The sequence below is a fragment of the Lotus japonicus genome, chromosome 1 (assembly GCF_012489685.1).
Source record: "Lotus japonicus ecotype B-129 chromosome 1, LjGifu_v1.2".
NCBI lineage: Eukaryota > Viridiplantae > Streptophyta > Magnoliopsida > Fabales > Fabaceae > Lotus > Lotus japonicus.
In genome coordinates, this window is record NC_080041.1 from 106877146 (window position 1) to 107020871 (window position 143726).

The following is a 143726-nucleotide window of genomic DNA, read 5'->3' on the forward strand; positions in this document are numbered from 1 at the left end:
GTGTAATTTAATCAACAATTTTTTTCCCAATGAGCCTAAGGGTCATGTTTCTCCACCTTGTGATTGTGTTCAAACTTCAAACTATAGCAGGATACTGAGAAGTCACAATAAACAGTGAATAACAAGTCCGCGTACATATGAAAAGCTTACCTTGTGACCTTGAAGAACCAAAAGTAATTAATGTATTTAACATTAAAACTTAAAGGCGTTCAATACTTTTTGCACAGACCACGAAGGGTCTCTGTTAAATGTTAATGGTGAGTGGAAGATATAATTTCAATTGATGAAATCAAGGTACTTGCGTGTATTCATAATACTAATAAAAACCAACCCCTACATATTGACCAATATGCTTCATTTCTTCAAAACTCTGAATTCAACAGTCTTCAGTCACTTGAGAGAAAATGGCAAAAAAATATGAGGGTCCTGCAATAGGAATTGATTTAGGCACTACCTATTCATGTGTTGCTATATGGCAAGGACAGAACAATCGAGCTGAGATCATTCATAATGAACAAGGAAATAGGACTACCCCTTCTTTTGTTGCTTTCACTGATACACAAAGATTGATTGGTGATGCTGCCAAAAATCAAGCTGCATCAAATCCTTCAAACACTGTCTTTGGTAACTGATGTTCGTTTGTTTTTCTGTCTTCAATTCCTTTCTCTGCTATGTTTTTAGTTTTGCATCAACATAGTTTTTATTTTTGCAGATGCAAAGAGATTGATTGGAAGGAAATATAGCGATTCAGTTATTCAAGATGATGTTAAGCTGTGGCCCTTTGAGGTTATTGCTGGAACTGATGACAAACCCACCATTGTCGTTAACTACAAGGGTGAGGAAAAACACCTTGCTCCTGAGGAAATCTCATCCATGGTTCTTACAAAGATGAAGGAGATTGCTGAGGCATTCTTGGGGTCTACAGTGAAGAATGCAGTTATCACTGTGCCAGCTTACTTCAATGATTCTCAGCGAAAAGCCACTAAAGACGCAGGTGTCATTGCTGGCCTCAATGTCATGCGGATAATCAATGAACCGACGGCTGCAGGTCTCGCATATGGCCTTCAGAAGAAATCTAGTTTTGATGGTAAGTGCAATGTGTTCATCTTTGATCTTGGTGGCGGCACTTTCGATGTGTCTCTGCTCACAATTGAGGATGATAACTTTGAAGTAAAGGCCACTGCTGGTGATACACACCTCGGAGGAGAGGACTTTGATAACAGAATGGTTAACCATTTTGTTAATGAGTTTAAGAGGAAGCACAAGAAGGACATTAGTGGGAACCCCAGAGCCTTAAGAAGATTGAGAAGTGCTTGTGAGAGGGCGAAAAGGACACTCTCATTTGCGGTTGACACAAATATTGAAGTTGATGCTTTATATGAGAGCACTGACTTCTGTTCGACAATTACACGTGCCAGATTTGACGAGCTCAACGCGGATCTATTTACAAAGTGTATGGTGACAGTTGAGAGGTGTCTTAATGATTCTAAGATGGACAAGAGTGACATAGATGATGTTGTTCTTGTCGGTGGCTCTTCTAGGATTCCCAAAGTTCAGGAACTATTGCAGGATTTTTTTGAAGGTAAGGAACTGTGCAAGGGGATCAATCCTGATGAAGCTGTTGCTTATGGTGCAGCTGTGCAAGCTGCATTGTTGACCGAAGGAACTAACAATGTTCCAAACTTGGTGTTGATGGATGTTACTCCTTTGTCTCTTGGTATATCAATAAAAGGAGATCTCATGAGTGTAATGATCCCTAGAAACTCTACCATTCCAACAAAGAAGGAACATGTATACTTCACAGGTTATGATAACCAACTATCTGCTGCAATCAATGTTTATGAGGGTGAGAGAACAAGAGCCAGTGAAAACAACTTGCTGGGTTTGTTTAGTCTTGCAGTTCCCCCGGCTCCTCGACTACTTCCGATCAAAGTATGCTTTTCTACAGATGAAGATGGTATTTTAAATGTGTCTGCGGAGGAAGAAACAACTGGGAATAAGAGAGATATTACAATTACAAATGAAGATGGAAGACTTTCAAGTGAAGAAATTCAGAGAATGATTCTGGAAGCTGAGAATTTCAAGGTTGAGGATATGGAGTTCCAGAAGAAGGCGAAAGCAATGAATACTCTGGATGATTACCTTTTCAATATGATCAAACTTATGCAGGATAAGAGTGTCAGTTCTAAGCTTCCCCCAATGGAGCAAGTTAAGATCAATTCAGCTATTGTGAAGGGCCAAAATTTGCTTGATGATGCCCAGCTTGAGGAGACAATTGTATTTGTTGAGTTTTTAAGGGAGCTTAAGAGCATTTTTGAACCTGCTATGGATAGGATTGGAAGAAAATTGGGTTGACTGGATGAGGATTATTAACGATTAAATTTAGTAAATTGCTTGGTGATAATGATCAGCAGGTTGAATTTGATGCTCTTGAGGATGATGTGCCTGAGAGCACCTTTGAAGACTTTTTTTGCTAGATTGGCTAGTTCCTTTTTCAATTAAGTTTCTTGGACTCTGCTGAATGCTCCCTTTTTTGCATATGATAAATGCAAACTTTTATGATCCATATTATCTAAATTTTGTACTGCTTATGTTTAAATAGCTAATGTGGTTTACCTGGCACTAAACATCCTGAAATGATGAGCTTTTTGATAGTATTATGTATGTTGTGTGCGCTTAATTATCTGTTTTGACATAGAAAGTTATTAGCTTACCAAAAAATAAGAGAAATAGAAAAGATGTTACTCTGGTTCATAGTAACCATCATTTGCATTGTGCAAAATGGCTGTAAAGTGGGACTTAAAACCAACTTATAGACTTGTAGCCTGTGTTGTTAATAAATCTTCAACATCCGTAGAAGATTGATAATTGGACTTCTTGGTTATCACATTTCTTCGATTCACCTACAATTTGTTATCTCGTGGTAGATTTTACTTCTCAGATGCCTAATAAAATCTAAAACTCCAAATTCTCTCTCTTTTCTTTTCAACATATAAATTGATTAAGCTAACATACTTTTAACTTATATATATAATGGCCTACTTGCAGGGTTATAAAATGCAGCATGCAACTCCAACTTCAAGAGTTTTTGAGTCTTGCAACAACATGTAATCACTATTACGGCTGCATCCACCCATATTTGTTTCTTGGTAGGAATGTGAGTCCGGAAGCGTATTGTAAAAAGTAAGACAATTTTAGGTGCTAACTTAACACTTGAATGGTTGAATCCATTTATTTATTGCACGATTCATCTAACATGAATTCCCAGCCCAAACCTTCAACAACTCATTCAGAAATGGTTATGCAGACTTAACAGAGAAGGAAGACAAAAGCTACAATGTACAAACTAAAAACTTAACCCAGACAGCAAGCATCCTGCAGTATAAGTCTAATAATTCTATGAACAATTAGGCATAAATTACACATCACAGAAGTATATCAATTTTGAACGGTCAATCACAGAATACAGATTTCTAAAATTGAAATATTCATGATAATAGCTGTCACAAAGATTTCCTTTTACTTCATGGTTCATGTTTTATCTGATTGAAGCAGAAAATGCTAACAAAAATAAGAAGAAACATGCTCCCATTATAGCATATGTTATACCAATAGCAAATCAAGCAACTCCAACATTAAACATGAGTAAGCTAAAATTGATGAATGCAAAGCTAATTACTTAAATTTTATTAATAATCATCATCATCACTTTCCTGATCAGTCCAAGGATTATTAATCTTGGCCATTGCTGTTTCAAAATATACTCTTAAGCTCTCTTAACAAATCTTGGGCCCTTGACCTGCACTCTACTTCACTGCTTCTAGCAACCACACTTAGCTTTTTGCTTTGCCCAGTAAAAAGATTACCCCACACAAAGGAGTTTTTCCTTGATATTGATCTCCTATCCGTGATTGAGCCAACCCAATCAACATTAGTATATGGTTCAATACATTGCTAAGTATTTTTATTGCATAACAACCCTTTCCCTTTAGTACTCTTCAAGTACCTTTAGGTGTCTACAAACAACATTAAGATATTCTTCATAGGGAGAGTGCATAAATTAACTTACAAGACTCACTGAGAAGACCATGTTGTTATAAGGTGATGAAATGCTTGAGTTATAAACAAAGCCAATGGGAACATACTTTATTCATTTAACACTTAAAGTCATTTGGAGCAACAATGTTGTTATACTAAAATTTGAAGGTTTACAGGTAGTTGATTAGTTTTTTTTTTTTTTATAGGCAATAAGAATTATATTGAATAGAAGTACAAGGGTACTTCAACCCAATACAAAAAGAAAGAAAAAGATAAAAGATACTACCAATTAGAAAAAAACAAAGACCTTAAAGATGACGAAACTACCCCACCTAATACTCCTTGAAAATAGACTTAACAAAACAAGCCTCATTAAAACCTTACTAGGGTAAAACCCCCTTGGGAAAACCTAGCAAGGAAAAAGAGTACCAATTTTGAAAAGTCAAGATGATATTTCAAGGAAGTTTACAAAGAATTCTAATAACCCTCCCCGACCCAGCGGCCAAGCCTTGCATCCAATTCAGATCCCACTGCAAATCCCACTGCAAAATTCGATGGATCACCATGCTGTAACCTCAAAGAACCCTTCAATATATACTATAGCATATGAGTATAACTCCTGAAAGCCTTCATCTTGTAATCACCAATGCCATAATGAAAAAAATAGTGTAAGCACTCCCAACATAAGTTCACGGCCATACACAAGACAAGATGATAATCACCCCAGCTAGAAGAAAGGAGGATCATCTCACAAGACAGCTTTCCTGACATCATAGCAACAGGTCCCAAATTCCATGAAGCCACAAAAATTCAAGTGATATGTCCCCAATTCCAATTATCTCACATCCATCTCAAAAAAATCAGCAACACCATAACTTAAAATTACACTCATCAATGTGATACCACATAGCAATCTAAATAAAAGAAACAGCAGCACCTTGACTTGAGTTACGTAATTCACATCAGAGCCTTGATTCATTAATGCAACTTCTGAATACTTACCCCCTAACCAAACCTTGTGCTGAACCAGCTCACAATTTATTCTACTTCCACTATTTCCTTGTAAATAAAGTTGTTCCATCAAACCTGTTGCAGACATTCTCCTGGGTTGGAAATCCATTCGAATAATGAGCTTCGGAACTCCTTCCATTTTGCAGACAACCAGCACCAAGAACGACGCTGAATCAAATCATAGACTACATCTCTGTCAACTGACTCACCCCAAAAAATAACATTATTTCGATGACACCACAAACACCACACAACTACGCACCACACAGCAACAAAACCTGCCCTCTGTTTCAGATTACAGAAACCTCTAACATGCTGATTTAAATGCGATCTCCAATCCTCAGGAAAAACAGATTCAAATCCAAACCAGCTATAACAAGAACACCAAACAGAATATGAAAAACGGCAAGTAAAGAATAAATGATTCGAACCTTCCTCTTCCTCTTCACAAAAGGGACACTGCGACGTTGCACCACCAGGCAAGATACCCCTTTTCCTTAGATTGTCCTTAGTCTGTACCCTGTTCCAGAACACCCTCCAAATAAAAGCTTTAGCATTAGAAGGGATAGGAAGGCGCCAAAGCAAGCTGAAAGCTGGATCTGACTCAGAATACTCCCATCTTCTCTGCCAATCATAAGCAGATTTCACAGAGTAATTATCCTCCCCATTTACAGACCACACCAATTTATCCGGACTATTCTTTCTGAGTGAAAATTGGTTCAGTTCTACAAAAAGATTATGAAACAGCATTTCGTCATCATGTTGCAATTCGCGAGACCAAATGAGAGACCAAGTCCAACTATCTTCCTCCCATCTTCCCATATCGGCAACAAGGTGTTGAGGTTGAAGAGATAAGCTAAACAAACTTCCATACTTAGCTACCAGAGGGGTGTCACCAAGCCAAGCATCATGCCAGAACCGAACTGAATTTCCTTCTCCAATGTTCTTCTTTAAGGCCTCGTCGAACCAGCAGTCATTCAAGGGCCGGCAGCAAGAGGAAATGATGTCCTTCCACCATGCTGAAGCTTTCCTTGGAATAGAGACAAATTCCCTCCCTTGTTGGAGATTATATTTTGAAAATAGCACTTTGCACCAGAGGCTTGTCCCTTCCGTCAACAGTCTCCATCTCCACTTCCCTAATAAAGCCTTATTGAAATGACCCCATTGTCTAATACCCAAGCCACCTTGATCCTTTGGTTTACAAACCGTTTCCCATTTTACCCAGGCCAGTTTCTTTTGCTCATCACAACCTCCCCAAAGGAAAGTTCGCATCACCTTATTACAAGCTTTGACCACCCCTTGAGGCATTTTGAAGAATGAAAGAAAATACAAAGGAATGGAGGATAGAGTACTATTAATCAAGCAAATCCTACCACCAAAGGATAGATTCTTACTTCTCCATCGAGACAATCTGCACTTCAATTTAGCAACAACGGGCTCCCAGAAATCTATACGACGAGGATTCCCCCCTATAGGGAGGCCTAAATAGCGGAAAGGGAAATCCATCAATTTACAATTCAGTATGTTCGCCAATACCTGTAAATCTCTGCCTTCAAACGCAACACCAGCCAACTTACTTTTATTATAATTCACCTTTAAACCGGAAACCAACTCAAAACATCTCAGAATAGATTTCACTGTAAAAACATTCTTTCGAGATGCTTCCCCAATAAACAAAGTATCGTCTGCAAATTGGAGAATTGAGATTTCTGTTCCAGCACCTTTACCAAATTTGTATCCAGTGAACAGTTGTTGGGATACCGCTTGTCTGAGAAGGCCATTCAGTCCCTCGGCAACAATTAGAAATAAAAAAGGTGCCACCGGGTCGCCTTGGCGTAAACCTTTCTCCATATTAAACTCTTCAGTAGGGCTTCCATTCACAATAACGGAAACCCTTGCAGATTCTAAACAACCTTGGATCCAAGAAATCCACTTCCCACAAAAATTCATTCTCATCATCATATAATAAAGAAAATCCCACCTTACTGAATCGTAGGCCTTTTCAAAATCTACCTTGAAAGCCATAGATTTAACCTTCCTACTACGAGCGTCATGAGCCCACTCATTTGATTAGTGAGAGTAAGAGTGAACCACCACTATCTGCATGGACTCGCGTCGGTTGAAACGGTGATGCTAGGCAAGAAAACATAGTGGCTGGTCTTTTTCTCTTGTGGGCATGATAACCGCCAGTCGTGAATGAGCTGTCACCAGTAGTTTGTGGCAAATATTGTGATGTCACTTTGTGGCGGTTGCACCCGCCAATAAGATTTTGTTAAAGAAATGGCATCCTGTATAGCTGCCACAACTGCGTGAAGAGTAAATTAAGATTTAAGAGTTTAAAAAAATTATTTTCCCCCAATTTGAATTTGTCAAAAAGATGGCGTCATGTCTGTACCTTATTATTTTCAAACTATAGCAGGACACTGAGAAGTCACAATGATAAGTTTGCGAACATATGAAAAGGTTACCTTGTGAGTTGTGACCTTGAATAAGGAAAAGTAGTTAATGTACATCACAGTAAAAACTTAAAGGCTTTCAGTTTTTCCATAGAAAGAGCACGAAGGGGCACAGTTAATTACAATAGTGAGTGGAAGATATAAATTCAATTGATGGAATCAAGATACATGATGCAGCTTTAAGTATTAACCTGAACACATTCACTTCATTTCACATCACATTCACAATTATAAAAACCAACGCAACATGTCTTTTGCAATCTGAATTCATCATTTTATCTATAGAAACAGTCTTCAATCACTTGAGAGAGAATGGCCAAAAAATATGAGGGACCTGCAATAGGAATTGATTTAGGCACCACCTATTCATGTGTTGCTGTTTGGCAGGAACAGAACAATAGAGCTGAGATCATTTTCAACGAACAAGGAAATAAAACTACTCCTTCCTTTGTTGCTTTCACTGATACTCAAAGATTGATTGGTGATGCTGCCAAAAATCAAGCTGCAGCAAACCCATCAAATACTATCTTTGGTAAAAAAAACTTTTTTTTGGCCTTTCTGTCTTAATTTCCTTCATGGCTATTATTATTTCTCTGCTATGTTTTTATCAGAAAAAACTAGTTATACATCAACACTGTTTTTACTTTCGCAGATGCAAAGAGGTTAATTGGTAGGAAATACAACGATCCCATTATTCAGGATGATATTAAGCTGTGGCCCTTTAAGGTCATTGCTGGAACTGATGAAAAACCCTCTATTGTTGTTAACTACAAGGGTGAGGAGAAGCGCCTTGTCCCTGAGGAAGTCTCATCCATGGTTCTGTCAAAGATGAAGGAGATTGCTGAGGCCTTTTTGGGGTCACCAGTGAAAAATGCAGTTATCACTGTGCCGGCTTATTTCAATGATTCTCAGCGAAAAGCCACCAAAGATGCTGGTGCTATTGCTGGCCTCAATGTTATGCGGATAATCAATGAACCAACTGCTGCAGGTCTTGCTTATGGCCTTCAGAAGAAATCTAGTTTTAATGAAAAGCGAAATGTGTTCATCTTTGATCTCGGTGGCGGCACATTTGATGTGTCTCTTCTCACAATAAAAGATGATAATTTTGAAGTGAAGGCCACTGCTGGTGATACTCACCTTGGAGGAGAGGACTTTGACAACAGAATGGTGGATCATTTTGTTAAGGAGTTTAAGAGAAAGTACAAGAAGGATATTAGTGAGGACCCAAGAGCCCTGAGGAGGTTGAGAACTGCCTGTGAGAGGGCAAAAAGGACACTCTCATTTTCTGTAGATACCACAATTGAGGTTGATGCTTTATTTGTGAATACTGACTTCTCTTCAACAATTACTCGCGCCAGGTTTGAGGAACTCAACATGGATCTATTTATAAAGTGTATGGAGACAGTTGAGAGGTGTCTTAATGATTCTAAGATAGACAAGAGTGATATTGATGATGTTGTCCTTGTTGGTGGTTCTTCTAGGATTCCCAAAGTTATGGAGTTATTGGAGGAATTTTTCAAGGGTAAGGATCTGTGCAAGAGCATCAACCCCGATGAGGCTGTAGCTTATGGTGCAGCTGTCCAAGCTGCTTTGTTGACTGAAGGTGTTAATAATGTTCCAAACTTGGTGTTGATGGATGTGACACCACTGTCTCTTGGTATAAACACAAAAGGAGATCTCATGAGTGTAGTGATTCCTAAGAATTCTACAATTCCTGTTAAGAACACACAAGTATACTCTACAATTGAGGATAACCAATTATCAGCCTTGATTGAGGTTTATGAGGGCGAGAGGACTATAGCAACTGAAAACAACTTGCTGGGTTTGTTTAATCTTTCAGTTCCTCCTGCTCTGCGAGGCCTTCCTATCAAAGTAAGCTTTGCTATAGATTTTGATGGTATATTAAATGTCTCTGCAGAGGAAGAAACCACTGGTAATAAAAAAGAGATTAGTATAACAAATGAAGATGGAAGGCTTTCAACTGAAGAAATTGAGAGAATGATTCAAGAAGCTGAGAGTTTCAAGGCTGAAGATATGAAGTTCCAGAAGAAGGTGAAAGCAGTGAATGCTGTTGATGATTATGTTTACAATATGAAAAGAGTAATGAAGGATAAGTCTGTTAGTTCTAAGCTTTCCCCGATGGACCAAGTCAAGATCAATTCAGCAATTTTAAAGGGGGAAAATTTGCTTGATGGTGAACAGCAGCAAGATGCGTTTGTGTTTGTGGACTTGTTAAGGGAGCTTAAGAACATGTTTCAACCTGCTATGGCCAAGATCAACAAGGGTCTGACTGATGAGGATAGTGATGAGGATTATTATTAAAAAATTGTTATAATTTTTTTGGCATGTTCTAATTTCTGTCTTTCATATTTCTAATGTTACATTGCTTGTTTTGCTTCTTTGATTACATATGCTATTATTGGATCATGTTTCTTTTTATCATTTTTAGTTTTTTATCCCAGATTCAATGATATTAGGCATGACGTAAACAGAAATTTCTGTCAGCTCTTATCATAAGTAAGTGATAGTTGGACTTGGATATGAATTTAAACTTATGGACTAGCAAAGGCGATTGAATTAAAATTTTGAGTTTTACTGGAGCAATTGCTCCTCCTCTAGATAATAATATGGCTGGTACCAATTGTATATGACTTTCCAGCCCAGATGCTCCATAAAAATTTGTGAAGGTGACAGGCAAAGGAGTAATCTAGTGTACTCAGTTAGGTGTGTGAATATCTTTTGGTTCTAATGGCCTTGTAATTTACTACTCCTATGGAATGTTAGTCATTGTTGGCTGTAAACATGAAAAACATAAAAGTCATGTGTCTATATTCTGATTTGGGTGCAAAGAGAAAAGAAATCCAATTGCAGCAAAGGATTCCATTCATTTGCAATCTGTTACATTTATAACGCAAAAGCAAAACAAGAAAAACAGGTGTGTTTCTCCTTGCGTTAGGCCACTAAACCTTTATCTGCATGATTAAGCAACCACCCCTTATTTCTATTATCAATTAAGCCTCCAACCAATTATTTCCATGATTTAAGACACTGATAACAACAAACTTATTTATTTGAAACACTACATCAGGAAAAGTAATTTTAAAACTCAGATAACTCTACTTAGTTGCAGCCTTGAAGCATATAATTAACACTAAATTGCAGAGTATGAGCAAGAAGCTTCAAGTCCAATTATCAGTCTTCTACGGATCATCATTTCAGGATGTTTATTCCCAATTAAACCACAGTAGTGATTTAAACAATATAACCAGAACAAAATTTAAACTTCAATAACTAGTTTTAGATAATATGGATCATAAAAGTTTGCATTTATCATATACAAAGGGGCATTCAGCACAGTACAAAAATCTTAAACTGAAAAGGAACTAGCCAATCTTGCCCATAATGTCTTCAAAGATGCTCTCAAGCTCCTTCACATAATCCTCAATCACATCTAGTTCACCCTGTTGGTTACTATCACCAAGCAAATTCGTGGCCTTGGTAATAGCAGAATTGATCTTCTCATTTTCTTGTAAGCAAAGCTTTGGATTGATACCTTCCTTTTGTAATGCATTCCTAATCTTGTAAACGTAATCATCCAAAGCATTCATTGCATTGGCCTTCCTGAGGAACTTCTTATCATCATCATTGTATATTGCAGCCTCTTCAATCATTCTCTGAATTGCTTTGGATGACAGTCTTCCTTTGTCATTAGTTATGGTAATCTTGCTCTTATTTCCAGTGGTTTTTTCCTCCGCAGAAACAGTTAGGATGCCATTTTCATCGATAGCAAAGCATACATTGTAAGGATGGCCGCGAGGAACAGAAGGCAGGCCAGAAAGAGTAAAACAACCCAGACAATGGTTATCACTGGCTCTTGTTCTCTCACCCTCATAAACCTTAATCAAGAGACCGGGTTGGTTATCTTTAACTGTAACGTATTCTTTTGTCTCCTTCACCGGAATAGCAGTATTCTTAGGAATCACTACACTCATGCGATCTCTTATTAGCCCCCAACCTAAGGACAGCGGGGTAACGTCTAATAGGACCAAGTTTGGAACATTCTTAATGCCCTCGCTCAACAATGCAGCCTGGACCGCTGCACCATAAGCAACAGCCTCATCAGGGTTAATGCTCTTGCACAGTTCCTTTCCTTTGAAGAAGTCCTGCAATAACTGCTGCACTTTGGGAATCCTAGAAGAACCACCAACAAGGACAGCATCATCCACACTACTCTTGTCCATCTTAGCATCATTAAGACACCTGTCAACAGTCTTTATACACTCTTCAAAAAGATTCATATTGATCTCCTCAAACTTGGCACGAGTAATCGACGAATGGAAGTCAATGCCCTGAAACAAGCCATCTATCTCCATTGTTGTGACAACAGCATAAGAGAGTGTCCTTTTCGCCTTCTCACACGCATTTCTCAACCTCCTTAGTGCTCTTGAGTTCCCTCTAATGTCAACTTTGTTCTTTCTTTTAAACTCTTCTACAAAGTAGTCCACCATTCTGTTGTCAAAGTCCGCTCCCCCAAGGTGAGTGTTTCCAGCCGTGGCCCTAACTCTGAAGACCTTATCCTTAATTGTAAGGAGAGACACATCAAAAGTACCTCCACCAAGATCAAATACAAAAATATTCCGTTCTCCAACACAGTCGATTCTCTTGTCAAGGCCATATGCAAGAGCTGCAGCAGTGGGTTCATTGATTATCCGCATAACATTGAGGCCAGCAATGGTACCGGCATCTATGGTGGCTTTTCTCTGGGCATCATTGAAGTAAGCAGGCACAGTAATAACAGCATTCTTCACAGGGGCTTCCAAATATGCCTCTGCACTCTCCCGCATCTTTGTGAGGACCATAGATGAGATTTCCTCAGCTGAAAGCTTCTTCTCCTGACCTTTGTACTTAACAACAATCATAGGGTTGTCGTTAACACCAGCAATGACCTTGAATGGCCACAACATCACATCATTTTGAACCACAGGATCACTGAATTTCCTACCAATTAATCTCTTTGCATCTGAAGAAATATATAATAATGTATCATCGTTCATTAGTCCAACAAAAAGAAATAAAGGCTTAAATATGTATTTACATGTTCCACGAATAGAAAAAATTTCATTAGTAAACATTTCCTAACTTTTCCAAACTTCAAATTAAAACAGTACCGACACCCCAGACACTACAATTTTACTTTTTATCACATCAGATAATATATTACACCTATCATTTCTTTTGTTCTCTTCCTTATTCACTCTCGATGTTTACACCCACTATGTGTTCACCAAACATTTTCCACATGCACTTAAATACAACTTTGATATAGCCAAACCAATTTTTTCTTTCATCCTGATTCCATGTTTGTTTCTTCCTATTTCTCTGTTTTTATCTCATCACATTACTAATCATATCTCCTACTTCTCTCTAGATGGAGGCGAAAATAGGTGGGTAATGAAACGTTAGTGTTAAGAATATCAGCAATGTTGTATATTATGGAGAAAAAAAGGACAAACACTGTTGTTTAAAAATATATTCATCTGTATACAATAACAAAAATACCCGATGAGTGCCGTGTCGCAGTGGTTGAAAGTAACTTATTGAACCTAAGGTCACCTTTACCTCGCCTCGGCCGAATATGATTGTCTCAATAGAGGATGGTTAAACAAAAAAAACAATAACAAAAGTAGAAACTTTACCAAAAACAGTGTTGTCTGGGTTAGCAGAAGCCTGATTTAGAGCAGTATCACCAATCAACCTTTGATTTTCAGTGAAAGCAACAAAAGAAGGTGTTGTCTTGTTGCCTTGATCGTTGTGGATAATCTCCACTCTCCTGTGTTGATCCTGCCACACTCCGACGCATGAATACGTCGTGCCCAGATCGATTCCCACGGCGAATCCTTCATATCTTCTCTTCATGATGATCTATACACTGAATTAAAAACAAATAGATTTGAAGAAAAAAATCACAAGTCAGGATTGGGAAGAAGGAACCCTAGCATAGTGATGAACATCAAAACCTTATTTTACCTCCTTTGTTGTACCTAATGAAAACTGCAACAGCAGTTTCACGGAAGAAAGAAGAAACTGCGCGCGCAATATTTGATTTGATTTGATAGAAAAATATATAGTCCCTATTTGTAGGGCAAAGAAACTATCCTTAATATTAGGAAATAAAATTTGATATTTAATTTGATTGGATTTGATAGAAAATTTTGGTACAAAGAAACTCTACTTAAGCATAAGGTGTGGTAGAGTCGTAGTCCTTAACTTACATTATCCTTTAACCATGAGGTCATGAATTTTTTTTTGAACTCAACAAAAACCTTATATAAAATATTAAAATCAAAGCGAATCCGGCATATAAGCCAATACATCAGCACGCAAAAAACTAGAAAGCTCCGGCGGACCCTCCTCTATCCAGACAACATCAGGAAAGGTAGAGGCGTTCCGGGCAAGGTAATCAGCACAAGAGTTCCCTTGACGACGAACAAAAGAAAAATCAACAAAATCAAAAGCTGAAATTAAACTACGACAATCATAAATAATAAAAAATAGATAAGTGGTTCCAATCGCCTTCTTCCAAGCCTGAAAGAGAGGTAAGCAATCTGTCTCAAACTGAACCCGCATGAAGCCAAGATACAGAGACAACTCCATAGCCCATGAATTTGATTATTGTCAATTGAATTATAGCGCATTTTGTGGCCATTGCTTAATGAGAGTACCAAAGATTATAAAATTAATCAGTATTGTTAATGATGGATAGTCTGAGAAAAAAAAACTCTATATTAACCTAGATTACGAAATACATTTCATATTGATATGTAATTAGGGTATTAATTTTTTTTAAACAACATGGTATTAATTGTAATTATCTATCAAATTAGGAAATATTATTGATGTGTTTCCTTATTATAGCTTATTAGTATAAAAGTTATTAATGTTATTTTTTTTTAATTATTCACACAATTCATCAATATTATTTTATTAGTTTTTCGATGAATAAAAAAAATCAATATTATTCTATTATTCCCATCATTCTATTTTTATTTAATATTTTAGCTACTAAACTTTATATCTTCTTCATTTTATTTGGTTAAATTGGTTAAGACAAATCATTTTCGCTCAAAATATTGTGTGTTCGACTTCTGTTACTGATGTGAGTGATGTGCTGTCGATGGATAATATGCAAGTATCTTCATAAGTTATCTATGGCCTTGATTTCCGCTACCGATGCCAGTGATGTGTTGTTGCTAGATGGTATCTCAACAAGTGATCTGTGGTTTTTGAGGTATGGAGGCCCGGATCTATGGTGGTGACAGGAATTCAATTCACTCAAACATTTTCTTATTAAAAATAAAATAAAATAAATATTAATTATTCAATTAACTTATTTAAAAATTTAATTAAAAATGTTAAAGAATTAATGACGTAAAATAGTAAATCCAATAAGAGATATATGATATGACGTAAAATTCTGGTAGAGTATACTAGGAAGATGAGTTACATGATAAAAAAAAACTCAATAATTTTAAGATTTAAATACCTTTTTGTGAATAAAAATTTAGGCGGATTCAGCTCCAGTAGAATTGAACACATAATTTTTTGAGGGGTAGTGACTCGTCCTTGCCAACTAAACAACATCTGAATTGAAAAATTAAGTAAAATTATAATAAGAATTTAAAATTAAAATTATGTGATATGTTCAACAATTTTATAATAATTATATATAAGTTAGGAGAATAAACAAAAGTTTAAAAAACTAAGCTATTGAAAGGTTTGTTTATTTAATTTCAAATAAAAATTTGTTTATTATAAACTTGAGCAAAATTTATATCTGATATAATTAATTTTTTTTGGTTACGTATATCTAATATAATTAATTTTAAAAGAATGAATTTGAGTTAAATGATAAAACATAATTATTTGAAAATATGATAACTCTTTTAAATTTCCAAAAATAAAAAATAACGCTTTTAATAATTATTATAAAAATATATTGTCCTTGGATAATGTTCTGCTCCCTTTACTTGTCCAAGAGAGTCATCAATTGCGACTTCTACAGGAGCAGTTCCCTGACTCTCAATTTCAGCAATCTTCTCCTACACAATGTATTAGCAAAAACATCCATTATTATTTATCATGACATGAACCAGTTAAAGACTCATAAACTCAGACGCTACTTCTAAGACAAATCCTAATAACATGTTCAAATCAGTTTCTCTTTTCTCATAATCAAATCAGAAATTCAGATGTCAAGTAAACAAGTGCAGATGTTTCAACATAATCACTTACATTTGAAGCTAAACTTCAACATAAACATAAGGAGAGAGATAAATACTTACACAAACTTGTCGAGCCTCTTCATTAATGTAACTCCCATCCCTTCTCTTATGAGTTTCTATATATAAGGTGCCCCTACTCACTGGTTTCCCAGTTTGACTCATCTATTGGAGAGAATCACAATTTTAAATGTTAATTGTTAAGTACACAAAATAGGGATAAAATGTCTAACTACATTTAACATATAATTTCAAAATACTTACAATCTCTTCACTTCTTCTCTTTAGTTTCTTAGAGCCACCGGTATGGTAATCGTAAGCTTTGCTCTATTTGCTGCATTTTGTTTGCTTTTTTTCTACACACAAGCACCAAATAAAGTAAGTTTCATTGTGATTGTCAAACCATTTAAAATTTAAATAAAATAATACCATAGTGTCCTCTTCCAATCGATAATCTATAAAGGCAGCCCACTCTGTTGGTGGAATTGACAATGGAGGATTTCTGATATTTTCTTCACGACTTAATGTCTTGTCAAACTTGGTGTGGAACAACCGTATCCTATTCTCCCTCCATTTTTTCCCCATATCCATCATAAAGCTTGTTCTTGCTGCTGCTTCATGGATTGGCTCCCACCAAAACTTGACCTTTAATCACATAGTGGTGTTATTTATGACATTATAATTTAAATAAAAAATAATCTATTATATGAAACTAGAGAAAAAACTTTATTTTATACCTTAATGTGTTTTTCCCAAACCCAATCTTTGTATGTCTTAACCACCTCAGGCCACTTCTTGAAACTAATAGGAAGTAATTTGTGGTTAGAAGCTAATCGACCCAGATATTGTCCTAAGAGCCCATCAATATCAGTTCCAACAGGCTGATTTCCTTTAAAAGGAACTATAATTTGCTCCGTAACAGGAAGTTTAGGAACTTGTTTAGCCCACATACGACGTTCTGTCACTTCTCCATTCAAATCTGTAAAAATGAAAGTGTTAACTGTTTAATATAAAATGAATCAATTAATACATGAACTGTTCTGATTTGGACCAACCAGCCTTGTCGTTTTGGATCATCAGTTGCATCTGATGTCTCATTCTCAGTATCCTCAAAATTCTCACCATCCTCAAACTCATCGTGTAGAAAAGAACCATCATTTTGAAACTCATCCTCAAACATGCCAGACTCCATAGTATAAGGACCTTCTAATCATCCTCAAAATGTCATTTATAGATTCAAAACATAAAGAAACAGCAGCATATTGACTTAAAAAAAACCAGTAGCATATTGACTTAAAAAACAGTAACATATTGACTTAAAAAAACAGTAACATATTGACTTAAAAAAACAGTAACATATTGTAAGCATGAAGTTGGAACTTTGTTGATTACAAAAACCTAAACACAAAAAGCAAATGTCAAAGCTAACCAGCAACACAATAATGAAAAAGAAGTTAATTACTAACAAACAACATGGAGAAACAAGAACAATTTCTAAGCTCAATCAAATTCCACAAGTACTCCATGCCTGAATAATTGATCTTCGATGTTATCATCTGACCAATGCATGTCACTTTGTTGATGATATGGCTCACTCTCATAAGTTAATTACTCTTATGTGTGTCAAAACTAATCCAGATTCCACTAACAACACTAAAGCATTCACTAATCCTCATTAGCTTCCTATGTAATTGATAATATAATACTTAATTTACAATCATATTGTATGATTATTAGAAAAATCTGTATAGTCATTGTGTTGACTGGAGAAAAATACAGTCAACACTGATTCAACAATTATAATGCAATTAACATGTGGCTTTGAACTACAACATTTCAGTATTAGCATGTATAGACTCAACCCTATATATTACCTTTATTCATCCTACAAAAACCATAAACACTACAACTATCAACCTATAAAACTATAGACCATGCATCTCAGCATAGCTAAGAGTCGTTAAAACCATTCAAACTACAAGAACCAACTTGAAAATCTAATGATACTATATTAATCATCTCGGTAAATATAAACTTAACATAATGAAAACATAAAAGAAAGCTAAACACCCATTTGGAACAGAGCAGGAGCTTTGATGGCTCTCCCCAAGACACCCAATACAATTTATTTATTATTTTGAAATTTAAGAAACATGAGCAGTAAACTATTAATAAACTAAGAGCAGTCCCAAAGAGTTAATATGGCTGTCATGAACAAGACAACAATCCCACAAGCTAATATCAAGCTTTTAACGTTGATCTTCGGTACCAAATCAAGACACTAATATCAAACCAATTATTAACCTCATAATTATACTTAAATCACTTTCTACAGCCTCTAATATGTTTCACTTGGTTACATGAAAACAGCAATACCAAATCTCATGTTCTCTACACAGTTAAAATTCATATCCCTTGCTGGTATGTATTTTTCTTGTTGCAGCCATCCAGCATTCATATTTCCCCAAAATTGAACATTTTCTTCAAAGGGAAAAGATTTAAGAATATGATACAATTGCCAAAGATCAGAACCATCTAACAGAATAACAGAAATGAAACCTGATGACACTTCACCCGCGAGAAGATCACTAGGACTTTAAATAGAACACAATGTGCAATGAGGAATTCAAATCCAAAACGGATTCTATATGAATTCAGAGGGCGAATTGGAATCAAAGTTTCACTAAAATTCATATCCCTTGTGACTTTAAAGATCAAGAGAAACATGCACAACAATACATTAGACAAGCAACAGTCACAAACAGTATCAATCAACAAATAGGAAGAAAGAGAGATGGTAATACCGATTGCAGAGGAACTTTAGATTGAATCAACTTCAGATTCCATCACTTCTTCAGATTCTACAAAAATTAACAAAAATCAGACTACACACAACCCTAGATTTTCAGATTTGAAATCAAAGTGAAGAGATCAATGATTTTCAGATTTGAAATCAAAGTAAAGAGTTATCTCAGATTTGCAATCGAAGAAAACAAAGATGATTGAATAAAACTCGCCTTGCCAAAGAGCGGAGAACAGCGACAGTGGGGAACGATGGCGGAGATCGAATAGATCGGAGGTGGCGGAGAACAATGGTGCCGAGGGAGAGGGACGATTGCCAAAGAGCGGAGAACGGCGACGGCGGAGAACGGTGGCGAAGAACGGTGTCGGAGCACGGTGGTGGAGAACGGTGGTGGAGGACAGTGAGAGAGAATGAACAGAGAGAGAATGAATGAGTGAAGAGTGAGGTTGAGGAGTGAGGTGCGATTTGGATCTGAAATAATAGGTTTAGTTTTTTTAGTTTTTTTTTTAACTATAAATAATTTTCTGGCGGTTTCAACCGCCAGTAAGTTAAAACAACCGACTCCATTTCCCATCGGTTGCCCAACCGCCTCAAAGTAAAACATTTAGCGGCGGTTTCAATAAACCGCCGCTATTCAACCGCCGCTAAATCCCGTGTTTTCTAGTAGTGTGTATCTTAAGCCGTCTACAAAAATATTAAAAAGTATAAAAGGAACAAAATTACTACAATTTTACTACCAACAAAAAGATACTTATATATCAATAATAATCTAGCAGCAAATAATTCCCAATCAAGCTAATTAATCTACTAAGAACAATCCAGAAGAACTAAGAAAATAAAGAACAAGGAAAAAATGCTAGTAGTACTAAAAACATTAAAAACAATTCAAACTCAATTATTAAACGAACTATATAAGCTTCTTCAACTTGCCCCAGGTCCTAGTAGCATTTGATTTCTTGGCCATAGCAGGTTCAAAAATGCTCTTGAGCTCCATTAGAAACTCAACAAATACAGATGTCTCTAGCTGCTGGCCATCATCAAGCAAACTTTTGCCCTTTACAATAGCTGAATTGATCTTATCTTGGACCATTGAGGGAAGCTTAGAACTCACACACTTATCTTTCATACTTTTGTTCATATTGTAAAGGTAAAGATCAAGATCATTCATTGCTGTCACCTTGTTCTTGAACTTCATATCATCAACCTCATGATCCTCAGCTTCTTGAATCATTCTTCTGAATTCTTTAGCTGACAGCCTGTTGGTTTCATTGGTTATAGTTGTCTCATTCTTATTCCCTGTGGTTTTTTCCTCAGCAGAAACAGTTAGGATGCCATTTTCATCTATAGCAAAGCATACATAAATAGGATGGCCACGAGGAGCAGGAGGGAGGCCAGAAAGATGAAAAGAGCCTAACAAATTGTTATCACTTGCTCTAGTTCTCTCACCCTCATAAACCTCAATCAAGACAATAGATTGGTTATCTTCAACTGTAACATAATCCTTTGTCATCTTTATAGGAATGGTAGTATTCCTAGGAATCACTACACTCATGTGATCTCTTTTTAGCCTCCAACCTAAAGACAACGGGGTAATATCCAATAGCACTAAGTTCGGAAAATTCTTAATGGCACATTCACTCAACAAAGCAGCTTGCACAGCTGCACCATAAGCAACAGCCTCATCAGGATTGATCCCCTTGCATAGTTCCTTACCTTTGAAAAAATCCTTCAATAGTTCCTGAACTTTGGGAATCCTAGAAGATCCACCAACAAGTACAACATCATCTATGTCACTCTTGTCCATCTTAGAGTCTTCAAGACACCTCTCAACTATCTCCATACACTTCTTAAAGAGATCAATGTTCAGCTCCTCAAATTTGGCACGAGTAATTGTTGAAAACAAGTCAGTGCTCTCAAACAAAGCATCTACCTCAATTATGGTATCACTGGCAAATGAGAGTGTCCTCTTTGCTTTCTCACACACACTTCTCAACCTCCTTAAGGCTCTTGGGTTCCCACTAATGTCCTTCTTGTGCTTCCTCTTAAACTCCTTAACAAAATGGTCCACCAGTATGTTATCAAAGTCCTCTCCTCCAAGGTGAGTATCACCAGCAGTGGCTTTCACTTCGAAGCTATCATCCTCAATTATGAGAATAGACACATCGAATGTGCCCCCACCGAGATCAAAGATGAATACATTTCGCTTTCCAACAAAAGTAGATTTCTTCTGAAGACCATATGCAAGACCTGCAGCGGTCGGTTCATTGATTATCCTCATCACGTTGAGACCAGCAATGGCACCCGCATCTTTGGTGGCTTTTCGCTGAGAGTCATTGAAATAAGCAGGCACAGTGATAACTGCATTCTTCACAGGTGATCCCAAAAAGGCCTCAACAATCTCCTTCATATTTGTGAGAACCATGGATGAGGTATCCTCAGGAACAAGGTATTTTTCCTCACCTTTGTACTTAACAACAATAGTGGGTTTGTCATCAGTTCCAGCAATGACCTGAAAAGGCCAGAGCTTAACATCATCCTGAACAACTGAATCACTGTATTTCCTACCAATCAACCTCTTTGCATCTGCAAAAGTAAGAACAATATTGATGTATAATTTGTTTTGTTATATGATAAAAGCTTAGAAGTTAGAAGCATGAATGAAGAAAGACACAAAAACAGAAGAAAATCAATTACCAAAGACAGTGTTTGATGGGTTTGTTGCAGCCTGATTTTTAGCAGCATCACCAATCAATCTTTGGGTATCAGTGAAAGCAACCAAGGAAGGCGTGGTTCTATTTCCTTGTTCATTGTGAATGATTTCTGCTCGATTGTTCTGTTCTTCCCATATAGCAACACATGAGTACGTGGTCCCTAAATCAATTCCTATAGCAGGTCCCTCATATGTTTTGGCCATTATTAGATCTATTAACTGAATGACAGAAAAAAGATTGAAGAAAAAATTCCCAAGTCAGGATTGGAAGAAGGAAACATAGCAATATACATAGTGATAAATATCGAACCCCTTTTACCTGCTTGTGTTGTGCCTAATGAGAACTGCAGTACTAGTCACAGCTGCACAAAAGACACTTTATAATGTGCTTATAATAGCTGTAATCAAGATCAGATGTTTCGCTTTTAAGTTTTAGTTTATCTTTTAAGATATATATTTCAAAAAACAAGTTTGTCTTTTAAGATATTGTTGTGATTTAATTTTAGATCAAGATAATATTAGTTATTTCTAAAATCAAAATCACATTTTCATTTAAATTTAAATTTAAATTTATTTGGGATACTATTTATTACTTGATTTTAGAAATAAAATTTTATCATATCAATATCAATCAATATCAATATCAATATCAATATCAATATCAATATCAACCAATCATCAATATCAATCAATATCAATATCAATCAATATCAATATCAATCATCAATATCAATATCATCAATATCAATATATATTAGAAAAGAAGAACTCTCATCAGGCTGATTTAGTGACGTGTCATTCTCACGTTAATTCTTAGTGACGTGTCATTCTTACGTTAATTCTCATAAAAAAAAATCCACGTGTCATTCTCACATTAATTCTCATAAAAAAATACATTTTTAAATTTTAGATTTGATTAGGATTTAGGTTGTTTATTTCTTGATTTTATCTTAATTTATTTTTGATTTATTTTTAGAGTATTAATTAATTTTATCTTAATTTTATTCAGGCTTAGAAGAGAAGTTTTTTTGTCCACTTTGCTTAGCATTTCAGACTCTTATATTTCATATGTTGTTTAAAAAAAATCAAAAAATTGATTAATGTATCAAATACAACAGACATATTCCCCGTGCAACGCACGGGTAAAAAAACACTAGTGTTACTTTATTATTAGACTTATTATTTTTCAGCTATGTATTTGCTCTATAAAGATAGAACATACAATGATCGAAAAAATTATCTCTTTCAAATAATAAACCTTCCGTCTACATTCATATCCAAAAATCCAACAAAGACGTTCCGAGTGATAGTTCAAGTGATCATAAGAGTTAAGGAACATATGAGTTGAGTTGGGAAAGGTCCAGGGATTTGATCCCTGGAGAGTATATTTTATCTTTACAATGTAAAAATAAGAAAATCCAACAAAGACAAACAACTAGAAACTGCGCGTTGTTAACCTGATATTTAATTTGATACAGCAGTATAATCTAGCATAAAAAAGTAGTTAACCTGATATTTAATTTGATGCAGCAGTATAATCTAGCATAAAAAAGTAGTGTCTTTGCTGATATTAGGAATATATCATATATTAACCACATTGCATGAGGAGTTTACCATATTAGTAGAGAACACCACATCTTTCACATTAGACCATGAGACGTGTATGGGTCATTTCACTTATAAGCTATTGAAGCTCTTCTTTTTACACTTATTTATTTTACTTCTTATTCAAGAATCCCAATAAGAATATAACTAATTCTGTTTCCTTCTCATGCAACTGTTGAATGCCTGATGAATTCTACAACTCGGACATCGAATGAGTATTAGTGACGATTAATTGGTCACTATTAGTACGTGCATTTGTGACAACTTTTTAATTTGTCAATATTGCATATAAATATTAGTGACAATATTATCGTCACAATAAAATTCAACATAAGTGACATTTAAAAATATCGTCACTAATGTATTAGTGACTCTAGTATTAGTGACGACTAGTGACGATTAAAATTTTTGTCATAAAATACTCATAGTGACGATTTTTAAGCTTTTAGTGACGAAAATGATTGTCAGTAAAAGCTTTAATTCTTGTAGTGAATTTTCATGCTGCAGAAGCTTTAAAAAACTAAAATGATTCCTCTTAGACTAGTTGGAGACACAACAATGATCGAATAGTTTTGAAATTGGTCAAAGGGTGGAAAATTTTCTGTTAAATCTGCTTACTTAGCTTTAATCTTCACATTCAAAAACAAAAACTAGAAATTGAACTTACCGGCTAAGGTGAAGAAACATTTCTTATATGGTACTGCTTGCTTGGAATGTGGTTCTGGTTAGACAAAATCTGCAAAAGAGAGGTGTGATTAGTCAATTAGTAACAGAGAATGTGGGTTGAATAGAGCAATTGAGTTTGTAGATTTATGGAATTCAATTCAAGTAACCCTAAATCTGTTAACCTTAAAACTCATCAGAAATGGAAGGCTCCATGCCCAGGTGTTGTTATCCACGTTGAGGTTGATGCAAGCCATTTTGATGCAAGCTTGGGCGAAACTCTTGATTTTCGCTGGGCTCTGAATCTGGCGCATCAATGGGAGATTGAGGACATTGAAGTGGAAAGGGGTGAAGATGAAGATAATTCTGGTTATTTTTATTTTATTTTGAAGAATATGAAGGGAAATGGTGGTTAGGAATGATGTTTTTGGTACGGTAGAAGATGTCAGCGGAAAAATTTAATGAACTGATGAGATGAAGAGCTTCGAAATATATGTTGATCACTCTACTCTATAAACCACTCATGACTCATGAGTCATGACACTTACGTTTTAAACCATTTGAAACCGCTAAAAAATATGTTTAATCACACTTCTCATTTTGTTCCGGTTCATAAAAAGTGAGGTGCCTTACAATGGTAGATACGGTAACATGGTTCGTGCATCATTATTGGAAGCTTGGATGCCAATTAGAGAGACGTGATGACCCTTTGCCAAGTCACATTTTTTGAAACAGAGCATCTTAGAGCAACTCCAACGCTGGGCTCTTAGGCCTGCTGGAGTTGCTAAGAGCCGGCTCTTATTTTTTCCCTGCATTGGAGAGAGCCTTAAAGCTCTTAGCTACAGTCCAGAGGCTCTTCTGCAAGAGCTCCTGCTTAATGAGCTCTTATATTAAAAAACGATTATTTTCTCTCACATGCTCCTCATCAACTACTTTCAGAGGGAAGAAACGGTAGAAGGGAAGAAGAAGAAGAACAGATTTGAAATAAACTAACACAAGAACAAAACCAAAATCAATTTTTTTAAAAAAAAATCCAAACTTTACAACCAAAATCAAACTTTTACACTGCAACTGATATTTACATAGGAAAAAAAAAAATTCTGAGCCTTGCATGTCCGATCTTGTTGAAAGGGAGACTTGAATGTGCGAAAAGGGGCTTCCTTTCCCCTGATATGATCTGGTGGCTCCGATTTGGGTGGTGGTAAGTCGATTTGGGGGCGGTGAGGTGGATTTTGGCTGTGGTGGTGGGTGTTTGAGGCGGTGATGTGGGTTGGGTTTCGGTGGGGGTGAGGTGGGTTTTGGGTTTCAGTGGTGGTGAGGTGGGTTTTGGGTTTCAGTGGTGAGGTTGGGTTTCGGTGGGTTGGGTTTCAGTGGTGGTGGTGGGGTTGCAGAGGTGGGTTGGGTTTCAGAGGGGAGAAGAAGAAGAGAAGAGGGGAGAAGAAGGGAAGGGGGTTTCGAGGAGGCAGGGGAGAAGAAGAGAAGAGGGGAGGAGAAGAAGAAGAAGAGGCTTTCGGTGGGTTGGGTTTCAGTGGTGGTGGTGGGGTTGCAGAGGTGGGTTGGGTTTCAGAGGGGAGAAGAAGAAGAAGAGAAGAGAAGAGGGGAGGAGAAGAAGAAGAGAAGAGGGGAGGAGAAGAGGGTTTCGAGGGGGGGGGGGAGGGGGAGAGGCGGCTAGGGTTCACAAATGGGGCTCTTGATGGGTTTATATATAGGGTGACCTGCCCAGCAGGTCACCCTCCCGTTGTGGACCGGTTTCAGACCGGTTTTGACCGGCTGGAGCCGGTTTTTTAACCGTTTTAGGTTGTCTGACTGGTTTGGCCGGTTATCAGACCGTTTCTCTCCCATTTTCAGCTTTTATACATTATATATAGTGTGCACTTCATCATTTTACACATCAATTCAAAATGGATCACCAACATTATCAACAATACTATGATTTGTTGGATGATCAAACACTTCCCACCAATGAAAGTTCTCAACCTCCGCCGGTGTTACAACAAGGAAACCAACCTTCACAGGTGTTTCGACCTACGCCGTCATTTCCTCCTCACAACCAAGCGCGTCACACCCGAGGCAATTTTCAAATTTCTCAACACCAAATGTCTCCATATCCACCTCAAAACCAATCGCATCACCCCGGTGGCAATTTTCAAAATTATCAACACCAAATGTCTCCATATCCACCTCAAAACCAACCGCATCACCCCGGTGACAATTTTCAAAATTCTCAATACCAAATGTCTTCATATCCACCTCAAAACCAATCGCCTCACACCGGTGGCAATGTTCATAATTCTCAGTACCAAATGTTTCCATATACATCTCAAAACCAACCACTTCACCCTGATGAAAATTTCACAAATCCACAATACCCCATGTATCCACCACAATACCAATTTCAAAGCCAAGCCCCTCCTACTGGTAGCACTGGTTCAAAAGTCTCTGATACACAATGTGAGGCTACGCCTGATGATACACAACACGAGGGTCTAGATGATATTGATCTTGAAGATGAGGATCAATCTTCTGGAAAGAAACGCACCAGATGGAGGGTTAAAGACGATTTACTTCTTGTTCAATCATGGCTCAACATTTCTAAGGATCCGACGGTGGGAACTGATCAAACGGCAGCAAAGTTTTGGGATAGGATCCGCGACCAATTTGATGAGTACCGTGACTTTGACACTCCTCCGAGGACAGGGAAGATGCTGAAATGTCGTTTTGGAAAATTGAGTAAAGATATTCAATTCTTTACCGGTTGCTACAACAAAGTTACCACTCCTTGGAAAAGTGGACACTCAGAGAAGGATATCATGGCTGAGGCGCATGCCCTATTTCAGGTAGACCATAAAAAAGATTTCACACATGAGAATGTATGGCGGATGGTGAAAGATGAACCAAAGTGGAAGGGACAATCAATGAAAACCAATTCAAGGGGACAAAAGAAGTCAGGAGCTGGCGCCGACGGAACATCGACTGACCCAAGTGCATCAATTGATTGCGACGAATATGAGGCAACACCACCAACAACTCGCCCGAAGGGCAAGAAGGCAGAGAAGAGAAAGGCCAAAACAACAGATACTGCGTCAAGTACTCTATCTTTTGCTCCTCACCCTGATGTGTTAGCCATGGGGAAGGCTAAAATGGAAATGATGGCAAATTTTAGGGAGATAAGGAACAGAGAACTAGATTTGCAACAAGCTGACCAACAACTGAAACAAAGTGAACTGCAATTGAGACAGGAAGAACTCAAATTTAAGAAGGCGGAGAACTTTCGGGCATATATGGATATCCTTAACAAGAACACATCTGGAATGAACGATGAGGAGTTGCGTACGCATAACGCACTACGTGCTTTCGCCTTAAGTGAACTAGGAATGTCTTAAATCTTCTTGTGTTTCTTAATGTGTATTAGTGATGTAATTTTATTCTTCCAATTTCTTAATGTGTATTGCATCAATGTTGTAACTTTATTATTCTAGCTTCTTCATGTGTACTGAATCAATGTTGTAATTTCGTTATTCTAATTTCTTAATTAGTATATTGTCAATGTCGTAATTTTATCATTCAAATTTCGTAATAAGTACTATGTCAATGTTGGGGAATATAGCCGTTGGGGAATATAGCGGTTGGGGAATATAGCCGTTGGGGATATAGCCGTTGGGAAATATAGCCGTTGGGAATATAGCGGTTGGGTAATATAGCCGTTGGGAATATAGCCGTTGGGAATATAGTCGTTGGGGAATATAGCCGTTGGGAATATAACCGTTGTTTCTCTTATTTATTCATGCCATATTTCATTCATTTCAACATTCAACAGTTCTTTCGTTCTCTCATCTTGTATTCCTCCTATCAAATTACACCAATATTTTGTCATTTGTGCCATATAATGGATCCAAACAATTTACCCGACTGGAACACATTTTACAACGAATGTGTGGAGGATTTTATGAATGACACGTTCGTTGAAGATATGATGCAGCAGGAGATGGAGTTCTATCAACAACAACAACAACATGCCAACACCGTTAGGCCCAAGAAAACAAGAAGAGTAATAAAGAGAGATCGTGAAGCTGGGAACGAGCGGTTGATGAAGGACTACTTCTCTGAAAATCCTGTATACACGGAAGAGCTTTTCCGACGAAGGTTTCGAATGCGAAAGCATGTGTTCCTCAGAATTGTAGAGGCCCTTGGGTCTTATAACCCGTACTTTTTAATGTCCGTTGATGCAGTTGGAAGACAAGGTCTATCACCATTACAAAAGTGCACCGCCGCTATTCGTATGTTAGCGTATGGATCACCTGCTGACAGTGTTGATGAATACGTTAGAATTGGTGAAAGTACTGCAATTGAGTGCTTAAAGAATTTTGTAGAAGGTGTGTGAAGTATTTGGTGGGCAATACTTGAGGCGTCCAAACGAGGAAGACATGACACGCCTACTTCAATGGGGGGAGTCTCGTGGATTTCCAGGTATGTTAGGTTCCATTGATTGTATGCATTGGGAATGGAAGAATTGTCCAGTTGCGTGGAAAGGTCAATACACCCGAGGTGATCATGGAAGACCCACAATCATGCTTGAAGCAGTGGCATCACAAGACTTGTGGATTTGGCATGCATTTTTTGGCATTGCATGCTCAAATAATGACATTACTGTGCTAAACCAATCTCCGGTGTTTAATGAGGTTTTGCGTGGAGCTGCTCCCATGGTGAAATTTAGAGTGAATGAAACAATGTATCACATGGGATACTATCTAGCAGACGGTATCTATCCCGAGTGGGGTACATTTGTGAAGACCATCCCAATGCCACAAGGAGAAAAAAAGCAAAAGTTTGCCAAAAGACAAGAAGCAGCAAGAAAGGACGTGGAACGTGCATTCGGAGTGCTCCAATCTCGGTTTGCGATTGTCCGTGGTCCATCACGCTGGTGGCATCCGAATGACATGAAGTCAATCATCTATGCTTGCATCATATTGCATAACATGATTGTTGAAGATGAGCGCAACACGTACAAAGGTAATTTTGTTTATGAGCAGGTCAATAATGACATATCGGATGCTGAAGTATTAAGCGGTCCTATTCCCGCTTTTAGAAATATGTTGGAAAGGAGAGCACATCAAATTGAAAAGTCAATCCATCGCCAACTTCAAGCAGACTTGGTGGAGCATATCTGGGACCTTCCTGAAATCGATAATAATGAAACTTAATCTTCACGCCTTGATGTGTATTTCGTTTCAAATGTATTGTTGTTTATTTTTCATTCTCATGTATTTCCTTTCGTATTTATTTTGTTAATGTAATGTATTAAGGTCTCTCTTAGGGATTGTTGTACTCTTTTTCCTTCACTAGGCTTGTATCCCAATTGGGCTTTTCCTAGTAAGGTTTTAATGAGGCTCTCTCTCTCAAGTTTGGCTCTCTTTTATTTCTATAATTCAATACAATGTACTTTTTTTAAAATTTTAGGAAAATTAATTTTAAATTAAATTAGTATAAGTAATAATTAAATTAATTTCTAGTTGAAGTATTGATATACTATTAAATTTTAAATCTAAATTAGGTGAAAATAAATATCATTATTTAATGTTGTATGGTGGGACACAGTGGGACCCTTGTAATAGTAATTTAAGAGCCCATGCATTGGAGCAAAATCTGCTTCAGGCTCTTAGCAGGCTCTTAAGTCTGACGTGGCACATGAATAGTGTAGAATAGTGCTGAATAGTGTATAAAAGCCCAAATAAGAGCCTAAGCATTGGAGTTGCTCTTAGGAACTTATTTTGAGACTTAACTTAATTTTTGTGGGCCCAAATTGCCACATAGGATTTAAGACACTCATAAGGTTTTCATGCACATTTCACTCTAGTGGTTGAGATCTTATTTTACTTTTGACTTAACCCACGGTACTCAATATATTTATATTATTTATTTCTCTCCCTAATTTTTACTTTGGCTATGGTATTAAAGGAAAGAGAAAAAAATATTATTTTATTTAAGATCCCACATTTGAGAGTACCTGAGCTACCTTATTTTGGGACCTTAAAATAAGATCCGGATCTTATTAGATCCCACAATTGGAGCTATCCTACATGGCATGAGATCTTAGCAAAAGCTAAAATCCGTGCCTTACTCAGGTACTCTCAAATGTGGGATCTTAAATAATATAATATTTTTTTTTTCTCTCCTTCAATACCATAATCAAAGTGAAAATTAGGGAGGGAAATAAATAATATAAATATATTGGGTATTGTGGGTCCAGACAAAAGTAAAATAAGATCTCAACCACTAGAGTGAAATGTGCATGAAGACCTTATGAGTGTCTTAAATCCTATGTGGCAATTTGGGCCCACAAGAATTGAGTTAAGTCCCAAAATAAGTTTCTACCATTGGAGATGCTCTAAGGCACGGATCTTAGCTTTTGCTAAGATCTCATGCCATGTAGGATAGCTCCAATGGTGGGATCTAATAAGATCCGGATCTTATTTTAAGGCCCCAAAATAAGGACTTCATTGGAGAAGCTCTAAGGAGTATAAGGACCTTATTTTAAAAAGTTTTGCCAAGTTTTAAAATGCAGGAAGTAAAATCAAATTACATGTATATTGTTGGACTTAAAACATATTTAAGCCATTTAAGGTTCCTTGCCAGAAAAAAGAGTTTCCTAGCTCAATTCTTGATTCAAGTAGGTTGTCTTGCCTACTTCTTTCCATAAGGTTACAAAGACACCAAAAGATTACAAAGACACCAAAAGATAAGTTTGATGTAAACCTTTCACATTAATTACATCCAAATCATTCATCACCACCACCCTTCACTCCCCTCCCACACTCACTTTCCCCCACCTCATTGCTTCTATCTCTCTCTCCCTCAAATTCAAATAGATAAATCTTAGAAATTACCTAACTATATTACAATTACCTCATTATGCTTTTCTTTTCAACCTAGAAACTTGTTATTGAAAAGTTTAGAAAATTTCTAACTTCCAGGGATAATGAAATCTTTTCTGGTCAAACAGTGAGTAGGGGAGCAGGCATGCTTAAAACTGCAATTTTAAGTGCTAACTTGTATCCTCCATTTACTTGGGGAATGGTTTATAAAGCTCAAATTCACAGCCCAAATCTTCACCCACTCATACCATATTTGATTCTGTTGTGAGAAGAAGCCAAATAATCGCTTTCGCGTAGGAGCTGCACTCTGTAGCTTCTTGAGTTAGTGTACTTTGAATTGTGTGATATCACCAATCCAAACATGCTATCAATTACCTACGCTAAGAAGAAACAAAAGAGTAAGAGCAGAGCTAAAAGGTAAGAACTATAGTAAAAGTCACAATCAAATCTATGATCAATTTTAGCTGTTTAGCAGGGGCATATCTAGGTGGGGGCAGGCAGGGGTCATCGCCCCCCCAAGAATTTTGAAATGTTCAACGACTATAGGTATTTTTATATAGATGTTATAACATTTTGTGATACTCATCAAGTTGAAGTTCCTGACATGAAACCCCTTAATTTATGGGTAATGATTTTCATAGGAAACAAGATGGAGATATATGAAATATCATTATATGATATATGTATTTTATTCTGCAATTGATTTGCAACTATATGAATTAAATAGAAGATTTAATGTAGAGGTTGTGGAACTTCTCATACTTAGTTCAGTTTTAGATTCTAAGGAAAATTTTAAATCATTTGACAATGAGAAAATTTGTAAGCTTGTTGAGAAGTTTTATGCAGATGATTTTTCCGAACTAGAAAAGAGAAATTTGTCGTTCCAACAAAACATTATCATTCAGATGTTTACCAAGATCATAATTTAGGAAATATTTCCAGTTTATCCAAGTTTTACCAGAAGTTAGTTGAAACTGGAAAAACAATAATATTTCCACTTGTTGTTAGATTGTTACGTTTTGTTTTGACATTCTATCTTTCAACTGCATCTACGGAGCAATCTTTTAATGCAAAGAATGTTGATAAGACTTCGGCTTTGCAACAAAATTGAAGATGATCTTCTCTGAAATTTATTAGTTGTATATCGAGAGAGAAATTGCTGAAAAAATTTATGTTGATACAATAATAGGTAAATTTAGTACTATAAGAGAATGGAGATTTGTATTTAAATAATTTTTTATAATTTAAAGTTTATATAATATTCAATGAAGATTTTTTTAGTCTTATATTTCGCCCTCCAACAAGAAAATTCTGGATACGTCCATGATTGTTAGCATAAATTTTGCATCACATGTGATGTGTATATCAATTTTGAATGGCCAACCACGTAATGGAGATTATTACTAAACTGAAATTTTATGATAAAAAATAACAAAAATAAAAAGGAAAATACTCCAATTAATCAAGAAGAAAAATAAGCAACTTCTAAACATGAGAGAGCTGAAATTGATGCATGCAAAGCAAATAACTGCAATTTTATTAATAACAATTAATCCTCATCACTATCCTCATCAGTCAAACCATTGTTGATCCTAGCCATACAAGACTCGAAGTTGCTCTTAAGCTCCCTTAAAAACTCCACAAATACAAATTCCTCCTCTTGCTGGCCATTTTGAAGCAATTTTTTTCCCTTTAAAATTGCTGAGTTGATCTTAAACTGGTCCATTGAGAGAAGCTTAGATGTGAGGCACTTATTCTTCATAAGTTTTCTCACATCGTAAATGTAATCATCTAGAGCATTCATTGCTCTAGCCTTCTTCTTAAACTTCACATCTTCAGCCTTGTAATTCTCAGCTTCTAGAATCAATCTTCTGATTTCTATGGCTGACAGCCTCTCTTTATCATTGGTTATGGTAATCTCGTTCTTATTACCAGTAGTTCTTTCCTCAGCCGAAACAGTGAGGATACCATTTTCATCAATAGTAAAGCACACATAATGAGGATGACCGCGTGGAGCAGGAGGAATGCCAGTAAGATTAAAAAGCCCCAACAAATTGTTATCACTGGCTCTTGTTCTCTCACCTTCATAAACCTGAATCAAAACTCTGGATTGGTTATCATAACATGTAACATATCTATGTGTCATCTTGACAGGAATTGTACTGTTCCTAGGAATCATCACACTCATGATATCTCCTGTGTTATGTATACCAAGAGATAAAGGTGTAACATCCAACAATCCCAAGTTTGGAACATTTTTAATGCCTTCACTCAACAAAGCAACCTGGACAGCTGCACCATACGCAACAGCCTCATCAGGGTTAATGCCCTTGCACAGTTCCTTTCCATTGAAGAAGTCCTGCAATAGTTGCAGCACTTTAGGGATCCTTGAAGACCCACCAACAAGAACAACATCATGTATACTACACTTATCCATCTTAGAATCATTAAGACATCTCTCAACTGTTTTCATACACTTGGTAAAAAGATCCATGTTGAGTTCCTCAAATCTTGCACGAGTAATTGATGAACACAAGTCAATGCTCTCATATAAAGCATCCACCTCAATGGTGGTGTCAACAGAAAAAGAGAGTGTCCTTTTTGCCCTCTCACAAGCACTTCTCAATCTCCTTAATGCTCTTGGGTTACCACTTATGTCCTTCTTGTGCTTCTTCTTGAGCTCCTTGACAAAATGGTCCACCATTCTGTTATCAAAGTCCTCCCCACCAAGGTGAGTATCACCAGCAGTGGCCTTCACTTCAAAGTTGTCATCTTTTATTGTAAGAAGAGACACATCAAAAGTGCCACCCCCGAGATCAAAGATGAAAACATTTCGCTTTCCAATAAAACTAGATTTCTTCTGAAGGCCATATGCGAGACCTGCATTCTTCACTGTAGACCCCAAGAATGCCTCAGCAATCTCCTTCATCTTTGTGAGAACCATGGATGAGATTTCCTCAGGAATTAGGTGTTTTTCCTCACCCTTGTAGTTAACAACAATGGTGGGTTTGTCATCCATACCAGCAATGGCCTTAAAGGGCCACAGCTTAGCATCATCCTGAATAACAGAATCGTTGTATTTCCTACCAATCAACCTTTTTGTATCTGCAAAAGTAAAAACAGTGTTGATGTATAATTTGTTTTGTTCTGATAAATAAATAGCAGAGAAAAAATAATAAGTGCTGAATGAAATTTAGACACAAACAAAAGAAACCCAATTACCAAAGATAGTATTTGATGGGTTTGTTGCAGCCTGATTTTTGGCAGCATCACCAATCAATCTTTGGGTATCAGTGAAAGCAACAAAGGAAGGAGTGGTTTTATTTCCTTGTTCATTGTGAATGATTTCAGCTCGATTGTTCTTTTCCTGCCAAACAGCAACACATGAGTATGTGGTGCCTAAATCAATTCCTATTGCAGGCCCCTCATATTTTTTGGCCATTCTCACTCAAGTGACCGAATACTGTTTCTATAGATGAAATGATGAATTCAGAGTGTCAAATTCTGTGGTGCCTCTCAGTTTTTAAGGGTGTGGTGCCTCCAAGGTCATTAGCGAATAAGAAATTGCCATGTGTATTATTTTTTTCAGATTTTCCTTTTTCCTTCAAATTTCATATGTTTTTTGAAAATAAAAAATTAATTATTACTTTAAATTGAGAGGGGTCTTTTAGCAATTGTTTGAAAGTTACATCTGATCTTTAACCATGAGTGAGAATTTTTACCATCAAAGTGCTTATTCATATTCTGATTTCATCTTGTTGCTTGCTCTTCATCTTCATCCTGAACCCTAGCTTCTTCAACTTCCACACTCCATATTCAATTCTTCATCTGATCTGATTCTGTGTTACCGATCAAAGAGGAAGCTTGAAATACACAGTTCGTCATCTTCCAATCTTCGTATTTCGTAAGGGAGAGACCATTTTCGTTCAATCTTTTCCGTCTTCCATTTTGGTTCTCACTCACCGACCAAGGAACAAGGTGCTTTTGCTCTGTATATGTTGTATTATTAGGTTTGGGTTTAGGGTTTTTTAGTGTATTCAAATTGATGTTTGGCTGCTGTCGTTCGTTTTCAAATTTGGGTCTATATATCGCATGTTTCTGAATCTGGGTAAGGGTCTGAATCAATTTTTGTTCGTTTGTGTTTTTTTTTCAAATCTGAATATGGTTCACGGTGGTTGGATGGAGGATGCGGCGACCGTTGGCCACCCCGCCGTCACCCGAACATTACTCTTCGAGGCTCTTCTCATATGGTTGAAAATTCCTTTTTTTGTTTTTGGTTTGGATTCCAATTAGCTTCCAATTTTGAAGAAACCTTGCTCAGGTAAAGTTTGCAGCTTTGGCTTTTTCTATACACATATTGAAGTAGGTAGGAAAGAGAACATGAAGGTTGTGTTACAGAGGCATTTTGCTTTGACAGGTTTAGCAGTCTCAAAACTCAGTATTTTTCCTTTTTTCTGGTTAGTGGGTTTCAGCTAAATTATTGTTTTGCTGCTTGTGTTAAATTGTGTTTGGTTTATGCTGTCTTTGTTAATTAAGCTCCATTTAGCTAAAGCTTATACCTTTTTGTTCAAATCTCGTTCCTTTGGAAATATATGTTGGTACAAAGATCATAGTTGATAATTTAGTTCCATTTTTATGAAAGTAGCCTATATGTAAAAGTAACTCATCACTGGGGGGTCTCCTCGCGACGTCTAGTTGATGCAGAACATGGCAAGGCCAAATAGATTTTCTCCTTCCTCTATGTCATCACTCCATGTCAAGTAATGTTAGTTGTATTTTTACAAGATTCTGCAAATAATGCATGTATTTGTTGGATTATCTTTATTTTTGAAGGTTGGAATATTTATTGACTTATTGTTACTTGAAGTAATAGAAGATTAGCACTGAGCAGAGCCTGTAATGAAATTCAAAGTTTAAAAAATTAGATGGCAAGATATTAGTTTTCACACCCTACTACATCATGCTATAAGTGGTTGTGCTTTTTCTTGATGTGCTAGACTTGTATGTTTGAAAACCGCTTCTGTGAGTTCCCACAAGTTTGTGTTTTTTCACGGTTTTCCCTGTATGCTTCAATCCAATCACCAACACAACTCAAATGCTTCTGTGAATATGTTGCAGATCCATTTGCATGCTTCTCTGACCTAAGGAACATATGAATGAATAATTTTTACTATTTTAAAATTATTTATAGTGTCATTATTTTTCGATAATAATAGTAAATAATTATTTTTTGTCATTCACAGGTTAAGGGATACAATGACAGTCTCTCTCGACAAATAATTTTCATAGCGTTCGATATTATGATCTTGGCTTTTGTGGGATATATTGGCTGTTGATTGCATTTTGGTGGGCTTTAGCTTCTGCTGCATAAGCATACCTCCTGTTGTTTTCTGTTCTTCGAGTGTGGCAATTAGTCAGATGCATTGTTCCTGCCTTTCTGCACAATCTGGAAGGTGATTTAATAGTAGATGGGTAAGGCCTCATAATCTTAGTTTGGAGGGGGTGTGCCTCATATTGGTACTTTTGTATTATCTTGCTTTTCAGTTTTGTACCCTTATTTATCTCTTTTACTATGTATTATGGGTTGGAGTACCCCTTGTACTCCCTTTATATATTCTTTGCCTATCAATTTTTTTGTTTTTTATTGTAACCTTATGTTTTTACTTATATGTTTATGTATAAGAAAGCTTAATAGTGATGCAAGTTACATTAGAAAAAGCAGAGGTTGGATGAGGGTTTGACTTATGGTTTGCAGAATGCATACTTATGGAAATCATTTCAATTGATTATAGTGCATCTGTGAAAATCATTTTGTGCATTAGTGGCGGTTTTAAGCCCCCACTGGCATGCGTTACAACCCCCAGAATTGCAAATATGATTTAAATTTAAACTTGTGGAGTTTCGTGATAGGGAAGTCCCGGTGAGAAACGATAGTGCAAGATGGTTAAAAATTAAAGAGTAACTCTTAACATTAAAAAAGTTAGCCAAGAAAAATCGAACCAGTGACCCCCAAACAAACATACATTTATAACAACCACTAAGCTAGCAACAATTTTTCTAATTAATTGTCAAAACTTGAATTTATTGTGTTCATGACTAACTACGACTTGGGTGGGGATCCTCTCATGTTTATTTTCTGTCAATTTTCTGCAGTGGACATTTGTGGCGGTTTCTAGCCGCCATAAAATGTTATCAGACCGCCACAAATGCTGTTGAAAAATATTGGCAACACTTGTGGCGGTGTTTTAATACTTGTGGCGGCTATAAACCGCCACAAATGTCCACTGCAGAAAATTGAGAGAAAATAAACATGAGAGGATCCGTTCCCCTATGACTTACGTTGGGCCACCACCTTTCCTTATGATGCCCAATAAGGTCCAATAAGGTATTCTTCGAATTTCTCATCATCAGGACTCATGTTGGGCCACCACTCTTCCTTATGAGGCCCAATAAGGTCTTTTTTCGACTTTCCAATCACCGGGACTCATGTTGGGCATCACTCTTCCTGATGAGGCCAAATAAGGTCTTTCTTCGCCTTTCCCTTCACCGGGACTCATGTTGGGCCACTCTTCCTTATGACGCACAATATGGTCTTCCTTCGACTTCCCCATTACGGAACTCATGTTGGGCCACCACTCTTCCCTTCACTGGGACTCATGTTGGGCCACTAGTCCTTGTGAGGCCCAATATGGTCTTCCTTTGACTTCCCCATATCAGGACTCATGTTGGGCCACCACTCTTCCTGATGAGGCCCAATAAGGTCTTTCTTCGCCTTTTCCTTCACCGGGACTCATGTTGGGCCACTCTTCCTTATGACGCACAATATGGTCTTCCTTCGACTTCCCCATTACGGAACTCATGTTGGGCCACCACTCTTCCCTTCACTGGGACTCATGTTGGGCCACTAGTCCTTGTGAGGCCCAATATGGTCTTCCTTTGACTTCCCCATATCAGGACTCATGTTGGGCCACCACTCTCCCTTATGAGGCCCAATAAGATCCAGTAAGGTCTTTCTTCGACTTTTCCTTCACTGGGACAAATGTTGGGCTACTCTTCCTTATGAGGCCCAATATGGTATTCCTTCGACTTCCCCATCACGAGACTCTTGTTGGTCCACCACTCTTTCTTATGAGGCTCAATAAGGTCTTTTCTCGACATTCCCTTCATTGGGACTCATGTTGGACCACTCTTCCTTATGAGGCCCAATCTGGTCTTCCTTTGACTTCCCCATCACCGGGACTCATGTTGGGCCACTCTTCCTTATGAGCCCAATCTGGTCTTCCTTTGACGTTTCCATCACCGGGACTCATGTTGGGCCACGACTCTTCCTTATGAGGCCCAATAAGATCCAATAAGGTAATTCTTCGACTTTCCCATCACTGAGACTTATGTTGGGCCTATCTTCCTTATGAGGCCCAATATGGTCTTTCTTCGACTTCCTCATCACCGGGAGTCATGTTGGGACACCACTCTTCCTTATGAGGCCCAACAAGGTATTTCTTCGACTTCCCCATCATCGGGACTCATGTTGGGCCCACTCTTTCTTATGAGGCCCAATATGGTCTTTCTTAAACTTTCCCATCACTGGTACCCATAAGCATACCCCCGGATAATATGATTTAAATAAAAATTATTTCATCTTAAAATGTAAATAAAAATAAAACATGATCGTTTTTAATTCACAAATGTATAAGTATTATATATATATACACACACGTCCAAAACAAGTATTATATATATATATATATATATATATATACATATATATATATATATGTGCCTTGTATCTCCGTCCTTATCAACACTCCTGGTTCATTTGGTTCCAAAAGGGAATCTCTTTAAAGTTTCCTCAATGGTTTAAAGTTTGGTTTTGCAAGGTAGGACTTGATGAGTCTATCTTTCCCGAAGAAGTAAAACCATTATTCAAGTACTTTGCTCAAAAGTCAAATTTCATTATGGAAGACAAACTCCTCATGTTCACAGCTTCGCAAGCCATATCTTGGATTTTAACCTGGGATTGGAGAACTGTAGAAATTTATGAGGATACAGAACTCTATCAGCTCTATCGCATTTTTAAAATAAAATGGTGGGCAAAATTCAATATCTCTCTAATTCAACAGACAAAACTTGAAGCTTGGATAAAGACTTATCAGCTTACTCAACAAAGCAAGAAACAGCTGTCAACTACCCCTGTTTCTCGTCTCAATCAAGAAAGTTCATTTCTCCAAGAAAGATCAAGGCTCATAGCCGAATTAGCCGCAGCAAGCTCTCCCCAAGAATTTCAAAAGAAGATAGATATGATGAGTCAGAAGTCTGGCTCAGATACTTCATCAGTCAACAGCCAGAACTACCTTCAAGAAAATGAAGATGACTGTTTAGGCATCAACTATCATCCATACACTTAAGGACAAAAGGTCATTATCAGCCCTTCTCATCATGATCAAGAAAGAATCTGCTTTCCAATATTGGCCGACAAGGAATCCACTTTCATTATTAAAGTTACTATCCACTTTCATTATTAAAGTTACTTTTCATTAACTGTAGTTACTTTTATGTAAACCAGAGTTACTTTCGAAAGTAACCATGGTCAAAACTTGTATAAATAGGTAGCTTAGTAAGAGTAGGAGGCATCGGGTTTTTACCTACCTCTCTCTCTCTTACCTACCTCTCTCTCTCTCTCTCTATGTGTGTAATCCCTGCAGTTCTTTGAATAAAAGCTTTCTTCTGTAAGTACTTTTCCATCATGTTTTTTAGCTTCCGTAACACCTGGTATCAGAGCCTATTCCCGTGAGGGAAGGGTTCTGGAATCAGTAGTTAGTTTTTGTTGGATCTAATCTTTTGTTTTTCTGCAACTGTATTTCTTCTTACTGTTTTTATTAATCACCTTGTTCATATCACTTAGAGTTCTTAAGAATCTAGTGTGAGGTATCCCTGGAGTCTAGTGGTCCCGGCCGTAAAACCTGAGAGGTAGTGAGTCCGTTGGTCAGCCAGATTGGGAAGAAACATTACCATTCTTAAGTCCCTTTAAGAGATAACATGGCCAGATTAATCAAAACCCTAAGTGAAATAAGTTTAGGAAAGAACAAACAGATCATGATTCCATCAACATCCAACTCTGGTTCTAGTAACCAAGATCAAGAACTCTCTAGGGTAGCCCAACAAGAGTTAGAAATAGCTTCAATAGAAAGAGCACTTCAAAATTGGTCAATTCCTATAGTTAAAAAGAAAGAAATATATAAACAACACACTTTATTCAATAGAGCAGATGATTCTATTTTTACCATAGAATGTTGTCAACATAGTTCTGATCACACAAGTACTATAAAATTATTAAATGAAGATGTTCTAGATCAACACATTAAAAATGGTTTTAACTTCATTCATGTAGGCTTAATACAAGTAGCTGCAAAACCTAACTTTCGTTTAGGAATCAATTCTCCTATAATAGTAATGTTAAGAGATATGAGGCTATTAAAGCCACAGGATTCGTTAATTGCAGTCCTAGAATCAAACCTTCATGATGGTCCTGTTTTCTTTAACTGCTATCCAAACTATGCTATGAATCTTCAGAATAGTTGGACCAAAAATGCCATACAATTAGATCTATTAGCAAACAAGGATATTTTTGAAGAAGAAAGTGATCCTTTCTCAATAATATATAGAGTATATTATAAAGTTTCAAAAATTAATTATAATTTTAAAGCTTTAAGATCTTCACCCAAACAAGAAACCATTATGCTAGAAGCAAACCTTAAAAGATCTTCAGTACAAGTTCCAAAGAAACTTACTCATGAAGAAATTATGAGTAAAGTTCCTGAGGAATGGGTATTCAAGAATTCCCTGCCTCAACCAAAAGTTCATAATACTCAAGTAAGAGAATTGTTTCAAGAAGGAGCAAATCTCACTTTAAGAATGAATAGATCAAACTCATTTAGTATTAGATCTCCTCAACAGTTATACAGAGTAGATCTTCCAAGATCTTCTGTATCATCAAAGCTTAAAGGATTAGATACAGCGTCTAGTCCTAGTATAGCAACACCCATATATCAAGATGAAGAATCTAGTAATTATTCTCCAACCCCTTCGCAAACCAACATGCTAAGTAGGGTAAAACCTAGTTTTGAAATAGACAAAGATTTCATTAGAAAAGATTTTATGGCTGAAAACAATAAAGATAAAAGATTATGGTACTTCAAGAATTACAGTAAACAAGAAACTGAAACTCTTAGGGCCTTATATTATGAGGAAATGGAAGTTTCTGAAACAAACATCTATTTTTTTGATTGGTTCAAAACCCATTGTATTAAAAATAATCTTAATTATCCTTTTTTGAAAAATGTCAATCCAATCACAAAAATAAATACCACTTGGAAAACTCCTGATAATAACACTATTACTTCAGAATACCCTCCACAAACTGGAGTGAAAATAGTTATAAAAGATGGTCATGAGATCGAAGCATCTCCTTATAAGGCAGAAGCTAACAAAGTTCATCAACAATTAAACTTTGCAAATACTATGTTAGCAGTCATGTCAAAGCAGCTAGAAAGAATAGAGGTTCAAAAACCCTCTATTACAACCAAAGAAGCTTCTTCATCATTTACCTTAGGAAACCCTTTGCAAACTCCTATTTTCAAAATTCCTCAATACACTAAAGAAGAATTTAATTCCTTTAATCTCTCGGGAAGTGTAGAAAGATTAAAAGAAAAATTAAACAAGCTTTCAATAAATCATTTGGATAAAGATTTAAATATCAATAAAATTAGAAAGTTTGGGCCAGATAACAACACAAGAGCCTACTATCCAAGACCTTCCTATTCTGATATGAGGTTTGAAGAAAGAAAAGAATTTATTCAAAATACCTTTAGTGGAACTAGCCTTGATGAATGGAATATCGATGGCTTTAGTGAACAAAATATATTAGATATTACGCATCAAATGATTATGGCTGCCACAGCCTATAAAGTCCATAATAACACCGATAGAAATGCAGCATTAATGATTACTCATGGCTTCACTGGTCAATTACGAGGCTGGTGGGACAACATCATGACCCCTGAAGATAAATCAACTATATTAGAAAAGAAAAAAGAAAATGGAGAAGAAGATGCTGTAGCAACATTAATATATACTATTATACTTCATTTCATAGGAGATCCTAGCATATTTAGAGAGAGAGCTTCAAGCCTGCTCGCTAATCTCTATTGTCCTACCATGTCCGATTACAGATGGTATAAGGACACCTTCTTCTCAAAGGTAACCTTAAGAGAAGATGGCAACAGCGCCTTCTGGAAGGAGCGCTTTATTGCAGGATTACCTAGATTAATGCAATCAAAGGTATTAGATAATTTATCACTTTTTAATCAAGGAAATCCAGTAAATTTTGGTTCGCTATCATTTGGACAATTGCATAACACTATAGTACACACAGGAATACAAGTTTGTACTGACTTCAAACTTCAAAACAAAATGCAAAGAGATATGCAAATCTCAAGAAAAGAAGTAGGTAGCTTTTGTGAACAATATGGAGTAGAACCTTTACAAGCTCCTAGTTCAAAAGCTAGAAGGATTAATAGAGCCAAAACAAAGCCTTCTCAGGGCTATAAAAAGAGAAAACCATTTCAAAAGAAACCTTATGAACAAAGTCCTACTACTCAAAAACCTACAAACAAAAAAGCTGTAAATCCTAATAAAAAGAAAAATGTCTGCTGGAAATGTGGAAAGCCAGGACATTATGCAAACAAATGCAAAACCCAACAAAAAATTAATGAATTAGATTTAGACCAAAAACTCAAAGATAGTCTAATCAGTGTTCTCATTAATAGTGAAGATCCTCACTACTCTTCAGAATATGAATATGAAGGAGATGAAGACCAGGATGTAAATCTGGTCGAATACTCATCTGATTCTCATTCCTCTTCAGAAGAAGGAAGAGAATGTGTCAAAGATAGTTCAGGATTCTGTGATTGTGCAGGATGCTTAGGACAAAATGTCAATATGCTAACCCAAGATCAAACTATGAGTTTAATCTCTATAATAGACAAAATGGAGGATTCTCCCTTAAGGGACGAGTTTCTACAACAACTAAATCTTTTGGTCAAAAAGGAAGAAACCTTAAAAAAGGAAATTAGTCCTCCAATAAATAGCATGAAGGAAATCTTTAATAGATTTCGTCCTAGACCAACCATAACCTTATCAGATCTTCAAGAAGAAGTGAAAATATTAAAAGAAGAAGTTAACCAATTAAAGCAAAATGATCTTAGCTTAGAGTTCAGATTAATGGAAATAGCTGGGATAAAAATTATAGAATCTCAAGAAACCTTAGCCAGTACCTCAGGATTAAAGCAAATACATAATGAAGAAGAAGAAGAAGAACCCAGTGAAAGATATCTTAATCTCCTCAACTTAGTTATAACCCATAAATGGCACTCTGAAATAACTTTAGTCATTGATAATGATTTTCGAATCAATATAGTAGCCCTTATTGATAGTGGCGCAGATATCAATTGTATTCAGAAAGGCTTAGTCCCCACTCAATTTTATGAGAAAACCAAAGAAGGAGTCAATAGTGCAAATGGATCCAAAATGAATATTCAATACAAACTATCAAATGCCAAGATTTGCAAAAGCCAAGTTTGTTTTAGATCTTCATTTGTCCTAGTCAAAAACATGACGGAAAAAATCATTTTAGGAACTCCATTCATTTGTCTTCTATACCCTATTGATAAAATAGATGAAAAGGGAATAGTCACAACAGTCTTAGGAAAGACTATTACTTTTCCATTTATAAAACCTCCTCAAGTAAAAGAATTAAATTTATTAAAGGAAATCTCCACCTCCAAAATAAATATGATCTCTAGAAAAAAGAACCATATCAATTCTTTACAAAAAGAAATGAAATATTATAAAATAGAGGAACAGCTCAAGAGATCTAATATTCAAAAGATTATTAAGGATTTTCAAGATCGGATAGAAAAAGATCTATGTGATTTAAATCCCATGGCCTTTCATCACAGAAAAATACATACCATAACATTATCATACATAGACGGGTTTAATGAAAAAGATATCCCTACCAAAGCCCGGCCCATTCAAATGAATGAACAATATTTAAAATATTGTAGAGAAGAGATAGGAGAATATCTCAAAAAGGGCCTGATTCGCCACTCCAAATCTCCTTGGAGTTGCACAGGGTTTTATGTCATGAATGCTTCTGAGTTAGAAAGAGGAGCCCCCAGATTAGTCATTAATTACAAACCCTTAAACAAAGTATTAAAATGGATAACATATCCATTGCCTAATAAAACAGATCTCATTAAAAGATTACATAAAGCAACAATATTCTCAAAATTTGATATGAAGTCAGGATATTATCAAATTTCGGTCAAGGAAGAGGATCGATATAAAACCGCCTTCGTTGTCCCTTTTGGTCATTATGAATGGAATGTAATGCCACAAGGTCTGAAAAATGCACCTAGTGAATATCAAAACATCATGAATGATATATTCTATCCATACATGGACTTTACCATTGTATATCTAGATGATGTCTTAGTATTTTCAAAAGGCATAGATCAGCATGTTCAACATTTAGAAAAATTTATAGAAATCATTAAGAAGAATGGATTAGTAGTTTCAGCAAAAAAGATGAAAATCTTTGAAACAAAAACCAGATTTTTAGGATATGAAATTCATCAGGGACAAATTACCCCAATACAAAGATCATTAGAATTCGCCAAAAATTTTCCAAATGAATTAAAGGAGAAAACTCAATTACAAAGATTTTTAGGTTGTGTTAATTATGTAGCAGATTTTATCCCCAACATAAGGATAATTTGTGCCCCTTTGTTCAAAAGACTTAGGAAAAACTCTCCGCCATGGTCTGAAGAAATGAGCCATAGTGTTAGAGAAGTCAAAAGATTAGTCCAAAGTCTACCTTGTTTAGGAATACCAGATCCAGATGCTTCATTAATTATAGAAACCGATGCATCAGAATTAGGATATGGTGGGATACTTAAGCAGTTAAAACCTCAGTCTTCAACAGAACAAATAGTTAGGTACCATTCAGGTATTTGGCACCCAGCTCAACAGAAGTATTCCACAGTCAAAAAAGAAATTCTTTCAATAGTCCTATGTGTTCAAAAATTTCAAGATGATGTTTTTAATAAAAGATTTTTGATAAAAACTGATTGCAAAGCAGCTCCTTCAGTTTTACAAAAGGATGTTCAAAACCTAGTTTCAAAACACATTTTTGCCAGATGGCAATCTTTACTTTCTTGCTTTGATTTTGAAATAACTCATATTAAAGGAGATAGTAACTCCCTTCCAGATTTTCTAACAAGAGAATTTTTACAGGGAAAACATGAGTGATACAAAACCCAAATCAAAGGATCAATATGGACCCCACTGGGTTCATCAGCATCATCATCTCCATCAGGATCAAAAGCAATAGTAGTAACCCCTATCAAGGTTGCTGGATCTTCAATACCAGCCACCCCTTCAAAAACTTCTCAAAAACTCACCACAGCTCAAATTGTCAAGACACCTCCCCAAAAAACCTCATTAGTTCCATTAACCAATAAATATACAGTATTAGCACAAACCCTTCAAAGTCCTCTGTCAAAACCGAGCCAACCGAATATCTGGAAAAACCAGAAGGTGAGCCATCTCTCATTATAGAAAGAGAACATTTCTCTTTAAGTCCTAAATAAATAGCCACTCAATTGTTTCCTACCAACTTTCATTATGTCCCTGGACATCCCAAAAAGACCAGATTATTTTATGAGTTCATTCTAGTAGACTCTGACTCCATAGAAGTCACACATAATCAAGATAAACAAGGAGCAATAGCTTTCTCCAAGATCAAAATCCTTAAAGTCCTTACACCCCAGGACTGGAATGCTCCTCTTCATTATTTTAAACATTTTTCCAGACAGTTCGACCCGCCTAGTTATAACTACTTTGATTATACCGATGCCTGGTACTATGCCTTGTATCTCCGTCCTTATCAACACTCCTGGTTCATTTGGTTCCAAAAGGGAATCTCTTTAAAGTTTCCTCAATGGTTTAAAGTTTGGTTTTGCAAGGTAGGACTCGATGAGTCTATCTTTCCCGAAAAAGTAAAACCATTATTCAAGTACTTTGCTCAAAAGTCAAATTTCATTATATATATGGGGAATGCTAACTTACTCCCACTTGATTTTGTGAATGAGTAAATTAGCAACCAACACCTTTTTCCTTTGGACAAAAAAGTCAACTCTTTTTCTTTCGAGCTAATTTTAATTTTGGGGTAATTGTGTAATTTTTGTTTCTAATTTTTTTAATTCAAACAAAACCGTTTTCTCTCTCCTCCCACTTCCCACCTTTCTCGCTGCCTCCTCTCGTTGTTCAGTTGCTTTGCCACTCTTTTTCTCTTTTTCTCTTCTTTTCTGAATTTTTTTTATTTGTGTCGTGTGCTAGTTTTGGACTCTCTCTAGAAATCACAGTGTTTTATCATTTGGGAGTATTTTAGGACGCGCAATGACCAGTGAAGCCAAGAGGTGTTCTTAATTTGTATTGTGAATTGATTGGTTTTTTTTTGTAAGCATGTCAATTGTTTGGTGTTGTTTTGTTTGGGAACAAAAAGGAACACAGTTGAAAAGGAACTTAAGGTATATGATTCCATTGTTTTTTCTTACAAATTTTTTTTGTCATATGATATTATGATAATGGTGGGAAATGAAAAAATGAGTGATAATGGAGGAAGTGAGAAAGAGTGAAATCGTTTCACTCTGTTGAAAAGAGAGAAGCAGAAGGGTTAGGGAAGTGGGAAGTGGGAGGAGAGAGAAATTTGATTTTTGAGAATTAAAAACGAAAATTACACAAATACCCTCAAATTAAAACTGGCTTGAAAGGAAAAGGGTTGGGTTTTTTGTCCAAAAGAAAAGGTGTTGGTTGCTAACTTACTCCTTCACAAAATCAAGTGGGAGTAAGTTAGCATTCCCCTATATATATATATATATATATATATATATATTATATATCTATAATATTAATATGAGAATAATGCTATAATATATGTACACTAATGCGTATAATATGTTTCTGATAGTCGAGTTATTAATTACCCAGCGGCCTCTAACCGCCCCCAAATGCCAAAGACAAATTTATAATTTTGAGTTATTATTACTGGCAGCCTCTAACCGCCACTAAATGCTAAAGGCAGATTTACAAGTTTGAGGCTACTGCTGGCTACAAACCCCCCAATATGTGAACCACATAATTTACTATTTTATGCATTATTTGACCTTAATCAAGATAATAAATCTAAAGGAAAACATTGATATACATGAATAGAACATAATAAATCCACAAAATCCCCCATACTTATAACTTTAGCAATTGAAGAAGGATTTTTAAATATTTATCAAAGCATGTTTGAATAAGCTTATTTCTTTTTGGATTCAATTCTGGCATTCAGAAGCTTTTTCTCATAATATATTTTGATTTTAGAATCAATTGTAGAAAGATTTTCAAATATGGAATGACAATGCACTTCTTCCATTTAGTTAATCCATTACAACAAATGCATTCCTTAATCCATTTACTCAACACAGAAAGGCAGGATGCCAAGACAGTACTCCAAATATGGGTGCATCAAAATGAAACTAGAAGAGCATGATCCCTTTGCCATGATGTTTCTCAAACATTCCACAACCTTTTTAGGATCAGAGACAGCCTCCTTGAAATCCCACTGGTAGTCGTATCCAACAATCAAAGGAGAATTATTAATGTTATAAAATATAATAGCCTTCAAGCAACATGAATCTTCAATGATTCTGATATCATTATGCTCGCCATATCTAATGGACCTGTAATTTTTCCAACATCACATAATCATCATAATCAAAAATAAAACTGGATCAAACGCCTCATGTTCCTTAACATACCAAACACCAATTTGAAAACTGGTCTTATAGCATGTTTCAATGAGCTTATTTTTGCTAGCTATGAATAAATTCTGGCAGGAAAAAATTGTTCACAAAACTTCTTCACAATCTGTCTCATGGTGAAAGTTATGAATCTCAACAAGTTCAAATCATTCTCAATTATTTGAACTGGAATTTGTGTGACTGCACTCTACCTGGTATACTCTTCTTATTAGGACTTAAAATCCCAATTCTATCATGAGACTCATAATAGGAGACACAGAAGTAAGGCTAATTGGAATATGTATACAAAATAAGTAAAAACACAATTCAAGAACTGAACATGTAAAGGTTAAGAGAGCAAACCTGTAGGAATCCAATTGCATCTGCGAAATCCATTTCCACATAGCCCCTTCAAGATTTGCTCCTTTCTCAGGAATATCATCAAACAACTTGCGTGCATCAAGCATGAGACCACATCTCACATGTATAAGCAAAATCTTGTTCTTCATATCAAAATCTGTTTCAATAGTTGTTATTAAACAAGGCAATTTTATTTGAAACTAAACATCTGTATCAAGGAAAATCGAAATTGCATACCATGGGTTAACTGGCAATCACCTCATCTCCGTCCAAAACGAGGTCTTACTCGACCCAAACCTAATGCAGCGAACAACAGAGGCCAACAACCACTTTATCTTTCCACCTCCGCGAGCTCGATCTCGTCACCGTCGTCCAAACCACCACCATCGACCACTTCGTCGTCGAGACCTTCTCTTACAACCTTCAATAAGCCTCGCCAATCTCTCTCTATTTTGCCAACTCCACCACTACCGTAACTCTGCCGTCATCGGAATCTGACGGCAGAACAGAGAAGAGAGTATATGCGAGAGCAAGATGGTTATATCTAGAGACTGTGTAGTCGGCAAACAACGAATCTCGTTCTTCACGACGCAGCAAACGACAACGATATTCGCTATCAATGGACTGGTGATGGCAGACCTCTCCATAGGTCTCTCTCCAGAAGAAGAAGAACTCAGGAATCCTTTGAAAGAGGAGAGTGTGGAGAAAAGATAAATGTTGTTTCAGTTTTCAAAGGAGGGGAACATGAATAGTCATGTCAATTCAATTGACAAAATTACTTTTACTGTGGTAATTAATTAAATGAGGGACCTGACAGCAAATTAATAAACATTTTATTTTTATAAAACCATATTTTCTGAAAATCATTTCCTATTATTTTAAATCATTTCAGAATAATTGAAAAGTCAACCTCATTTAATACATGTCACATTCTTACTGGTCCAAATAGGCAGAGGCACCATACCTGCGCCTGGGAGGAGGCACCACAGAAGGGACCATTCAGAGTTTGGAAGACATGGTTAGTTTTTATACACGCATGTATCTTGATTCCATCAATTGAATTTATATCTTCCACTCACCATTATTAAAGAGAGTCCCTTGGTGCTCTCATTCTATGGAAAAACTGAAAGCTTTCAATTTATAGTGTGATATACATTAATTACTTTTGCTTCTTCAAGACCACAATGTAGCTTTTCACATGTACGGAAACTTGTTATCACCTGTTCAATTTCCTTATGTTTATGAGTTTATCTAGATGTTAGTAATTTAGTAGTAGTAGTTCTATGACTTCTCAGTCTCTATTATCCTGCTATAAAAAAAATTTCACAGACATGTCTATTGGGCTCATTGGAAGAAAAATTCTATCTTCAATTCTACTTGAATAGTTCATGAGGAAAGATATATAATTTATTTAACATTCATGTACGTCTTAGTTGTTGAAAAGTTATTCTCTGAACCAGGACATTCATCAGAGTTTGATTATAAAAATTTAAGATTAGTGAAGATTGCTTTGGCATCTTTTTCTCTAAATTGGATCATTATTATTTGTACAAAATTTCACAGATTATTTTGACTCATTTTTACTGTAAAAAATTATAAAGAGAGTGGTCAGTTAGCTTATTATGGATGACAAAAAAAATTAAGGACTACAGAACTAAGAACCTTGCATTGGAGATGCTCTAATGCCTTCTTCACATGCGTGATACCTTGCCAATGTTTTCTACAACCAACTATGAAATTCAGCAACTTGAGCGCATAGAACGAAGGGTGAATCCCAAAAATAGAACTCTCAATGAAAATATTTATTATAAAATGGCTATAACAACTCAAATGATTTGAAATGGTAACTTCCAAAATCATATTAAACATTTTTATCAAGATCCTTATATGGTATTCTTTAAATTAAGAAATCAGTAGGAAGTAAACTCTAGTACCTTAGCTTTTCCCTTGTGCAAGTTCTCCCATGCCATTTTGGTTTCCTCACTTTTTTCACTTGATAGATAAAAAGAGGAGACATTTTAGAAACAATTTAGTTCATGCAAAGATTTCTTTGCAGCAAAATATGAGGTGCCTACTTCAATTCTAATCAACATGAAATGATTCAAGTAGGTTGCCTTGTCTACCTCTTCCCATTCTAGTTTCCAGCTTGCTGCAAATAAAGAAACACTGAGCTTGGACCATGTCATTAAGACATTAATTAATAAATTAAAAAGCAAAGCTTCTTGAACTAGTAATAAAGACACCAAAGTATAATCCGTGAAGAAAATTTGAGTTTGATCCCTAAGTAAATCTTTCACATCACATCAAATACATCCAAAATGTCTCCTGACCACCCCATCACCCCCCCTCCCAACTTTAGCCACTTTACAAACCAACTTTAATGGCTTTGCAACTCACTCAACCGAGAAGGGAACTTGAGACTGGATTAAGTTGAAAGTGTTTTCACATTGCACTCAACATTTTTTCAAACACATCCAAAGTTCGCACATTAAATTGTGCTATTTTCAGCATTTCTTCTCGCTGTCTTACATTTTGACTTGGAAATACTTCCAATGATGCTCCAAATAAATTTGTGAAGGTGACAGGCAAAGGAGTAATATAGTGGACTCAGTTAGGTGTGTGAACATTTTTTGGTTCTAAAGACCATGTAATGTATTTCACCTATTGAATGTTAGTTATTGTTGGTTGTGAAAATGAAAAACAAGGAATTAAAGAGTCTATGGCCTGAATGGAGAGAAAAGAGAAGTAAAATACAGTTGCAGCAAAGGAATTCTACATTCCATTCATTTGCCATCTGTTGCATTTATAATGTAAAAGCAAAACTAGAAAAACAAAAGAGTTTTTGTCCTTGAATTGGGCCACTAAACCATTGTCTCCAAGATTAAGCAACCAATACCACTATTTTCATGATTAAAGCCATAAACAGTAACAAACTTATTTAACTGTACTTAGTTGCAGCCCTGAAGCATACAATTAACACTCCTCTTGCTTTAGGCGCAGTAAATATCATTCATTTGTCTTGGTGGCTCTAACTTACTACTGGTAGTTTTTTTGTTAAAAAATCTAACATATACTACAACTTTATTCTACCAGAACTATTCCTTCAAGTAAGGATAGCCCTAGAGGTAACTTAATCCTATTAAGTGGAATATTCTGGAATGTCAACTAAAAACATAAAAAACAACTCAAGCAAAATTATTAAACCAACTCAGCTTGTTCTTCAACTTGCGCCTGGTCGAAGTAGCAATCGATTCGGCTGGCCCAGTAGTGCTTCCATAATCCTCATCACTCTCCTCACGAGTGCAACCGTTGTTGATCTTGGCCATTGCAGGTTCAAATATGCTCTTAAGCTCCCTTAATAAGTCAACAAACACAAACGCCTCTTGCTTCTGGCCACCATCAAGCAAATTTTCACCCTTTACGATAGCTGAACTGATCTTAACTTGGACCACTGGGGGAAGCTTAGAACTGACACTCTCATCCCTCATAAGCTTTTTCATGTTGTAAAGGTAATAATCTACAGCATTTACCGCTTCGACTTTCTTCTTGAACTTCAAATCTTCAGTCTTATAATTATCAGCTTCTTTAATCATTCTCTTAATTTGTTGAGAAGATAGTCTTCCTTTGCCATTGGTAATGGTAATCTCATTCCTACTACCAGTGGTTTTTTCCTCAGCAGAAACAGTTAGAATGCCATTTTCGTCTATAGAAAAGCACACATCTAAGGGTAGGCCACGAGGAGCACGAGGTAGGCCAGAAAGAATAAAAGAGCCTAACAAATTGTTATTAGTGGCTCTTGTCCTCTCACCCTCATAAACCTCAAACAAGACACGGGATTGGTTATCTTCAGTTGTGATGTATCTTTGTTTCTTCTTTGTAGGAATAGTGGTATTCCTTGGAACCACTATACTCATGAGATTTCCTTTTGTAAATATACCAAGAGACAGTGGTGAAACATCCATCAATACCAAGTTTGGAACATTCGTAACACCATCAGTCAACAAAGCAGCTTGCACAGCTGCACCATAAGCAACAGCTTCATCAGGACAGATGCCCTTGCATAGTTCCTTCCCATTGAAAAAATCCTGCAATAGCTGCTGCACTTTGGGAATCCTAGAAGAACCACCAACAAGAACAACATCATCTATGTCACTCTTGTCCATCTTAGAGTCTTCAAGACACCTCTCAACTATCTCCATACACTTCTTAAAGAGATCAATGTTCAGTTCCTCAAATCTGATGCGAGTAATTGTTGAACACAAGTCAGTGTTCTCAAATAAAGCATCTACCTCAATGGTGGTATCTACAGCGAATGAGAGTGTCCTTTTTGCTTTCTCACACGCATTTCTCAACCTCCTTAAGGCTCTTGGGCTCCCACTAATGTCCTTCTTGTGCTTCCTCTTAAACTCCTTAACAAAATGGTCCACCATTCTGTTATCGAAGTCCTCTCCTCCAAGGTGAGTGTCACCAGCAATGGCCTTCACCTCGAAGTTATCATCTTTTATAGTGAGAATAGACACATCAAAAGTGCCTCCACCGAGATCAAAGATGAACACATTTCGATTTCCAGCAAAACTGGATTTCTTCTGAAGGCCATATGCGAGACCTGCAGCGGTTGGTTCATTGATTATCCGCATAACATTGAGGCCAGCAATGGCACCAGCATCCTTGGTGGCTTTTCTCTGAGAGTCATTGAAATAAGCAGGCACAGTGATGACTGCATTCTTCACAGGTGACACCAAAAATGCCTCAGCAGTCTCCTTCATCTTTGAGAGAACCATGGATGAGATCTCCTCAGGAACAAGGCGTTTTTCCTTACCCTTATACTTAACAACAATGGTGGGTTTGCCATCAGTTCCAGCAATGACCTTGAAGGGCCAGAGTTTGACATCAACCTGAACAACTGAGTCACGATATTTCCTTCCAATCAACCTCTTAGCATCTGCAAAAGTGAAAGCAACTTTGATGTATAATTCATTTTTTTCTGATCAAAACATAACAGCCATAAATGAAATCAAGACACAAAAACTACAGAAAATTAATTACCAAAGACAGTGTTTGATGGATTCATTGCAGCCTGATTTTTTGCACCATCACCAATCAATCTTTGGGTATCAGTGAAAGCAACACAGGAAGGTGTGGTTCTGTTTCCTTGTTCATTGGGAATGATCTCAGCTCGATTGTTCTGTCCTTGCCATATAGCAACACATGAGTAGGTGGTGCCTAAATCAATTCCTATTGCAGGTCCCTCATATTTGTTGGCCATTAATCCCTTCATAAAATATAAACAGAATGTCATAAAAAAATTGAAGAAAAAAAATCCAAATTATATGACATCAAATTACAATATACAGATACTAATAATAATCATGTTTGTGTCGCAGCCGTTAGTGAGATGGATCCCTGTGGCATCCATTCTTTTGAAGAGTTGCACAAAAGTGTTGAAAAGAGAGGTGTTGAGGTAGTCATAACCAAATTATATGTCTTCTAGCAAGGATTTGAAATTATGAATATGCATGTGAATGTTTGAAAACAATTCAAAATATAATTTTATGATAAAAATGAAGAATTTCTCACCAAAGGGTCCTGATGAACATAGTGATAAACCTCAAAACCCTTACCTCCATTGCATTGCCTAATTTTATTGCTCATTTTAGCTGTCAAAGGCAATAAAATTGCAAGATCAACTTAGATTAGATGCTACTTCTTACTATAGTTTCTGTTTAGTGCTTTCTGTTCTGTTCTTAATTTATTTATTCTGTTTTCTATTGTAGAAAAAAAAAACTTTATTTTCATATCAGGAAGCGAATTGGGGAAGACGAAAGTAAACCATAGAAATGAAAATTGCAAGTATTTTCATTGAGTATGAAATCACTAACTGCTACTTAAGTGAGAGTAAAAGCTTATTATCAGACTAATTAAAAGTAACTGAACTCTAAGTAACAACTATTATGACTATTAGCTACTGTTATATTGTTAGTATTTTTTCAGTTCCCCTGTTCAACCAAAAGTTTATCTAAAAAATGTTTAGTTTCCTTTCCTCTACTCTCTCCAGACCTAAAAAATTCTAAAATCCCCCAGAGTTTCTTATTATCTCTTACAAATTTCTCATTCTTACACATAGACATCAACAAAGAAAGAGGAAGATTAAAAAAACTTACTTGAGAACTGAGTGATCTGGAGAGGCTGAGGGAGAGTGAAATCAAGAGAGTGAGTGGCTTTTTATTTCGATGTTTGATTTGTTTCCATTCCTCTGTTGTGTGCTGCATTTGCTATCTATCTTCAATGTAGTGAGTGAGTGTGAGCTGGTAGTTCCATTTTTAGTAATAGGAAAATCATATGCATCTTCTCATTTTTGATTTGTTTTCTACTTTGTGAAAGTTGATTGTGATGAGCTTACCTAACCTACCAGTGTGAGTGAGTTCAAAAGCTTTAATTAATTTTTAGAATTATTAGCTTACAGAGTAGTATTCTATTTCTAGCATTTATTCTTTTTTCCTGGAATATGAGACTGTGATGTTTTTCATTTCCTGATTCTGGAAATGAGTATTGCGTGATCAACAATCCATCTATCCTGAAACAAGGAACCATAGCATAGTATAGCATAGCATGATAAACACCAAAACCTCTTTACTTGCTTGCTTGAGTTGTACGTAATGAAAACTGCACTACAAGTCACAGAGCAGCAGAATAGACGCACAAGTTATTTGTATGAGTTTAATTAATTGTGATCCACTCTTTTAAATTGATATCCAATCATACTAATCATACTATGTCAGATCCCCTTCTTAATTTTAACTACAATAATAAAAATAAATGTTTTCTGATTAAACGGAAATCAAGTTGATATTTGTATTCAACTATTCATAAAACTTACACTGATGGGTGCACATTGTAGAGTTTAATTGTGACGCACCGTGTAAAATAATATTACAGTGTCATTCAATTATACTATGTCATGTAGGAGAAACAATTGCATTCATTTTTCCCATAGTTTCAAACTTTTAATAGCTAAAAACTAAGCCTATGAACTAATATTTAATTTGGGGTTCATTATCAATTTTAATCCATGTATCTATAAGATAGTTCAAATTCGTCAATAGCCGGAATCATTTTTTTTTTTTTACTTTTATCCCTGCGTTTGGAGGATTTGTCGTTTAGTCTTTGCAGGAGGGCTTGCCTCCGATGACGGTGTCTAGTGGCAGATCAAAACTGATATAACATTCTCACGTGTATAAGTGATGTTGATGTGACATGTTTACATAATGTTTAATAAAAAATAAAAATAATAATTAAAATCATGCGTTTTTTTGTAAAAATCAAAATCACAAAAAAAAAAAAAACTTTCCAGTACACTTAAAAACAAATTATCCTAAAAAAACAAATTATCATTATTAATCTCCAAAATTTGATTTCAATAGCAAAAATATATGGAATACGTGTTTCTATTACTATCCCTATAACTAACAAGCTTTTATTAGATAGGAAACTTCGGATGTCCTTCACACATACTAAATAATCAACATTTTTTTTTGAAAAGACTAAATAATTAACCTTATTGTAACTACAATTCTCAATATCCAGAATTTCATCTTCTCTCCACCATTTCTTCCTCAAATATGTCAAAAATCTAGAAACTCAATTTTCACCCAAAATCTTCACTAACCTCATCACCACATACTTCACCCAACAGCAAGATAGACTGTTCTTTGTCCTCTCATTGATAAATTTATTAAGTAAATGAATGCAGAATCATAATAGGGAAAACATAACAAAATTATGAAAAAATAAGATGGTTAAAAGTGTTCACTACACAAAGCGTGTTTATATATAAATATAAAAAAAAAGCCTGTGATAACTACCATTAGTGAAAGAACAAATAGCACAGAACAAGTGGTTAAAAAAGCTCTTGAGCAAACAGAATTAAACAAGCTTATATTGGGGGAGCAATTTCAGAAAGTAATTGGGGGCACAAGCTTCAGTTCATTTAAATCACCACATAAACAGGCTTATTAATTTAGTTTGTATTTCCTTATTCAAACTTCTTCACAGGGTAAAACTAATGCTTATAAATCAAACTAAATTAGAAAAGCTAATATAAATTTGGGGGAGGTAGTCCAACAAGTGGTAGGAGCTGGGTGGACATATGGGTTGGGTAGGGGAAGGTCCAGGGATCGATCCCTAGCAGGTGCAATTTATCTTCCGATGTACAAAAAAAAAAAATTGGGGGAAGCATATCAGAAATACCATAGCTCATCACTCACTAATTACGTAAAATCAATTGCACAGAGAAATCCAAATTATATTCATTGCTCCAAAATTCAGTACCACTTTTCACCAGAAGGCTAATTGTGTTCATTCCCCAACAATCCCCTCCCACACTAACTACCCCCACCTCATGGCTTCTCTCCTCGCTCAAAACTTCAAATAAATCAATATTAGAAGTTACCTAATTCTTATCTTCTCAACCTAAGATACTGGTTTAGGAAAAGTTTACAAAGTTTATAACTTCCAATTCAATTCCTACAATGACAGTAGCTTCTACTTGCACGTATAAAAGAAATCTTTGCTGGTCAAACAATGAGTAAAGGAGCAGGCATGCTTAAAAGTTAAAACTACAATTTTAAGTGATGACTTGTATTTATGAATTTGGCAAATGGTTTATCATAACGTATTTGATTCTGCTGTGAGAAGCAGAAGCCTCATAATCTATTCTGGAAAGAAGTTACAAAGTATAGCTTCTTTGTTAACATGTTTTAATTTTACCTTGTGTCACCACCAATCCAAACATGCTCTCAATTAGTTAAGCTGTTAAGCAAATAAGGAAGAGCAAAGCTACAAGGTAAAACTGCCGTAAACACTGCTGTTAAACATGAGAAAGCTGAAATTAATGCATTCAAAGAAAATGACTACAATTCTATTATTAATAACCCTCATCACTACCCTCATCAGTCAAACCATTGCTGATCCTAGCCATAGGAGATTCAGAAATTCTCTTAAGCTCCCTTAAAAACTCCACAAATGCTAATGCCTCTTCCTGCTGGGCATCTTCAAGCAAGTTTTTACCCATTAAAATTGCTGAGTTGATCTTAATTTGGTCCATTGGGGCAAGCTTAGATGTGAGACACTTGTTCTTCATAAGTTTTTTCACATCGTAAATGTAATCATCTAGAGCATTCATTGCTCTCACTTTCTTCTTAAACTTCATATCTTCAGCCCTGTAGTTCTCAGCTTCTTCAATCAATCTTCTGATTTCTATGGCTGATAGCCTCTCACTGTCATTGGTTATGGTAATCTCATTCTTACTACCGGTGATTTTTTCCTCAGCAGAAACAGTTAGAATACCATTCTCGTCAATAGCAAAGCATACATAAAGAGGATGACCACGAGGAGCAAGAGGAATGCCAGTAAGATTAAAAAAGCCCAACATATTGTTATCACTAGCTCTTGTTCTCTCACCCTCATATACGTCAATGAAGACACTGGATTGGTTATCTTCAACTGTAATGTATGTATTCGTCTTCTTGACAGGAATGGTAGTGTTCCTAGGAATCACCACACTCATGATATCTCCTTCTAACGATGTTCCAAGTGAAAGAGGTGTAACATCCAAAAGCATCAAGTTTGGAACTTTCTTAACACCTTTACTCAACAAAGCAGCCTGAACAGCTGCACCATAAGCAACAGCCTCATCAGGATTAATGCTCTTGCAAAGATCCTTCCCATTGAAAGAATCCTTCAATAGTTGCTTCACTTTGGGAATCCTAGAAGAACCTCCAACAAGAACAACATCCTGCACACTACTCTTCTCCATCTTAGCATCATTAAGACACCTCTCAACGATCTCCGTACATTTAGAAAAAAGGTCAATGATGAGTTGCTCAAACCTGGCACGAGTGATTGATGAACAGAAGTCAATCCCTTGATATATAGCTTCTAGTTCAATTGAGGTCTCAGTCTCAAATGAAAGTGTCCTTTTAGCTCTCTCACAGGCACTTCTTAACCTCCTCAGGGCTCTTGGGTTACCATTAAGATCTGTTGTGTGGGTCACCAATAAGTGAGCCCACTTGGATATATTAAAAAGGAAAAAAAAAGGAATTGAAGAATTTGGACAGTGCTTATGTGGTGTGAAGGAAAAATTCTCTAGATTGAGAATTGAATTGCTAACGTTCATGTGGGAAGAAAAGAATCCTTGGAAAAGCAAGGAATTGATTACCCTCTGAATGTACCGTTAGAATGGTACCGTTAGAGAAGACTAGAATTCTCTATAAATAGAGAATTGGTGAAGCACATCATACACAAGAGATAGAGACACAGGAAGCGAGAGAGAGAAAAGAAGCCTCGCAAGAAAAACAAAAAAGGAACGAAACAGTGAGTGACAGAGAGAAGAAGACTGGTCCATTCGCAGAGGAGTGATACAGCAAAGGTGCTCTGATTTGAGTGAGATTACAGTGTGTGAATCCTGTCAATGTGCTGCTAATATTAGTATTTTTTTTTTTTGGTGTTTTGTCTTCTCTTTGTACTGTTTCAGTGTATCATTGGGGTAAGATTTACTCTGTTGTTATCCACCTTATTGGTGAAGATTGTAATTGTTTTGTTGATCCCTGGTGGCTCCAGGAAGACCTGTGGTGTATCCCATTAATTTATTAGTGGACAATTTTACTGGCTTGGTCCCGTGGGGTTTTTACCTCTTTGAGGGTTTTCCCCACGTTAAAATAATTCTAGTGTCTCTTGCATTTTATTTGTTCTGTTCTGTGCTTACTAATTGTTGCCTGAGTTGTTTGTTTGTAGCCTATTTTAATTGCACGCAGGGGAAAAGTCGATCTAGGAGCTTCCGCTAATTGTTGTCAGATTCTATTATTTGCCATCTTTCCCCAACAACTGGTATCAGAGCTCCGGTTGGAGTTCTGTTTGGTGCTCTTAAAATGGGTGAAGGTGATGTTGCTGGTACTATGCTGAAATTGGATTCTTCCAATTATTCCATGTGGAAATCCCGAATGGAAGACTTGCTGTTCTGTAAAGACTTGTATGATCCCATTGACGGAAATGGCACTAAACCAGCAGATAAATCTGATGCAGATTGGACAAAGGCAAACAGGAAAACTATTGGTATGATCAGGCAGTGGATAGATCAAAGTATCTATCATCATGTGGCTAGTGAGACTAATGCTCACAGTTTATGGAAGAAATTGAAGGACATGTTTGAGTCCAAAAATGCACAGAACAAGGTATTTCTATTCCGAAGATTGGTGAATCTGAAGTACAAGGATGGTTCTTCAGTTGCTGAGCATATGAGCAGTTTCCAGAATATTGTGAATCAGTTGACCACAATAGAGATTGACTTATCTGATGAGCTACTTGCACTGTTGTTGCTTAGTTCATTACCAGACGGTTGGGAGACATTGGTGGTATCTCTGAGTAACTCCACCAATGGAAAGATGAGTCTTAGCACTGTTAAAGAAGCTCTTCTGAATGAAGAAATCAGGAGAAAGGGACACGAGATGTCTAGTTCATCGGCTCATACAGAAGCTTTATTTGTTGAGTCACGGGGGAGAAGCCAACATAGAAATTTTCATAAATCATATGACCGGAGCAAGTCAAGAGGAAGTTCAAGGACCAGAAAAGACATCAAGTGCTTCAATTGTAATAGAATGGGACACATGCAAAGAGAATGCAGATTTCAGAAAAGAGGTAAATCATGGGAAAGAGGCGATGATAAGAAAGAAGATAAAGAGACTGTTGCAGTTGTATCTGATGGTGAAGTTGTTGCTGTTTTTCAAGATGATTATGTTAATCTCACATGCCAAGATAATGAATGGGTTGTTGATTCTGCTGCCTCATTTCATGTTACTCCTCATCGTGAGTATTTTACATCATACACTGCTGGAGACTTTGGGCAGGTGAAGATGGGTAATCAAGGGGTGAGCAAGATTGCTGGCATTGGAGATATATGGGTAGAAACTAATATTGGATGCAAGCTGCACTTGAAGAACGTCAGACACATTCCTGACATACGCCTCAACTTGATTTCTGTACAAGTACTTGATGAAGAAGGTTACCATAATTTCTTTGGTGATGGCAAATGGAAGTGCACCAAGGGGACTTTGGTGGTAGCAAAAGGAGTGAAGAAAAACACTCTTTATTGGACTTCCACAAAAATGGCAGCACCTCAAGTGAATGCAATTGAGGGTGTTCTACGGAGCTATGGCATAAGCGGCTCGGTCACTTGAGTGAGAAGGGACTTGCTACTCTTGCAAGGAAAAATCTGCTTCCGGTGAAAGGTACATCTCTTAAAACTTGCTCTGATTGTATTGTTGGTAAACAACATAGAGTTTCTTTCCATACTCACCCTCCTCATAGGAGGTCACATATCTTGGATTTAGTTCACACTGATGTTTGCTCTATGGGTGCTGAATCCCTTAGTGGTTATTCATATTATGTTACATTTATTGATGATCACTCTAGAAAAGTGTGGGCTTTTGTTTTGAAATCCAAAGACCAGGTACTTGATGTGTTCAAACACTTCCATGCAAGTGTGGAAAGAGAAACAGGTAAACTGCTTAAATGTGTCAGAGCAGATAATGGTGGTGAGTACAGGGGGCCATTTGAGAATTATTGCAGGGAACATGGAATCAAGCTTGAGAAGACAGTTCCGAAGATTCCACAGCATAATGGAATTGCAGAGAGAATGAATCGCACAATTAATGACAGAATCAGGTGCATGCTCTCTCATGCAAAGTTGTCTAAATCCTTCTGGGGTGAAGCATTGAGAACTGCAGTAGATTTGATCAACCTTTCTCCTTCAATTCCTCTTGATGGCAATGTTCCTGAGAGGGTATGGCGAGGGAAAGATGTCTCATACAAACATTTGAGAGTATTTGGCTGCAAGACATTTGTTCATACTCCCAGAGATGAGAGATCCAAGCTTGATGGTAAGTCTAAACAATGTATCTTCTTAGGTTATGGTCGTGATGATTTTGGTTACAGGTTTTGGGATCCAGTTGACAAGAAAGTTATTAGAAGCAGAGATGCTGTTTTTCTTGAAGACCAGACCATTGAAGATATTGACAAGAATGAGAAGCAGAAACAAGTTGTTCACAGGTACATTGATGTTGAGTCAGAGCCTCCTGCCAGAGTCACTAGTGACGGGGGAGATGTGAATGCAGATGTGAACAATGCAGTTGATGTTCCTGAGCCCCAGGTTGATGAACCAGTTGAGCAAAATCCACCACAACAATCTCCAGAGCCTCTCGTGAGAAGATCGACTAGAGATCGTCATCCTTCACAAAGATATTCTCCTCATGAGTATGTGATGCTAACTGACGGGGGAGAACCAGAATGCTACGAAGAAGCTATGTCACATGAAGAGAAAGAGAAGTGGACCAAAGCCATGCAAGAAGAGATGAAATCCTTGCATGAGAACCACACTTTTGAGTTAGTGAAGCTGCCGCATGGTAAGAAAGCACTCAAGAACAAGTGGGTGTTTAAGTTGAAATCAGAAGAAAATAGCTCACAGCCAAGATACAAGGCAAGGTTAGTTGTGAAAGGCTTCAGTCAGAAGAAAGGTGTTGATTTTGAAGAAATATTCTCGCCTGTGGTCAAGATGTCTTCAATCAGAGTTGTACTTGGTTTGGCAGCCAGTTTGAATTTAGAGGTTGAGCAACTTGATGTGAAGACCGCTTTTCTCCATGGTGATTTGGAGGAAGAAATATATATGGAGCAGCCTGAAGGTTTCACAGTCAAAGGAAAAGAGAAGTTTGTCTGCAGACTGAAAAAGAGCTTGTATGGTCTTAAACAAGCTCCGAGGCAATGGTATAAGAAATTTGATTCCTTCATGGTGGATCACGGGTATGTTAAAACCTCTTCTGATCATTGTGTATTTGTGAAGAAATTTTCTGATGATAAATTTATTATTCTCTTGCTTTATGTCGATGACATGTTGATTGTTGGTCATGACATGAGAGAGATTGAAAATCTTAAAAGAGAGTTGAGTAAATCCTTTGCAATGAAGGATTTGGGTCCTGCAAAGCAAATCCTTGGCATGAGAATTATCCGTGACAGGAAGAATGGCAAATTATGGTTATCACAGCAAAAGTACATAGAGAAGGTATTGGAGAGGTTTAATATGGGGACTTCCAAATCAGTTGGAACACCACTTGCAGGTCACTTCAAGTTAAGCTCTCTACAGTGTCCTACAAGTGAGGAAGATAAAGAAGAAATGCAGAAAATTCCGTATGCATCTGCGGTTGGCAGTTTAATGTATGCGATGGTGTGCACACGACCAGATATTGCTCATGCAGTTGGAGTGGTCAGTCGTTTCCTCTCTAATCCTGGTAAAGAGCATTGGCAAGCTGTAAAGTGGATACTCAGGTATCTCAAAGGTACTTCTAAAGTCTGTTTGTGCTTTGGAAGTGGTAAGCCTGTGTTAGATGGTTTCACAGATGCAGATATGGCTGGTGATGTTGATTCCAGGAAGTCTACTTCTGGATATATGATGACTTTTGCAGGAGGTGCAGTTTCATGGCAATCCAGATTGCAAAAATGTGTTGCTTTGTCTACTACAGAAGCAGAGTATATTGCTACAACAGAAGCTGCAAAGGAACTCTTGTGGATGTAGAAATTCCTACAAGAGTTGGGTCTCTCTCAGGAGAAATTTGTCTTATACTGTGACAGTCAGAGTGCAATCCATCTCAGCAAGAACTCGACTTTTCATTCAAGGTCGAAGCATATTGAAGTTCGGTATCATTAGATACGTGATGCGCTGGAGATGAAGCAATTTTCATTAGAGAAAATTCATACTGATGAGAATGGTTCAGATATGATGACAAAGGCCTTACCTATGGAGAAGTTTTCTACTTGTAGAAAGAAAGCAGGTTTGGTTGCCTATGGCCTCACTTGATTGGTGAGGGGGAGAATTGTTGTGTGGGTCACCAATAAGTGAGCCCACTTGGATATATTAAAAAGGAAAAAAAATGGAATTGAAGAATTTGGACGGTGCTTATGTGGTGTGAAGGAAAAATTCTCTAGATTGAGAATTGAATTGCTAACGTTCATGTGGGAAGAAAAGAATCCTTGGAAAAGCAAGGAATTGATTACCCTCTGAATGTACCGTTAGAATGGTACCGTTAGAGAAGACTAGAATTCTCTATAAATAGAGAATTGGTGAAGCACATCATACACAAGAGATAGAGACACAGGAAGCGAGAGAGAGAAAAGAAGCCTCGCAAGAAAAACAAAAAAGGAACGAAACAGTGAGTGACAGAGAGGAGAAGACTGGTCCATTCGCAGAGGAGTGATACATACAGCAAAGGTGCTCTGATTTGAGTGAGATTACAGTATGTGAATCCTGTCAATGTGCTGGTAATATTAGTATTTTTTTTTTTGGTGTTTTGTCTTCTCTTTGTACTGTTTCAGTGTATCATTGGGGTAAAATTTACTCTGTTGTTATCCACCTTATTGGTGAAGATTGTAATTGTTTTGTTGATCCCTGGTGGCTCCCGGAAGACCTGTGGTGTATCCCATTAATTTATTAGTGGAGAATTTTACTAGCTTGGTCCCGTGGGGTTTTTACCTCTTTGAGGGTTTTCCCCACGTTAAAATAATTCTAGTGTCTCTTGCATTTTATTTGTTCTGTTCTGTGCTTACTAATTGTTGTCTGAGTTGTTTGTTTGTAGCCTATTTTAATTGCACGCAGGGGAAAAATCGATCCAGGAGCTTCCGCTAATTGTTGTCAGATTCTATTATTTGCCATCTTTCCCCAACAAGATCCACTTTGTTCTTCCTCTTGAACTCCTTCACAAAATGGTCAACCATTCTGTTATCGAAGTCCTCTCCTCCGAGGTGAGTATCCCCAGAAGTGGCCTTCACTTCAAAGTTATCATCTTTTATTGTCAAAAGAGAAACATCAAAAGTGCCGCCACCAAGATCAAAGATGAAAACATTCCGCTCACCAACAAGATTGGCTCTCTTTTGAAGGCCATATGCAAGAGCTGCAGCAGTTGGCTCATTGATTATCCGCATAACATTCAGGCCAGCAATGGTGCCAGCATCTTTGGTGGCTTTTCGTTGAGCATCATTGAAATAAGCAGGCACAGTAACCACTGCATTCTTCACAGATGACTCTAAAAAGGCCTCAGCAATCTCCTTCATTTTTGAGAGTACCATGGATGAGATTTCCTCAGGAACAAGCTTCTTCTCCTCACCCTTGTGCTTAACAACAATCATGGGTTTGTCATCAGTACCAGCAATAACCTTAAAGGGCCACAGCTTAACATCTTCTTGAATAACTGAATCGCTGTATTTCCTACCAATTAACCTCTTAGCATCTGCAAAAGTCAAAAAAAAAAATCGTGTATAATTTTTTTATCATAAATAAAGAGCAGTGATAAAAACTGAAAATGGAGAGACTCGATCAAAAGAAAACAAAATGCCAAAGACAGTGTTGGTTGGGTTTGTGGCAGCCTGATTTTTTGCAGCATCTCCAATCAGCCTTTGGGTATCAGTGAAAGCAACAAAAGAGGGAGTGGTTCTATTTCCTTGCTCATTGTGGATGATCTCAGCTCTATCATTCTGCTCCTGCCATACAGCAACACATGAATATGTGGTGCCTAAATCAATTCCTATTGCAGGTCCCTCATATTTTGTGGCCATTCTCTCTCAAGTGACTGAAGACTGTTCTATAGAAGAAACGAATTCAGGGTGTGTTAGACAAATAGCATATTGCTGAATATTAACAGGTTGGTTTTTATAATTGAATATGAAAATGAGATGAATGTGAAAAGTTAAAGCTGCATACACGCATGTATCTTGATTCCATAAATTGAATTTGTATCTTCCAATCAGAAGTCGGAATTTATTATCACCAGTAACTAACAGAGTCCCTTCGTGTACAGTCTATGGAAAAACCGAAAGCCTTCAAGTTATAGTGTTAAGAGCCTCTTTAATGGTAGTATCTAATGTTAAATACATACTCATATGAGTATCTATTACCATTGGAGTACATATTCAATTCCAACATGGCAAAGATGAGTATGTGGGAATAGATACTCTACACTAGACTTAAAAGGTGAGCTTGTATTTATTACAAGCACTTACAATTAATTAAAATGTAGATAAATTATAAAATATACAAATGTGATGTTGATGGTGGGATCCACTATATAAACTTTTAAAAGTTGTTGGGTTGGAGTAAAAAGTTAATAAAATGGGGTAGATGATGTGACATTATGGGAAATTAATAAAATGATGTGTAAATATTTTAGTGAGTATGGTGGATGTAGATGCTCTAAATACATTAATTATACTTTTCCTCCTTCAAGGTCGCATGGTAAGATTTTCAATTTCTTATGTAAGCAAATCTGTTATCCACTGTTCATTGTCATTATATTAATAGTTGTGACTTCTCGGTTTCTTCTCATTCTGCTATAATGTCCACACATAAAAGAAAAACACGTTCATACATGGCATGGCGGTTGGATTCTACATGAGTCACTCTAGGGGAGAGAATTTATTTAACCAACATGCCTTTCATGTTACAAACTAGTACTACCTCCGGTCCTTTTTATAAGAAACACTTTGGCAATTTTTTTTTTGTCCTTTTTATAAGAAACACTCTCATTAAATTAAGTCAAATAATTCATTCCAATGCAAAGAGACCTATTCCCCGTGCAAAAATTTGGATGGAAAGTGCAAGCACCCAATAGCTATTGTCAACATTTATGGTAATTAGCATTGTTCCGGTATGGAACCGCAGACTAAGGCTAACCAATATCGAGAGCAAGCGAGAGTAAACAAAGCGAGTAAAAATGCGTGAAATGATAGGATCCTCGCCGCTTGGGCGGTCCTTCTTTATTTATAGTTGGGTTTTGATCCGGTTGGATCATGGGTTACCCGGCCCATTTAATACATGATTCGGTCAGCCTAAGTAATATACATATTGATCAGCCCATACCAGACCACAAGCCCTCAAGACACTAAGGCTTAGTATAAGGCGAAAGTGTCTTTGATAAGCCCTCAGCAATTTACATCACATAAAATGTCAATAAAGGCGTGTAAATTCAAATATTTATAAATCTTAACTAACACATAATGAATATCATCTTTGCACGCTGAACCAATCTTGTCACATCCACTCAGCTGTCACTTCACATGCCCTTACCGTGGCAGATTTCGAAATCATTATTGCTTTACCTGCTTTAAGTTCATCAAGTAGATCTTCTGCATATTTTTGGGAACTTGATACTACAATACTATCATATATATTGAAATTCCACTAACACAATCATCAAAGCTGCAATAAATGTAATAAAGTGTTATAAATTTAAACGAAAAATCATACCTCCTTAAACGAAAAATCATACCTCCTCCTGAAACGCACCTAGTCTCGAAACGTCACGTCCTTAGACTATAATACCCTCACCACTTCTCCCTTAACAAATCACATCCCTTCAAATTCAAAAAATTTCAAGCCAACGTATCCCTTTGATCCAAACGTCAGAACTTTTGCCTCGAACACAGCCCACACGCGAGGACACACGTCCCTTTACTCACCATTTAATTCACCTTTTCATCTCCCCTCCCCCTTTCTATATAAGATCCGAAATTCTTACCCTTCTCTCACACTCTCATTTTCACTTTTCTTACCCTTATCATCCTCTCCGATCATCCAAAACGGTAAGAATTTTTCTATTTTCTCCACCAAGTTTGCTTAACGTTCGACGACCCCACTGCATTCATCACCAAAATCCCAGAAATCGCTCAAACTTCCCTCCTTCGCAGGTAAACCTCATCCTCTTCTCCTTTCTAATTTCTACATTTCTTTTTTGTTTTTAAAACTTTAGCCTCACATGAACAACTTACTCTACTAAACCCAGAAACTCAACACAATGTTCTACCTTTCTACCCAGAAAATCAAAGTTTGGCATTTCCACCCAGAAATTCAAACTATTTTTTCTCTTCTTCTCACACTTTGAAACTCTTCCTTTCAGGAATCCTTTGAAAATGACTACCAAACGTACTCGTAAGGAAGCTTCTGCCTCCACCATTCCATCTCCTGCTGATTCTCTATGGGTTTCTAGTAAAATTAAAAAACAATTTTCTAAGATTTGCACCCCAAAAGCTGTCATCGACTTAGTCACTAAATATAATTTTAGGAAAGACGGCCTAGATGCCCACCTAGACATAATTCCCTGCGCCCCTGATGAACCATGTTGTTTCGGGAAAACAGATGGTCAAGGGCGAAACTTTACTTACTTATTCGAAAGCCTGTTCTCCGATCGAAAGTATGATTTGCCATTCTCTGACTTTACCTGCTCGGTTCTAACCCTTTTGAACGTTGCCCCCACTCAACTCCATGGTAATGCCTGGGCTTACTTAAAAGCTTTTGAAGTCCTGTGTCAAACCTTACACATCATACCTACCAGCAACAAATTTTTTTACTTCTTTGAAACATGTGGACGAAATGTGAAGGGCGAATATGTCTCACTCGCCACCGCTAGGGGTCTAGGATTGTTCACCCTGTATAAAAGCCATTACAAACACTTCAAAGGTAAATTTTTCAAACTTCGCGAATCTGATGCTTGCAAAGACATATTTTACTTTGCCGATGGAAGCCCAAAATTTCCTTTCTATTGGACGAACCAATACGAGAGCATCATCAAAATTCCCGATGATGCTCTTACCCCCGAGGAATTAGTAGATTGCAAATTTCTATCTGGCCTAGGCTTAAACCTTACAGATTTTATGGTTGCTCTCTCTAAAAATGCAGTTGAAAAATACGTTGGTAAGGCATTCTAACATGTTTCGCCCCTTCCTTAAATTACATAAGAAAACTTTACCAAGTTCTAACTCTTGTTCACTCTTTTGCAGGAACAATGGCTCGCCTAACTGAAGAAGACATCCTTCGATTTCGCCGCAAACAACAGGCTGCTCGCGAAAAAAGGAACCCCGCGAAGTCGGTGGACGAACATGGCACCAGCCACTCTGGTACTGAATCAGGCCGCCCCGCAAAAAAGAAAAAGAAGAATGAAGATCCTACTTCTATCAAAAGCAAAGCCTCGAACCAAACCTCACTGGAGAAGTTCATGGGCAAAGGCGAATCTGCATTGGCGAACAAAGGCTGTTCATCAAGCACCCCACCCGTTTGCTGGAAAAACTTGCTGAAAGAGTTTGAGGAATTATCCTCGGATGATGTAACTTCAATTTGGGACTCCAAAATTGATTTCAACTCCCTGGTGGAAACAAATCTGGTGTTCGAGGCGGACCGTGATAAGATGAGGAAACTAGGTTTGAAGGAAGCTTGTCAAGCCATGATGACAAAGGGCTTGGAGATTGCTGCTATCTCCAAGATGATCGACCTTGAATCAGCCGGATTCGATGGTCTTGCTTCAGCCAAACTTGTTGAAGAGAAGGAAAAAGAAATTGGAAAAATGAAAGCTACACTCAAGTTGCTGGACAAGTCGAACAAGGCGAATGAAAAGAAAGCCGCGGATTTGGCTTTAGAGTTGGAAAAAATGAAGAAAACCTCTGATGAAAACAATGCTACCCTCCAAACCTTGAATGAGGAAAATGAAAAAATCAAGGCTGACTGCGCTCAATTGACTACTGTGCATAATCAAATGCTTGAAGAAAATTCCCAGATGAAAACCGAAATCGCTGACTTGAAAATTTCCGTTCTGGATCAGTTTGAAGCTGGATTTTCTAAAGCACTTACTCAAGTCACTTTCCTTAATCCTGACCTGGCGATCAACTTGACGGGAACAGACCCTTACGCCCGCATTGTTAATGGCAAATTGATCGGCCCGGATAACGCGGATGAGGAAAGAGTTGATGAAGAAGAAGAAAAAGAGGAAGAAGAAAACCAAGAAGATGATGAAGGAAATGTCAACAACAAAGAAGGAGGTGGCGAAACTATCTGAATGATCTAGGCTCTGAGTTTGTTAGCCCCTTCTCTTTCAACCGACAATGTAAAAGGCTACAGGCCTCTTTTGCTTTAAATTACTCAACGTTCCTTACCTTATGTAACAATTTCCTTTATCATAATGAAATTTTCTTCAGTATTCACATGAGTGCCCTCTATCTAATTGTTTCGCCCAATCAACTATAATAACTTCTGAAATTGTCATAACTTCTATAATAACACTATCCCTTACTCACCCAAACAACTATCACAATAACTAATTCTATAACTAAGCATATCCTTACTTAGTCACCTGGATTATCATATGACTCAAAAAATATAAGCATAACTTTACCTAGTTATTCAAGTTATCATATAACTTCCAAATATAACTTAACATAAATAACGTTTACTAACCTTTCACCCGAATCGGTCCGCCTTCGTCATTTAGTTGAACTCGTTACTCTCACATTTTACTGTACATAGTAAAATACTCTTGAATAGATCTCTTTAAATGTTATAAAATTTAAACTTAATCAACTACTTTGGAATCATAAGGCCTTTGTGTACATAACTTAGTCAAATTTTCATTTTTGACATAGTTATTATTCATAGAAATCAAAGTCAACATATTTGATTTCATTAATATGCTCGCGTGGAGACTTGTGCTTAGTTTGGACAAGCTTAAATCCAATTTAAGACTGTGCTTATGAATTCGTGGCCGAATGCTCTTGTTTTAAGAGACTTACTTTTTTCTCAATTGTCTGACGTCGCCCAATTGATAGACCTTAGTTGATAAGTTTCCGCTATGGGTAAAAGAAATAAGTAAAATGATAAGCCCTTGATCATTTTAAAAAAGGTTATGCCTCGTTAAAAACTCTCCCGCCTGGGGTAGAGAAAAGAGTGCACACATGTTATTCATTAATAATTGATGCCTCGTTAAAAACTCCCGCCTGGGGTAGAGAAAAGAGTGCATCAAATTTAGTCTTACACAACAAACATAGTCTTAAACGATACAACCAACAAACGTAGACTTCAACACACACAAAACTGAAACAACGAAACATAGTCTTGGACAAACATACACTGAAACAAACTGTACAACACAAAACAAACCGAACGAACCACCCTGCACTTCAACTGTAATAATAACGGAGATGCTGTGCATTCCAAGCCCTTGGGACCCTGCGCCCCGATAACTCCTCCAAATGATACGCCCCTTGACCAAGCTCTCGCAGAATCCTGTAAGGTCCTTCCCAATTAGGTGATAACTTCGAATCATCAGGCCCCTTTGCCTTCCTACGCAGAACCAAATCACCAACTTTCATTTGCCTCGGAACCACTCTAGAATTGTATCGCCTTTCCGACCTCTGTTTTACCATTGCCTGCCTCAAACGAACCTCTGCTTGCGTTTCCTCTGCTAAATTGAGATCAACCACTCTATTCATGTCGTTCTGCTCTTCATTATAAGTTGCCACCCTGAAAGTTACATCCTGCAATTCTGCTGGTATCATTGCATCTACCCCGTAAGTCAACTTAAAAGGTGATTCGCCAGTAGTTGATTGAGGAGTAGTATTGTACGCCCAAATGACCGTGATCAACTCTTCAGCCCATAATCCCTTAGCTTCGCCTAGACGCTTGAGAATGACTTTATTCGCTGACTCCACTTGTCCATTTGTCTGAGGGTGCTCAACTGAGGCGAAACGCATCTCAATTCCCATTCCTGCACAAAAATCCTTTACACTCCTGCTTGTAAACTGTGTTCCATTGTCTGAGACGATAGTTGCTGGAACGCCAAATCTGCAAACCAATTTTCTCCAATAAAACTTTTTGACTTTTTCTGCTGTTATTTTCGCCATTGATTCCGCCTCAATCCACTTAGTAAAATAGTCCACCGCCACCAAAATAAATCTGATTTGAGAACCAGCTGGAGTGAACGGTCCCAGAATATCTACTCCCCACATTGCAAATGGCCACGATGAACTCATTGAGCTAAGAGTCTCAGGCGGCGCCTTATGTAAATCTGCATAAATTTGACATTTACCACACTTCTTCACATATTCCATACAATCCCCTCGTAAAGTTGGCCAATAGAACCCTGCTCTGAGCACTTTCGCCGCCAAAGATCTTCCCCCTACATGACTTGCACACACACCTTCGTGAACCTCAAACATGATTCTTTCCGCCTCATCCTTAGAGACACATCTCAATAAAGGAACTCCAATCCCTCTTCTGTACAATTGATCGCCCAACAATGTGTAACGACTTGCCTCGCGAATTTGATCCTTAGAGAATGTCAACACATCAGAGCCTTCTGCCTCCAAACACTGTTTGATACGCCCCATCCAATCTGAATTCGCTAAAGTTAACACCATCATTGTCTCATCTTCTTCGATACTTGGGCTGCTCAAAACTTCCTGGATGACTGACTTATTGTTTCCCGGCTTCTTGGTGCTTGCCAACTTTGATAGAATATCCGCCCTTGTATTCTCCTCCCGCGGAACATAATTGACCTGCACTGTGCCTATCTACTTTATCAATCCCTGAGCTTTCAATAAATACTTAGCCAGCTGTGCGTCCCTCGCCTGATATTCACCCTGAATTTGCCTGGAAACTATCTGAGAATCTGTTTTAATCATTATGCTCTTGACCCCCATCTCAATCGCCAACTTCAAACCTGCAATTATAGCTTCATACTCTGCCTGATTATTGCTTGCTTTAAAGTCAAACTTGAGTGACTGCTCAACTGTCACGCCACCTGGTCCTTCTAAGATTATTCCAGCTCCACTTCCCTTGACATTAGACGAACCATCTACAGACAAACTCCATTCGCCAACTTCCAAATTTTTCTCACTGGAAGACATTTCATTAACAAAATCCACCAAAACCTGTGCTTTAACCATACCTTTCCTGTCAAAAGTGATTTCAAATTCTGACAATTCAACAGCCCAGGAAACCATTCTTCCAGCCAGATCAGGCTTTTGCAAAACTTGGCGAAGTGGCAAATCTGTTTTTACCACAATTGGAAAGCCTTGAAAATAAGGTCTTAATTTTCTGGCGGATATGATTAGAGCTAATGCAGCCTTTTCAATTTTTTGGTATCTAACTTCAGCTCCTTGAAGAGCATGACTCACAAAATATATGATCCTCATATCATCCTTATTTTCTTGCAACAAAACTGAACTAACTGCATTATCAGAGATGGAAATAAACATTGATAATGAAATACCTGGAACTGGTTTGGCTAAAATTGGTGGCTTGGATAAATGATCCTTCAAACTTTGGAACGCCGTCTCACATTCTTCAGTCCACTGAAAAATTTTGTTTTTCCTTAAGCATTGAAAAAATGGTGCTGATTTTTCCCCAGAACACGGAAGAAACCTGGACAAAGCTGTTATTCTTCCTGTTAACTTCTGCACATCTTTAACTGAGGTTGGACTCTGCATATCGAGTATCGCCTTACACTTATCAGGGTTCGCCTCAATTCCTCTCCTTGTGATCATGAAACCCAAAAACTTTCCGCTTTGAATTCCAAACGAACACTTTTCCGGATTAAGTCTCATGTTATGCTTTCTTAGTTCGCCAAAAGCTTCTTCAAGATCAGAACAATGCGCCACCATTTCCTCTGACTTGACTACCATGTCGTTTACATAAATCTCCATGTTCCGCCCCACCTGCTTGTCAAACACCTTATCCATCAACCTTTGGTATGTTGCTCCCGCATTCTTCAGCCCAAACGGCATAGTCTGATAGCAATAGTTCGCCTGATTTGTCATGAAAGCTGTTTTCTCCTCGTCAGGCTGATACATTCTTATTTGATGATACCCTGAGTATGCATCCATGAGGCTAAGCATTCCGAATCCAGATGCCCTATCCACAAGCTTATCAATATTCGGTAAAGGATAAGAATCCTTAGGACAGTGCTTGTTCAAATCTGTTTAATCTGTGCACATTCGCCACTTGCCATTAGCCTTCTTCACCATAACAACATTCGTCAACCAAGTTGGATACTTTACTTCCCTAATGAATCCAGCTTCCAGTAACTTATTTGTTTCCACCTTTACAGCCTCTGCCTTTTCTTCGCCCATCTTTCTTTTAAACTGAACAATTTGTACGGTGAAGTACACTTTACTACCAAAAACTTAATAGCAAATGCCTCCGCATTCTTCCCTTCTCCAAAGACAGTCATAAGGCAACAAATCAGATTCATTTAGCCCCAATTTTTCAAAAGCGTCACCATAAATCAAATCCGCCGAGCTTCCTTGATCCAGAAGTACCCTCTCAATTTCATAATCAGCAATCCTCAGCATTACAACAATTGGATCGTCTTCGTGAGGCTGTACTCCCTCAAAATCTCGCACAGTAAACGTTATATCGGGTTGATTGGTTGCCCAACTTCCCCAATCGTTAGAGTAAACAACATTAATGGAGTGAACGTACCTCTTACGAGCTGAATTAGTCATTCCTCCGCCACGAAATCCACCAAAAATAGAATGAATTCGCCCCTTTGTTTTTCCATCCGATTGCCTATCTTGACCATCACCCTCAATCTCTTTTCCATCTTCAGTTCGTCTTGTTGAAGTTCCTGCTTCATCTGAATTGCTTCACCCCTCAAGCTGCTTCATATACCCAGCCTTTATCTGTAACACCCCGATTTCGGTGGCGTCACTTTAGTAACCAAAAGTAAACTTAATGCGGAAAAACGTGAAATATTTTTTTTTTCGATAATAACTAAGACAAGACTGAATTAAATAAAACCCAAAAGCGAAAAGCAATAGAACTAATATACAATATATAAACAGCCCCCGCTGTAAGTAACAACCTCGTCACGAGTAACCTCCAGTGACGGAAAGAAAAGTGCAACGCCCGTAGGCAATATATACAAACCAAATGAAAAGGGTGAAGTGCCCGCAACACCATCCCTCAAAACTGAGAATCAGCTGACCCAATGGCCTGAAAATAAGACCTCCTAAGTCCAACCAACTCTCTGTGATTCCCGTAAGGAAACCACACAAAAAGCTATAGGCGGATCTACCCTGTCCCCTAAGTAACAAATGAAGCAAGACTGTCAGAGCTAAAACTCTACTCCTACACTAATCCTAACTTGAGGAGCTCATACCAACACTCAAAACTATGTGCTAGCATGATCGTCGTCTGAATCAGAATCCAGAACGACCAAGTCTACCAGCCCTATCCGTCCTCCCCTCGCAACCGCAGTGCGCTCCGATGCTGGACTCACGGGCTTAGGGCCCGAACCCTGATCATCAATGATCGCAACAGAGGGTGCACTAGACCCTGCCGAAGGCACTCCCACTGGAAACTCCTCTGAGGGATCCTCCTCCTCTGAAGATGACGGTGGCGGCGGTGCTCCTCCGAATCCTGGTCCGCAGTGAACGCCCGGTGGCAAGTTGAAGCTGATAGAGCATCGCCTCAACACTCCTGACCTCAAGAGTCCTCCACTGTCCACGTGGTCCTCCATGATGCGCCCCGAATACGTCGCTCGGTGGCTCGCCGGGTCAACCACCCACGACCCGGGGTCGTCCTGATCTATCATCTCGTACCTAATCCCCCCCGAAGGGTGGACCATGGTGAACCAGTCCGCAATATTCATCTGACAAAAGGCGTTGTCCGCCAAAGCACACACAGAAGACGCGAGGGTCAACTCTAAAGAACTATGTAGATAATAAACCCAATAGGTACAAATAATAGATAGCCACTTAGGCTTATAGCTAAAGATGTCATTCCTAGGGTTGCATGTTCCACAATAACATAAACACAATAATAGCAGATAGCATGTTCCAAATAGGTTTAACAATTACCAATCACACTCAACAACTAAATTAGTATGCATGTTGCATGATATGTATGCAGGTTAACCCAGTCAACCACATGCATTCCGGAAAGGGATGGACATCAAACGGATCAGCCCTAACACCAGCCACGGTGGAGCCATTTCGGCCCGCGTGCCTCTTACTCCAACAGGGGTAGTCAGATCAGCAGTAAACCCGTAGGTCTGCCATTTCGGTCTGCTACAAGAGACGTCTACAAACGCTCTTTCACGGCATTCCGGGTCTTATGACCATTTTGGAAACCGACGAGGTCCAGAGTACGTCCTGTGTTAATACCTCATTAATGTTGCATGTATGCAAAATGATTAGTCAAACAACGTCTCCGTCCTCACTCGACACGTCGCCACGTGTTCTAGGGAAGTTAAAGTCTCTAAAAGCTTACCCTAAGGTAAAGTCGATTCTGCGACCAAAAGACACACTTCATAACGACACATAGCTGCTCCAACAGCACCACAACAAACGCTGCTCCAACAGCACAATAACAAACGCTGCTCCAACAGCACAACAATAAACGCTGCTCCAACAGCACAACAACAAACGCTGCTCCAACAGCACAACAACAAACTCAACACTTGGATCCGACGACACTCCTCGTTTTTCCAAAACTATGATTTGACTTCCAATGCCTTCCTTCGAGGCTGTTATCATTACTTAAAGATTTTGAGGTTATTTAAGGTCTTATGAATTTTCTTTATAAAATAGATTCCATTTTGTCTTATCGCAAGTCTTATACATTTTCAGGATCTCCCAATCCCAAGTCGCTTCCAGAGGATGTCTCGATCCACTAAACAAAATTAAGGCCCGAACCTCGTTCGTCCTATCAAACTTTTTCAAAACTCTCAAAATAAAATCGGCATGACCTGCCCGCTATTCTCACCATTCAGAATCTTAGATTCCAGTACAGAGCATATTTAAATCATCACAATCAACAACATGTCATATATCAATAAATCGCATCATAAACACTTAGCACTTAGCATATAAAGCATGCACCACACATCCTAGATTACCCACATAGCACATAGCATGTAAGACAATCTCAAAAACATTCAGTAGATGAATCATCTACATTGTCAGCCGAAGCCTCAGAAAACATTTTCCAATCACACACAATTCCAGTGCATAAACAGTAAACAATGTCGAAACATCGACCCTAAGCATTAACTAGAGATTCAGTGAGAAGCCCTCACCTGAAAGTTCTCCAGAATGATCAACTAGTGCTTCCTCGCTCTCAAAGTGTTGGTCCTCGGGGAAATCCTCAAAAGCACCTTTACAATAAAATCACAGAATACTATCAGAATCTATCGGAAACTAAGCTATCGATACTTACTAAGGTTACTCGAAGTAATCTATACCCTAAGGTACGATAAACTAGCGCGAAAGACAAGTTTTCGGAAAAGGAAATTTTCCTCCTCCCCCCTAATAGGGCTCGGCCACTTTGTGCAATTATGGGGCTCGATTTTTCTTCGATCAAACTTGGTTCCTATGCTTTCATAAGCCGTAACTAAGGGTATTCTGAACTCGGAAAAATTATCGGATCAAAAACTGTCGCAGGGGTATTTTGGTCATGATTTTTAACTTAGGATTTTTCAAAACTGAAATCCCAAAAATAAAATTTTGCAGGGACGTCACCAACGACGTTTATGACAACTAATCCTACTAGCACTAAGCTAAGGCGATAGTTTTCAGCCTAAAGGTTGAAGCTTTACACCAAAAACTCCAAAAATGGGTATTTTAGGCTCAAATTGATTCCGGCGGAATTCCGGCGACATAACGGAAAATCTAACCCGGCAGAAGTGATCTTGGGCGCATAAGGAAGAGGTTTAGAATCAGAAATGAAAGATTCAGGATAGTTTTGCAAAAACCCATAAACTATCCGCTCAGAAAACTCTACAGAAAAGCTATGGAAAAAGCGATCAGAGGTAAGGATTAGCGACTATACCTCGAAGCCTTGAAGTAGCAACTGATTGATCGACGATCAAGCAAACGATGAAGAAAAATTCTTCTTCCTTCTTCCTTGTTCTTGGCCGCGGTTTTGGGAGAGAAAATGGAGGAGAATTTGTGTTTTTCTTCCTTTCTTTGCTATATATAAAGGTTGGAAATTCGCGGGAAAAAGAAAGTTTCGCGAATCTGATTTTTCCGACTTCATTCTCCATGAATTAATAGATATGTTTTGGCAAAAGATTTCCAAAACTATAAAGAGGTCTCCTTGTATTTTTGGCAACTAAAGCATAGTCGGTATAAAACTATTTTACCCGATAAGTTGCTTTTTGCATCGAATGTCGGAATGGAAAACTTCCTTCGGAAGAAAGATTGAAATCATCAAGAGAAATGGGTGTACGCGTGTGGAATATTCATTTGAAGCTCTGAATAGAAAAAGTCTTCATTGTCGAGAAATTCTAGGGTTTTGAAATACCAGGGATTCGGTTTCGGCAAACTTCCGATGATTGGAATCGGACGTTCGTAGATCCTAGAGTTTCGCCTCGAAACGATTGTGATATATGGAAAAAGAGAAGTTCTAACATTTCTCTGAAGATTTTTGGAATTAACTGCCATCGTGCCTAAAAGTGAAAATTAGCTATATACTAGGGTTTCTGACCTAGGTTTAAGCGTAAAACGTTCGTGCTATAACTTTTATCGATCATAATGCAATCCTTGAACTTTTCCTGAACTTTCTCCTTCATAAATATATTTCATTTAATAAACTTTCGTTTAGGTTTCCCTTCACATTACATCAACCCTAATCGTGAATAAGAAGTTTATTCACTTAGCATAAACTTAAAAACTCGGGCCTTACATTATCAATTTATCAATCTCCTTCTTCAAAGTAAAACAGTCATCAGTATTATGCCCTGAAATCCTATGATACTCGCACCACTTCTTCTTATCCACGTAACCCGTTGACGGCTTTGGCTGCCGTGGAAAACGAATAACATTCGCCTCCAAACACGTGTGCAAAGCTTCAGTCAAATTAACCACCAAAGGTACTGCACGGTCATTTTGGTTCCGAGTCCACGTCATCGAATGTCCTGGCCCACGCACTCCATACGGTTGAGCACGATTTTTGAAATTAGAACGGTTATCAAATCGGCCGTCATAATGGTTACGATTATTATACCCTACGTTGCCACGTTCAGTCCATCCCTTCGAATATTGATCTGTAACCGCTCCTTTTCTCGCCTCGAACTGCTGTTTCTGCCCAGTTACCACCGCATTTGGGCGGTTATTCTTGATCTGATCACTTTGCTCCTCCCTAATGTATCCTTGAACCCTTTCGCGTAGGTGCACCATTGTTTCCACCGGTTTCCTGCTTAAATTACTGTTTAGACCGCCCGGCCTCAAACCCAATTCAAAAGCTGCAATGCAAATTTCTGGCATCTTATCCTCCAAATGAACAGATAGTTGATTGAAACGCCCCATATAAGATTGCAAAGTCTCATTTACTCCCTGCCGAATGTTGAATAATGTCGCCGGAGTCACTTTTTGTGCACGACTGGTAGAAAACTGAGACAAGAATTTTGTAGATAATTCTGTGAAATTGACGATTGACCTTGACGGTAGAGTTGTAAACCAAATCATCGCCGATTTCTTAAAAGTTGACGGTAACATTTTGCACTTCAACGCGTCTGATGCGCCTACAATGACCATTTTCGTGTTGAAATACACTAAATGGTCCTTTGGATCTGAATCGCCATAGTAAGAATCAAGTTTCAACGTCTTCAAATTGTCTGGGACGGCAGTGTTCGCTATTTCCTCTGTGAAAGGTTGAAAGTCCACCACCGTCTCAGCCATTCGTCGATCGCCCTCTCGTAAACCCTGAGTCTGATTAAGATCAGTAAGTTGATTTTGCAACTGCTGATTATGTTGACGAAGTTCATTGAGATCGTCCATGATCCGCTGAAGAACATCGGGAGGAACATCATTTTGTTGAACATGATTCCTCTCTCCGTTCGCCCCGGATCGAGTCACCATCGCGATGAAAAACGAAGCCTAGGAAAGTATCCTTCGGCCCCACGGTGGGCGCCAATGTTCCGGTATGGAACCGCAGACTAAGGCTAACCAATATCGAGAGCAAGCGAGAGTAAACAAAGCGAGTAAAAATGCGTGAAATGATAGGATCCTCGCCGCTTGGGCGGTCCTTCTTTATTTATAGTTGGGTTTTGATCCGGTTGGATCATGGGTTACCCGGCCCATTTAATACATGATTCGGTCAGCCTAAGTAATATACATATTGATCAGCCCATACCAGACCAAGCATGATTGTTCTTGTGAAAAGGAAAAGACATCATTGGAATTAAGCATAATAGTTTATTTTATAAAAAATATTAGTTTCCTTGGTTTGTGTGATTTTGTCAAAATTTTCTTATAAAAATGACCGGAGGGAGTATTTTTTACCCGTGCCATGCACGGGGGCTTTTCACTTTTATTTATTTTGCGTGTTTTTATTATTTTTACGTTATTTTCTAAAAGATATTTTTATATTAATATATTATTTTGTATAAGAATTTTTTAAGGTTTTTTTTATAAATGTGTTTTATTGTTTGGTCGTGGCGTTGTGATGGATTTAGTGTGTCTGCGGTATCTTGTCTCCCCTGAGACGACACACCACATTCTTTTAACTTGTCTTGTTTTACAACTCTTGTTGTTTGTGTGTTACCTTGGCAATATATAGTGGGTTGTATTATCTATATGCAGGATTTTATCTGTGATTTATTTTTACCTTGGCTGATGTTACTCCATTCAAGGGGATTGAAATACATGTTACGTCACGAGCCTCTGGCTTCGTTGGGTTTTTCATTGTGATGTGGTGCTACATCGTGTCCATCTTTGGTGACAACAAATATCTCATATGCGCCCAACCTCTAAGGAGCTTCCTCCGGCTTGGGATCGACCTCTTCCAGATGTGATGAATGTCAATTTTGACGCATTTGTTTCATCATTTATTTCAGCTAGTTTTGACTTTTTGTTTTGAATTAATTTTTTATTTTTTGAAAATTGTGATACAATATTTTCATGAAGTTGAAACTTGTTGTTGTTATTGTCATTCCACAACAATAACTTCTCTTCCAAAAAGTTGGTTGAAAGTGAAACTGAGCTTATTAGTAAATATTATAATATCTTTGAGTGTTCAGTCTATAACTTCAAAATAATGCTTGCGAATATTGAGTTCTTCGTCCTTTCATCTTATAGTTGTAGTTTATGCTCTTCAAATGAAAGTTTTCTCTGTTCCTCCATAACCATAGAAAAAAAACAACACTCATTTATCTTAATTAATTGTTGACATGATCGTCTCATAAACACTTTTTTATTCCGGTGTCGTGTTAGATAGAAGATATACATACTATGTTGTTAGATCTTGTCCATCATAATATAATTCATCTATAATAAGCTTATTTTTGAGAAGTTGGTATTGAGGACCTATCAATTTGAGTCATTTGGGGGAAGCCGACTAATGACTTGTTGCTGCTTTGCAATAAAGTGATTATTTTTGCAAATGCAAAAATTTTTATTTACTCCTTAGAAAGTTTTAAATCTACAACAATATAAGTAGTAGTGTAAGAAAACTATGAAGGTGTGAAAAACGACTAGAAGGGGGGGGGGAATAGAGTTTTGAATATAAAACTTTCCCCTTAAGATTTAAAGTAAATCTTTTCGGTTTCTCTGAGATAGAAGGTGCAGCGGATAAAGATAGAGAGAAGAGAGAAGCACACAAGTATTTTATCCTGGTTCACTTGATAAATCCCTCAAGCTAATCCAGTCCACCCGTTAAGGTGATTTCTTCCTTCTTAGAATGAAGGCAATCCACTAATCAGATAATTGTTACAACTGCACTTGAAACCTACAAGTGACTAACAATACACTGACTTAGCTCACACCAAGATTCACTCTCTTAGTCTTCTCTAGGATCCGATCAACCTTGATCTCCTAAAGGAATCACCACTAAGATTCACTCTCTTAGTCTTCTTAAGGATACTGACCTACCCGGTCCCTTAAGGAAAATCAAACAACTGTTTGAGGTTGGTGTTTACAAAGGTTTGCTTCTAAATAAGCTGAGTGTAAACTAAATAAGAACAGATGAAGAAAGTAGAAGCTTGAATCTTTTCTTGTATTGCAGCTCTTGGTTTCTCTCTACTTGCTTTCTTCTTTTCTTCAGCCTTTTATAGTCCAAGGTGCAAAGGATATTTCTGTTGAGAGAATATGACCGTTGGAGGGCATTTCTGGAACTTCCAGAACCTGCTGTGGCTGAACCTTGGTAGGTAGGCTTTTCAGAATAGTACACTGCTCTTGTACTTCTTGATAGAGACATTTGCCTTTAACCAATGACTTCTGATCAGAGGAATGCTTCGTGTTGGAACTTGTGAGGCTTGGTGATCAGAGTCAGAGGGAAGCTTGGATCCTCTGACCTTCGTAACTTCAGATCTTCTGGACCTTCAGAGCCTCTGGACCTTCAGAGCCTCTGATCCTTCAGGTCTTCTGATCCTTCATATCTTTTGATCCTTCAGAGCTTCTGTTCCTTCAGATCTTCTGATCTTCTGATTTTCAGATCCTCTGATCTTCAGATCCTCTGATCCTGAGATCCTCTGATCCTCAGATCCTCTGATCCTGAGATCCTCTGATCCTCAGATCCTCTGATGAATATATCTTCTGGTGTCAGAATCAGAACCTGTTTGTCAAAACACTCAAGACAAACATTAGAGTATCATAGTTGTTCATCCACAAATAAATACTTGTTATCATCAAAACATAGAGTTGTACCACATGACCAAATCTTGATCTTACAAACTATTGCATTATAATTTTTATTTTGAATAGTGGTGTTTTTATTTTTTGATATACAAATGCTAATTGTTAGTAATGTTAGTAAATTAGTCTCTCATCAGGATTCGAACCCTGAAAACTTCACCCTTCATCTTACCCAACCCTTATGTCCCCTAGCTCTTACCACTTGAGTTAACCCTCGGGAACAATGGTGTTTTATATAATCTTTGTTTTAAATGCACTCACCTCTACGTTACTTAAGAAGTATTTGTCTTACAAAATAAAGCATCATTCTAAGAACCTTTTTTTAAAAATGACATTGTTTATTTTTTATGAGATCATTTTTATTTTTTTTCAGTTTACACTCATAAAATTATTATTGTTTTTATTTGTTCTATGATTACTAAATGTTATGAATGCATAATATGAAACCCCTGTTTTAGATATTAAATATATGTAAATATTACACATGTTATATGGAGTTATGAATGTGAAAAGTTTTTTGCCTCATGAATTTAATTCTTTGTTTTTTGTGATGATTAGACATTTTAAAGGGATAGTTTTTTCTGGTAAACGAAAGAGATATTTAAACTCAAGTATTGTTATATCAACCTTAAATATTCATTCAATTACACAATCAAAATATAAATAGATTAAATGTTATTTAAATTAATTCTTTTAGTTTCAAATTATTTAAATTTTTAATTGTTAATGACAATAAGTTACATTAGCTTTATGAGTAAACTAGTGCTTTTACCCTTGCGATGCACGAAGGATATTCATTTTAATTTATTTTGTGGGTTTTTATGATTTTTACGTTATTTTCTAAAATATATTTTCGTATTAATATATTATTTTTATATTAAGTTTTTTTGATAGATGTGTTTTTTTTGGTTGGTTGTAGCATGATAATAGATTTAATGTGTCTGTGGTGTCTTGTCTCCCCTAAGCCGACATAACACATACTTTTAACTTGTCTTGTTTTACAACCCTTGTCATGTATTGGGTTGAAGTACCCCTTGTACTTCTTTACAATACAAATTTGGCTTATCAAAAAAAAAAAACCTTATTAAGGATTTGATTTCAATAGGAAGATAAACAAAAATTAAGTACACTCATTAAATAGTGTTGATAGATAAAAGGAATAAGAAGGCATAACAAAATCAAAATTGAAAAAATAATGTAAAATTAGTGACCACATTCATAGTGTAAGTGGCACCTAAAAATGCCATAAGTGGAATTAAACTTAATGTATTAGAAGAGAAGAACCTCGGTGAAGGTGACAACACCACATAAAATTGTTAAATAAAATAAAGATGTCTCTCATTGGTCGACCAATTCGACAATGAAACAATAAAAAGTTCAAAAAATGCAAGAGACTTACATGTTTTCAAGATAGTATATACATTGGAAGAACGGAAACATTAGCTGCAAAACCTGCAAGACGAAAGATTAATGGAAAAAAAGCAAGAAACTTACATTAACTAAAGATTAAATTATCAAAACATGCATCAATGACGAAAGTGACATAAAATGGGTAACTTTCACCGATTGAATTAGCGATAACAACATACATATTACGAATAAACACTGAATCTCTTACCGTAGTGAAAAATGAGGAATGAGAAGAATGAATGGAAAAAAAGACATGTTGAGACAGAACAAATGTGAAGAAGAAATGATGTTGAAATCATAATAAATAATTCAAAAGAGAAGAGAGAAAAGGAAAAGAAAAATGGGGATCTTACCGGATGGACGATGATGTTGAAGAACATCAACCCCTATAATATATAGTTATAGATATTGATAGATAGATGCATAGGGGAAAAATGAAAGACTAACAAAGATTTTTTTTATTTCTTCTTCTGTTCAAGAGGAGCCTGTACAAAGGATTACCGACTTCGCGAGGCCTTTTCGATCTACTCATGGTCTTTCTCTATATGAGTCCTTGCTTTCTCGATCAACTAACTTCGTGCTGAAGAAAGACGGGTCCTTGAGATTCTTGTTCATGAAAAAGTGGGATGAAATCAAAGAAAAAAATTATGAGAAAATCAAGATGGAAAATCAATATCAAACTGGTAAACTAAACTAATCATTTAAAAATACATTATAAGTACTTGCAAAATGACTCAAACTTTGAGCATTAGAAAAAATCAAAGCAAATACCTCAACACACACTATGTGAAGCACACATTCTAAAAGAGCTTTATGACTAATTTATATAGTTATATAGGAAAAGGTTAGTGGTGTGTTTTTCTTTTGTTTGAGTGAAATAATATTTAATGTGCCCTATGGGATTCCATAACATATAATATTTAAGTAATTATAAATCCATTTAAATTAGTTGCAAGGTGAATAGTAAATAGATATAAGATGATATTGATGGAAGAGGAAAAGGTTAGTGGTTTTTTAGTGAAATCATAATATTTAATCCATTCAATAAATCAAAACTAATTATGTTTTCCCTATGAAATTAGTTTTCTTTTTCCTCTTGTAACAAAAAAATCCTTCAACTTCCCTTGAAAATAATTATTAATATTAATATTAATATTAATATTAATTTAGATTGAATTAATAATTTAATAAATGAAAACTAAGTATGTTTGTCCTATGGAATTCCATAACTAATAACATCCCATAATAATAAGTTCATTTAAAATTGTAAGGACGGTCAAGATCAAAACTAATCAACGGTCATGATTGATTTCCTAGAAATATTCTACAAAATTACATAAAGACCCATGATAAAATATTCATCCATGAGTCATATTCTATTGCATGACTATTTTACCCTCCTTGTTGCCAAACTTTGCTTTTATATAATATATATAGATAGATATAGATAGATAGATAGATAGATAGATAGATAGATAGATAGATAGATATAGATATAGATAGATAGATAGATATAGATATAGATAGATAGATAGATAGATAGATAGATATAGATATAGATGATATTTAAATCATTTATTTCAATGTAATTGAATTTTAAATCAATAAAATATGAATTAAAATTAAATTAAATTTTTTATTGGTTTTAATTTAAAAATGTAATATTGGATACTTAAATTAAAATTAAAGGTAATTTTTCTTTTAAAAATATAACGTTTGTATTTATTTCAATTTAAACATATACATTGGTTTGGTACATATCTCATATCTATATCTTTGTCATTTCTTCCTTAAATATTTTTAAATTATTTTTAATCAAGTTTCATATATTATTCTTACAATTTAAAAAAAAATCAACATTTTCGCATATCTCATTTATATTATTTATTCCATCCTACCACTACAATAAAAAAAGTAAGTGTCATATATTAAGATTTAACTATGACATCAATTATTATAATTATTAATATAGAATGGAACTTGAAAAGTTTGCATTCCACTTGCAAGCTTCACTATAAATTTATTGACTGCACTTCAATTTTATAACTTATGCCCCTTTACAATCCTCTTGCAAGCTTCACCCAAATTCCATGTAAATGACATTGTTTTAAGTTCTATGACTCATATAAATTTATCAATTTATGATTATATTTAAAAATATTATTTATATTTATATGTCTTGGTCTGTTATTATTTTTTGCAATAGTAACATAGAACAATTTATTTATTTTATCTATTTGAAACAAAATATGTGTTTTAATATATTTTCCCTAAAATTGGAACGACATAGAGTTCACTCTATTTAGCCCATGAGCAGTTAATCTGTAACGCCCCGAATTTCGGGGGTCACGATAGTAACCTGATAAAATAAATATGCAATGTTTTCCAAAAGGATATATAAACACAAGTATATTTTTTCTTTTCAAATGTATTTCCAAAACATGTCATGCATACTCCCAACTACAAAACCTAACCAATAGAAACAACTCAACAAAAACTATTATGCAATGACACCATGAATCCGACACACTCCCTACGATCTCCACATCGGGGAACCGCAGGAAAGCAATGCATCGGAACCTACCCGAAACCTCAAATATAAATTCCTAAAATCTTTATGCAAGCTTAAACCAATAACGGTAAGCTCTCTAACCCAAGGCTTTAGCCTTAAACCCGACTCTACTTGAAATGATCCGCTTTATTTAAAAAAAAAAAAGGTTCATCAACGAAAGAATAAAAAAAAAGGGAAAAGGAAAAAAAAAATTAATTAACAAACTTAAAAAAAAAAAAGAGACCACGTAAAACCCCACTACCCAATTCCTATTTCAAATAAAACCCACCATCCACCCATTATATTTTTATCCAATTCAGAACTGTATACCCTTCTCTCTCTCTCTCGTTCTAATTCTTCCCTGTGCAAAAAGAACCAACGCCGCAGTTCCTCACTTATCTCCCTCCGTCTTCTTTTCTTCTTCACAAAACAGAATTTGCACAAAAATCCAACAATAAAAAATACACACTCATAAGGAGAATTTCAGTATTCAAGTAGAAGGGATTTGAAGATAACATTTTGAGAGTTAGGGTTTGTGCTCTGAAAGAGGAAAAGAGTACCCACCCTTTTAGGATTGCTTATTTTGGCTTCTTTGAGGTATACCTACAACTTACAATTTAAATAGTAGTATTATAGCATGTTAGAATTAAGGAGAATTATAAACCTCTAGCATGCTAAAGGTTTGAAGTTAATTTTTGTGTTCAGATTCAACGGCGAGTAGGTCGTTCGGTGGTCGTGGGATTGTTGAAATCAATTGCGTTGATTCGTCGTAGTTGTGAGTGGTTTTCAACTGCTATGACATATTTTTAACAGTCTTATAACTGATTTAACTACTTTATCATATTGCTTATTTATCTAAATTGGGGAAACATGTTTTTTATATGTTTGACTCTCATTCTTGAACTCTAAAAGCTGATTTTATGAAGCTGATTTTGAGTATGTTTTATGAGTTGATATGAGAAGAGAATGACATTGGTTTAATTTTGAAAGTATGTGAAATTGAGATTGTGAACTTGAAAAGCTTTTATGAGCATTGAAAGGTTGATGTTGAGAATGTTATTTTGAAAAACTTTGATGAGTATTGGAAAGCTGATTTTGAGACTGTTGATGAGACTTGATATGATTTGAGAAAATGGTTTTGGGGATCCTTGATAGAACCCCGTAGCCGTTAGCGGAGGTAACGGCCTAGGTGCACCTAGCTAGTTTGATTCCGCGAGGAGAGGGCTATCCTTAGATGGAGCCACCAGTGCACGGAAAGGGCTATCAACGAGATGTAGCTTCCCCCGATGAGATTTATGAGATATGACATGATTCCGGGTGGAGAGGGCTATCCGTTAGATGGAGCCGCCCCTTGGGTAAGATAATCCTTAAGGGGAAAGGGCTATCAACGAGATATAGCTTCCCCCGATGATACAATGTGACTTGAGAAAGGAAAGAGTAATCCGCTAGATGAAGCCGCCCCTATCGGAGAGGCCATCCCTTAGGAGGAGAGGGCTATCAGCGAGATGGAGCCGCCTCACGGTTCTACATGTGTGATCCCATTTCATTAAGTTTCAGATTTTAAATGTCTTCATTTATTGACATGATTTTAACTTATTTATTTGAGATGATTATTTATGATCTTTATGAGTTTCAGTACTTTTAGCATGGAAATGGTTTGAACTGATATTGGTGGTAGAGATTATCTAAACTGAGTTGAGAGCGAAAAACTCGTGCCTCTAATGTTTCATCTTCCTGTTCATGGTGGTTGTTGACTGCTCACTAAGTCTTTGTGACTTACTCCATTCCTTATTTCCCTCCACAGATTTTCAGGCAACTGAGTAGCAGACTGTTGTCAGATTCAGATCATTCGACTTAATTCCTTTGGCAGGTTGTCATGTTGGTGTCTCTTATTTAATCCTAGTTATCTGCAGCTATAGGGAGTCATAGGTGGATTTAGATTTGGGATTGCGATTTATTGTTAGATTTTAAGAGTTGACACTTGAGTGCTTAAGTTGATTTTATATTTCACTTAAAATACTGGTTATGAAAGAACTTATTGGCAGATGTTGTTAATTTGTAACTATTGGAATTACAAAATAGATTCTAGTGTTTTTATATATGTGTACAAAGATATTTTGAATAAATTGTTTGGAAAATGATTCTTTGAGGAAGAGGCTTGCCAGACTAGGGTGGTAGTCTGTGCGCCGATCACGGCTTAGGATTTTGGGTCGTGACACTACTCGTCGAGTACTCCACTATCCTTCAAGTCCTCATCTCTACTTGCACAAAGGTTAAGCTCCTTCGAAGATTCTCCATCGCCTAATAGCGTTAAGCGCTCAAACAACAAGTAGCAAATAGAAAGGGTTAACTTCATGCCATTACCACATATGACAGGAGAAAATCATGCTATTCAAATTTAATTACCTAGCATGGTAAATAAACTAGCAACTTAAGTTAATCCAAATATCAACAAAACCAGCAATATAGCTAAACTCATATATCAACAACTTAACATAGATTAGTCCAGATAATAATAACCTCAACAATATAACGTCAAATCAAATATCAATAAACTAATAACTAAAATCCCACAACATAGGGTCAGATGTTAGTTCCCTATAATGCAACTATATCCTGCTACCAAAATGGATCGATCAATAACGTCTCGCAAGATGGGACAATCACGCGGGACCACACCCCACCTCATCGCCACTTTAGAACATCTCGCAAGATGGGACAATCACGCGGGACCACACCCCACCTCATCGCCACTGTATAACGTCTCGAAGGACGGGACAATCACGCGGGACCACACCCCACCTCATCGCCACTGTATAAAGTCTCGAAGGATGGGACAATCACGTTGGACCACGCCCCACCTCATTGCCACTTAATGCAAATCAAAACATCTCATCCAACTCAGTAGTCACTCAAACAACAATCCCAAATTCCATAATCAAATCAAGATAATCACATGTTATTCATATTATCGACAAACATAAATCAATTCAATACATACCAGCTCTGTTCAATGACAGAAACCAGTAAACGGCCAAAGCCTCTCAGAAAACGGAGACACACGTCTCAATAAGTTCACTCGGCCGAAGCCTTCAGAAAATATTTGGCACAAGCCTCAGAAACAGTCAACATAAGCAAGCATACAACATTGCAAGCATAATAATCATAATCCAATGCCAATCAATATAAACATCTTCATCTCAAACGCAGGCAGTGCGATAAAAGCAGGCAAGACTCAAAGACACGCTAAAATTGAGTTACCCTTACCTTAGCCAATTTCTCCATCCAAGCTCAACATCCCAGTCCAATCCAAAATAAAGCTCCCGAACTCAGCAAGTTCCCCGGGCGTCCTCCTCAGTTGTGAAACCTCACTAATTGCTCCAAAATCTCTTTCCTCAGCTCAACTCGTTCCAAACCTTAAGCAAAGTATCATTGCTTAGTCGCTAAGAAACAATACAACTAATAACACTATCAAAACCCGAAAAGAAGCTTTCGAAGCTCTAGAGTTTGACACTTAGGCACGAACGGACAACGGAGACTTCGTTCGCTAAAACGCGCATAACTCGAGCTACAGAACTCGGAATGACACGAAACCACAGCCAAAATTTCGACAACGGAAAGGGCTACGCTATGGCTCAGGCCATACTAACCTAAAAATTATTTTTGGACACGGTACAGCTCCAAAAAGTTTTGGCCACTTTAGAAAATAGGGTTTCCGAACTTTTTCTTCGATCTAATATAATTCCTAGGTATTCGTAGGTGATATCTAGGCCAGGGAAACTCTCAGAAATATTTAACGACTGAAAATACGACTTAGGGGTATTTTGGTCCTGAATTAATGACCAAAAACTCAAATTTGAAATTCTGAAAAACAAAATTGATGGGGTCGTTCACAACGACGTTTATAGCACTTAATCTCAAAGGTACTAAGCTTGGTTGCGACTTTTTGATAATAAAGTAAGCACATGTGAAGAAAATGGGTTTTTAGTCAGTTTTTCAGATCTACGGCGACTCGGTGAAATTCCGAACGATCCGACAGTGATTATAGCATGTTAGGTTGCAGTAGAAGATAGTTGGAAAGAAAAATCGAGGTAATCAGACATTTTTACAAAAAGCTCAAAACTTTGAGCACATAAATAGATAGAATAAGCCGACAGAAAACAGAAATAGAAGTAAGATTAAACATCCTTACCTCTGTGCCTACGCGTAGCTTCTGAAATCAGGACGATCGAACAAGAACTCGCAAAGAAATCCTCTCCCTCTCTCTACAAACCCGCGGCCTCTCTCTCTAGTTGGTGGGAAATGAGATATTTTCTCATTTCCCACCTTTTATAGCGGACGTCAAAAAATAAACTTCGAGGTTTTCCGAAACCGGTCGTTCTAGTACTTCCGTCTAACAATAAGAAGTGAATATCTGGCGACAGAATGCCAGAACTCAAAATGAAGTTCTCAAAATTGAAGAAAACGATATAAACGCAGTATTGGCCAAAATACGCCGGAAAACTACTTTTTGCAGTTGACGTCGGATGAAGAAACTTCCTTCTGAAGAAATGTCGCAATTGCTGAAAGAATTGTGACATCGCGGATGGAAACTTTGTTAGAAGCTCCAAATAGAAAAACTCTTCATTCAGGGTCTTAATTAAAGTCTCCGAGAAGTTAAAGTCTAGCTTCGACGAACTTCTGGGAAGCAAAACCTAACAAGCGTACAGTCCAGGGTTTCATATCGAAACACTGGTCATGGGAAAAATACCTAGAGGTTCTTATTCTCCCTTCAATTCTAAAATTCTCTTAAACAGTGCTCTAGGAGCGGATATAGCCTTTTTCGGACACTCTCGACCGTAGTCGGGTGCGAATATGGCTCGTGCTATTACTTAAGCTGACTACAGTGTCAACTTTAAACATAATTTGAACTTAATTATTATATAAATAGTTTTCGTGACTCGTAATAGGATTCGAGTCGTGAAAATAACATAAAATAATAAAATATAATTACTTAATAAATCAACACGACGAAAGTAAATAAATAATCTAATTATTTAATTCGGGGTCTTACATAATCAATCTAATGTAGTGGTGCAATGCACATGGTCGTTGGACTCTCGACAAAATAGATCGGGAAAAAAAAATAAACATTGTCCACTAACAATCACCAAATGTAGAAAAAAAAGCATTAACCGCTAAATTATTGCCTTAAATCAAATAAAAATATTAAACAATTTAAGTTTCTTGGTTCGAAGAGAAAAATGTATAGCAACAGATAGCAGCCCCCAAAACATATATAATCTAGTCCCTTAATGTATCAACCTCATATCATAATAAATTTTAAACTTCTTTAAGACAAAATATCCAATTCTTTTATGCAAAGTGGTTTAAAGATAAAACTAAACTTCAATTTACAAAGAACACCGTAAATAAATTCACATATGCTTCATTACTTAAGGACATTGATAAACCATTAGTTTCAATCAACTTCTCTATAATATTCTTCAATGTGTTTAAATTTTAGAGTTAAATTTCTATCATGTTAATAAATACATATTAATATGTACAACATATAAATAAAAAGAAACAATATACCAATGAACTTGAACATTCTTCTATCCGATTTAAGCAAAATTTCTAGATTTAACATTTGTTTGGAGCAATTCAAATCGATGCACTTGTTGCTTTAACACTTCCCTGCATTATTACACCTCCAATTTTGTTTCATTGTCTACCATACTTTTATAGTTTTCATAACAGGCTTTGCACTATGGAGACTTTATGAGCCACCAGAGTTTTCAATCTTCTTCCACAAACTTCTAAAACTTTTATGAACAATGTTGGGGTCTTCAGCCGCCGTCTATTTCATTCTTCTTTAATCCACACTTCTAAAGATGTATGTGTCTCTGTTGCAGTTGGATATCTCTCATTCTTTTTCGCTACCAATAGAACAAATCACTTGAAATACTTAACACAAAGTCTTGCCCATATTAGAACGATATATGGATGAGAGGTAATGATATTAATTTTTTAAGGATAAAAAGAGTATAAGAAGAGTAAAGGAATAGATACCACATCATGTAAAGATAAAAATCTTGAATTAGAAGCTTGGTCATCCTCATCACTCGTATCGTAAATATTGCAGCAACTACCTTCATAGCGTGCATTTTTCTAGGCAGTTCAATTTATCTTGTTGTTCAACTATGGAAGCAAGAGTTCCTTCATCTTGATTATTTAAACCAAATTCCAAACACAAATTCTTATTTTTGTGTTTCAAAGCCACGTTAAAAAATGATGCAAGTTGAGTCTTCACCCAATAAAATAACAATTTATAAATTCAAGCATGAAAATTTAAAGGAAAGAAATACAAATTTATTAGATAACTTTAAAATCATGATTTATTTACACATGTGTCTTACTGTACTTGTTCCCCTCATAACAGTCTAATCTATCATCTTCTCCACTCGCACAGTTTGAACCTGAAATGAACAAAAACCAAATTATGATATTCTAAAGGCTTAATTACAACTTTGGTCCCCGACGTTTACCAATGCCACAATTTTGGTCCCCGGCCTAATTTAATTACATGGATGGTCCCCGACGTTGTAGGTCGTGTGCAACGTTAGTCCTACCGTTTATTTCTTAATGGAGGAGGCTTACGTGGACGTCTAGTTGGAGAGAAAAAGGAGATCTGAGGAGAGAGGGAAGTACGTGAGTATCACGTGAACTCACGTAAACCTTATATGAACTCATTATACCCAAATCTGAAACCCTAGGGATCTATATCGCGTTACCTTCTTCGTTCCAGGGAGGTCAGGGGTTTGGGTATAATGGGTTCAGATAAGGGTCACGTGATACTCACGTGCTTCCCTCTCTCCTCATACCTCCTTTCTCTCTCCAACTGGACGTCCACGTAAACCTCCTCCATTAAGAAATAAACGGTAGGACTAACGTTGCACACGACCTACAACGTCGGGGACCATCCATGTAATTAAATTAGGTGGGGGACCAAAATCGTGGCATTGGTAAACGTCGGGGACCAAAGTTGCAATTAAGCCTATTCTAAATTAGAAGCTCAAATGTTGATAAACACACTCACTTTTTAAAATTGGCAATAGACAAAGAAATGATATAATAGAAGGAAAAAGAAAAAAAAGTACAATGAAAAGTCATTCACCTGGGAGTTTGATCAAGCTTGAAGTGCGTATGACCGAATCTACTAAAAACCAAATAAAAAGAAAAGATAAAGGTAAGAAAACTGGCAAAAAAAAGTATGGAGCAAAGGGCTATTTATACATGTAGTTTAAGCTTTGAAGAAGATGAAAGGTGTAATAAAACTGAAGAATATTGAAGGTTTCTTCAAATGTTTTTAGGACCCCATATGAATGAATGCATTGATTTTTACAATTAAGTTTAGTGAATACATTTGGGAATGCAGAAAGACAATGAGATTGCTATGAAATAGACGGCTGAGATTCAATCCAAGTGAAATAAAAGACATCTTTACCAAAATATCCATAGTCAAGCTTCATAGTCTTTGAAATTATTTGTTGATTGACAGATTTATCCCAAGGTTGCAAAAACTCTCTCTTTATATAGTTTATAGATAGATAGATAGATAGATAGATTGATAGATAATACTTATTCAATTTGACTTTTCCAAATGTAACAAAAAACATACTAATTCAATTGGAATATTGTCTAGGTTACTGTATATAAATTCACTTAACAAATGGGTGAACCACAATTGATGGCTAAATTAGTTTCTGGACCTTTCGCTTGATACTTGCACAAGCACTAATAACAGTAGTGGGGCTAACATTCGTTATCCTTTATGATGCTTATTGTGTTGCTTTTCCAATCTTCATAAAGATTAAAGAGAACTGATGTGGGATAAGTTCAGGAAGTATTAGCAAGTGTCTAAGTCAAGCACAGTAACAATTCAAACATGTCCAACACAAAATAATTGAACTAAAACTATTTCTAGATATTATGATCACAAAGGTTTTCATTTATCACAAACAAAATGACAAGTCAAAAGACAAAAAACTTTGAGCTGATAAAAACTAGCCACTCTTTGCTATAATGGGTTCAAAGATGCTCTTAAGATCCTCCAGACAATCCACAAACACATCTTCCTCCTGCTGATAATCATCATCAAGCAAATTTCTGGCTTTTTCAATTGCAGAATTGATCTTCTCCTTTTCTTGTGAGGAGAGCTTAGAATAGATATCCTTTTTCTTTAAAGTATGCCTCGTACTGTAAACATAATCATCCAAAGCTATCATTGCACTGACCTTGCTAAGGTACTTTTTATCTTCAGCCTGGTATTTCTCAGCTTCTTGAATCAATCTTTTTATTTCTTCACTTGACATTCTTTCTTTGTCATTGGTAATGGTAATCCTATTCTTATTACCAGTGGTTTTTTCCTCAGCAGAAACAGTTATAATACCATTTTCATCTATACCAAAGCATACATCTAACGGATGGCCACGAGGAGCACGAGGAAAGCCAGAAAGCCAAAAAGAGCCTAACAAATTGTTATCACCAACTCTCGCTCTCTCTCCCTCATAAACATTAATCGAGACTCTAACTGCATTATCTTTTGGTGTAGAATATCGTTTTGTCTTCTTGATAGGAATGTTAGTGTTCCTAGGAATCACCACATTCATGACATCTATTCCTGTCGCTATTCCAAGTGACAGTGGTGTGACATCCATCAACACCAAATTTGGAACATTCTTAATGCCGCCTTCACTCAACAAAGCAGCCTGGACAGCTGCACCACAAGCAACAGCCTCATCAGGATTAATGCTCTTGCACAGATCCTTGCCATTGAAATAGTCCTGCAATAATTGCTGCACTTTTGGAATCCTAGAACAGCCACCAACAAGGACAACATCATGTATACTACTCTTGGTCATCTTAGCATCATTAAGACACTTATCTACCGTCTCCATACACTCTTCAAAAAGTTCCATATTGATATTCTCAAACCTTACACGAGAGATTGAAAAACAAAAGTCAATGCCTTGGAATAGAGCATCTACCTCGATGGTGGTATCAACAGCAAAGCTAAGTGTCCTTTTCGCCCTCTCACATGCCGCTCTCAACCTTCTCAAAGCTTTTGGATTCCCAGTTATGTCCACTTTGTTCTTCTTCTTGAACTCCTTTACAAAATAGTCCACCATTCTGTTATCAAAGTCCATTCCCCCGAGGTGAGTGTTTCCAGCTGTGGCCCTTACTTGGAAGACCTTATTGTAAGAGAATAGTATGATTTGAATGGGTGCCATTCTCATTGATAGCAATAGGGTATAAATACAAAACTGAATATACAAAAGTCAAACTATTTCCTATTTTGCCTAGCTTAATTACAGGAATACAATCAATATAATTGCAGGAATAAATCATATTCTATCACACCCCCGCAGTCGAAGCGGGAGGTTCCCGGACGCTGAGACTGGTCCGAAAATCATCAAAAAGAACCCGGGGAAGGCCTTTGGTGAAGATATCAGCGATCTGATGGCGGGAAGAGACATGAAGAACTCGAGCCTGGCCGCGTGCGACCTTTTCCCGAACAAAGTGGATATCCATCTCAATATGTTTGGTACGCTGATGCTGCACAGGATTTCCAGAGAGATATATAGCACTAACATTATCGCAGTACACCAAAGTAGCCTGGAAAAGAGGAAAGTGAAGCTCCAGCAGGAGATTGCGGAGCCAACAAGATTCCGAAACAACATTAGCAACACCTCTGTACTCAGCCTCTGCACTGGAACGAGAGAGAGTAGGCTGACGCTTGGACGACCAAGAGATGAGTTTGTCACCAAGAAAAACACAATAACCAGAAGTGGAGCGTCTGGTGTCAGGACATCCACCCCAATCAGCATCAGTATAAGAAATAAGCTTCTCAATAGGGGTCGGATATAGGTGCAAACCAAAGTGCAAGGTTCCCTGAACATAGCGCAGAATGCGCTTTAGTGCCAACATGTGCTCAGTGCAAGGAGCATGCATGTGAAGACAAACCTGCTGAACAGCATATGAAATGTCAGGGCGAGTGAAGGTGAGATACTGGAGAGCGCCTGGAAGACTACGGTACATAGTGGGATCCTCATATGGAGTGCCGGAGGATGTACTGAGCTTCTGCTTGGTGTCAACCGGAGTAGCAGAAGGGTTGCACGAAGTCATGCCGGCACGTGCAATAATATCTCGAGCATATGTGCTCTGACTGAGGAATAAGCCACCTGCATGTCTAGTCACGGCAATCCCGAGAAAATAACTCAATGGACCGAGATCCTTCATAGCAAATTCAGAGGAAAGGAGTGCCATAATGGATTTGCGAAGGTCATGGGATGAGGTGGTGAGAATGATGTCATCAACATAAAGGAGGATGTATGCCATGTCAGAGCCACGCCGGTAGATGAAAAGGGAGTGATCTGAAGTACTATGCTGGAACCCAATGGTAGAAACATAGTCGGCAAAGCGCTGGTACCAGGCACGAGGCGCCTGCTTCAGAGCATAAAGAGATTTCCTCAGTCGACAAACATGATCAAGATGATGAGGATCACGGAAACCCAATGGCTGGTGCATGTAGACAGTTTCGTGCAAATCACCATGGAGGAATGCATTCTGAACATCCAACTGATGAATGGGCCAAGATTTGGAGAGAGCAATGGTGAGAACAGTGCGAATAGTCGCTGGCTTCACCACGGGGCTGAATGTCTCATCACAATCCACACCTGCAATTTGAGACCTGCCATCACCTACAAGACGAGCTTTGTAACGCTCAAAACAGCCATTAGATTTCTTTTTATGCCTAAAAATCCACATGCAGCGAATGACATTAGCATCACAGGGTCGAGGAACCAAATCCCACGTATTATTCCTAATTAGAGCATTAAATTCAGACTGCATTGCGGATTTCCAATTAGGGTCGGACAAGGCAAGTTTAGGATTTTTGGGTAGAGGGGAGATGGTCGGATCATCAATGGAAACAGAAAGGTTGAAAAGCTTTCGGGGTTTGTAAATACCTTGCATGCTACGTGTGGCCATGGTCCGAGTAGGAGGAGCGGGTGGGACCGGTGATGTAGGTGGCTGAGAGGTATCGGGATGATCCGAAGGGGGAGATATAGAGGGGGAGGTTGTAGAGGTCGAAGAACCCGTCAAAAGAGGATGCGGATGGGTCGGTGGTGTGGCTTGGGGTTCAGGAGTGGGAGGTGTAGTGGTCCACTGATGAATAAGAGAGGGATGTGGATCATCAGTGAAGCAGTCATAGGTCAAGGTGGATGAGGGAGACATGTGTTTGAAGGGAAACTGAGTTTCATCAAAAAGGACATGCCGAGAGATAATAACCTTTCTGTGCGACAAATCAAAACACTTATAACCTCTGTGATTAAGGGGATACCCTAAGAAGACACACGGAGTCGAGCGCGGTTGCAGTTTGTTAATACTCATGGATGGATGCAAGGGATAACAAAGACAACCGAAGATACGAAGGTGTGTGTAGGTAGGATCACGATGATACAGAAGTTGAGTGGGAGATTGATTTGACAACGCTTTTCGGGGAAGGATATTAAGGAGATAAGTGGCCATGTGAAGTGCATGATGCCAAAAGGAGGGAGGAACATATGAATGCGCGAGAAGAGTGCGAATCATGTTGTTAATAGTGCGTATTTTGCGTTCTGCTTTGCCATTTTGAGAAGAGGTGTGAGGGCAAGAGAAACGGAAAATAAGACCATTAGCAGCACAATAGCGATGGAACAACGCATTATCATATTCACGCCCATTATCACATTGAAAACATTTAACTTTTTGCGAAAACTGTGTTTGAATTTGATTAGTGAGAGAGGTGAACATTTCAAAAACTTGAGATTTGTTACCTAAGGGAAACGTCCACAGAAAATCAGTGTAATCATCCAGAAATAAAACATAATAACGATGGCCAGAAGAACTTAAAACAGGTGATGTCCAAAGATCACTATGTAAAATATCAAAAGGCATCAAAGTAGCATTAGTGGATGAAACAAAAGGCAACTTAACATGTTTGCCAAAAACACACGAAGCACAAATAGTTTTAGAAGTCAAATGTTCACATGCAATGAACTTATTCCTATGAAGAGACTGTAAAGCAGAAGCACTAGGATGACCAAGGCGATCGTGCCAGAAACCAGAAGCAAGACTAGCAAAATGAGTGGGATTGGTGACGGGATAGAGATCGCCGACACTATCACATCTCAGAAGAGGGATCCCCGTCTTGAAATCAGCGACCGAGAAGCCAAGAGGATCAAAGGAAACAGAAACGTTATTGTCAGTAGTGAGTTGTCGCACAGAAATCAAATTCTTAATAATATTAGGTGTGTGCAAGACATGGTTAAGGTGAAGAGATTTGTGGTGGTTTGAGGTGGGTATGGTTGTGTGACCGGAGCCCTGAATTGGAATACCCTGACCACTACCAACAATCAGTTTCTGATTTAAATGACTCAAATTAGAATAAGACGAGAGATTACCTTGTGATGCCGCTGAGTGAGACGAGGCGCCAGTATCCATGTACCAAGTGCTGTCGGGAGGAGTGAGAGTCATGGTGTGCATGGCAGCCGCAATGTCAGTGGGTGCTGGGGAAGCACTAGCAGTGTATGCCTGCGGACGAGCACCGAGGATGCCTGGCTGGCGCGGAGGACCGGTGGGGCGAGTCCACTGAGAGGTGGGATAAGGACATGGCGGCATAGCCCAAGGAGGAGGAGCCCAACTCCATGGAGTCCAAGATGGAAACTGAGGTGGCTGCCAGGGTGGGTTGGGAGCTGCAGTAGAGGAGCCGGATGAGCCATTGGACCTGGATCCCCCGCGCTGATCACGTCCACTAGAGCGACCCTGATTGCCGCGATTGCGACCAGATCCAGAACGATTGTTTGAGCGACCAGTCCCAGAACGGTTGGAGCGCTGCTGAGAGGAGTCATCAGAGGCCCTCGGGGACGAAGTATGCATAGCAGTGTGAGTGGTAGTGCTCTGCATTTTCGCCAGACCAGCCTCCTCAAGAGTGAGCATGGAGCGAGCATGAGAGAATGTGGGCAAGGGGTTGCTTTGACGAATCAGTGTAGCAACACCGCGAAAGGGCTCAGTCAAACCAGAAACCAACTGGAGAACCAAACGATGATTGGTGACAGGAGCACCAACATTCCTCAGCTGATCAGATAGGTGTTTGAGGCGCTGACAGTAGGCAGAAACATTGGGAAAATCATCCATGCGAGTAGAGGAGAAATCCTGCTCGAGAGCAACAGCACGGGAGTTCTGGTTATCCTCAAAAATAGCAGTCAAACGATTCCATGTTTCCATAGCAGTGGAGCCCTTCTCCATGATTGTAGCAAGCAGATCAAAGGAAATGGTTGAGTAGATCCACTGAAGGACAGTAGAGTCAAGAGTTTGCCATTGTTCATAAGCCGGATCAGTCATAGCAGGACGATCCTTCCCAGGTTGGGGAATGATGTGGTGAATAACACGGGTGGCCCTAGCATGAGTCGCAAACAATTCAGCCCACATAGCATAATGATCCTTTTCTAACTCCAGGATAAAAGGGATGCTATTTTTGATATTGTTGACAGCGAGAGCAGGGTGGAACTCCGGTTTGCTTGAGGAAGGAGTTGGGGCAGCAACCACGGATGTTGTGGGTGTCTCATGATCCGATCCGGTGGAAGACATGGCTGCAAAACTCGAAAAAACAATTAAACAAGAGTGAAAGCTGAGTGAACCGGAAGGAGATAACCGGTCTGGGTGAACCAAGGGCCGTTGTTGGACCGTGAATATGGAACCCGCGTGACTGGGCTGTCACGGGTTTGAAAAAAAATTGCAGGAGGAAAGACCCGAATGAGAGGAAGCGGGTCTGGCTTGCTTGAGCGGCTCCTGGCGATGGGAACGGCGGCCAGAGGAGGAGGCGACGGCGCTGGGGCGTGCTGGAGGCAGAGACGCACTTGTGGAGGAGGAGAAGAGGAGTGTTGCGTCTCTTACGGTTGCTGGGCACGGAGGAGCAGCGGCTGGTCCAAACAGTGGCGAGCACAAACGGTGGCAGTGACACACGCTGGTGGAGGAGCACTAGCGTGGGAGATGGACAGCAACGTAGAGGCAGCGCAAGGAACGGCGCGGCGCGGCACGGCGCGGCACGGCGAGGAGCGGTGCGGCGTGAGAAGGAAAGGAAGCACAGATGTGCTTGGCCGGCAGCGGTGTGACCCAAGGGAGGAAGAAGGAGGCCGGCAGGGAAAAACAGAAGCGGAAGCAGTAGGGATCAGTTAGGTCGTGATACCATGTAAGAGAATAGTATGATTTGAATGGGTGCCATTCTCATTGATAGCAATAGGGTATAAATACAAAACTGAATATACAAAAGTCAAACTATTTCCTATTTTGCCTAGCTTAATTACAGGAATACAATCAATATAATTGCAGGAATAAATCATATTCTATCACTTATCCTTAATTGTAAGGAGAGATACATCAAAAGTACCTCCACCAAGATCAAACACACAAATATTTCGCTCTGCATCACAATTACTTCTCTTGTCGAGGCCATATGCCAGAGCTGCAGCAGTCGGTTCATTGATTATCCACATAACATTGAGGCCAGCAATGGTACCGGCATCTATTGTGGCTTTTCGTTGAGCATCACTGAAGTAAGCAGGCACAGTAATGACGGCATTCTTCACAGGTGATTCCAAATATGCCTCTGCAGTCTCCCGCATCTTTGTTAGTACCATAGATGAGATTTCCTCAGCTGAAAGCTGCTTCTCTTCTCCTTTGTAGTTAACAATGATAATAGGTTTATCATTAACACCAGGAATGACCTTGAATGGCCACAACATTATATCTTTTTGAACCACAGCATCACTAAATTTTCTACCAATTAATCTCTTTGCATCTGAAGAAAAATGGAATAATGTATCATCATTCATTAGTCCAACAAAAATAAATGAAGGCTTAAATATGTATAATGATTAAAAACCCTTCTTTTTCTACTTGTATTGGGTTGAAGTAACCCTTGTACGTATTTTCAATATATTTCTTATGACTTATAAAAAAAAAAAACAATATGACATTGTTTAGAAGAACTTATTTGAACTTATCTTATAACATAAGCTCAGATCAGAATCCTATCAACCGTAAAAAAACTTTACCATGTCAATTTTCATAATCTAACCATTCACTTAATTTTCTTTTATTTCTTTGATTAGTAAAGACACATAAATTCATAGCGAGGTGGCGAAACTTGTTTATTTCTAATTGAGAGGATTTGTTTCTATCAAAACTGGTGTTATTTGAATGGAAAAATTATAGAGTGGTAATCGGGTTAACTTTCACTTATTTCTTTTGTAAAATTTCCCTATATTTTTTGTTAACATCAGAAAGATAAATGACACTCTCTAGAGATTAATCTACGGACCTTCTTCTCTCTAACCCATATGTCACCTAAATTTTACCACTTGAGCTACCGATCGGAGACAAAACTTTACCATATTTAAGTTAATGAACAGTAATGGTGAATAATTAATGGAAACCATTCCTTCATGGGATCATAATTAAGAGCAAACAAAAGTAGAAACTTTACCAAAGATAGTGTTCTGAGGGTTAGTAGAAGCTTGATTATGAGCAACATCACCAATCAACCTTTGATTTTCAGTGAAAGCAACAAAAGAAGGTGTTGTCTTGTTGCCTTGATCGTTGTGGATAATCTCCACTCTACTCTGTTGATCCTGCCACACTCCGACGCATGAATACGTCGTGCCCAGATCGATTCCCACGGCGAATCCTTCATATCTTCTCTTCATGATCTATTAACTGAATGAAAAACAAAAAGAATTGTAAAAAAAAATCACTAGTCAGGATTGGGAAGAAGGGACCCTAGCATAGTGATGAACATCAAAACCTTATTTTACCTCCTTTGTTGTACCTAATGAAAACTGCAGCAGCAAGTACCACAGAAGAAAGAAGAAACTGCGCGCGCAATATTTGACTTGATTTGATAGAAACATATATATATATATATATATATATATATATATATTCCCTATTTGTTTTGAGGGCAAAGAATCTTTAATATTAGGAAATAAAATTTGATATTTAATTTGATTGGATATGATAGAAAAATTTGGTACAAAGAAACTCTATTTCAGGTATGGCATGGCAAAGTGGTTAACTTACTTTATCATTTAACCATTCATGAATTTGATTATTTTCAATTGAAATAAAGCGCATTGTGTCATTTGTGTGGCCATTGCTTAATGCGCGTGCGCTTACCCAAAACCATAAAGTTAACTAATATGGATAGCCTAAATGGTACTTGATGGATTAAAATTTCACAAGTCTTGGGTTCAAATCCTATTGGTACCTAGATATCAAAAAAAAAAAGACCATAAAGTTAACTAGTGATGTCAATGGTTGATAGTCCAAGAAAAAAAAACTCTATATTTACCTAGGATTAAGGCTTGAGTGGGACGAAGGGTGAAGGGTCCTAGGTTCGAACTCGGATGACAGATTAATTTACTAACATTTCTAACAACTAACATTTGCCTATAAAAAAAACATGATAAAAAAATCAATTATTTGAAGATTTAAATTTTTTTTTATCAGCAAAGTGAATGTGAATAAAAATTTGGGTGGATTCAACTCCGGTAGAATTGAACACACAATTTTTTGAGGAGTAGTGACTCATCCTTCCCAACGAAACAACATGAGTTTTGACATTTGAAATTTTTAAATATAATAAGTCATTTGAAAAATTAAGTAAAATTAATATAAGAATTTTTTTTTGAGTATATAAGAATTTAAAATTTAAATCATGTGGTATGTTTAACAATTTTATAATAATTATATATAAGTTAAGGGAATAAACAAAAGTTTAAAAAACAAAGCTATTGAAAGGTTTGTATATTTAATTTCAAAAAAAGGTTTGTGTATTATAAACTTGAGCAAAATTTATATCTGATATAATTAACTTTTTTTGGTTACATATATCTGATATAATTAAATTTAAAAGAATAAATTTGAGTTAAATGATAAAACATAATTATTTGAAAATATGATAACTCTTTTAAATTTCCAAAAATAAAAAATAACTCTTTTAATTATTATAAAAATATATTGTCTTTGGATAATGAAATCGCCGTATGTATCTTAAGCCATCTACAAAAATATTAAAAAGTATAAAAAGAACAAAATTACTACAATTTTACTACCAAAAGAAAGATACTTATATATTAATAATAATCTAGCAGCAAATAATTCCCAATCAAGCTTATTTAATCTACTAAGATTCTAAGAACAATCCAGAAGAACTAAGAAAATAAAGAACAGTTTCAAAAAAAAAATATAAAAAATAAAGAACAAGGAAAAAAATGCTAGCAGTACTAAAAACATTAAAAACAATTCAAACTCAATTATTAAACGAACTATATAAGCTTCTTCAACTTGCCCCAGGTCCTAGTAGCAATTGATTTCTTGGCCATAGCAGGTTCAAAAATGCTCTTGAGCTCAATTAGAAACTCAACAAATACAGATGTCTCTAGCTGCTGGCCATCATCAAGCAAACTTTTGCCCTTTACAATAGCTGAATTGATCTTATCTTGCACTATTGAGGGAAGCTTAGAACTGACACACTTATCTTTCATACTTTTGTTCATCTTGTAAAGGTAAAGATCAAGATCATTCATTGCTGTAACCCTGTTCTTGAACTTCATATCATCAACCTCATGATTCTCAGCTTCTTGAATCATTCTTCTGATTTCTTTAGCTGACAGCCTGTCTGTTTCATTGGTAATGGTTATCTCATTCTTATTACCAGTGGTTCTTTCCTCAGCAGAAACAGTGAGGATACCATTTTCATCTATAGCAAAAAATACATCATAAGGATAGCCACGAGGAGCAGGAGGGAGGCCAGTAAGATAAAAAGAACCCAACAAATTGTTATCACTGGCTCTTGTTCTCTCACCCTCATAAACCTCAATCAAGACTCTGGATTGGTTATCTTCAATTGTAACGTATCCTTGTGTCTTCTTCACAGGAATGGTAGTGTTCCTAGGCAGGGGCGGAGCCAGGAATTTGACACTGGGGTGGCTAAATATCAAATAAAAAATTAATTTTACTTTCTTTTATCTAAACCATGTTTATTTTTAAACTTATTTTTACGTATTATTTCTATACACATTAATCTTCTATCTTTTATTTTATCAAACTTCGTTATATCAAACATAATTTTATCAAACACTAATCCTAATGATTCGATATGTAAATTCTTTAAAGATATATATATGTGTGAATCAATTGATATAATTGATACCAATTATGATATTAGGCTATGTATAAATATATAAAAGGCTTAATTGCAACTTTGGTCCTCGACGTTTACCAATGCCACGATTTTGGTCCCCCACCTAATTTAATTACGTGGATGGTCCCTGACGTTGTAGGTCGTGTGCAACGTTAGTCCTACCGTTTATTTCTTAATGGAGGAGGCTTACGTGGACGTCCAGTTGGAGAGAGAAAGGAGGTATGAGGAGAGAGGGAAGCACGTGAGTATCACGTGACCCTTATCTGAACTCATTATACCCAAACCCCTGACCTCCCTGGAACGAAGAAGGTAACGCGATTTAGATCCCTAGGGTTTCAGATTTAGGTATAATGGGTTCATATAAAGTTCACGTGAGTTCACGTGATACTCACGTGCTTCCCTCTCTCCTCAGATCTCCTTTTTCTCTCCAACTAGACGTCCACGTAAGCCTCCTCCATTAAGAAATAAACGGTAGGACTAACGTTGCACACGGCCTACAACGTCGGGGACCATCCATGTAATTAAATTAGGTGGGGGACCAAAATCGTGGCATTGGTAAACGTCGGGGACCAAAGTTGTAATTAAGCCTATATAAAATTATCAAAACTGTCAATACAGTTCTTCTAGTATAGTATAGTGGTAAACATATGAATTCGTTTTCATCCTAGGAGTAGGAGATTCGATTCTCATTCCCAGCAATTATCCGTTTTTATAGTCTTTTTTGTGTTAACTTGTAATATATATTAATTATCACGGGTGCTAGAAAAATAATATACCTAATACTAGTATGAATATCGAAAATATTCGGGGGTGCGGAGCACCGGTAAGCCACCCCGGTGGCTCCGCCCCTGGCTGTAACCCTAGGAACGACCACACTCATGACATCTCCTTTTACAGATGTGCCAAGTGAAAGAGGTGTGACATCCAAAAGCACTAAGTTTGGAACATTCATTACGCCATCAGTCAACAAAGCAGCCTGAACAGCTGCACCATAAGCAACAGCCTCATCAGGGTTGATGCCCTTGCATAGTTCCTTCCCATTGAAAAAATCTTGCAATAGATGCTGCACTTTGGGAATCCTAGAAGAACCACCAACCAGAACAACATCATCTATGTCACTCTTGTCCATCTTAGAGTCTTCAAGACACCTCTCAACTGTCTCCATACACTTTTTAAAGAGATCAATGTTCAGTTCCTCAAATTTGGCGCGAGTAATTGCTGAGCACAAGTCAGTGCTCTCAAATAAAGCATCTACCTCAATTGTGGTATCAGTGGCAAATGAGAGTGTCCTCTTTGCCTTCTCGCACGCACTTCTCAACCTCCTTAAGGCTCTTGGGTTCCCACTAATGTCCTTCTTGTGCTTCCTCTTAAACTCCTTAACAAAATGGTCCACCAGTATGTTATCAAAGTCCTCTCCTCCAAGGTGAGTATCACCAGCAGTGGCTTTCACTTGGAAGCTATCATCCTCAATTGTGAGAACTGAGAATAGACACATCAAAAGTGCCGCCACCAAGATGAAAGATGAAAACATTCCGCTTACCATCAAAACGAGATTTCTTTTGAAGGCCATATGCGAGACCTGCAGCGGTTGGTTCATTGATTATCCGCATAACATCAAGGCCAGCAATAGCTCCGGGCCTCCGGCATCTTTGATTTTCAGTGAAAGCAACAAAAGAAGGTGTTGTCTTGTTGCCTTGATCATTGTGGATAATCTCCACTCTATTGTGGAGATCCTGCCACACACCCACGCATGAATACGTTGTGCCCAGGTCGATTCCCACTGCAATTCCTTCATATTTTCTCGCCATCATCGACCTAAACAGAGAAAAGAAGCTAAACTCAGGATTGGGAAGAAGGAACCATGGCAATATAGCACAGTGAAAAACAATGAAAACCTTACCAACTAGCGTTTTGTGGAGCAGAATCAAAACTGCATAAGCGGAAAATATGCAATTGCCTGCAGTTTCAAACTGCCGATAGCAAGAAAGTACTGCGCGCTGAAATCTGATATTAGATTTGATTATCTTTTAAACAAATTTGATTTTAATTTTTTTAAGCATTTGTTCATGATGGTTGTTAGTTTTCTGCACAAAACGTGTTTGGCAAAAATAAAGCTGATGTGTGGAATTTTTAGTGAATTTTGAAACCGTTTTAACCTGTTTTTTAACACCACAAAATATGATTTTGTCATTATGGTTATTAGTTTCAATTACATATACCTTCATCACCACCCACCACCCGTCACCATTACTACCATCGTCGTCGTCGCCGGCACCACCACCCACGCTACCATTGGCACCACCACTTCCACCTCTACCACCAACGCCGACTCCACTGCAACCACCACCACCACAACCACCACGTTGCTATGACCACCACCATCGTCACGACCACCATGTAACATCCCCCTCCACCACCACACCTTCACCACCACCCGCACTACCACATCAACTAGCGTCACCACCCTGCACCATCACCCCCACCACCCTCCAGCGCCACCACAACCACCAACGCCGCCACTACCACTACCACCTCCTCAATCGCCACCACACCAACGCTACCATCGCCACCACCACTTCCACCTTCACCACCAACGTAACTCCACTGCAATCACCACCTCACTACCACAATCGCCACCGGCGTGCCACCACGTCGCTACTACCACCATCACGTCACGACCACCTGGTAAGATCTCCCCTCCACCACTGTTGGTTCTTCTGCAAGTGCACAGAATCTACCCGGTTTTAAATCATCGAACCTCAGGGAATTAGATTACAAATCCAGTTTAAGATTCAAGTTCAAGGTTGAAAAGCTAGTAAAATTCAGTTTTAATGATTGGTTGTTTCTTGAGTTTGTAAAAAGACAAGTGATCAAGTAATAAAGCGATTGAAATTCAGAGATGAGATTGCCTTGGGTTCTTGCTCAACAAATTCAGTTTTAGCAAACCTTCCTATTCAATAAATCCTGAGTCTCTCCTTGATGTTCTAGCCTAGATAGTCATCTATCGATGTCTCGTAAAGAAAACTCTTTCTAATCAAAAGATAGATTCAATTCCTTGATAACCTAAACATTTGTTAGAAGCACTAAGCATGCAATTCAGGCCAACAAACCTCAACCCTTCCTCTATTCCTAGCAGCAAGTATAGAAGAGGTAATCTCACAACAAGTCTCAATTCTATAACAAACTATCGTTATGATTATAGAAAAGTAAAAAGCTAGCATGCATTCAAGCTTGAAAGATAAAGCATAGGAGTGAGATTCAAGGGTTTACTCAGAACAACATGAATAGAAAAGGAATGAAAGCTAAAACATGCAAAGTCTTACAAAGAACCAAAAACAAAAGGGGTTTTAGCCAAGCATGGCTATGGAATCCATACAAGAAGATAAGAATGAAACCTGAAACATAGGGCTTAGGGAAAGCTCCTCAAGCTCCAGAACTCAAACCCTCTCTTAAAAAACTTGTGAAAATATGATAAAATGACCAAAAGGTTTTCAAGAGAAATGTCTAAAAACCAATTTATAGGCAAAACAGTCGAGTTTGGGCGCTTAGGCGCCAATTCAGAGCGCCTGAGCGCCAATTCCAGCCACAAACATGCTCTCTGGAGGTCAATTGGCGCCTAGGCGCCAATTCCCAGCGCCTAGGCGCCAATTACAGGAGGTTCAGAAAAAGCAACTAGAGCCTAGGCGCCAATTCCCAACGCCTAGGCGCTTAAGCTCGCTGGAAAAGACTTTTTAGTTTCTTGTAACTCCTCTTTTAAGCCTCTTTAAGTCCTCCTTCAATTCCATGCTTCTTGGCCTTCTTTCACCTTCAGTTTCTGATCTGCAAACTTAACCAACAAGCCAAGGAAAATTCCAGAAGCTCAAAGAGCTTATTAGCACAATAGATCCTTCAATTAACACAATAAAACCATACAAGTCCTAAACTTACTTAAAATGCAAGAAAACTCCCTATAAAACTACAAAATTACCAAAACGAAGTAAAGACTCAAAGAAAGATAAAAATGCATGAAACACTACATGAGACTCAACAAAAAGACTCAAAACAAAGAAAGAAATGACCCTAAAAACACCACTAAACAAGGGTCATCACACCACTATACTCAACGACATCTCGCACTCGAGCGTAAATAACACTCGCTTGCCCTCAAGCGCAAGAAATGCTCTCAAACAAGTGCTCTCAACAAGGAATACTTCACAAAAAATATGGGGACAAAGGAATCACAGCTAGTTCCAAGAGAAAGACCCGACAACCTACTTCATGCATCTTTTGAAAAGAGAAGAGTGTAGAGTCCATTCATGAGAAGCATATAGAACTAAAAATCCTAGGATGAGATGTTGATTTAGTGCACTGAGCACACAAGCAAGTTCATAGGTCCTGAATGCCATTCACTCAATAGCAACAAAGATCAAACATGCAAATATTCAAAGAGACTTTAAAAAGGGTTGAAACATTGGCTAGGTAGAACATGATGGTGGTTGGTCCCTAAGGAAATTCTAGGCTTCAAGCACATTGAGTGTGGTCCAATTCTAAAACCCCCCCGGAGCTTTTCACAATAAACTATTTAGCACAAGTCTCTTGTACCCCCCCTTTTTTTCAACTTTTTTTTTCTTTTACAACTCCAGCTTTTGTTCAGGAGTTCTTTTTCTTTTTTTTTTCAATGATTTTTTTCTTTTCGGGGCAAGAGAATTTCACAATTTTTCAGCTACATACAAATATAATCAAGGATCATCACTCCCTAATATTCCAACCAAACATCCGCCCCAATCACTTGGCTACAATAAAATATCCAAAAAGGCTCAAGTGGGGCAACTAAAGACAATGTTCAATCAACTAATTCAGAATCTCAAGAAATCCTACAAGTCTCAAGAATAAAGCAAGAATCACAAAGCATGCTATGAGTGAAATTAATGCAGAACCAAGAATTGCAAGTGAGTCAGGATCCTCCAGGGAAATTTTATGGTGAAGGGTCAAAGATAGACCCTTAATGGACTCACCTCGACTCCTTTCTCAAGAAACACTCGGAATACCGAAGTCTCCTCCTCTCTTCCCCAAACATGCAATCACTCATCCCTAAAAACAGCAGTAAGTATTCACAAAAGCATTTTCAAAAACAGCACATGTAAGAAAACAAAATTATAGCTAAAAGCATGTGAGTATAGGGAAGTAAAAGACCCAAAAACAAAAAACTTAAATAACAATGCATGATAAAAAGAAAAATAAAAGCTACAAAAGAAAAAATATGTAAAAATGCATGAGCTAAACTAAAGGGAAGAGTTGACCTTCTTTACTAATTGCCATGGAGGCCTTAGAGCCACCTCCTACTCCAAAATTTAGGCTCTCAATCCCTGCAAAATGCAACAACCAAACAAGCAAAATAAAACAAAACTTGGGTTGTCTCCCAAGCAACCCATTGTTAAATACCAGCCAAAATTTATGTAAAAGAGCAACCAAATTTTGTGTATAAATCAACCAAAATTTATGTAAACCACTGTAAATTGAGGAAACGAAGAACTTTGTAAATTGACTTCGCGCATCACCAGGGACTGCCAATAGATGCGTGACAGAGATGGTGAATAGAACCTGTGTTATCGGGTCAAACATATGGTTCTTCATATGATCCATGATTCGGCTTCAGCTTCCCTGGTTCACATCTGTGGATAAACTTCATGGAATCGTTCGCGTCGAAGCTGCTTACCTCTGTGGAACCCTAAACGTTTCCCATGAACCTTCATTTGTCTAACTACATACAGGTTTTACTAATGAGTACTCATCTAATTCCAGAGACGAACTATGTCTGCAAATTATGATAAACTTGTTCTACCATTACCAAATACTTTATCACAACCATAGATGTGTTTAGTTCAAGATCCAACGGCTGGAAATACATTTTTTGAAACTGGTCCACGGTGGACCAGTTTCAAAACTGGCCCACCGTAGGCAGAACCCCCCTTTTAAGGCATATAATTAAATCATAAGAATACTTCTCAAAGAATCAATTTGAACTTCAGAATAAGGTCACACACCTCTCATTCACTCATAATTGCCTAAGAAATCTTGAGTCAATCTAATCATATAAGCATAACACTGTCCATCAGTCAATTTAAAATAAAAAAGAAGAAGTATACAAATAGAAGAGACCTCAAAAGTATGTAAAACTAGGATTTTAGCCCGTATCCGTGCAATGCACGGACGAGCAGTTCTTCAATTTATCATATTTATTCAATCAATTTATTTAACTTTATCTATTTAAATCACATACCAATTTTTTATAACCTTTACTAATCACAACAAAAAATATGGTTTAACCGAAATATAAACATCAACGACAAATTATAAACATTAATATTATAACAAAAGTTGTATTTTCATTTATCTTTGTCAAAATAACTTGAACACAATTACAATGTTAAAGTTTCTGTTACAAATATACGAAGTCTCGAAGTAAAAATGATGAAAATCTCTTCACAACAGGGTATGGTCAACAATATACATATATTCAGAAAGAAATTCCAGTGTCAAATACACATAAAAAAATACATAAAGTACTAATTTCTTTATTGTACAAACTGACTCAAGCAATTGACTTACTTACACAAGAAAATTGCCCCACGCTAGTCATGTAAACAAATAATGATCAAGTAAAAAAATTATTTTAATCTACTTCCAAGTATGATTACCTCTGAAAGCAGTTGAGGGTGGGTACATGAAAATCATGATTACTGTTACTTTTGTACTAATTAGTACATTATATGTATTGATAAGTCAAATAAGTAAATATCTTACCTGGATCCACACAAAAGAAGATATTAGAAAATAAAATCTGACAAATACCTACTTGTCACATGATAGAAGATCTACAAAGAGATAGAGTTGAACCTCTTCTCCATGTTCGACAATTAGTAGCAACAACGACGCTGACGCGAAGCCTAACTGCTGCACAAAGTGGGACGAAATCAAGTTTGTCAATTGTTGAACAGGAAACGAAACAAAGCTCATATCACAAACAATGGAAAGCTGAAAAGGGAAGGAGAGAAAGTGAATCCAAACTAAAAGGGAGAGAATAAGAAAATTAATCTTATTATGATAAATTCACGCCTCTGGGAAAAGAAAAACAAAGATCATAACCTGCCCTAACATTTAACAAAAAATTAAATTTCCTCGCTCAACAAAAAAATATTGGGCCCCCTAAAGTTTTATAAAATTATTGGCCCAAAGAGCTAATTTCTAGTTAACCAAAAAAGTTTAACATGCTTACAAAAAAAAAAGAAAAATAACATTAATTTCATAAAAAAAAACTCTACACAATTAGGACAAATGAAACAAATCATGTCCAACATAATCCACATGAAGTAAGAGGACCATCACAACATTCAAGTAAAACAATTATCTTAAGTTTTTTTTATAAATATCCAAGTTATCAAATAATGTTAAATTGTTAATACATATTTCATCCACAAGTTTCGAACCCTGTACCGTTCACACTTAACCCATCCGATCCACTACGTCAAATTAGTCCTATCACTTCGGCTAACATTCGAACAAAAACCTAACTTTCACTTCATATTGAATTTTAAAGCTAAATAATATCAACTCTAAAATACTATGACATATAATAAGAAATATATTTCAATCTTCAAAGTGAATCAAAAGTATACCCTTAATAGATCTATTTGTACCAGTGTTTCATCCACAAACTTCGAACCCTGTATCATTCACACTTAACCCTTCCGATCCCCAACGTCAAATAAGTCGTACCACTTCGGCTAACATTCAAAGAAAAACCTAACTTTAACTTCATATTGAATTTCAAAGCTAAATAATATCAACTCTAAAATATTATGACATATGATAAGAAATATATTTCAATCTTCAAAGTGAATCAAAAATATATTCTTAATATATCTATTTGTAGCAGTGTTTCATCCACAAGATTCAAACCCTGCACCATTCACACTTAACCCTTTCGATCCCCTACGTTAAATTAGTTCTACCATTTCGGCTAACATTCGAAGAAAAACCTAACTTTCACTTCATATTGAATTTCAAAGCTAAATAATATCAACTCAAAAATAATATGACATATAAAAAGAAATATATTTCAATCTTCAAAGTGAATAAAAAATATACTCTTAATAGATCTATTCGTAACAGTGTTTCATCCACAAGCTTCGAACCCCGTACCATTCACACTTAACCCTTTCGATCCCCTTACGTCAAATTAGTCCTATCACTACGGCTAACATTCAAAGGAAAACCTAACTTTCACTTCATATTAAATTTCAAAGCTAAATAATATCAAATCTAAAATACTATGCCAGATAATAAGAAATATATTCCAATCTTCAAAGTGAAAAAAAAATATACTCTTAATAGATCTATTTGTAACAGTGTTTCATCCACAAGCTTCGAACCCTATAGCATTCACACTTAACCCTTTCGATTCCCTACGTCAAATTAGTCCAACCACCTCGGCTAACATTCGAAGAAAAACCTAACTTTCACTTTATATTGAATTCCAAAGCTAAATAATATCAACTCTAAAACATTATGACATATAATAAGAAATATATTACAATCTTTAAAGTGAATCAAAAATATACTCTTAATAGATCTATTTGTAACAATGTTTCATCCACAAGCTTCGAACCCTGTACCGTTCACACTTAACCCTTTCGATCCCCTACGTCAAATTAGTCGTACCACTTCGGCTAACATTCGAAGAAAAATCTAACTTTCACTTCATATTGAATTTCAAAGCTAAATAATATCAACTCTAAAATACTATGACATATAATACGAAATATATTACAATCTTCAAAGTGAATAAAAAATATACTCTTAATAGATCTATTTGTAACAGTGTTTCATCCACAAGCTTCGAACCCTGTAGCATTTACACTTAACCCTTTCGATCCCCTATGTCAAATTAGTCCAACCACTTCGGCTAACATTCAAAGAAAAACCTAACTTTCACTTTATATTGAATTTCAAAGCTAAATAATTTCAACTCTAAAACACTATGACATATAATAAGAAATATATTACAATCTTCAAAGTGAATCAAAAATATATTCTTAATAGATCTATTTGTAACAATGTTTCATCCACAAGCTTCGAACCCTGTACTGTTCACACTTAACCCTTTTGATCCCCTATGTCAAATTAGTCCTACCACTTCAGCTAAAGTTCAAAGAAAAAACCAACTTTCACTTCATATTCAATTCCAAAGCTAAATAATATCAACTCTAAAATACCATGACAAATAATAAGAAGTATATACCAATCTTCAAAGTGAATTAAAAATATACTATTAATAAATATACTTGTAACAGTGTAATAATCTAACTTTTCAAAAATATATCAATTTAACGTTTTGCTAACACTACTATACCTTTCAACAATTTCACATATCTATATCAAATTTTATAAATATGAATAAGAGGAAACCTTATCACATCAGATTATTTAAAAAATTGCTCCAACCAATCTCATTTTAAGAGGTTAAATTAAAACAACAGGATTAAATCGAAAATCTACTGAATAAGGTGAATTACGATAATGCTTTCAAAAAGATAACTTCGTCCAAAGGAAGAAGAGAAAAACTATAAATGTTAACATATATTTATCTATAACAATTGGTTAATAAAACTCCACCATAAATGGGTGGCTTAACATATCTGCAACCGTAATATGGACACCTTAATGATTTTTTAAAAAGCTTTTTTGTACGGGGATATTTTAAAAAGCTAATATCATTTTATTTGTGAATTTAAAAAAAAAATATTGTTTTGAGATTTTTGATTTTGAAATGCATTTTATTTTATTCTAATACTAAGTTGAATATTTTTTGGTTTGTTTAATTTTATAGTTATATATTAATAATTGCTTTAAAAAAATTGATTTTTTTAAAATGCTTTCTTAAAAAACAAAGTTTTATATTGAAAAAATAGCAAAACAAATAAAAGTAAATTGAAAACAATTGCTGGGCCGAGAGGCCCAGTTTTACACATCCAAAATACCAAAACAAAAAAAAACCCAATTTCAAATAAAAACAACACCCAAACCATATTTCCTCACATTTTAACCTAGCCGCCCCTCTCTTTCTCTCTGATTCTTCATCTTCTTCTCTCTTCCTCCACATCGGTTTCTTCCTCTCCTCTTGTCCCGTCCACCGTTTTCGCCCCCAACCTCCACCAAAGCTTCAATCTGGACCCAACCCTACCCCAAGCAACGATTTTTTCTTCTTCCTCTTTTTTTCCTCTCTCTTCCACTCCCAACCACCATCCCAACCCAACCGCCACCAAAGCCATGATTTCTCCTCCAAATCCGAGTCAAGAAGCACCTAGATCGGAGATTTTTACACCGATTTGATACATGCAAGCTCTGAGCTATCCTAGCAAGGTTTTTTTTCACCAAAATCCGAGTCAAGACGCCGGACCGGACATTTTAGCCTCTGAAGATGGATTTTTTTTTATGTAAATATCAATATGCTGTGTAAAAGTTTCCATTTTTAATGTAAAGTTTGATTTTTTGATGTAAAGTTTGAATCTTTATTAATAAAAATTTGTTTTTGTTTCTGTTATTATGGTGCTTCTTCCTCCTTTCACCTCTGATTTGCTGATGGGTGTGGAGTTGGTGGTTGTAGCGTATTGTATGAGAGGAAAAGTGAGTGATGGGACTGTGGTTAGTGGCAGTGGTCAGGTGAGGAATTGAATAACCGTTGGATCAGAAATTGAAATCAATGGCCCAGATTGAAAGTTCTCTTATGAATAGTGATTTCATGTCCCTCTTTTAAGATGTAGTAGATAATGAGGCTAAGATGGAGTGCAAGTTAGGATATATGAAAAAATGGATAAGCAAAGAGCTACATAATTCAATTAAGTGATCCTACTTTTCAAGGCACAACAGAGTAATCAATTTAACGATTAAAACTTTTCTCCATTCTAATTTTCAACACGTTTTTAATTTTTTTTCTTTCAAATAAAGCATTTAAGCAATTTTACCACAAAATTCTAATACATCTATTTTTTTCTTTTTCAGTAGCACCTCGTTGCCTCAATTTTACAATTTGCACATCTAAGAGGGAAGGTAAACTGGTAAAGCACATTTTCTATTTTTTTATTTTAAAAAAATAAAAACGAGGGGATGGTGTCAAAGGTTAATACATGGAAGGAAAACAATCGGGTTCAAAACATATTTAGTGAAAACTTACATTTACTTTACCCCAATGAGAGTAAGGAGTATTCAAACTTGCGACCAGCCAGGTACAAGACCATATCATGCTCCACTTGAACAACCTCTTAAGTTTTTTTTTTTTCTTCTTCTTTTTTCTATTTAATGCTCACTATTCAATTCATTTAGATCACCTGTCATATTAGTAAGTCACCAAAGTAAGACACCAGGAAAGATATATAATTATGAAGGGTGGGCTGCTAGCTAGACATAGTTACATCACCACGATTACGTATTTATAGGGATAAATAAAACTAATTGCTTTTATTAATTATAATTATAAAAAACTGATCATAGGATTAGTTGGGAAAATATTCAAATACCATATAATTGATGTATTTGTCTTAATCTTATGGATATTTGTTCCAAATTTTGGAAGAAGGAAAGCTAGTAACTACATACAAACCTCAATGACCCCGCATCTAAAAGTATGGAAAAGATGTGTTCATACTCCAGCTACATCATCACATGGTCAGAGATAAGAAGAAAAATAATAATAAATGAATGATATGGTGAATAAATAAAGAAGAGAAAAATAAAAGAAAAATGAGTGAAAATGATATAAAAAAGTAAAGTGTGAATAAATCAAAACCCAAAAAATATAGACAGAAAAAAAATGATAAATACGACATATTCTTCCATGTGTTTATAAATTAGGTTAATAAGTAAATTAGATACCTAATTATAAATATGCAAAAGACATGCCCCTGCGCACTAATGACTTACCAGTTGGAAAGGAATATATTATCCTGGCTCATGACCGATCGATCACCATAAAAACCGAGACGCATCAAACTAAAATGTGACAAACAAAGGCTGCACACATGCTAGGAAATTCCATCTAAGGGACTTTCCATCAGAGACAACCGCCATGGATACTAAACCTAAAAACATAGAGTCTATAATTGATTTACATAATATGTTCTTCATTATAGAATTTTCACTTTAGTTCTATTGAGTCTCAAGAGTTCTCTCCCAAGCATTTGTATTCACTTAAGCGTCAAAGTAATATCTCAGATACCTACCTCATTATCGAGAAATCATTAGTACCACCATCATCTATGGGACACTCATGACTCACCACTACACGCCGTCATCAGCTCTAAGTGAGAGTCTTATATATATATATATAAAAGCAAGTGAGAGTCTTATATGATTCACAAGACCGAACGGGTCACAATAATAATGGAAAACCTTCATATACTCTTTTAAAAAACTTATATTCTAACTCATATTTTGTGACGAGTTAAGTGATGGACTTATTTAGTGGGAGAAAATTTTATCACAAAATTCAAAACTAGTTTAGTAGCTAAGATATTTGTGAGAAAATTAATGAATTAAGGAAATTTCACGCGAAAAAGAAAGTTGGGCCAAAGAATCCACCACACAATTACCAGAACGATGAATTAAGGAAAAATCCACAAATAAGAACGTCCCACAAAATGCTTCTTCCAGACCTCAAACAGAAGCATGCAATCAGGCTCGACACAAACCCTCTAGAGACAATGGTCAAAAGTCAAAAAGAGAGACCACTAAATGCCTCCGTGATCACAAAGAATATAATTTGGCCTCCATGGCATCAAACGAAGGCGAAGCAATAAACTCTCCACATCTATCTCGGCAACAAAACCATGTGTGTGTTGTTACTTTGTTTGGACTATATAAGGATATAAAAGATTAGTATTATGAACAAGTGTTTCAAAGGTTATAGCTAATGGATAAATGTTGTAAATCGTTTTATATTATATTCTAATATGTTTCATCACGCAAGTTAGACTCTACTTGTGTTTGAAGGATGATTGGATGAACAATGCATACGTCCCCCTATCATGTGTTGAAATTTCATTTTATATTAAAATAATGAGAACAATAAAAATTGAACCCTAAACCGTTTCATTATGAAGCTCTGATATCATATCGGCGCTGTTAGAACTATTTTTCTCAAGTAATTAACGTTGTATCAAAGTTAATAGTTGTTGTACTTCTCTCCTATACTTTTTGGCTCCTTTATATATACCCAACATATTCTTCCTCGTCCACCAAACAAACATTCTTTAAATTGAATCGTGAAAAATATGAGTAGATCAAGGGTCACTACATGAGTGATGAGCGGATTCTTCATTAAAAAAAGACTAAGGAATATGGTCTTTTTGTCCTCAATTCTCTTTGTCATGACACCTCTATATGTGCTCCATACATTCTGGCTGCACAACACATTACCCTGGCTCGAATGTTTTACAATGACAGAAAATGCAACCTCTTCCGATATAGCCACCAACTCCTCCAAATCTTCACTACCGCTACCACCCTCACCCTCTTTAACAGGGTTATCAAATTCCCACAAAACGGAGACGACCCAAAAACACAGTAGTCCCAAGAAACCCAGGGACTGCAGCAAGCACCCCGTCTACCACGGGGTGCGAAAGCGCAATTGGGGCAAATGGGTGTCCGAAATTCGCGAGCCACGCAAGAAATCACTCATCTGGCTTGGGACATTCGCAACCCCAGAAATGGCAGCACGAGCACACGATGTTGCGGCTCAGAGCATCAAGGGCCAGTCAGCGGTTCTCAACTTCCCTAACATAGCTGACATGCTTCCCAGACCCGCCACGTCATCACGGCATGACGTTCAAGCTGCAGCTGCAGCAGCCGCAGCCATGATTAACCTTGACCCTGCTGCGGTGGTTCAGTCATCGGTGTGTTCTGAAGGGTCATCATCAAACCCTTCAGAACTGAGCGAGATTGTTGAGCTTCCGAAAATTGAAGACTCGTTGGACTCTACAACTGATGAGTTCATGTTATATGACTGGATCGAACCAATGGGGTTAGGGGGAATAGAGTTCTATGCTTCTTTTTCCAACGAGTTATTTGTACAGCAGAGTTTTCTGAAGATGAGTTCGAGTTTGAGATGCCAATTTGGGATTGAATATTATAATACAACACGTTTCATGCATTGATTATGGCCTGGGCAACTTCGATTGAATTCAGCCCCAATCTCGCTTCGCTTTCTTTGCAGTCTGCATACTCTTGGTAGTTTAGCTTCTTGTGTTCCTTAGGAATGAAAACTGTGAATGCTTAATAAGTTTTTACCACTAATAATGTTGGTGTGTAAACAATGTAAAGTACTACACTACAACAAACTTGCCATTTAGTGACAGTAGAAAACCGTCGGTAAAGGTTAAAAAACCGTAGGTATAGCCTAAAAAAACTTATACTGACGGAAATAATTTTCGTGGTTTTTATTTCGCAAAACCGTCGGTATAGTGTATAGTGACGGAAATACCTCCGTCAGAATAATACTTTAGGATTTACCTATGAATTCTCTTCCGTTGGTATAGATAAAAAATCACTAAAAAAATTTGTATTTAGCGGCGGTTTTAACCGCCGCAATAAGGGAGAAATTGAAAGAAAATTATATGGCAGGCCTAGCTGCCCGTTCCTCTTTCCAGAGCATCTGATGCTTTCATCTATCTCGCTGGTTATATTACTGTTTGATTGCATAATAAACATCATATCTGAATCTCTAATGCATCTATTTGATAGCCAGCAGGTAATAATACCAAACACTACAACTACCTTCGGTTAAGAAACTCAAAGGAACTCTTATTACTAAATACTCTCAAGTCTACACTAACCAAAGCAAAAAATATCTAATATCACAAAACATTAACAAAAACTAGCAAAAGTGCACACAAACCAAAATATTAGCATTAAAGCAGAAAAGTCACAAACAACATTTTTTGATTAGATACACTTGAAGCACCTGCAATGAAGTCACACTTGCACTCAAGCTCTGATAAATATTGTAGATTCCTCAGTCTTGATACTTGCACAAGTTATCTATTTGCCAAGTATCTGATGCAACACAAGAACTAGAAATAGATGAAGGGAGACAAAAACTTAAATACCATTTGTCTCAAAATCAAAATACCATTTGTCGTTTGTGCAAGCTTCAACTCGCAGTTCATCAGCCACTAAAGAGAAACTTGGCCACTTCAAATCCCAAATGTCTCTATCGTATGTGTCCTTCAGCAACTACAATGGGCTATCCATAATTAAACAAAAAAAATGGGTCTTAGATACTAATTGTAATGGAAAATAAGCAAAACCTAAAACTACTGTAAGAGAACTCAATACTCTAAGAATTAGCATTCATGAATCACATAGTTATCCAATTTAAAAGGCTGTGTACTGTAGGTGAAAAATGGCAATATAAGAATGTAATTTCTACTAGTTATGCAAGTAACAATGCTTGAAATAGATCAAAACTCAATATAGTACACAAAAATCAGAAGTGGATCATGTAAAAATTCCTTTAAAGTGTAGTCAAAATTTTCCAAACCTTGCAACTACATTTTAAACAACAAAAAGCAGAAGACGCAACCAGCGATAAAATCTGGAGAATCATATAACACATATTACCGAAGACAAAACCAAACAAGGGACTTCCAGTTTTTGCTTTGTTAAGTTTTGCATTTAACGAGTCCTGCAAGAAAAATATATTAGACAATCAAATAGAATAAACAACAATTAATAAACACCATAGGCTTCTTCAATAATCATATAAATAAAACCTGAACCAATGAAATCAATTTCGCCATTCACTTACAAGCTTATGCATATGCATTATATAATTTGATTTTAAGAAACTTATACATGAAGATTAATACTATGCAAGATGTATGGTTCTTCAATCATATAAAAAATGCAGCATAACTGCAAAAGACTATCTATAACTTTTTCTTAAGTTGCTACTTGGCTGGCTTAATTTCTCCAATGAACAAGGCAAAATATTTGCAAAATCCTAGGAAAAACAACTCAGAACTGTGCACTGAACAGAATGAACAATAAGATTAATAGACAGCATACACCATTCAAATATGCAATGAAAAATAAATAGGAAACCACAAAGCACAAAAGCAGTTCATATAATCAGAGAAAAAGCTATTGCATCAATTTATCAATGTATAGTAGTTTGAAAAATAAACAATTTTACTTACTTTGGGAAGTAGCATCTTGGCCCCGGCAAAATATTTTCATCACCATCCACATCCATACTACCAAGAGAACACTTAGTTATGATATGTTAAAATAAATAAATGAAATCATACAAACTAGCATTTAGAACACCAAAGAAACCCCCAAAAAAGTCTTAAGAATAATGATAAATAAACCAGGCTTTCTCCTTGACAACTTCATGTCCTTTTCAAACCAATAAGTAAACTTAATCAGGGCAAATGAAATCAGGCATCCCAATTCTATATTTTAGAAAATAAATATTGCAAATATTCCTGTCAAGATTAATAGTGAGATCTTTGAACAATCAGCCTTTAATTCATGGAAACCATCAGCCTATAATTGCATATTAGCAATCTACAGCAATATTTTATAGAGCCATTGTGAGTTTGTGACTGACAAAGGAAAAAACATACAAAATACAGTAGTATGACTTACTCAAGCAAAGTACTCCACATAGCTTTGTATTTCTCATTAAGAGATGTGATCTGCTTATGCCTCAGGGACCAATTGTAATCAACAATAGCAATCTTCAATTCATCAATCCCTATCATAAGTGTAGTGTTGAATATATAAGCAAGAAGACAATCTACTATATGCTAAGACTCTACTAGCTAATATCTTATAATGCTAGAGACTACCAAAACCAAAATCTAGCTACATATTAGGTGAAAAATGTATAATTATGTCAAGTATGCAAGCTATAATGTAGAAATGCATTCCACATTACCCAACCACATAAGATACACTTACCTGAAGTGCAGCTAACATGATTTGACTGAACTGTATCACTCGATGCTAAACAAAGCGTCATCAAAACCATTCCAGTCTGAATAAAGTACACATCATAAATTAGGATTCAAGACAAAGAAGGATCGAATTAGGATTGTATTCGAGACAAGGAAGGGTCGAATTAGGGATTTATCACTATAGAATATCATGCTTCTTGGGATTTATCACTATCTTCAATTAATCGAAAGTACAAACTGTCAAAGATTAATGATACCAGTGGGAGAGAGAGAGATAGAGTAATGAATACCTAAATCGTCTCTGCAATGGTGACGATGGACGACGGCGCAACGGAGAACGGCAGAACGAAAAAGGAGGACGCCACAATGCGATAGAGAAAGAAAGAAGAGGGGAAGAGACCACAGGATGAGCGCGGAGATGATTCATGAGCGTGGAGAGGGAGTGTGAGCGCGGCAAAGCAGGAGTGTGCAAGATGAGCGTACAGAGAGGGAGGAAGAGTGAACGAGTGAGCGGGGTTTCAAATTTTCCCCAAAATTTAGAGCGCAGAAAGTGAAAAGTTGAAAAGGGATTTTTAAATCTTATTACTAGGATTAGAACATGATTAGCTATAGCCACAGTTAATGACGTAAATGTTGGTATATAATATCTTATACCCGCGGTTTCAGTTTTGTCGCTCAAGGAATTAGTTACGGTAACATACACCCATAGGTATATCATATTTATAACCACGCTTAATGACATGTTTGTTGGTAAAAGTATTTATACCCACGCTTTTTATGTCTGTCACTAAAAATGTCCGTTGGTATATGGCAATGTTTTTGTAGTACTACTTCCGTTTCAAAACTATGGCAGTTTAAGGTTAGACTTAAATGGTCAATTGACCCTTGTAATTGTAAAGAGAATCAGTTCTGCTCCTTGTAAAATTTTCGCATCAAATTAAGTCCTTGAAAAACTTTTATTAATTCAATTAAGGTAAAAGTGTGTTTGGGTCTGATGTGACTTGATTTTAATCCCACTCAGCTTTTCCACGTGACTTTTTCATTTTTTTCAATAGTTATTCATTATATTTTATTCCAACTCATCTACTTAGACCATATACAATGGTAGTGATTAATTGATGTTGAGGAGTGTTGAGGATTGTTGAATAGGTATAATGGTTGTTGAGGATTGTTGAGAGGAGAGAGGAATGACTGAAATGTTGAAGGAATTCAACAAAGTTGAGAGGAGAGAGGGACGCCACGTGGCGCCCTCTAAATGGCCCTCGCATGCGCGTGTGCTACACGCGGAGACAAGGCGCGTGACGCGCCTTGTCTCAGGAGAGAGAAACGACTTTTTCTCCTCCCCTGCCACGTGTCTGCCTCTGATTCGTTTCTCCGGATTTCGTTTTCCCTTATCTTTTGAACTCAATTATTTCATCAAAAAAAAAATTTATGGAAAAAAAATTTATACCAAAATTCATGATTTTTTTTTCTCTATAAATAGAGACTTGGTTCGTTTGATTTGGACACAGAAAAAAAACCAAGTTTTTTCACTCTCTTATTATCTCTCTCACCATCTTATTTATCTATCTATTAACATTTGTATTGAAATGGATCCCAACAATTACCATTTCAACACCCAAAATTATAGTCTATATTTAAAAAAAAATTGTTAAGTGTTAATTGTTTTAATTTAATTTAAATCGATAATTGTAATTTTATGTAATTATAAAAACAAAAATATTAAATTAAATAAAAATGTGAAATAAAAAAGTGGTGGGATAGGGTGAGTGGTGGGGTAGGGTGTTGAGAGTTAAGTAAAACCATTGGAGTGGGTAATTGTTGAGAGTTTGTTGAATTGGAGAGAGAAGATGATGTGGAGTGTTGGGAAGAGAAAAAATGGGATAGAAAAAGGGTAAACAAAACATTTTTTGTTGAACCATTGTATATGGTCTTAACAATTATTTTATTCCTTATTTTTAACCCTAATCTAAGTTTGAAAAAAAAAACCCTAATCTAATCTATCTTCTAAGAATAAGAAGAAGAAGAGAAGGATCTAGGGCCGCACAACCGGCCGGCGATGGAGGCCACTGTAGGGTGCGCGGTGGTGGATCTGGGATCTGGGGTGCGAGGATCTAGGATAGCTTGATTCACTAAGTTTTGAGTGGTGGTGCGATTGGTGGTTGACGACGAACGTAGCTAGTACTGGTGTCGGCGGCGGGTTTGGAGACCCAAGGAAGTGAAGTGGCTGAGAACGTAGACGATGGTGTCGGCGGCGGGTTCTGTTCCGGCGTGGTAAATGGGGTAGTGATGGTGGAGGTGTTGTCCTTGTGAGTGGAGTATCTGAGGTGCAGAAGAGTGCTTGTGGAAAGGAAGAGGGTTTGGAGGTTAGATGAGTTCAGGGAAGTGGAAAAAGGTGCATTTCTTCATGTTTTGCACAAGAGAAAGGAGCGTTCGTGATTTCTTCATGTTCTTCATCGTTTCAGTGACTCTCATTTCTCAATTTTTCTTCTTTTTGTTAATGAGGTTCCAAATTTCCTTGAATTAATTGCTTCTTCTTAGTTTTTCCCATAAAAGGGGTTTATTAATTTGAATGGGAGGGCTTGTTCTTCTTATTTATCATTGGTCATTTGAGATCTGTGTCCAAGATCCGTTTTTTTTTTGGGGTTTGTGTATGTGTTTGATTCATCAGTCTCTGAAATTGAAGTTTTCGCTTTACTTGATTGAGTGGTGTAGTCATGTTGTTGGTTCTGTAAATAATTGGAGGAGCTCTTGCTTCTAAAATTGACAAAGCAACAAGGTTTGGAGACGTGAAGAAGCTGGGTTTGAGGTGAGATTCAGGAAGGTTGTCCAGTTCCTGGATTCCAAGCAAAGATTAAATTTTTTAGATGGGTTCTTCTTCTTTTTCTAGATGTGAAAGCATGCCTTGGATATTTTTTTCATCTTAAGAATAGTTGTACACAACTTTTCTGGGTTTGGTTGTTTTGATGGTGGCTGATGATGATGATGAAGAGGATGAAAGTGGAAGATGAAGAAGGATTTAAAATTTTTTAATTATTTTTTATTTTTTACTCAATGGCATTACTCAGATTTTAAAAAAAATGAAAAAGCCACGTGGAAAAGCTGAGTGGGATTAAAATCAAGCCACATCAGACCCAAACACACTTTGGCCTTAATTGAATTAAAAAAAGTTTTCCAGGGACCCAATTTGATGCGAAAATTTGACAAGGATCAGAATTGATTCCCTTTACAATTACAGGGGCCAATTATGCACAAAGTTTAAGAGTTGATTAATTAATGTTATGATTTGACTGAAACATTCCTATTTAATACTGTATGAGTTATATATAAAAAGGAGAGAATGCAAATCATTGATCAACTAATTGGTGAGAATTTTCATTGGTGGAAATAAGATGTGGTATTTGAGAGATACAATATTAAATGAGGGCATGGATAGAAGATAATGAGATAAAATACTTTAGATATATAAAACAACAATGATTTTGGAACAAAGCATAAAAACTAAAACTATAATAGTTTTGGAACGGAGGGAGTATTGAAGATTTATTTTTCAAGGTTCATATTTCTTTCTTTTTGTTTTGAACTAAATATTTCTTTCTTGTTCATCAAATAATCATCAACTTTGATATATTGAAAAAATAGTTAGTTTTAATACCACCATAGGTGGATCCACGGCGGATCCACCACCAGGCTTGGTGGGTCCATTGCCCTAACTCAAACAAAAAAAAGAAAAAAATTCTTTGGACCAAGTAAGTTTTTTGGAAAAAAAAATAAGAGAAAAGGCAAAATTTAGGGACTCAATAATAAATTTGCCCCAACTTCCCAAAATTTCTGGTTCCGCCACTGAATACCACCCCAATGCATTTTCATCTCACTTCAATTCTAAAAAGGGAGTTCTAGCAGTGTTTTCTTCTTGGGGTTCTTTGTGTGTTGCAGTGGCGGATGTGGAGTTGGTGGGACGTTTACGGTGGTGTGGCCAAAAGTTGCTTGTTCCTTTCTGTTTTATGTTTTTTTCTGCTTGTAGGTTGTTCCCAGCTCTTTCTTTACTAGGTTTTTGCAGATAGGGTTTTAGTTTACTCGACCGGTTTGGTTTCCATTTCGCAGGTGTCGAGCGGCTTAATAAGATCATTTATTGGTTGATCTTATCATTGTTTTTTTGACTTTAATGGGAACCTTACTAGTGGGTAAACATATGGGCTTTTTAGCACACATGTGTGTGTGCGGTTTTATCGATTTTAATGTACCCATGTTGAGAGGGGTTGTTTCTCAACACTTTATTTATATTATATTATATTTCACTTTAAGAAGAAATACTTTTATGAAATTTTTCATTCCGCACTTTATAAGTGTGGAGAGATGAATATATATATTCCGCACTTTGTAAATGTGTGATAAAACAACATTTCTAAAAAAAACACAAAGGGAGTGGTGGAATGTTTTGATATTAGAGGTGTTTTAGGAAAAAAAAAAACAAAAAGGAATAACATTAAAATTAAAGGAGGGGCACCAAAATTAATTAAAAAAAAATTAACAAGTAATTTTGTGGATTCATTATTTTCCACGAATAATATTTTGCTTTCTTTATTTTGTCTGTGTCAGTAACGATGAGGTGTTAATGGTTTGATGATATGCTTGTGAATTGATGTTCAGGGAAAATAATTTGTTAATTTGTATATGCATGTCAAGCTAGAAATCTGGCATTACAAATTAAACGTGTGTTTTGCTGTTATAGATTTGTTTGATGTTTGGTTGGCATTGCAAACGAGAGTTCAATCCTCCTCCCCGTTCGTTCAACCAAACATATTCTACATAAGTACAGTACTTTTCCCAATATTTAGAAAAATAATTTATGCCCTTTGAATGTACATCGACCAAATGAAATGTAGAAGAGAAAAATAATTGGCGATGTAATAGGAATTTTTTTTTTTTTTTGGATAAGCACATCAATATATTTAAAGAGGTACTAGGTGTACCTCAAAACCATGGTATACAAGAAAGAAAAACAGGACAAGAGAAGAAACAAGAAAAATGCAAAAAAGAAGGATAAGCAGCAAAGACTACAACAAAGGCAAAAAACATGCACCAGGAGCCACCACCACGAAACATGAAGGGAACCAAATGTGGCGGAGTCAGAACTTTTGTAGAGTCTGGGCAAGGTTAAGCCTAAGCTTAACTACCCATACTTGACGTCGGGCTTAAGGTTTTAAATTGCGGTTGTGGTCGCAGTTGCAGGTGTTGCGGTTGAGGGTATTGCGGTGTTATGGTGTGAATAGCCTGTTGCAATTCTCAATTAAACACTCAACCCAAACATATATGTTTTTTTATTGGCAAATGTTAGTCGTTAGAAATGTTAGTAAATTAATTCCCCTCCTCCAGGTTCGAACCCGGGACCCTTCACCCTTCATTTTACTCCACCCTTATGTCCCTTACTCTTACCACTTGAGCTATCATTCGGGGACACCCGAATATATAGGTACAATCAAGGTTATAAAAACCGGACCGGTGATCAAACCGGTGAGGGCACCGGTTCACGGTTCATTGGTTCAACCGTAATTGAACCGTGGTCCGACCGGTATTACCGCTATAAATTAAATAATACTATTTTATAATAAATATATGATATCTAAGGCAATAATATTAAGTAAAAATAATAATATTCATAATTTTTAAACTTTTTTTTTGAAAGTCATAATTTTTAAACTCCGATGTGTAAGAGAATCAAATTTTAAACTTTCAGTATATTGATTTCCAACATTCAATTTCAAGTTTTTAACTATTATGACGAAATTTCCTCTAATTACTAATATATACTCTGCGTCATGGTCTTTTATAGTGAATATTACTTTTTAAAATGAAATTGCTATTGTTTAATGAAATAAAAACCAACCAAAAATAAAAATAAAAAGGACCAGACAAACGCAAGAGTTTTTTTTTTTTTAAAGTATGAGGACTTGAAGATATAGTTTAAAGGTTTAAACCAGCCCACTAGCTAGCATGTTTAGAAGAAAAAAAGCCCAGGAAGAGTTATTATTTAGAAATTAGAATAGAAACCCTAGTATTCACTCATCCAAGTGAACAGCCACACATCACAACCCTGTATCATATTTTCATCGTAAACCAACAGTGATGCAGCAGAGGGAAAAAATGAAGCTTTTCCAAGTTAAAAAGTTGCGAACTGCATAGAAGAAGCCTCAAAAGCAGTAGGTGGTGCAGTGACGCGAACTCCGACCATATCTAAGTGGTTAGTACCGGAGGATCCGAGCTCGGGAACAGCGGCACACGATGGTGCTAGGGTGTTTTACGGACTAAAAGCAGGAATCGGTCTAAACCGGTGAACCACCGGTTTTCACCGGTTTTACGGTTTTTGACCGATTTTGTTGCCATCCGGTTTTTCAGACCTTTTAGACCGTTCGTCACTCCGGTTCCCGGTTGTACCGGTCGGACCGACCGTTCCGGTCCGATTTTAACAACCATGGGTACAATCCATAGTTAATAGGTTTGTCATACGCTTCAGTACAGGGTACGAATACGCTGTACGCGAAGTATACATAATCGGTTGTATATATAATTTGACTTAAAATTTACTTTAAAAATTCAAAGTTTGTGTATAGCATAGTGATGCCCAAGAGAGTTTTATCACATTAAAAAGTTATATATTTGAATAAATGGGTATTTCAACCCATAGAATAATTACAAAGGATACCAAAAAAATAAATAGAAAATAACCAAAACAAGCCCCAACAAAAGGGTTCACACAATCCCCTGCAAGACACACAAACAGCAAGCCCAGGAATTGCAAGGGAAACAAAACGCAGAAGGGCCTATCCCACGATGCAGCTTCAACTTCCAGAAGGCATGCACACACAGTCAGGGGAGAAATAGTGTTGATGACATCACACATCACTCACTCTCGCTGCCTCTCACTTTTCCCCCTTTCAATTCACGCGTCTCACTCGCCTCTCTCAATTCCAGTCACCCACGCCTCATTCTCTCTCTCTTTTTTTGTCAATGGAACAATTTTCCATAAATAATGCTGACAATCAGCTTTTTTTTTGGTCAATGGTTTAAACTTTAAAGTTTCTATTAGAGCCAATAAGAAGTGGCGGAAATTACAAAGAAGTGCACAGGTAGTGGGCAACATTACATGGTCAAGGAGACAAACATGTCCGACTACAGCTAGAGTTCTACCAAGTCTAAGCTAGGCTCTAAATACAGAGAAACTAGAAACACGAAAATAACGGCTGTGGCAAGTATCATTCCACTCTAGGAGCGGAGTCAACCCAGGGATCTGGCAGGTAAGAAGCTCAATCTGGTTCTAGTTCAAAATGCATCCTGTCCTTTCTAAGTTCATAGGCAATTGTGTCTGGAGGGCGCAAACACCAGTTGTGAGGAAGGAGGTTCCTATTTGACAGATTGTAATTTTTTATAGATTGTAATTTCTTTTGCATTTATTTAAATGTATGTGGTTTTCTCTTCTATCTCCTCCATCAATATTTTTTTTTAAAAAAATACCGGCAGGAAATTGATAAGAAATTCTTAGCCAATTGATATGTGCGTAGTTAAATATGCCAATAGATAGGATTGTAGGCCAGACTAGGATATCACAAAAAGGTCAGACCTTAAAACTAAGCCATAGAGTATATGTCAAGGGCTAAACAAATACAAATTTAATGAAGGCCCAGGTGATGACCTGAGGTATTTGGTATTTTCGTCTTTTGTTAGTTTTTAGTTTTACTTTTATAAATCTCATGTAGAGGTTTTAGTCATTTTAGTGACTTACTTTATTGTTTCTTTTTTTGGTACATTGGAAAGATAAATTGTACTCGCAATGAATCGATCTCTGGACCTCCCATGTCCAACTCATATGTCCCTCTACTCCTACCAGTTAAGCTATCATACGAGGACATACTTTATTGTTTTTAAGTGTTAAATACGATTATTTGTCTTTCTTTTAATTTAGTTTTATTTTATTTTCTATAGATTTTATTATATATCTTAGTAATTATTACCTTTGTCCGTTTTGACTTTTGAGCTCTAATGTTGAAGTACTAATACTGATGATGAATGCTTTAGTGGTTACATGTGTTATTGATGGGGATTAATGGTTTCTTGCCATTCATGAGTTTGCTAGTGGGTTCACATGGCTATTGATAAGTTTGTTAGTGGTTTCAAGAGGTTTAAGGCAGGTATGATGATCAATGCATGGTGAGTCTTGATGAATAAGATTATTAGAGTTTAAAGGTAAATGATGGCTTTTTATGAAGGTAAAGCTAAAAAGCCGCTTATCAAATTGAATGTCTATGTGTTATGAACATATCAAAATTTCAACTCGATCCGACGGTTAACAATAACGAATTCGTACGGTTTGTTCTATGAAAAGATCATGAGGTCAAAGTTGTCTACAAAGTTGGGAAGGTTCGTGTGAAGCCGGCGTTGCTGCACCCAATCTCCACGGCGCAATAACCATTCTCTAGCGTTGTAGCCCCCATCTTCTCCACTGCTGCAGCGCAGATTTTTCCTATAAATTGAATAGTTGTATTTTAATTTGTTTTAATATACTGAGTTGGAGACTTTTAAGAGTTTTTTTCCTTTGTTTTGAAACTACTCTTGGAGCACTCTAAGGTTCTTTTCTTGCTTAGTTAGATTTATGGTCATCCTTAGCTAATTTCTTTTAGTACTTTGGGGATTGTCAATCATAATTTTAGTTATGCTTTGAACTTCTGTTTTCCTATATGAATATAATTTCTTCTTCTATGAATCTTTACTCTATATATGTTATAATTCTACTTGAGTACACACAAGTGTTTTGCTTTTTTCTTCTTTTTTCACAAACGATAGTTATTAGAAATTGGGAGGCCTATACTCAACCACAAAAGCTAGCTCAAGAGTTGAGGTTTGCACAACCCTTATAAACACTTGATTGGTCTTATCTCTAGCCAATGTGGGACTTCTAACACACCCCCTCACGTCCAGGATTGAACAGACTGGAACGTGGGAACAACAAGGGGTGGCCCAAATATGGGAGGTCTCCACACAACAAATGGATCTAGGATAGGCTCTGATACCATATTAGAAATTGGGAGGCCTATACTCAACCACAAAAGCTAGCTCAAGAGTTGAGGTTTGCACAACCCTTATAAACACTTGATTGGCCTTATCTCTAGCCAATGTGGGACTTCTAACAATAGTTTTGTAAGGATTTGGGAACTGCATGATTTTGGATTGATTGATTTTGTCTATCATCACTTAGGTATAAGGATATGAATCAATAGTATTGACCAGAATAAAAAGCAATAATTCTTCAATTGAATTGACTAGGTACAAAGGTATTAAGGCTTAACAACTAAAATCAGATGATTTGCTTGAATAAGGTATTAACAAGTGAAGGTATAAGAAGCTACATCACCATATAATGTCTTAAAAGTTAATATAGGAATTCAGCTTTAAGAAGTTTAATCAAACTAGGTGAAAATTGACCCAGAGTACTGTTTTCTTATAAGTTTTACGAAATTCTTGTTTTTGATTTTTTCTCAATTGAGTTCATCTCAACAAATTAACTCCAAACTATATTTATTTTTCTTTTCCATTATGAGCATTAATCCCGGAGAACAGATCAGTAAAATAACTATCGTTGTATTTCAACAATCTTTCATATTACTTCGGGAAACCATGCACTTATGAAATTACTACATAGGCTTGGGCCGTGTAAAGTCTAGCTTGGCTAACTCATTTCTACACTTACCTGGAGGGTCCTGTCTCTACTAATTTTTTATACACAAATTACATTTTTTTATTGTCTTCTAGAAGATTAAATTGATTACGGTCACGCTATGAATATTTAATTAACAGCTGTTTATGTTAATTTATCTACCACTCACCTTATTTTCTGCAGCTATATTTGTATGTTTGCACTTGATGTCTTTGGTAATTGATCATCAATTAATTTTAGCCTTAACTAATCTATTTTATTTTGACTTATGTCATTCGAACTGCTAAGCTTCAAAATTTAGTCTTGTCCGTGTTTAATTACGTCAATCTTTTAAGCCATTTCAGATTAATGTTAGCGACATATATGGATTTTGGTACTTAAGAAAGGTTGTTGGGTTTTTGAAGTCTAGAAATTTATTATATTAAAATGCAAACAGTGTTTAATCAATCTTTGAATTAGTAAGAGCTAGGATGTTTCCTATGAAATAACCCCTTCCTTAATTTATTGTATTTATTAGGCATATGTGTATAAAAAAAGAAACACGTTAATTTCTTTTTGGTGCATAAAAAACAACACATTACTACGTTGACCAAAAGGGAAAAAAGAAGAAGACCAAAAGACCTAGTTCCGGTATTTATATCCTTTTTGTGAGGAAGTTGATATAGCACAATACAAAACCAATCACTTTGATAACTTTCTGATCTCCAACTTTTGTGCCAGCAACTTTTTGAGTGAGTTTAAATTTCTATTACTTCTCTTTTTTAATCTAATAAATTTTCTAAATCTATTTCACGATAATTATCTATATTTTCCTTTCCCTTACACCGTTATTGAATTACTGGTTCTGTCAATTATTATTTCCCATCTAATTTTTGTGATTAATATATTGTAAAGGAATTTTACTTAATTCATTTTTGACTTGTAAGAAAAAAGAGCAAATATAATCGAAATTGTAAACACTATTTGCATGTTTAGGTATATTGTCCATGAATTTTATGTAATTCATATTGACTTGTTAAAAAAAAAAACAGAGAAAATATTATCGAAATTGTAAACACTACTTGCATGTATAGGTATTAAAGCTAATTTCCACGGACAATGTCTATAATTTTTTTTAAAGCCAAATGTTGTTAAAAATGTTAGTAAATTAATCTCTCATCCGGGTTCAAACCTGGGACCCTTTACCCCACCCAACCCTTATGTCCCTAGCCAGCTCTTTCCACCAACAATGTCTATAACTAGTATAATGGTAGATAGTTCTACTTCATATGTGCTCGTTTAGTACGATGGATTATATATGATAGTATAAATTTAAACAATACATTATGAGTTTATTCATTATTTGGTGCTGACATTATATTGTGTAGACATATCCTTCAATTCATTCTTATCCATTAAAATGATGGATTATTTAATCCACAATATAGATGAAAGATAAAACTTGATGAGATTGTTACGTATAAGCTACTTGAAAATATTTAATAAGCTGCCACAACAACCACTACCACTCTCCACCTTGGCGACTACCACCACTGCAATCACCGTCGTTACTGTTATTGGTGCAAAGACCACCACCAACTCCACTCCTTTCATCACTACCATCACCACCCTTTGTCATCGCCACCGCCGCCCTAAAATACTGCATCCGCCACTACCACCACCATTATCACTACCACCACCACGACCCTCACCATCGTCTCCACTGTCATCGCCACTACCACTACCACCACCAATCTACCGCCATCACCAACTATTGCTGCTACCACTACCATACAACTACCACCGCCCTTCGCCACCGCCCCACCATTGTCGCCACCACCGCCCTACAACATTGTCATCGCCATCACTACTTCCACAACCAACTCCACTACCATTCACAATCACCTCAACCACCCTCTACCACCACCACTACTCGTCCACCACAACTCACCACTGTCATTGCTGCCACAATTATCAGTCAATACCGCCACAACCACGACCCTCTACCGCTGCCACCACTGCCATCTCTATCACCACCATCACTACCATCTACCAAACATATGATCGTATTCATTTAAACAATATAATAAGTGACGTAGTGTTCCACCAAACGGTGCCTAATACCATTATACCTACTACTATACATCATAGGAAATGGACTGAAAAAATCTAGCTAAGAGTTTAATCACAGGAATTCAGATACCTTAGTGGAAAGAAAAATGTGAAGTGACTGGAGCGCATTTTCTTTCCATTATGTAATATGTATTGATATAAATTTTTTACGGTATTATACATTGATATATTTGATACATACATTTGATTTAAATTGATTAGTTTCTTGGTTACCTTTGCTTACAAAAAGGTTATACAAACCTCAATTTGGGATGGAGAGATCTTCTTCCTTGGCACGTTTGTTAGCTGAAGAGTTTCAGAATCTGATTAATATGAGAAATTTTGTGCTGAAGAGAGTTGAAGAAGCAAGTGGAAAAAATGAACAAATCAATGGTGCTGTTCGGGTGTGGCTAGATGAAGTGGAGAAACTGCTCGTAGAAAAAATGAATCTGGAGAGAAAAACTGGTCTGATGGTGAACCCTGAGTGGTGCTCTGACATGATAAAGAAAACAAAGAAGCTTCATGACCAATGCAAATTTGAGCTATTTACCATCCCAAGTGGAATATCAAGCGAGAATAAAAGTGGAAGAACCGCTCAAAATTCCATCATAGCTGATCAACATGGAAAGCCAAAAACAACTTCTCCAAGTGTGGAGTCAGGACCAACTCCAGGTAAAGAGTCATCATTCTCTTCACATGTAGTAAAGTCTAGACCTATCTCGAGTCGAGGTGCTATGTTGGACTCTACACGTGTAGAGTCCAATATAACTCCACGTTTAGAGTCCTCCAACTTTTCCGGAAAGTTTGTATCCTCAAACTCTACAAAAGAGACTTCAGATCCAGTACTATTGAAGTCTAGAAAAGATGAAATTGCAAATCCATTTCCATTTCCAAAGTCCACATTAACTCCACAAGCAAAGTCCATTATCCCCATTGTCCAAATTCCACCACGTGATGAGTTCTCCAACATTTCCAGAGAGTTTGTGTCCTCCAACTCTACAAAAGAGCAATCAGATCCAGTACTATTGAAGCCTAGAAAAGATGAAATCGCAAACCCATCTCCATTTCCAAAGTCCACATTAACTCCACAAGCAGAGTCCATTATCCCCATTATCCAAACTCCACCACGTGATGAATCCTCCATTTTTTCCGGAAAGTTTGTGTCCTCCAACTCTACAAAAGAGACTTCAGATCCAGTACCATTGAATCCTAGAAAAGATGAAATTGCAAACTCATTTCCATTTCCAAAGTCCGCATTAACTCCACAAGCAGAGTCCATTATCCAAACTCCATCACATGAGGAGTCCTCCAACTTTTCTAGAAAGTTTGTGTCCTCCAACTCTACAAAAGAGACTTTAGATCCAATACTATTGAAGCCTAGAAAAGATGAAATTGCAATCCCATCTTCATTTCCAAAGTACACATTAACTCCACAAGCAGAGTCCATTAACCCCAATATCCAAACTCCACCACGTGATGAGTCCCCCAACTTCTCCAAAAAGTTTGTGTCCTCCAACTCTACAAAAGAGACTTCAGATCCAGTACTATTGAAGCCTAGAAAAGAAGAAATTGCAAACCCATCTCCATTTCCAAAGTCCACATTAACTCCACAAGTAGAGTCCATTATCCAAACTCCACCACATGTAGAGTCCTCTGCTTTTTCAGAAAAGTCTGTCCCTTTAAAAGAGGTTCCAAGAAATTCATCTCCAAGAAATATAGAGTCCAACTCAACTGGAGGGTCAAAACCAATCCCCAGTACTTCACATTCAAAGTCCAGCTATTATGGAAATCCAGTGTCTTATATCTCTCCAAGAGGAGGGGCTTCAAATCAAGAGTTGAAAGAACAAAAAGATGATACTAGTCGTGACAAAATTAGAATCTCAACTCCAGTTTTACACTCACTCCCTTCTGGAAACTTTGAGTATTTCCACTCAACGAAACAAGCTTCAGAGAAGATTTTGGAGGCACTGAAAGATGATAGTTGTTGTGTAATTGGATTGTATGGAAAGAAGGGCTCGGGTAAAACAGCGTTGGTGAAAGCTGAGAAAGCCAAGTACTCAGAGATTTTCCAAAGAGTTTTGTTTCCCAGTGTGTCTAAAAACCAAGATATCTTGAGCATTCAAGAGCGAGTTGCTAACTCTTTGAATCTCCATTTTGATGAAGATGTCACTCAAGTCACGAGAGCAATAAGAATAAATTCAGAATTTGAAAAGATAGAAGGATCAACTCTTGTCATCTTGGATGATTTTCCGAAAAAGTCTAAGCCAGAAGACTTAGGTATTCCTTGTAATAGCAAACAGTGCAAGGTCCTTTTGACTACACGTCTCAAAACTGATTGCAATTGGCTAGGATGTAAGCCTTCGATTCTTCTTGACCCATTATATAAAGAGGAAGCTTGGACATTATTACAACACCTTTCAGATGTTGACTCCCAACCCAATCTATTCGATGTGGCGCGAGAAATTTCTTTTAAATGCAATGGGCTACCTGGCTTAATTAAGGATGTGGCATCTTCCTTGGAAAATAAGACGTTTGAGGAGTGGAAAGAAACATTAGACACACTTAATCACTCAACAGCTCGCTACCAGATATTTGTTAGCTTCAGAGGAGATGACACTCGAGATGCTTTCACAGAGTCTCTTTGTGAAGCTTTGTCCCAAATGGGATTCAAGACCTTCATGGATCAAGAAGCATTAGATGGTGGGGAACAAATTTCAAAAGTTCTTGAAGCAATTGAAGAATCAAGGTTTTCAATTGTAGTTTTATCCAAAAACTTTGCAGATTCTGAATGGTGTCTCAAAGAACTTGTCAAGATTCTAGAATGTAAGAAAAGGAATCATCAGCTCGTTTTGCCAATCTTTTATAAAGTGCAGCCCACAGATATAAAAAATCTGAAAGAGAGTTATCGCATAGCCATGGCCAAACATGAAGAGAAGTTCGGAATTGCTTCAGAGATGGTACTGAAATGGAAGTCAGCTCTAGTTGAAGTTTCCTCCTTGGTTGGAAGGACTTATGAAGGGTACGTGATATAATATCTCGTCTATTATTATTATTATTATTATTATTATTATTATTATTATTATTATTATTATTATGACGGGATGGAGTGCCCGCATTCATCATAAAAAAAAATTACCCATCATAAATATCTTTTATTTTTTTAATTATTTCTTTCATCAAAAATACAATTTGCTTCAAATTATTTAAAACCCTTTAACAAATAAAATACTCGACTAAAGTCCACAGTCATTTATCTAAGTACACACTTAATTATGTTCCATAAGTAATGTCATGTCTTCTAACACAAAACGTTAATATATGATTAATTAGTAATTACCTCATTTTTTGGTGTTTTATAATTATCATATTAAATATAACTTTTATTTTAGCTCATTGTTCTAGCTATTGTAAAGTTGATACTTTTATTTTTTCTTTCTCTTAGTTTCTACTTGTATTGGGTTGAAATATCCCTTATACTTCATTCAATATATTTTATCCAGCTTATAAAAAAAAATATTAAATATAACTTGGTTAGTTAAGGAATTTTTCGGACATGCTGTACTGTACTGTGTCAAGTTTGTGTGTTGCTTACGATTTTGTGTGGCTATGTGTTTTTAAGAAGATTTATTAATCAAAGCTTCATTTTATATATTCTTATATGAAATTGATTGTTACCAATATATAGAATATTGAAATTGAAATTTGTGAACATATAATAAGTTGAAAGGTCCTGTCTATATTTTTGCAGGTCCAAAGCTGAATTTATACAAAAGATCGTAGGATTTGCCATTGAAAAAAGACATCGCTTGCATATACAAAGCATGTACATGAATTAGAAGAATGGCTTCTATTTCTCTTACGTACATCGAGTGCAACTCAAGGCAACTCATTACATATGATTAATGGCACACAAAAGGATTGCGATTAATGTATTTTTTCATCCACATTTTCTTAGAACAAATATCTACTCATATATAATGAATAAATCATCTGGAGAAGAGTTATTTAAGGTGAGCATGTTTTTTAAAGTATGTAAGCAATTGGCAATATGCTTACCCATAATTTAATTTAAATTGTATTTTAATATCAACTCTCTAAAAGGTCTAGAATTTTAAAAATGCATAACATTAATCGAACTATACTACTAACAATGACAATGCGTTTGCATACTCGTGGTATCATTTGAACCTGAAAAGAACAATTAAATATTTCTAGCTATATGCTCTACAATTGAGTCTCATATGTAGGAAAAATTTAACCTGCACAAGTAAAAAGTTGTGTAAAGTTGTACAATCACCTTTTTACCTATAGTAGTAGGTTTTTCAATTTTATTTAAAAAATATAATTAAATACTTAATTATTAGTAAATTTTTTAATGATGGTTTAGGTTAATCCTGAGCTCTCTCCAGTCTCCATCCTCTTCCAAAAACCCTAATACCCAGATCCCTCCCATCCATAGTCGCCGGCCACCACTCTCACCCTCTCTCCTACCCGCGCGGCCGCCACACCACCACCGTCAACATCATTCCATCTCCACCATCATTCTCTTCTTCAAGACGCTGGCCGCACATGGTTATTTCCGCGGTGGCACAAGACACAACAGCGAGGAGGCGCGGTGGGGGGTTCAGGTTGTGGCGCGGTGGCTGAGGGTCTGGTGCGAAGAAATCCTCTCCCTTTTCTCTTCCTATCTTCTTCTCGGCTCTGTTCTGGGTGGGGATTTTTAAGCTAGGTTTCAGGGTTCGTGCTTGTTTGTTGGGTAATTGATGGCTCAGTGTGGTTGGGTATGGAGGCCGGTGCCGGTTGTGTTCCGATCTGATGCATCTCCCTGCAACCAGATCTGAGATGGGTGTAGAGCAGCGAGCCTGCAGTGGTGGCGGCGGCGTGCGATGGGCGACAGCGGCACGGAGGGTGGAACTCAGTATTGGTGGTGGATTTAGGTTGAAAGAGGGACGAATCTAGTTGGTGACCAAGACTCATGGTTTACTATTCACAAACCCTTGCTTTTTGAAATTTTCTTTTCTATCTGGTGTTTGGCAAGAGAGAAAACTAGTGGGGGAGAGGAAAGTTTTGATTTTGATTTTGGTTTTGACTTTTTGAATGGGTGGTGACAATGTCAAATCAAATGGGTCGATCTAAATGGAAAGAAAAGAAGCATGTTTTGTTTTGTGCTAGGATGAATTTCTGGGTTTGGTGGATGAATATATCCAATTAATCATGTATTTGGGGGTTTTTGATCTTGAGATTTTTTTTTTCTTCATTTTTTTGGGTTTTTACGGTTTGAAGATGGGATCTTTCTGGGAAAGAACATGTTGACAGATGGTGATGGAGGAGGAAGAACATATTGAATAATTAATTTTTTTAAACTATTGAATAATTAATCTAATCCCTCATGAACTAATTTACTAATATATATATGTTTTTTGATTTTTTTTTAAAACCTGCTAAACCTGCTACCATAGGTCAAAAGGCCCTTGTGTAACCTTACACAAGCTTCTATTTGTGTATGCTAAATTCCTCCTCATATGTCTTCCCCACTAACAAGAAACTCGTCATTTACGGATGACCACAGATCCATCACTAATTATCGGTGGAGAGCTTATTTTTGCTGTTTGCTGGTTGGGATGTGTAGTATATATGTGTCCATGACTTTGATAATTAAATTGAAGTTAACTTTGTCTACCGTGAGTTTCTCAAAAAGTGAACCCTGGTGTGTAACGTCCTGATTTTCGGGTGTCATAATAGTAACATTTCTCTCAAATAAATATGATTTTTATTCTTTTAAAACCATAATATTTTCTTTTTCAATAATGAGGAGAGATCCATTAACTGCAGTAGTCAATTAAAAAACCTACTCCTAATCATAATTGTTTGATTATATTAAAATAGAACAGTTGTGATTAATAGTTAATCATCTATCACGTTTTTTTTATAGGCAAATGTTAGTTGTTAGTAAATTATTATAAATTATCCCTCCTTACGGTTCGAACACTTACCCTTCACTTGCAACTACCCTTAGCTCAACCATGTAAGCTACCTAATAAGTGCCAATTTTATGTGTTTTTAAATATCATTTTAAGCACTTATTTGACCTATATTCTTGCATTGTTGATTATTTTATACCCATAAGTAGTTGATTTAGTAAATACTTAATTTTAGTATAGAAATAGAGTAAATATTATATTTTTCACATTTAATCTTTTGTTTTCAATGATAGGTGAAAATCTATGAAGATCTGTGTCACTAGATGTCAAAAGGTCAAGAAATGAAGAACTTCGCTTAAGCCAAATGTTTACTCGCTTAAGCGAAATTATATGGCAGAGGGTATCAATTCTGGAAGACAATCTCGCTTAAGCCGAATTCTTTCTCGCTTAAGCGAACCATTCAGTGTCATAGAAGGAAAGTGAACCCTCGCTTAAGTGAGACTTATGCTCGCTTAAGCGAGCAGAGTACTTCAGAGTTAAGAAAAGGCTCTCGCTTAAGCGAATATGAGGCTCTCTTAAGCGAGCCAAACCGCCTTGGATCCTTATAAAAGGCCAGAACACGATTTTTCTCGGCATCTCTTCCATTCTTCACCATTTTTCCTCCCTAAAACATTCAGAGGAGACTGAGCTTCATGGAGGAAGGGTCCCTGAGCTAGGAATTGATGGAGTGGAGCTTTGGAGCATGGTGACAACCTCTTGGTGGCTATGGAAAGCTTGAGAAAGTTTCCATCGCCGTGGATTCGTCTCCGTTCTTCGGGTTTCATCTCTTCCTTTCTTATCTCTTGTATATGTTCTTTTCTATTTTTGTATCTAGAATGTTATTGCTTAGTTCTTTGATTGTTGTAAACTCAATAATTGATGTAAATGGAAATCTTTCATGTATGGTGTTTCTCTTTGTACTTCATGTTTCTAACCAATCAATTGATAATCAAAAGATTTTCACTAATTTATAAATAGATCGAGAGGTTGATATGAGTTGGTATATGCTTAGATCAATGAAAGTAGAACACATATGTCTTAGGTCACACTGTGTGTTAAAGTTTTTCTTTCTACACTTCAAGTATCATTGATATGTGTTAGATTTCTATGGACTAGCATGAGATCGGGAGATAATTGTATGTCCGGTTCAAGAGAGAAACCACTCAATGAACTAGTTGTCTTATGGTGAGATTATCTTAGGTAGGAACAATAGTGGGCTTCCACGTGACAGGTGGAGTTTTGAGCTCTAAAAGGAGTTTCGGGGTGACAACGGAGATTCGCAAGCCTAGGGTACCTTGTCTTAGGATAAATTTGTTATTGGGAATGTCTTTGAGAGAGAATTTGAGTTTTAATGTTCCTTTTGGTTTTCTAGATGGTAAGGGATTATGTCTAGGAATTCCAACCGATAGATTCACCTAGGCTAGGGATAGTTAGGTGGATAGCTCTCGACATCGTAAGTGAAATGAACATTTACATAAGTGTTTGTGTTCAAAGCAATCAGAGGATTATGTGAATGCATTTCTGAATACGTGTTCTTTTTTGTTATCTCTGTAAACCTTCTTTTACCGCTTTCCTTATATTGAAAAACAATTTATCATACATCTTTTTATCCGCTCAAATCAATGTTTAACGGGTGGAACTAATGTTTACACAATCCCTGAGAACGATAAACCCGTATCGGCTTTACTACGATTGAATCATAAGGGTTTGGTTCCAAAGCAGTACAAACAACAAGGAAAAAACCTTTATCACTACCCACCTTTCATCTCTCACCTATTCTACTCATTGTGCTATGTATGCGCCAAATTTGATGTGTCATGAAGTACCATGAAACGTCATTGTTTTTTTAGGATAACAGATGAATATATAAAAGAAACCGGCACAAGGGGGTCAACCGCTACAGAGTTAAACGAAACAAGAAGATATAGGGAGGAGGAAAGAAAAGAACATGGGCCCTTCAAATTGAAAAGAGACACCGACTCTTGCCCAACATATCACACTGGTAATCGCCATCAATAGCCCATAATCTGGGCAAATATCCACACCCAACATTGACAACGAAACTGGCCACACTACGCCACATTTCTAATGCACAACATAGGTTGATCTGCTAGCCGTTCATAAAAAGAGGAGTGAAATCCCTTAACCCTCCACTTAAGCCAGAGCAATGCTCGATGTTGGTGCTCTCTTGCAAGCCCGATCCTTCCTGCATCATCCCTTCATTGAAAATCAATACGTTCCTATGGATCCAAAGTGTCCAAGTCACCGCAAAACACACAAAATGAAATAACAAGTTCTGCTGCGAATTTAAAGAGGGCCGAAAATGTCGTAATAGATGGGATTTGCAATCCCACAGGAGCACTCTGATCCACTTCAACCACTTTTAGCACCGTAACCAAACCTCTACAGCAAGTGGACAAGCAACTAGCAGATGATCAAGGCTTTCCTCATCTTGGGAACATATCAGACAACATGTTTCCTCCGCTTCTCTGATATTCCTCCTCTTGCAAAGATTGACCCTCAGAGTCAAGCGGTCTAACACAATTCTCCATATGAACACAGAAATATTTGATGGAACCCTCGGTCCCCATACAATTCGAAAGATAGGATATGTTACCTCCACTGGTGTACCCTAAAGACTTTTGTAGGCTGATTGCACCGTGTATAGTCCCTTCAGGTTTGCTGTCCATATCCATGAGTCAATGGCACACTCTCAAGCAGGCTACACAAATCCTTCATCATCAAGTTCTCTCGGTTGCTCAAATTCCTTCTCCATTTAAAAGACCAAGTCCAAATGCCTTCCACCCTCTTCCCCATATTTATTATAGGTTTGTTCTTCTGCAAAGACAAGTCAAGGAGCTTACGAAAGTTAACATTTAGAGGATTCCCACCACACCAAGTGTCTTTCCAAAAACGGGTCGCACTCCCATTCCCCACTCTCTCATGCACACTAACATTAAACCAACAAGTCCCCAAATCATCCTCATAGCATAAATTAAAAATATCACGCCACCAAATTGAGTCGCGTACAGTAGCATTTAGAACACCTTTCGCCACTCGATCACTATACCGGGCCCAAAGAACCTTACTACACAAATCATTGGCCCCATGTATCAATTTTCACCTCCATTTTCCCAAGAGGGTTTTATTGAAGAGTTCCAAATCCTTTATTCCTAGACCACCTGACCTTAGTCCTTAGGTCTACAAACATGCTCCCATTTAACCCAATAGATTTTCTGAGCCGACTCGGTTCCACCCCACAAGAAGATCCTCATGATTCTCCTTGCTTCCTTAACTACCACTCTCGGAACTCGGAAGAAAGAGAGGAAGAAAGTGGTAGCACAACAAGAACACTATTTACGAGGCACAATCTCCCTTCGACAGAAAGCATTTTATCCTTTCACAAAGATGGTTTCCTCTGCATCCTACTCATCACAGGTTTCCATAGTGTTGCATGCCTAGGGTTACCTCCAATCGAGATTTCCAGATAAATAAATGGAGGCTTTGTCAATTTACAATTCAGCATGGACTCATACAGCCGAAGGTCTTTGAATTCGGTTTTGCAGCTTGGCCACTTAACCACTCTGATTTGTCTATTCTCTGTCTCGGTGAGGGAAGATAATAGAGAAATCACATTAATTAAGTGAATAAGTTTTATGAGTGAATTCAAAACTTATACGAATATGCATGGTTCGTACTCAATGACAAATAAAAAGCATGTATATATATTTCAATGGTCATACTACGCTGCTTAGGGCTGTCCAGGGTGAACCGGACCGAACCAGACCCGAGCAAACCAACGGTTTTTTCGTGAATAGGGCGGTTCGGTCTGATTGCGGGTATGATCGGTTTTTTTGCAGGGTTCGTATGGGTTCAGCCGGTCGGTTTCGGTCTGGGCCCTTAACCGACCGAACCAGGTATAAGGAATAAAACACATACAACCCAGCCCAATACCCCACCCAACCCTAGCCTCATTTATTTCTTAACCCTAAATCTCATCCTCCTCTCAACCCCAGCAGCCGCCACTCACCACCCACCCACCCACCCACCATTGCCTTCCATCTTCCAACGCCGGAGGCTCAAAATCAAGTCCTCCTCCTCACCGCCCTAACCCTCCGACAAACTCTTCCTCTTCCTCTCCCTCAATTTCATGCGTTCATACACAATCCTCGTTCTCTGATCCTCGTTATCTACAGCAGGGGCGTAGATTGTGGGAGATGGGTGTTTAGGATCATGGAGTTTGGAGATGAGATTTTTCATGGGAATGTGAGGCGGATAGTAGTTGGAGTTAAGAAGCATGATTAGTATGATTAGGAATCTGAGGAGCTAAGAAGTTGAAACTAAGAAGTATGCATATAACCTGATGAGCTAAGAGGAGGATCAATTGTTGGAGCTAAGAAGTATGATTAGTAGTTGTTCTCCAAGGGTATGTGTGGCAGGTAAATGGGTTTGGTTGAAGGGTGAAGCTGGGATATATTCTTTCAAATCAGAGTACGATGTTTTGATTGGATCTGATTTATTCTCACCATCCATGGCCTTCCCCTTTATCAAGCTTTGGTCGCTTAAAGCTCCGTTGAATGTGTTTTCTTTTGCTTGGAAACTACTGTTAAATCTGGTGCAATCTAAGGAGAATCTAAGGCAATGAGGGGTTATCCAACAAGCTGAGGAGGCTAGATATCATATATGTTCACATGAAGAGGAGAGTGCCTCTTCTTGGAATCTATGGATGTTAGAAGTGTCACATTGACTAGAGATTTGACTTAGATAGTATTTATAAGGGTAGAACAACCATCAACTGTTGAGCTAGCTTTTAGGTTAAGTTAGGCATCCCAAATTCTAATATGGTATAAGAGCCTATCTTAGTTCCTTTTGTTGATGGAGACCTCCCATATTTGGGTCACCTTGCAGATGTCAAGTCTTGCAAATCCCACGCTCCATATGTCCAGTCCTTGGCATGAGGAGGTGTGTTAGAAGTCTGACATTGGCTAGATATATGACATAGATAACCTTTATAAGGGTACATCAATCATCGACTCTTGAGCTTGCTTCAAGGTGGAGTTATGTGAAGGTATGAAAAACGATAGAAAGGGGGGGGGGGGGTTGAATAGCGTTTTCAACTAAAAACTTTTCCCTCTTGAGATTTTGACAAATCTCTCGAATAAATAACACAAGGTGCAAAGATAAGAGATGAAGAGAAGCACACAAGTATTTTATCCTGGTTCACTTGATAATCGTTCAAGCTAATCCAGTCCGCCTGTTAAGGTGATTTCTTCCTTCTTAGAATGAAGGCAATCCATTATTCACTGTTTGTTACAACTGCACTAGCAACCTGCTCAGTGACTAACAATACAATGAACTAGCAAACACTTAGATTCACTCTCTTAGTCTTCTTAAGGAGCTGACCAAACTTGGTCCCTTAAGGAAAAAAAACTAACTGTTTGAGGGTTTTGGGTTTACAGAGAGTGCTTCTAAGAAAGCTAAGGTCAACACAATAAGAACGTTTGAAGAAAGATTGCTAAGAGA

The 143726-nt window shown here is 37.1% G+C and overlaps 13 protein-coding genes, 2 long non-coding RNA genes and 3 pseudogenes across 18 annotated transcripts; 7 read left to right on the forward strand and 11 right to left on the reverse strand.

Moving 5' to 3' along the window:
* The first annotated feature begins 318 nt into the window (after positions 1-318).
* Positions 319-2628, forward strand: LOC130728848 (heat shock cognate 70 kDa protein-like). The gene is made up of 2 exons (XM_057580432.1): positions 319-624; positions 713-2628. The coding sequence occupies exons 1-2, from the start codon at positions 405-407 to the stop codon at positions 2353-2355; spliced, it is 1863 nt and encodes a 620-aa protein (XP_057436415.1). The 5' UTR covers positions 319-404; the 3' UTR covers positions 2356-2628.
* A 5167-nt stretch (positions 2629-7795) lies between these two features.
* On the forward strand, positions 7796-9910 carry LOC130728845 (heat shock 70 kDa protein 4-like). The gene is made up of 2 exons (XM_057580430.1): positions 7796-8037; positions 8158-9910. Exons 1-2 carry the CDS (start codon positions 7818-7820, stop codon positions 9825-9827), a joined length of 1890 nt encoding a protein of 629 aa, XP_057436413.1. The 5' UTR covers positions 7796-7817; the 3' UTR covers positions 9828-9910.
* An 892-nt stretch (positions 9911-10802) lies between these two features.
* On the reverse strand, positions 10803-13637 carry LOC130728849 (heat shock cognate 70 kDa protein-like). Its single transcript, XM_057580434.1, has 3 exons — positions 13533-13637; positions 13202-13434; positions 10803-12525 (listed from the first exon to the last, which is right to left on the reverse strand). Exons 2-3 carry the CDS (start codon positions 13419-13421, stop codon positions 10889-10891), a joined length of 1857 nt encoding a protein of 618 aa, XP_057436417.1. The 5' UTR covers positions 13422-13434; positions 13533-13637; the 3' UTR covers positions 10803-10888.
* Positions 13638-16068: 2431 nt separating this feature from the next.
* LOC130717546 (uncharacterized) lies at positions 16069-16976 on the reverse strand. Its single transcript, XM_057567800.1, has 4 exons — positions 16844-16976; positions 16522-16763; positions 16214-16429; positions 16069-16140 (listed from the first exon to the last, which is right to left on the reverse strand). The coding sequence occupies exons 1-4, from the start codon at positions 16974-16976 to the stop codon at positions 16069-16071; spliced, it is 663 nt and encodes a 220-aa protein (XP_057423783.1).
* A 2328-nt stretch (positions 16977-19304) lies between these two features.
* On the reverse strand, positions 19305-24086 carry LOC130728844 (heat shock cognate 70 kDa protein-like). Of its 2 annotated transcripts, XM_057580428.1 has the most exons (5): positions 23751-24086; positions 23570-23638; positions 21617-21659; positions 21282-21516; positions 19305-21170 (listed from the first exon to the last, which is right to left on the reverse strand). In XM_057580428.1, exons 4-5 carry the CDS (start codon positions 21499-21501, stop codon positions 19495-19497), a joined length of 1896 nt encoding a protein of 631 aa, XP_057436411.1. In that variant the 5' UTR covers positions 21502-21516; positions 21617-21659; positions 23570-23638; positions 23751-24086; the 3' UTR covers positions 19305-19494. The 2 variants fall into 2 exon arrangements, with proteins under 2 accessions (XP_057436411.1, XP_057436412.1); XM_057580429.1 differs by lacking the exon at positions 21617-21659.
* A 1713-nt stretch (positions 24087-25799) lies between these two features.
* Positions 25800-26948, forward strand: LOC130717554 (glutathione S-transferase T3-like). The gene has a single exon (XM_057567811.1). The coding sequence runs from the start codon at positions 25800-25802 to the stop codon at positions 26946-26948; it is 1149 nt and encodes a 382-aa protein (XP_057423794.1).
* Positions 26949-27230: 282 nt separating this feature from the next.
* LOC130717560 (uncharacterized) lies at positions 27231-28965 on the forward strand (annotated as a pseudogene).
* A 2882-nt stretch (positions 28966-31847) lies between these two features.
* LOC130728853 (heat shock cognate 70 kDa protein 2-like) lies at positions 31848-33879 on the reverse strand. Its single transcript, XM_057580437.1, has 2 exons — positions 33660-33879; positions 31848-33542 (listed from the first exon to the last, which is right to left on the reverse strand). The coding sequence occupies exons 1-2, from the start codon at positions 33877-33879 to the stop codon at positions 31987-31989; spliced, it is 1776 nt and encodes a 591-aa protein (XP_057436420.1). The 3' UTR covers positions 31848-31986.
* Positions 33880-46870: 12991 nt separating this feature from the next.
* Positions 46871-48404, reverse strand: LOC130728876 (uncharacterized). The gene is made up of 3 exons (XM_057580463.1): positions 47945-48404; positions 47711-47864; positions 46871-47287 (listed from the first exon to the last, which is right to left on the reverse strand). Exons 2-3 carry the CDS (start codon positions 47854-47856, stop codon positions 47020-47022), a joined length of 414 nt encoding a protein of 137 aa, XP_057436446.1. The 5' UTR covers positions 47857-47864; positions 47945-48404; the 3' UTR covers positions 46871-47019.
* A 2068-nt stretch (positions 48405-50472) lies between these two features.
* Positions 50473-53991, reverse strand: LOC130728838 (heat shock cognate 70 kDa protein 2-like). Its single transcript, XM_057580422.1, has 3 exons — positions 53869-53991; positions 52754-52979; positions 50473-52649 (listed from the first exon to the last, which is right to left on the reverse strand). Exons 1-3 carry the CDS (start codon positions 53974-53976, stop codon positions 50893-50895), a joined length of 2091 nt encoding a protein of 696 aa, XP_057436405.1. The 5' UTR covers positions 53977-53991; the 3' UTR covers positions 50473-50892.
* A 2582-nt stretch (positions 53992-56573) lies between these two features.
* LOC130728885 (heat shock cognate 70 kDa protein 2-like) lies at positions 56574-64357 on the reverse strand. Its single transcript, XM_057580471.1, has 4 exons — positions 64138-64357; positions 63479-64032; positions 60057-60060; positions 56574-57742 (listed from the first exon to the last, which is right to left on the reverse strand). Exons 1-4 carry the CDS (start codon positions 64355-64357, stop codon positions 56631-56633), a joined length of 1890 nt encoding a protein of 629 aa, XP_057436454.1. The 3' UTR covers positions 56574-56630.
* A 20658-nt stretch (positions 64358-85015) lies between these two features.
* Positions 85016-87219, forward strand: LOC130728894 (uncharacterized). Its single transcript, XR_009015819.1, has 3 exons — positions 85016-85754; positions 85863-85932; positions 86962-87219. It is a non-coding gene; the product is annotated as an uncharacterized LOC130728894 (long non-coding RNA).
* A 5986-nt stretch (positions 87220-93205) lies between these two features.
* On the reverse strand, positions 93206-100948 carry LOC130728851 (heat shock cognate 70 kDa protein-like). The gene is made up of 4 exons (XM_057580436.1): positions 100729-100948; positions 99594-100041; position 98006; positions 93206-94393 (listed from the first exon to the last, which is right to left on the reverse strand). The coding sequence occupies exons 1-4, from the start codon at positions 100946-100948 to the stop codon at positions 93206-93208; spliced, it is 1857 nt and encodes a 618-aa protein (XP_057436419.1).
* Positions 100949-102377: 1429 nt separating this feature from the next.
* On the reverse strand, positions 102378-105254 carry LOC130717593 (heat shock cognate 70 kDa protein-like; annotated as a pseudogene).
* A 1473-nt stretch (positions 105255-106727) lies between these two features.
* LOC130728895 (uncharacterized) lies at positions 106728-109229 on the reverse strand. The gene is made up of 2 exons (XR_009015820.1): positions 108726-109229; positions 106728-108516 (listed from the first exon to the last, which is right to left on the reverse strand). It is a non-coding gene; the product is annotated as an uncharacterized LOC130728895 (long non-coding RNA).
* Positions 109230-116918: 7689 nt separating this feature from the next.
* Positions 116919-117604, forward strand: LOC130717601 (dehydration-responsive element-binding protein 3-like; annotated as a pseudogene).
* A 714-nt stretch (positions 117605-118318) lies between these two features.
* LOC130728883 (probable ubiquitin-like-specific protease 2B) lies at positions 118319-121096 on the reverse strand. 3 transcript variants are annotated; one of them, XR_009015807.1, is made up of 6 exons: positions 120734-121096; positions 120448-120523; positions 120133-120241; positions 119679-119735; positions 119101-119164; positions 118326-118723 (listed from the first exon to the last, which is right to left on the reverse strand). XR_009015807.1 is itself a non-coding variant. In XM_057580468.1 (5 exons), exons 2-5 carry the CDS (start codon positions 120515-120517, stop codon positions 119155-119157), a joined length of 246 nt encoding a protein of 81 aa, XP_057436451.1. In that variant the 5' UTR covers positions 120518-120523; positions 120734-121096; the 3' UTR covers positions 118319-119154. The 3 variants fall into 3 exon arrangements, 1 of the variants encoding a protein (XP_057436451.1); XM_057580468.1 differs by having other exon boundaries at positions 118319-119164; XR_009015808.1 differs by lacking the exon at positions 120448-120523 and having other exon boundaries at positions 118327-118723.
* A 9689-nt stretch (positions 121097-130785) lies between these two features.
* On the forward strand, positions 130786-136333 carry LOC130728835 (uncharacterized). Its single transcript, XM_057580420.1, has 3 exons — positions 130786-130883; positions 132494-135262; positions 135992-136333. The coding sequence occupies exons 2-3, from the start codon at positions 132516-132518 to the stop codon at positions 136077-136079; spliced, it is 2835 nt and encodes a 944-aa protein (XP_057436403.1). The 5' UTR covers positions 130786-130883; positions 132494-132515; the 3' UTR covers positions 136080-136333.
* Positions 136334-143726: the final 7393 nt, after the last annotated feature.

Coding starts and splice junctions, on each gene's coding strand:
- LOC130717546 (XM_057567800.1), bottom strand. CDS start 16,976: ATGGAGTCTGGCATGTTTGAGGATGAGTTTCAAAATGATGGTTCTTTT. Junction 16,764..16,843: donor TGATGATCCAAAACGACAAG/GCTGGTTGGTCC, acceptor TCATTTTTACAG/ATTTGAATGGAGAAGTGACA. Junction 16,430..16,521: donor TTTGGGAAAAACACATTAAG/GTATAAAATAAA, acceptor ATGTGATTAAAG/GTCAAGTTTTGGTGGGAGCC.
- LOC130728883 (XM_057580468.1), bottom strand. CDS start 120,517: ATGGTTTTGATGACGCTTTGTTTAGCATCGAGTGATACAGTTCAGTCA. Junction 120,242..120,447: donor TCATGTTAGCTGCACTTCAG/GTAAGTGTATCT, acceptor CACTTATGATAG/GGATTGATGAATTGAAGATT. Junction 119,736..120,132: donor ATGTGGAGTACTTTGCTTGA/GTAAGTCATACT, acceptor TTCTCTTGGTAG/TATGGATGTGGATGGTGATG.
- LOC130728844 (XM_057580429.1), bottom strand. CDS start 21,501: ATGGCCAAAACATATGAGGGACCTGCTATAGGAATTGATTTAGGGACC. Junction 21,171..21,281: donor CCCATCAAACACTGTCTTTG/GTAATTGATTTT, acceptor TTACTTTTGCAG/ATGCAAAGAGGTTGATTGGT.
- LOC130728876 (XM_057580463.1), bottom strand. CDS start 47,856: ATGAAGAACAAGATTTTGCTTATACATGTGAGATGTGGTCTCATGCTT. Junction 47,288..47,710: donor ATGCAATTGGATTCCTACAG/GTTTGCTCTCTT, acceptor GAAAAATTACAG/GTCCATTAGATATGGCGAGC.
- LOC130728835 (XM_057580420.1), top strand. CDS start 132,516: ATGGAGAGATCTTCTTCCTTGGCACGTTTGTTAGCTGAAGAGTTTCAG. Junction 135,263..135,991: donor GTTGGAAGGACTTATGAAGG/GTACGTGATATA, acceptor ATATTTTTGCAG/GTCCAAAGCTGAATTTATAC.
- LOC130728851 (XM_057580436.1), bottom strand. CDS start 100,948: ATGAAGAGAAGATATGAAGGATTCGCCGTGGGAATCGATCTGGGCACG. Junction 100,042..100,728: donor CCCTCAGAACACTATCTTTG/GTAAAGTTTCTA, acceptor ATTTTTCTTCAG/ATGCAAAGAGATTAATTGGT.
- LOC130728885 (XM_057580471.1), bottom strand. CDS start 64,357: ATGGCCACAAAATATGAGGGACCTGCAATAGGAATTGATTTAGGCACC. Junction 64,033..64,137: donor CCCAACCAACACTGTCTTTG/GCATTTTGTTTT, acceptor TGACTTTTGCAG/ATGCTAAGAGGTTAATTGGT.
- LOC130728838 (XM_057580422.1), bottom strand. CDS start 53,976: ATGCAGCACACAACAGAGGAATGGAAACAAATCAAACATCGAAATAAA. Junction 52,980..53,868: donor CCAGATCACTCAGTTCTCAA/GTAAGTTTTTTT, acceptor TATTTTATGAAG/GGATTAATGGCCAACAAATA. Junction 52,650..52,753: donor TCCATCAAACACTGTCTTTG/GTAATTAATTTT, acceptor TCACTTTTGCAG/ATGCTAAGAGGTTGATTGGA.
- LOC130717554 (XM_057567811.1), top strand. CDS start 25,800: ATGTCTTCATATCCACCTCAAAACCAATCGCCTCACACCGGTGGCAAT.
- LOC130728848 (XM_057580432.1), top strand. CDS start 405: ATGGCAAAAAAATATGAGGGTCCTGCAATAGGAATTGATTTAGGCACT. Junction 625..712: donor TCCTTCAAACACTGTCTTTG/GTAACTGATGTT, acceptor TTATTTTTGCAG/ATGCAAAGAGATTGATTGGA.
- LOC130728849 (XM_057580434.1), bottom strand. CDS start 13,421: ATGAAGAGAAGATATGAAGGATTCGCCGTGGGAATCGATCTGGGCACG. Junction 12,526..13,201: donor CCCAGACAACACTGTTTTTG/GTAAAGTTTCTA, acceptor ATATTTCTTCAG/ATGCAAAGAGATTAATTGGT.
- LOC130728845 (XM_057580430.1), top strand. CDS start 7,818: ATGGCCAAAAAATATGAGGGACCTGCAATAGGAATTGATTTAGGCACC. Junction 8,038..8,157: donor CCCATCAAATACTATCTTTG/GTAAAAAAAACT, acceptor TTACTTTCGCAG/ATGCAAAGAGGTTAATTGGT.
- LOC130728853 (XM_057580437.1), bottom strand. CDS start 33,879: ATGGCCAAAAAATATGAGGGGCCTGCAATAGGAATTGATTTAGGCACC. Junction 33,543..33,659: donor CCCATCAAATACTATCTTTG/GTAATTGGGTTT, acceptor TTACTTTTGCAG/ATACAAAAAGGTTGATTGGT.